We start from the raw sequence: 140974 nt of genomic DNA on the forward strand, positions 1-140974 counted from the left end.
GTTCTAAGAAATCACTACTCCCAAGTTGTGAAGATGTTCTAAAAATTAACATTTGTACTGTACAGTATCAACTGATAGTTGAGGATGTGGAGCAACTGGACCCCTCATACACTGGTTGTGGGAATGTAAAATGGTATTAATACAATGTCTTTGGAAAAACAGTTCACTGGTGTCATGGAAAGCTAAGTATACTCTTGCCATGCAATCTAGCAATTCCATTCCTACATATTTACCCAAGAAAAACAAAAACACATGAACCCACAAAGATCTATACAATAATGTTCATAGCAACTTTATTCATAATAACCAAAAAATCAGAAACAACCCAATGTCCATTGGAGATAAACACATGGATAAACAAAGCAACCAGATATAAATGAAATACAGGCTATAGAAAGCAGCAAACTATTGATATAGGCAACAAATCAGTAAGTCTCAAAAACATTATGCTAAGCAAAACAAACCATACATACCATATCATTTAATTTTTAAAAATTGTATATAAGAAACAAATCTCATCTACAGTGACAGAAAACAGATCAATGTCACTGGCAGCTGGAACTCCTAGGGAGTACTGACTGCAAAGGAGTCCTTCTGGAGTGATGAAGATGTTCTCTCTCGATTGTGGTGGTCGTTGCATGGGTACAGAACACTTGTCAAAAGGCAAGGAATTACTCAAGATGGAAACATTTTTACTGTATGTTAATTATAACTGAATAAAATTGATTTTTAAAAATTCTAACTACAGCCAGGCACGGTGGCTCAAGCCTGTAATCTCAGCAGTTTGGGAGGCTGGGGCAGGTGGATCATGAGGTCAAGAGATAGAGACCATCCTGGTCAACATGGTGAAACCCCGTCTCTACTAAAAATACAAAAAATTAGCTGGGCATGGTGGCGTGTGCCTGTAATCCCAGCTACTCAGGAGGCTGAGGCAGGAGAATTGCCTGAACCCAGGAGGCGGAGGTTGCAGTGAGCCGAGATTGTGCCATTGCACTCCAGCCTGGGTAATAAGAGCAAAACTCTGTCTCTAAAAAAAATAAAAAAATTCTAAGTACATATATAAATACATTAATGTTTACAGAGCATTAAGAAAAGTGTAAAAACAATTCCATGTTTGAGATTTGTTTTTTTATAAAGTTACCTGCATTCAGTTTTTTAAGTTTAGTAGAATTCAATGATCAGGACCTGTTTTTAAGCTACTTAAGTACCTCTGTAATGTGATTACAGGCAGCAGTTCTCATACTTCAACATTTATTATAATCACCTGGAAAATTTGTTAAAGCAAAGGCTGCCAGAGCCATCCTCAGAGTTTTTGATTCAACAGGTCTGTGATGGGGCTCAGCTTGCATTTCTTTTTTTTTAAAATTTTTTATAGAGATGGGGTTTCTCCATGTTGGTCAGGCTGGTCTTCCGACCTCAGGTGATCTGCCCGCCTCGGCCTCCTAAAGTGCTAGGATTATAGACGTGAGCCACCGCACCCGGCCTGCATTTCTTTTTTTGTTTGTTTGCTTGAGATGGAGTCTCGTGCTGTCCCAAGCTGGAGTGCAGTGGTGCGATCTTGGCTCACTGCAACCTCTGCCTCCCAAGTTCAAGTGATTCTCCTGCCTCAGCCTCCTGAGTAGCTGGGATTACAGGCGTGCACCACGCCTGGCTAATTTTGGTATTTTTAGTAGAGACGGGGTTTCACCATGTTTGTCAGGCTGGTCTTGAACACCTGACCTTGTGATCTACCCGCCTCAGCCTCCCAAAGTGCTGGAATTACAGGCGTGGGCTACCACTCCCAGCCAAGAATTTGCATTTCTTTTTTTTTTTTTTTTTTTTTGAGACGGAGTTTCGCTCTTGTTACCCAGGTTGGAGTGCAATGGCGTGATCTCGGCTCACCACAACCTCCGCCTCCTGGGTTCAGGCAATTCTCCTGCCTCAGCCTCCTGAGTAGCTGGGATTACAGGCATACGCCGCCATGCCCAGCTAATTTTTTTGTATTTTTAGTAGAGACGGGGTTTCACCATGTTGACCAGGATGGTCTCGATCTCTTGACCTCGTGATCCACCCGCCTCGGCCTCCCAAAGTGCTGGGATTACAGCCTTGAGCCACCGCACCCGGCCGAATTTGCATTTCTAATGAGTTATCAGGTGATGCTAATGCTACCTACTGGTCAAAACACTACATTTAGAGTCACTGACTATAGAGTCAATTTTTTTTTTTTTTGAGACGGAGTTTCACTCTTGTTACCCAGGCTGGAGTGCAATGGCGCGATCTCGGCTCAGCGCAACCTCCGCCTCCTGGGTTCAGGCAATTCTCCTGCCTCAGCCTCCTGAGTAGCTGGGATTACAGGCACACGCCACCATGCCCAGCTAATTTTTTGTATTTTTAGTAGAGACGGGGTTTCACCGTGTTGACCAGGATGGTCTCTATCTCTCGACCTCGTGATCCACCCACCTCGGCCTTCCAAAGTGCTGGGATTACAGGCTTGAGCCACCGCGCCCAGCCCTAGAGTCAATTCTTAATGATTAAAACCTGACCTAAAGCTAGGCACAGTGGCTAATGTCTGTAATCCCAGCACTTTGGGAGACCTAGGAGAAAGGATTGTTTGAGGGCAGGAGTTGAGGCCAGACTGGACAACACAGCAACAGACCATCTTTACAAAAAAAAAAAAAAAAAAAAAATCAGCCAGGCATGGTTGTGCACACCTTTAGTCTTAGCTACTTGAGAGCCAAGATCGTGCCACTGCACTCTAGCCTGGGTGACAAAGCAAGCCTGTCTCAAACAAAAACAAAAAAATAAATTATCCCCTAAGAGGAGTATATCCCAGGAAAGTATAACACCTGAAACTGAAAAGATTATCTGCCCTATAATCCTAGTACTTTGGGAGGCTGAGGTGGGCGGATCTCGTGGTCATGAGATCGAGGCCATCCTGTCTAACACGGTGAAACCCGTCTCTACTAAAAACACAAAAAGTTAGCCGGGCGTGGTGGCACAGCTACTCAGGAGGCTGGGGCAGAATTGCTTGAACCCAGGAGGCGAAAGTTGCAGTGAGCCAAGATTGCACCACTGCACTCCAACCTGGGAGACAGACTCCATCTTAAAAAAAAAAAACAAAAGATTATCTGCCCTGATGACCTGATGATAATTGATAAAAAAAAAAAAAAAAAAAAAAAAAGGACCAGGCCAAAGTTTGTAAACTGGCAGCCTGAAGATAAATTTTACTTAGCCTCTGTGTTTTTCTAAATTAGATGCCAACATCTCAAACTTGGGATAATTCACTTTAAAAATCCAGTTTTTATGGCTAAGCATGGTGGCTCACGCTTGTAATCCCAACACTTCGGGAGACGGGGGTGGGCAAATTACTTGAGCTCAGGAGTTCAAGACCAGCTTGGGCAACATGGCAAGACCCCATCTCTACAAAAAATAAAAAAAAATTAGCTGGGCATACCTGTAGTCTCAGCTACTTGGAAGGCAGAGGTGGGAGGAGTGCTTGAGCCCAGGATGTGGAGGCTGCAGTGAGCAGAAATCATGTCACTGCACTCCAGCCTGGGCAAGAGTGAGACCCTGTCTCATAAAAAATTCAGTTTTTAGGCTGGGTGTGGTGGCTCATGCTTGTAATCCCAGCACTTTAGGTCTAGACGGGAGGATCACTTGAGCCCAGGAGTTCAAGACCAGCCTGGGCAACATAGGGGCACCCTGTCTATACAAAAAAATTTTTTTTAAGTTAGCCAGGTGCAGTGGCACACACCTGTGGTACCAGCTACTAGGGAGTCTGAAGTGGAACCACCACTTGAGTCTGGAAGGTCAAGGCTGCAGTGAGCCATGATTGTACCAATGTGCTCCTCCAGCCTGAGCAACAGAGCAAGACCTTGTCTCAAAAAAAAAAAAAAAAAAAAAAAAAAATCCAGTTTTTAGTTTCTCTTTAAGTATCATTCCCAGAAGGAACAAATAGGATGGGACCAAATAATGGTTACTTCACTTTAAAAATTTTTTACATTTTTTTGAATTAAGTCACAAAATTTAAAAGATACAAAAGGACTTACAGTGAAAAGTACATCTCCCTTCTATCCCTGATCCCCAGCCTCTCAGAGGCTGCCTCCTTTAGATGGGACGAGTGCTTTCCAGATGTCCCCACTTTGCATCAGATGGCCCCCCTCACTTATCTGCACTCTGCCTGGCCCTTTAGACATCTAAGCTGCCTCCAAACCCATGTTACCATGCCTGTCCTACACCCCCGTAAAACTTGGGATGTTGTTAGCACTTTCACACAAGCTTCTTTACAAAGCTGTGTCTTTTTAGATGGGGAGATTCACAGATGCATGAGGTTAGATACTTCTTTTTAGTGTCTACATCCCTGATAACTAATGTCCTGTTAGACTTACAGCAGATGTCCAAGTTTGTTGAATTAATAGATTAATGAATGAGCAAATTGTTTATTGTTTCCAGGGTCCTGAGGTGTGACTTAAATAGCAATTCAGTCAGGTGAAATCAATAATTAAATCACATCAGGATCCCAGTTCATCTTGTAATACCTCCCCCAAGAACAGAATTAGATTACCTGGAAATAATGACTCCTCTGCCCTTACAGAACTGGACTCAAAAGGGGATACTAGGGCACTCTAAGACTACTTCTCAGAAGTGTGACAACCTCCTGTATCCTTGTTCTTCTTACTATAGGGCCCAAGGACTGAAACTTCTCACCTTTGCTCCTAAACTCTGCCATCCACTAATGGCCTCAGGACTGGGATTCCACTAACCTACTCCCCAAGGGCTGATTGTACCCTTTCCTTCTCACCACTCCTGAAATAATTTCGTGCTATGAATTTCCCAACCATTCTAGAGTTACAGCTGAACACAGACATGACCATAAACATGAGGAAGTAATAAAGTATTGAGAAATCCTTCTAGAGGTGGATGCAATGCCACACCAGTGAGCAAGAGACGGGCTAGATGACACAGCCCTATAGGCAAGCTAGAATCAATGGGAAATGGAAGAAGTTAGGAAAGTAAGTTACCTCTCCTTCCTCCCTTCAATGGACTGCTCAGAGGGGCAGTTTCTCCTTATAAACCTTCTGGAGAAGCCCCACACCCTAAGTGAACACACTTGCTGGGAGGCTCCTGTATCTCATCACAGCTTGTCAGGAAGCCAAGCTACTGTAGTAACACAGTGCACCACATTTTTCCTGGCCTTGTTTTCCCTTTTCTTCCACACTCTCACCCCCCTAGATCTGCCCCTTCCTAATAAAGTAACAACACTTTCATGTTTGCCTCAGGTTCTACTTTCTAGGGGACCTAGGTTAAGAAATTCTGTTTGTTAAGCCGGGCGCGGTGGCTCAAGCCTGTAATCCCAGCACTTTGGGAGGCCGAGGTGGGTGGATCATGAGATCAAGAGATCGAGACCAACCTGGTCAACATGGTGAAACCCCGTCTCTACTAAAAATACAAAAAATTAGCTGGGCATGGTGGCACATGCCTATAATCCCAGCTACTCAGAAGGCTGAGGCAGGAGAATTGCCTGAACCCAGGAGGCGGAGGTTGCGGCGAGCCGAGATTGCGCCATTGCACTCCAGCCTGGGTAACAAGAGCGAAACTCCGTCTCAAAAAAAAAAAAAAAAAAAAGAAATTCTGTTTTTTGTAATTTCTAGGACAAACACTGAAAGAATAAAAACAATGTAAACAATTTTCAAACTAGTGAGGAAAAACACAGAATGTTAGAAAGTAAGTAATCCAAAAGAAGGCAAGAAAGAAAAGATAGTTCAAATATGCAGTTAAAGATATTATTTTAAAAAATGGAATGATGGAATTGTTGGAACCAATAACACGAAGATAATAGATTTAAACCCAAATATGTCAGTGGTAATCTTTTTATAAATAAATATATTTATTAAATATAAAATGTACAAAGTAAATATAAATGAACTAAATGCTTTAGTTCAAAGACAAAGATTAACATAATAAAAATTATGAAATAAAAATGTATACACTTCAAAGTATCTAAAATAAATCTAATTTTCATAATGAATTTTAAGCATGAAGGAGTTTTGTAACTGAACAGTGGAACTCAGAAAGACATACTATTCAGAAGATCTCTCATGTTAATAGTTTCCTTCACTATTGCAGTATACTGTAGAGTTTTTTTTTTTTTTTTTTTTTTTTGAGCCGGAGTTTCGCTCTTGTTACCCAGGCTGGAGTGCAATGGCGCGATCTCGGCTCACCGCAACCTCCGCCTCCTGGGTTCAGGCAATTCTCCTGTCTCAGCCTCCTGAGTAGCTGGGATTACAGGCACGCACAACCATGCCCAGCTAATTTTTTGTATTTTTAGTAGAGACGGGGTTTCACTATGTTGACCAGGATGGTCTCGATCTCTTGACCTTGTGATCCACCCGCCTCGGCCTCCCAAAGTGCTGGGATTACAGGCTTGAGCCACCGCGCCCGGCTTACTGTAGAGTTTTAAGAAAAAAATTAAAAGCCAGAACTGTCTTATATCACCATTTCTATTTCTGCAATCTTCAACAGACCAAAATTTTCTCTATAATTGTGAAAAAAATAGCTCCTTAAGCGTAACTAAAATTTCGCCTTAACCTTATCAAATATGCAAGTAAAACTCAAAACTGTAGAAAGAGATAAAGCTTTGAAAACACACACTGGATATCCCTTTTTATCAGGTCGAGAGGTGAGTCTCTAATAGAGTTCTAGTAAATTTTTAGTAGGTAACTACTGAAGGCCTTCCTTCTAAACCAGGTAAGGGAAGATAGAATACTCTGAGAGTATTAAAGGCATCTCCTGCAAGCCACTGATACCTCTGTTGACAGAGGAGATGAGAGAAAATAGCAGTTACCAGGTTACCTATAGCTGAAATTTGTTCCACATAAAGAACCACTAGGTCAGGCGTCTCCATACTTTTTACACAGGGGGCCAGTTCACTGTCCCTCAGACCGTTGGAGGGCCGCCACATACTGTGCTCCTCTCACTGACCACCAATGAAAGAGGTGCCCCTTCCTGAAGTGCGGAGGGGGGCCGGATAAATGGCCTCAGGGGGCCGCAGTTTGGGGACGCCTGCACTAGGTCTAGGTTCTTGGGAGTGACTTCTGAGAAAAACTCCTGTTACTTTAGTCACTATATATATACATATAATGTGTGTGTGTGTGTGCGTGTGTGTGTGTGTGTGCGTGTGTGTGTACTTACTAAAAATGCATATTCCTGGGCTCCCTAAATAGACTCTTCAGGGTGGGATTACATTGTCTTTACGGGTAAAGTTTTTTTGTTTTTACTGGAGGGGGTGCACCGTTCCTGGAAGTACTGAAATACCAGGTCGATGTGTAGAGTGGATGGAACAAGCTCCTATTCCATCTCCCTGCTCCAAAAATCCATTTAATATATTGTCCTTGGATAGAGGACGTATCCGATTAAACTGATAAGAACAGATACTACACTTAATATTAGCCAAAAGGCCGAGAAGCGATACTGGGAATGTTTTTTACTAAAAATTCTCAGTTATAAAATCACAAATTTCATAGTGAAACTAAATCTAGAGTACCTAAAGTTTATATATATAAAATAGACGTACCTTTGCTATGAAAGCCTGATTTACTCTTAATTGGATATAACCAGAAAAGAGTTCTGTCTATAATGATATATCTGCATTAAACCTAAAACACAATCTCACCTAAGTTTCTCCGATGACCCAGAGTAAAGCGAAAGGTTTAGCATATGAGAGTGAAAGGCTTTGAATCTCACCTTCTGTCAAACTTTTAGTGCTCTGTTAACCATGGTAACTGATGACCATGGTTGGTATCAACTATGGTTTTAGGCAACTTTGTTCATAGTAAAAATCAATCATAACTGTTGCTGTATCTGGATTGGGATGCACTATAAATAATCTAAGGGAGATTTCAAGCTTTAGGCTTTTCTGAATATGGTGACTCTTAAAAATGACATATCCCTTGTGGATACCCTGGAAGCCCGTTTTATGGAATTGTTAAGAGATACTGGTTCCCTGATGCCTGTGGAGGATCTGATCTCCTTGCACCTAAATTGTACTAGTGGACTGCTACAAGGACTTCCACTGCTAATGAGGACTGAGTGACACTGTGCTGGCAGGCTGTTGTTTCTGTTTAATATCCTTTTGAGTAAGTAGGTACCAAGTATGGTACCTTAGTATGGTACCAAGTATAGGTACCAAGTATGGTACCAACTATGGTAGTCTTAGGAGTTTGAATGTTTAAAGTGACTTCTGTTGGTCACTGCCACAAATAATTTCAGATGTACTAACTTGATAAATATATTCCAAATGTTTGGTTAAACCTAAAAAGATCCCTCTGGTGGATGTAGCAGTGTATTATTTCATAGGTATTAATTTCATACCTTCATACCTTTTTTTTTTTTGAGACGGAGTCTTGCTCCGTCACCCAGGCTGGAGTGCAGTGGCACGATCTCAGCTCACTGCAACCTCCACCTACCGGATTCAAGTGATTCTCCTGCCTCAGCCTCCCAAGTAGCTAAGACTACAGGCGTGAAGTACCATGCCTGGCTAATTGTTTTGTATTTTTAGTAGAGACAGGAATTCACCATGTTGGCCAGGCTGGTCTCAAACTCCTGACCTCAGGTGATCTGCCCACCTCAGCCTCTGAAAGTGTTGGGATTATAGGTATGAGCCACAGCACCCAGCCTAATTTCATAACTATTGATAAATTTTCATCTTACACTAAATTTACATTTAAACTTACTGAATTTACATTTAGACTTAATTTTCTTCTTACACTAAAAATGAATTAACATAAATCATAAAGATTCTGTATTTAATTAAAAAAACAAAATTATCGCATCAATTTAATTATAAGTAATTTACACATAATAATGCATAATGACTTTGAAAACAGTATAACTCAAAATAATAGAAAACAAAGTTAATTGAGTGAAGTACTACTGAATTCCAGGCACTGAATTCCAGAACACAAATTTAAAATTTAATAAAATATTACCTTTTCTTAGCAAACAGTTTCTTAAGTCAGATTTTTCTTTCATGTTTTAAATGAACCTTCTTCTAAAGAAGTCATTTTATTCACGGTTGCAAATTTGTTTTTAACACAATGTATACATGCTGGAATCAAACACCTGAAGGAGCTGGAATCTTATGAATACAGCCAGGGCAACAGTGTAGAGAATCATGAACAAAAACATCACAGTCCACACAGAAGACATTTTGGCACACAGCACAAACATAAACCTGTAGTGAAAACAGGAAATTGAATAAACAAAAGTGGTTTCCAAAAATTAATTACAGCACATCTAGATGACATTCAAGGTGTGCTTTGCTCTTTTATATCTCTATCAATTTTCCCCACTACCTACTTTATTACTTCCAATGTACTCTAGATTCTCAAATCTAAGGCAATTAATTTCTTCCGCAAAACTATCCCTTAGAATGAGGGAATGACTTTGTTTTTGAGTCTTTGAAGCCTATTTTATTATAGTCCACTCTCAATTACTTCACTCTAAGAAACTATTTGAGAAAGATATATGAGCTTCAAACCAGTGCTACTTTTGAAAGCTTAGCAAGACCACCTGATTGATTCAATTAAAAAGAGAAGCCTAGTGGCCAGGCGCGGTGGCTCAAGCCTGTAATCCCAGCACTTTGGGAGGCCGAGGCGGGTGGATCACGAGGTCAAGAGATCGAGACCATCCTGGTCAACATGGTGAAACCCCGTCTCTACTAAAAATACAAAAAAAAAAAGTTAGCTGGGCATGGTGGCACGTGCCTGTAATCCCAGCTACTCAGGAGGCTGAGGCAGGAGAATTGCCTGAACCCAGGAGGCAGAGGTTGCGGTGAGCCGAGATCGCGCCATTGCACTCCAGCCTAGGTAACAAGAGCGAAACTCCAACTCAAAAAAAAAAAGAGAGAAGCCTAAAAATTTAACATAGATGATGACCTATTCTATTCCTAAAAATTCAAATGAGGCTCAAACGTGGCTCACACCTGTAATCCCAGCACTTTGGGACCCCAAGGCAGGCAGATTGCTTGAGCCTAGGAGTTCAAGACCAGCTGGCCAACATGGAGAAACCCAGTCTCTACTAAAAACACAAACATTAGCCAGGCACGGTGGCACACACCTGTAATCCCAGCTATTTGGGAGGCTGAGGCACGAGAATTGCTTGAACCTGAGAGACAGAGGTTACAGTGAGCCAAGATCGCATCACTGCACTCCAGCCTGGGTGACAGAGCAAGAGTCTGTCTCAAAAAATAAAATCAAAAACTTCAAACAATTCAAAAAGTGGTTCCAGTAAAGATGAAGCTACTGATGTCAAACAGGTATTTAAAATTGTTTTATAAAATGTGACAGTGGAATAGCAATACTTCTAATTAATATTTTATATAATATGGTTTTAAATATGAACATGTAACTAAAAAATTAACAGCTAGACAGCGATATATATTATTTATATCTACACAAGTTTATATATTAAAGTTGCCCCTCTTCGAAACTAAAAAAAAAATTTTATCATTGGCCTAATGGAAGAATCACCCATGATCTGTGGCCACCTTAAACAACATCAATGTGTTATCACACAGCTTAAAGTATAATATGGCCAGGGACGGTGGCTCACGCCTATAATCCCAGAACTTTGGGAGGCCAAGGCAGATGTATCACGAGGTCAGGAGTTTAAGACCAGCCTGGCCAAGATGGTGAAACCCCATCTTTACTAAAAAGAAAAACTACAAAAATTAGCTAGGCATGGCAGCAGGCACCTGTAATCCCAGGTACTCAGGAGGCGGAGGCAGGAGAATCGCCTCAACCCAGGTGGCAGAGATTGCAATGTGCCAAGATCATGCCACTGCACTTCAGCCTGGGTGATAGAGTGAGACTACATCTCAAAAAAAAAACTGTATGAAGAAAATACTTTAAATACTTCCAGACTAAATGCAGTTTAGCTTGAAAGCTAAAGGTAAATTACATGTTTTACAAGGGTGTACCAAAGTAGGCAAAATGATCAAAGCATCAAAAAAATGAAGAAAAAAAAATTTTTTTTTTTTTTTTGAGACGGAGTTTCACTCTTGTTACCCAGGCTGGAGTGCAATGGCGTGATCTCGGCTCCCTGCAACCTCCGCCTCCTGGGTTCAGGAAATTCTCCTGCCTCAACCTCTTGAGTAGCTGGGATTACAGGCACACGCCACCATGCCCAGCTAATTTTTTGTATTTTTAGTAGAGACGGGGTTTCACCATGTTGACCAGGATGGTCTCGATCTCTTGACCTTGTGATCCACCCGCCTCAGCCTCTCAAAGTGCTGGGATTACAGGCTTGAGCCACGGTGCCCAGCAGAAAAAAAATTTTTAATAAAAAAAGTTTGAAAACGTGGCCGGGCGCGGTGGCTCAAGCCTGTAATCCCAGCACTTTGGGAGGCCGAGGTGGGTGGATCACGAGGTCAAGAGATCGAGACCATCCTGGTCAACATGGTGAAACCCCGTCTCTACTAAAAATACTAAAAATTAGCTGGGCATGGTGGCGTGTGCCTGTAATCCCAGCTACTCAGGAGGCTGAGGCAGGAGAATTGCCTGAACCCAGGAGGCGGAGGTTGCGGTGAGCCAAGATCATGCCATTGCACTCCAGCCTGGGCAACAAGAGCGAAACTCCGTCTCAAAAAAAAAAAAAAAAAAGTTTGAAAACGTAAGTTACAAAATACATTTATAACAAAAATTAGGATGCAGAATAACAAAACTACTATTTAAACTATTTTGTTCCCATTTTACCTCTTCTTATTATAATTATCTTTACAAGAAATAAACTGATATGAGCCTGGTCTTTCAACCTGTTGAAAACTTATAGCACCATTTTTTTCCAATAATTCTTGTACATTTCTTAGTATTTAGAAAGCCAATGAACTTACATGCTGGTCTTTCAATTCCCCCTGACATCCATAACAAAATCTGGAAAAAAAAAAAAAAAAAAAAAAAAAAAAGTTTAAGAATTTTTCTTAGAATTCACTCATTAAAATAGTTCAGCAAAATCTCAATAACTAGAATCCTTTCATTAATAAGTAATTCTTTTCAAACAAGACTTTCAAGAAAAAGAGTTAAGAATACCCCTGAGCCAGGCATGGTGGCTCATATCTGTAATTCCAGCACTTTGGAAAGCCGAGGCAGGTAGATCACCTGAGGTTCAAGACCAGCCTGGCCAATATGGTGAAACCCCATCTCTACTAAAAATACAAAAAATTAACTGGGCATAGTGGCAGGCACCTGTAATCCCAGCTACTGGGAAGGCTGAGGCAGGAGAATCACTTGAGCCTGGAAGGCGGAGGTTGTAGTTAGAAAGACAGAGTGAGACTCCATCTCAAAAAAAAAAAAAAAAAAAAATCCAACAGGAAGTAATTGGTTATATAAACCATAATTATTCATGAAATATGTAACACTTTTAAAAACATCATTGACCTAAATATGGTGATATTAAATTACTTCCAAATGATTTAAGTGTGAAAAGCAAGATGAATACATAATTGTCTGCTAGCCAGTAAATGTTTAATGTGATTCCTAAATCCTGGATGTTCTTAAAAGTAGTAAATCTTTATTTTCTGAAAACTATTCTACAAAAGATTGACCCACCTCTATTTCAGACTTTATTTGTTGTATTTCACACAAACAGCACTTGTAAAATACTTAAAGATTTTAGATAGATTATGTTACGCCAAATTATTTTCTTTTTTGTTGTTGTTTCTCTTTTTTTTTTTTTTTTGGATTATTTTCTTTTTTAAGAGACAGTGTCTCACTATGTTGCCCTGGCTAGTCCTCAACTCCTGATCCACCCACTTCAGCCTCCCAAAGTGCTAAATGAGCCTCTTATTTTTAGTAGTGTGCTAGGACTGGATTGTACTGGCTCAAGAGAATCAATTGTTAAATACATATTCAAGGATTTTGACAGCTGGTTGTTAACTGGTAGCTAAAAACTGGCCATGACTAGGCTGGGTGCGGTGGCTCAAGTCTGTAATCCCAGCACTTTGGGAGGCCGAGGCGGGTGGATCACAAGGTCAAGAGATCGAGACCATCCTTGTCAACATGGTGAAACCCCGTCTCTACTAAAAATACAAAAAATTAGCTGGGCATGGTGGCGCATGCCTGTAATCCCAGCTACTCAGGAGGCTGAGGCAGGAGAATTGCTTGAACCCAGGAGGCGGAGGTTGCGGTGAGCCGAGATCGTGCCATTGCACTCCAGCCTGGGTAACAAGAGCGAAACTCTGTCTCAAAAAAAAACCAAAAACTGGCCATGATAACGGTATTAAAAACATGGAAATCAGCAAATATTACCAATCAGGGTCTTTTTTTTTTTTCCTTTTCCTTCTGGAGAACTGATTTAATAGTATAATCTTCACCCTTATTTATACATAGATGGGTTTATGGAAATTATCTGGATTCTGGAGATTCAGATCTATTTTAACAATGAGCCATTTGAATCATAATCATGGCATTCTTCATCTCATCTTCCATATTATAAGTACTCTTGTCCAAGTTAGAAGGATTATATTTTAAGGTAGTAACAATCTATTCGAACATTAGCTTATCACTTATAACAAATATAAATTAATCCAAACTGATATACCTTTCTCCGTTATATTCTTCTAGGAGAATTTCTTGAAAAGGATCCAAAGGAAACAAATGATGGTAAGACCGTGCCAAGTGGGGGGCAGACACCAAAGTAAGACCTGACACATTAAGCAGAGAGACATGTTTAGTAGTTGAAACCCATGAAGACAATGGCTGAAAAGCCAAAAGATGCAACTCAGACAGAATATTTTCAGTTTCTTTTAGGATGACAGTTATTAATTTTACCTGTGGCTATAAAAGAAGATTGTAGGATGGAGTCTTAGTTCTGTTACTAAGTGTGTAACCAAACTATCTTGGTCTATTTGCTTATATTATAAATTAAATAAAATCAGACAATTCTATCAATTTAATTTTTCATTCTTTTTTTTTTTTTTTTTTTGAGACGGAGTTTCGCTCTTGTTACCCAGGCTGGAGTGCAATGGCGCGATCTCGGCTCACCGCAACCTCCGCCGCCTCCTGGGTTCAGGCAATTCTCCTGCCTCAACCTCCTGAGTAGCTGGGATTACAGTCATGCGCCACCATGCCCAGTTAATTTTTAGTATTTTTAGTAGAGGCAGGGTTTCACCATGTTGACCAGGATGGTCTCGATCTCTTAACCTCGTGATCCACCCACCTCAGCCTCCCAAAGTGCTGGGATTACAGGCTTGAGCCACTGCGCCCGGCCTAATTTTTCATTCTTTTATTTATAAAGGTAAGAGACAGAAAAATGTCTATTAGATCTACTGCATTGCCTTTAAAGAATATACTTTTTTCAGAAAAAGGATCAGGAAACTAGAATGCTACTTTTATACTTATAACAATTTAAAAAGTGACCTATTTCTCTTTGCACAGATTAAATCTAGAAACATACGAACAACTTAACATTTACATGCATTTTAGCAGCAATACAGATAAGAAGTCATTCAAGATTTACTGAATAATGAATAGTTCGTTTCTTACCACAGATTTTACATTCGACAGGTAGCTCACAGTACTTTGCTCGACACTGTGGGCAGAAATAGCCTCCTAATGTAAGCCCTGGCTCAGTATTGCCATCCAAATGCCTGTAGGGGGGAAAAGGGAATATATAAAGATCTGAAAAGTTAGAGCAGGACTGCACACTACCTTGATCTTAAAACGTGACACTACTTAAATATCTATTTAGGCCGGGTGTGGTGGCTCACGCCTGTAATCCAAGCACTTTGGAGGCCAAGGCGGGCGGATCACCTGAGGTCGGGAGTTCAAGACCAGCCTGACCAACATGGTGAAACCCCATCTTTAAAAAAAAAAAAAAAAAGGCCAGGCACGGTGGCTCACGCCTGTAATCCTAGCACTTGGGAGGCCAAGGTGGGTGGATCACCTGAGGTCAGCAGTTCAAGACCAGCCTGGCCATCTTGGTGAAACCCCATCTTAAAAAAATAAGCAAATAAATAAGTAAAAATTAAAATTAAAAAATTAAAATTGAAATTAAAAAAAAAATCTATTTAAAAGTCTGTATTTTTGGCCAGGCACAGGGGCTCACACCTGTAATCCCAACATTTTGGGAGGCCAAGGCAGGTGGATCACCTGAGGTCAGGAGTTCGAGACCAGCCTGGCCAATATAGTAAAACTGTCTCTACTAAAAATACAAAAACAAAAAAAATGAGCCGGGCGCAGTGGTGCACACCTGTAATCCCAGCTACTTGGAAGGCTGAGGCAGGAGAATTGCTTGAACATGGGAGATGGAGGCTGCAGTGGGCTGAGATCATGCCACTGCATTCCAGCCCCGACAACAGTTTGAGACTCCATCTCAAAACAAAACAAAACAAAACAAAACAAAACAAAAATTAGCCGGGGGCCTGTAATCCCAGCTACTTGGGAGGCTGAAGCAGGAGAACTGCTTGAATCCAGGCGGCAGAGGTTGCAGTGAGTTGAGATTGCACCACTGCACTCCAGCCTGGGTGACAAGAACAAAAACTCAACCTAAAAAAAAAAAGGCTATATTTTTAAAAATTGTATAAGTTTTTGTAGAAATGGGGAATCAACATGTTGACCAGGCTGGTCTCGAACTCCTAGCCTCAAGTGATCCACCTGTCTCAGCTTCTCAAAGTGCTGGGATTATAGATGTCAGCTACCATATCTGGCCTAAAAGTTTATTTTAAAATCTGTGAGTATGTCTTATAGCTCAATTATGCTACATTCATTTTTTTCCCCCTCTCTTCATTATTATTATTTTTGAGACAGAGTCTCACTCATGCCCAAGCTGGAGTGCAGTGGCACAATCTTGACTCACTGCAACGTCTGTCTCCTGGGTCTAAGCAATTTTCATACCTCAGCTTCCCTAGTAGCTGGGATTACAGGCATGCGCCACCACGCACAGCTAATTTTTGTATTTTTAGCAGAGATAGGGTTTCACCATGTTGGTCAGGCTGGTCTCAAATTCCTGGTCTCAAGTGATCTGCCTGCCTCGGCCTCCCAAAGTGCTAGGATTACATATGTGAGCCACTGCACCCAGCCCTTCTCTTTAAGTTTCCATTACTATCCTTGAATTCAATAATATTTTTCTTCCATAGTGTTTAATTTACTGTTAATCTCATCCAATGTATTATTCATCTAAAACACTGTACTCTTCATCACCAGAAGTTTGATTTGGGTCTGTTTTATACCTTCCATATCTCTTCTTACCATTATCATGTTCTCTAATTTCCTGAACGGAGTACATTTATAATTGTTGTCTTACCACATCTTTGTCTACTAATTCTTTTTTTTTTTTTTTTCTGAGACGGAGTTTCGCTCTTGTTACCCAGGCTGGAGTGCAACGGAGCGATCTCGGCTCACCGCAACCTCCGCCTCCTGGGTTCAGGCAATTCTCCTACCTCAGCCTCCTGAGTAGCTGGGATTACAGGCACACGCCACCATGCCCAGCTAATTTTTTCTATTTTTTAGTAGAGACGGGGTTTCACCATGTTGACCAGGATGGTCTCAATCTCTTGACCTCGTGATCTGCCCGCCTCGGCCTCCCAAAGTGCTGGGATTACAGGCTTGAGCCACCGCGCCCGGCTTGTTTGTGATTTTTAAGAATAACTCTCTTAAATTTAATTTCGTTTTATAATTATGTAAAATATAAAGCTCTAAAGTTAAAACAAGGTATAGTAGGCCGGGTGCGGTGGCTCACACCTGTAATCCCAGCACTTCTGGAGGCCAAGGGTGGTGGAGTGCCTGAGCTCAGGAGTTCGTGATCAGCCTGGGCAACTCAGTGAAACCCCATCTCTACTAAAATACAAAAAAAATGAGCCGGGTGTGGCAGCATGCTCCTGTAGTCCCAGCTACTCTGGAGGTTGAAGCAAGAGAATCACCTGAACCCAGCAGGCAGAGGTTGTAGTGAGCTAAGATCATGCCACTGCACGGCCTGGGCAACAAAGCGAGAATCCTCTAAAAAAAAAACTCAACAAAAAAAAACAAGGTACAGTAATATTCTATATAACATTTTGGTCAATGATGAACCACATATATGACAGTGGTCCCATAAGATAATACCATATTTTTATTGCACCTTTCGTGTGTTTAGTTACATAAATACTAAGTGTCGTATTACAACTGCCTACACTATTCGGCATGCAATATGCTGTATAGGTGTGCAGGCTAGGAGCAATAGCTATACCATATAACTGAGATGTATAGTAGCCTGCACTATCTAGGTATGCACACCGTGATGTTTGCACAATGATGGTATCACCTAATGATGCATTTCTCAGAACAAATACCTGTCATAAAGTGATGCATTCAAAAAAGTCTAGGGTCTATCCCTTTGCTTTTCCCTACACACTCACGGAAGTAAAGATTTAAAAAAAAAAATTCTCCTCCACCCCCTTTTTAAATTTGTATTATTTCTATACTGCTTGTTTTTTGTTTTGTTTTGTTTTGTTTTGTTTTGAGATGGAGTTTCGCTCCTGTTACCCAGGCTGGAGTGTAATGGCTCGATCTCAGCTCACCGCAACCTCCACCTCCTGGGTTCAGGCAATTCTCCTGCCTCAGCCTCCTGAGTAGCTGGGATTACAGGCACACACCACCATGCCCAGCTAATTTTTTGTATTTTTAGTAGAGACAGGGTTTCACCATGTTGACCAGGATGGTCTCGATCTCTTGACCTCGTGATCCACCCGCCCCGGCCTCCCAGAGTGCTAGGATTACAGGCGTGAGCCACCGCAACCGGCCCTGTTTTTTTTGAGACAGAGTTTCGCTCTTGTTACCCAGGCTGGAGTGCAATGGCGCGATCTTGGCTCACCGCAACCTCCGCCTCCTGGGTTCAGGCAATTCTCCTGCCTCAGCCTCCTGAGTAGCTGGGATTACAGGCATGCGCCACCATGCCCAGCTAATTTTTTGTATTTTTAGTAGAGACGAGGTTTCACCATGTTGACCAGGATGGTCTCGATCTCTTGACCTCGTGATCCACCCGCCTCGGCCTCCCAAAGTGCTGGGATTACAGGCGTGAGCCACCGTGCCCGGCCATACTGTTGTTTTTATTATTAACATAAACAAGTACATATATCCACTTACATCTCTACTTTCTTCTTAGGTGATTAGTAGCATACGACAAAATTCTCTCAAACTTACTATTTTACTTAGTAATAAGATCATTCCACAGAATTACACAGAGATAGTCTTCATTGCCTAGCTTCTGAATTTATAACTTAAAAGAAGGAATTAAAAATGTAAAAACATTATCACTGATAATTTCAAGGTCTTTACTTACGCCATGCTGAAAGAGGGTTTTGCATCCTGGTCAGATAAAGAAGCAATGGTGTGCTGAGGAAATCCTTCATAGAAGAAAATGTATTACTTTCTTTTTCCAAGCAAGGAGCAGAATTCTAGGACTAAGAACCTAAAAATGTTCTTATCAAAAAGCCAATAAGGTTGTACAAAATATCACTTTCCTGCCTCTCAGATAAGCTTATTATAGCATGATTAAACTAATTCCAAGCTACAAGAAAAAGTTGAGGAAATGGGGGAAAGACCTATCTATATGTATGACTTCAAATTCTGAAGTTCACATATATGTTTTCTTTTCTCCCTTTTTTTTTTTTTTTTTTTTTGAGATGGAGTCTTTCCTCTGTTGCCCAGGCTGGAGTGCAGTGGTGCAATCTTGGCTCACTGCACCCTCTGCCTCCCAGGTTAAAGCGATTCTCCCATCTCAGCCTCCCACATAGCTGGGATTACAGATGCCCGCCACCATGTCCAGCTATATATTTTCTAACTTAATAATGATTAACACTACTTTTTAAAGAGGTTGTACTTTTTACATCATTTCTGATACAACTGAAGCATATCATAGTACATCTTCATTTTATCTAAGTTTATACTTATATGTTTAAAATTTTGGAATGCTCAAATATTTCACATAATGTTTTCTATATATAATTTAAATTCTGAAAACATGTTTAGGAAAAGCAAAAACCATTTTTAAAAAATTACATAAAAAATTTAAATATATCTACATATCAAAACAAATAAATAAAAGTAAAGGCAAATAATCAACTAGAAAAATATTTGCATCAGGTGACTGAGAAAGGGTTAATATTCCTAAAGGACTCTAACAAATAAATTATAAATTTAAATAACTTTAAAATGGTATAAGAAAATATATCAGTAAATCAAAAAGATTAGCCAACATAATACCTAAAATGTATTGAATGTTTACATTAAGCATTATTCTAAATGCTTCATCTGTATTAACTCAATCCTTGCAAGACACAATAAAGTAGATACTTACTGACATCATTAAACACATAAGACAATGGAAAACAGAGGTCGACTAGTAATACAAAAGGCCAGAAACAAAGTAGAAAAGCAGTCTACTTCGCTGACATTTTAAAATATATATATCAAATAAGGAGATTCTTTTTCTATTTAAAAGTTATACCTTCTTTCAATATAAATATAATACATTTTCACTTGACCTTAGCCAAAAGGCTGAGAAGCGATGTGTAATACATTTTCATCACAACATTTTTGTAAAACAGAAGAAAATATATATATATATATTTTGAGAAGGAGTCTCACTGTCGTCAGGCTGGAGTGCAGTGGTGCGATCTCAGCTCACTGCAGCCTCCCTGGTTTGAGTAATTCTCCTGCCTCAGGCTCCCGAGTAGCTGGGATCACAGGTGCATGCCACCATACCCAACTAATTTTTGTATTTATAGTAGAGACAGGGTTTCACCGTGTTGGCCAGGATGGTCTTGATCTCCTGACCTCGTGACCCACCTAGGCCTCCCAAAGTGCTGGGATTACAGGCGTGAGCCACCGCACCCAGCTGAAAACAAAATTTTAAAAAAGTGATCCAAAACCAATCATCTCCCCTCCTTCGAGCAATCTGGTGTACTTCCCTGCAAGCTTTGTCTTTGCAGTTTATATTACACAGCTTTGATCAGACAGTACAGTACAGAGGATTTTGGAGCTTATTTTACTTCTTTTTTTTTTTTTTTTTTTTTTGAGACAGAGTCTTGCTCTGTGGCCCAGACTGGAGTACAGTGGCACAATCTCAGCTCACTGCAAACTCTACTTCTTGAGTTCAAGCAATTCTCCTACCTCAGCCTCCCAAGTAGCTGGGACTACAGATGCCCGCCACCATGCCCTGCTATTTTTGATATTTTTAGTAGAGACAGGGTTTCGCCATGTTGCCAGGGTGGTCTCAAACTCCTTACCTGAGGTGATCCACCTACCTCGGCCTCCCAAAGTGTTCGGAGTACAGGCATGAGCCACTGCACCCGACCTTTGTATCTTATTTTTAAAATTTCTTAATATATGTATTTTTCTATAAACACAGTTGATACCTTTCTAGCCTTAAAAATAAAGAAAGCGAACAGTGTTCTCTGGGTGAGAAGACTACTGGTAGTTTTAATATGTTTCCTTTTTTTTTTTTAAACTTCTCTGCTTTTCAAAATTACTTCAACAAGCATATTTTTTCCTAAAAAAAAATTAAATGTTAAAACAACTTGTGCAAAAACAAAAATAGCATAGTTTGAGCCAAGATATATATTTTTAAAAATATAAGAACACTTACCCATACGAATAAGCGAGCATTCAGAACTTGAGCTAGCAGGAGGAGGACTAACATGATGTGTGAGTAATTCTTTGTAATGGCTTTCGTCTAAAATAACATGGTATGTGCCTAACAAGGTGAAAAGAAAAAAAAAAAAACAGCTTTGTAGACATAATGAAGTATACGTTCTATGTAATTCCTGTAAGTTTTATCATCTGAAAATGTAAATTTTCAAAATAATAATTTTAGTTAAATCATCACTTTTAAAACCTTATTTAAATAATATATCTAAATCAACTTCTCTAGGAATAACTGTATTACAATTTATTATTATTATTATTATTATTATTTTTTTTTTTTTTTTTTGAGACGGAGTTTCGCTCTTGTTACCCAGGCTGGAGTGCAATGGCGCGATCTCAGCTCACCGCAACCTCCGCCTCCTGGGCTCAGGCAATTCTCCTGCCTCAGCCTCCTGAGTAGCTGGGATTACAGGCACGCGCCACCACGCCCAGCTAGTTTTTTGTATTTTTAGTAGAGACGGGGTTTCACCATGTTGACCAGGATGGTCTCGATCTCTTGACCTCGTGATCCACCCGCCTCAGCCTCCCAAAGTGCTGGGATTACAGGCTTGAGCCACCGCGCCCGGCTCTATTATTATTTTAACATATAAATAGACAGGTCTCAGTATGGTAACCAGACTGATCTCAAACTTCTGAACTCAAGTGACTCTCCTGCCTTGGCCTACCAAAGTGTTGGGATTACAGACATGAGCCACCATGCCTGGCTTGTAATTACAATTCAAAATCTTTATAAAGTAAAACATACAGTAAAACTTCCAGTTTTCCAAGAGTTATAATACTTCCTCTAAATACTGACATAAGTACTGAAAATTCTTTGCATTTTGAGATGATTTCTTATAGAATTAATTACATATTTAAGATGACTGACCATATTTTAGACTACTTTAATACCTCACAACAGATTAAAACATCCTAATTTAATAAATTATTTCCTACATAGTAATTATGAGTAAATATTAAAGATATTAGATATATACCACCAGTTTCACGAGCAAGTACGGTGCAAACTCGAACCTCTGCAGACAATCCAATAACAGATACTCTAATTTTAGCTGCCTTTAGGGTCTTCATAAAATCCAAGTAGATAGATAGTTTTAGGAAAGAAGAAAAACATTTAAGAGTTAATGTGTTTGAAAAATAAAGAATGCTCTGAAAACTAGTGATAAATTCACTACATCTACCACTAAGATGGATCACATACACACAAAAAATATATACATAAATATATATAATTACTATAGAATTCTCTTTAGAGTTGTAACTTTGGTTTTGATTTTTTGGTCTACCTTGATTAGATCATAAATATTAGATGGATCACAAGTTGTAAGGCTGCTGAAGATGATTAGTACTTCTCGACTTGTATGTCCAGGCATATGTCTTAAAAGAAAGATAAAATACACTCTAATTAGGCACAACAAATTACACTACCAAAAAATTTACCCAGAAAGAATAGTATACATAGGATTACACATTTAGGCTATAGCATACCTCATTTGTTTCAACAATGCAAGGAAAGGTTGTGAGCATATTTTAAATATTTTAATGTCAATTTTTCTAAAATGAGCTATGTACTTAAAAAATTATTAATTGATTCATTTAATAAACATTTACTTAGCACTCCTAAGTTCTGGGGATAGAGTGATAAACAAGGTTCCCAACATCATGAAGCTTACATTCTAGTAGGTTTGTTTCATACAAAGTCTAAAGTATACACTAAGAAATACGACATCACATAAATAAACTTTAAACTAAAATGTGGCAGTATCACATGGATCAACTTCAAAGTGTATAAATGTGGCTTAAAAATAATAACACACAGAGGAGGAAGGCAGCGAATCACGCTGCCATGTGTGTACCTATGCAACAATCTTGCATGTTCTTCACCTGTACCCCAAAACCTAAAATGCAATGAAAAAAAAATAGTAACACACACTTCTTTCTCAAATACTATATAGTAGTCCACTCTTACCTGCAGAGGATACATTCCAAGACCCCCAGTGGATACCTGAAATCAAGGATAGTACTGAACCTTATATATACAGTTGTCCTTCGGTATCCTTGGGGGATTGATTTCAGGCCCTCCTATGGATACCAAAATCTGCAGATGCTCAAGTCCCAGATACAAAATGGTGTAGTAGGCTGGATGTGGTGGCTCATGCCTGTAATCCCAGTGCTCTGGGAGGCTGAGGCGGGCAGATCACTTGAGGTCAAGAATTCCAGACCAGCCTGACCAACATAGAGAAACCCCGTCCCTACTAATAATACAAAAGCTAGCTGGGCATGGTGGCATATGCCTATAATCCCAGCTGCTGGGGAGGCTGAGGCACGAGAATTGCTTGAACCCGGGAGGCAGAGGTTGTGGTGGTGAGCAGAGATTGCGCCATTGCACTCCAGCCTGGGCAACAGGAGCAAGACTCCTGCTCAAAAAAAAAAAAAAAAAAAAAAAAAAAACCTATGCACATCCTCCCATATATTTTAAGTCATCTCTAGATTATTGATAACACCTAATACGACGTATGCTATGTAAGTCATTGTTATCCTCTGTTGTTTAGGGCATAATGACAAGAAAAAAATGTCTATTTGTCCAGTACAGGTATAATTTTTTTCCAAATATTTTTGATATGTAGTTGATTGAATTCACAGAAGCAGAATCCAGGATTTGGAGGGCTGACTATACTATGTTTTTCCCTATACAGGCATACCTTGGAGATATTGTAGGGCTGGTTCCAAACCACAGCAATAAAGCAAATATCACAATAAATATTTGCAATAAAGTAAGTTGCATGAACTTTCAGGTTTCCTAGTATATATAAAAGTTCTGTTTATACTGTAGTCTAATAAGTGTGCAACAGCATTACATGTAAAAAAAAAAGTACATACCTTAATCAAAATTACTTTATTGCTAAAAATGCTAAAAATCAACTCAGCCTTCAGTGAATAATATCTTTTTGTTGGTGGGGGGTCTTGCCTTGATGTTGATGGCCACTGACTGATCAGAGTGATACTTTCTGAAGGTTGAGATGGCTGTGACAATTTCTTAAAATAAGACAAAGTAGTTTGCCACGTGGGTCAACTCTTCCTTTTATGAAAGATTTCTCTATGGCATGTAATGCTGTTTGATAGCATTTTATTCACAATAGTATCTTTCATTCCTCTGAAACCCCACTGATGCTTTACCAAGTAAGTTTATGGGATATTCTTTTTTTTTTTTTTTTTTTTTTTGAGACAGACTCTTGCTCTGTCACCCAGGCTGGAGTGCAGTGGCATGATCTCAGCTCACGGCAACCTCTTCCTCCTGGGTTCAAGCAATTCTCCTGCCTTAGCCTCCCTCGTAGCTGGGATTACAGGCATGTGCCACCATATCCGGATAATTTTTGTATTTTTAGTAGAGGCGGGGTTTCACCACGTTGGCCAGGCTGGTCTTGAACTCCTGACCTCAAGTGATCCACCCACCTCAGCCTCCCAGTGTGCTGGGGTTATAGGCTTGAGCCACCACAGCCAGCCAGTGTAGGTATTTTGACCACCTTCCATGAATGGCATTTCGAATGGCAAATCCTTTCCAGAAGATTTTCAATGTACTTTGCCCAGATCCATCTATGGCAGTCGCAGCCTTATGATATGTATTTCTTAAATAATCAAGATTTGAAAGATCAAAGTATTCCTTTATCCACGGGTTGCGGAATGAATGCTGTGTTAGTAGGCATAAAAATAACATTAATCTCCTTGTACATCTCCATTGGAGTTCTTGGGTGACTGGATGCATAGTCAATGAGCAGTAATATTTTGAAATAAATCTTTTTTCTGAGATAGATCTCAACAATGGGCTTAAAAATATTCAGTAAGCTATGCTATAAACAGACATCCTATCATTCGGGCTTTGTTGTTCCATTTGCAGAACACAGACTGAGTAGATTTAGCATAATTCTTAAGGACTCTAGGATTTTCGGAATGATAACAAACATTGGTGCCAACATCAAGCCACCAGCTGCATTAGCCCCTAATAAGAGAGGAAGCCTATCCCATGAAGTTCTGAAACCAGCCATTCACTTTTTCTAGCTATGAAAATCTTAGACAGCATCTTCTTCCAACAGAGGGCTATTTTATCTACATTAAAAATATGAGATCAGGCAGGGCGCAGTGGCTCACGCCTGTAATCCCAGCACTTTCGGAGGCCGAGGTGGGTGAATCACGAGGTCACAAGATCGAGACCATCCTGGTCAACATGGTGAAACCCCATCTCTACTAAAAATACAAAAATTAGCTGGGCGTGGTGGTGCGTGCCTGTAATCCCAGCTACTTGGGAGGCTGAGGCAGGAGAATTGCCTGAACCCAGGAGGCGGAGGTTGCGGTGAGCCGAGATTGCACCATTGCACTCCAGCCTGGGTAACAAGAGCAAAACTCCGTCTCAAAAAAAAAAAATGAGATCAGGTACAGTGGCTCACACTTGTAATCCCAGCACTTTGGGAAGCTGAGGCAGGAGGATTGCTTGAGCCCAGGAGTTCGAGACCAGCCTGGGCAACATGGTGAACCTACCTCTACAAAAAAAAAAAAAAAAAAAAAAGCTGGGCATGGCGTGGTGGCACATGCCTGAAGTCCCTGCTACTTGGGGAGCTGAGGTGCGAGAACAGCTTGAGCCTGGGAGTTTGAGGCTGCAGTGATCCATGACTGCACCACTACACTCTAGGCTGGGTGACAGAGTGAGACCCTGTCTCAAGAATAAACAACAACAGAAAAAAAAAAGAAAGAAAAAGAAAATGTGATATTTAGTATAGCCATCTTCATCAATTATCTTAGCTAGATCTCCTGGATAACTTGCTGCTTCCTCTTGCACTTAGAGACGGCTTCTTTCATTAACCTCATGAGCTCAGTTCTGTTAGCTTCAAACTTTTCTTCTGCAGCTCCCTCACTGCTTTCGGCCTTCACAGAATTGAAGAGAATTAGGGCCTGGGTCTGGATTAGGATTTGACTTAATGGACTATTGTGGCTATTTTAATCTTCTATCCAGACCATTAAAACTTTCTCCATATCAACAATAAAGCTGTTTCACTTTCTTATCATTCTCGTGTCCACTGAAGTAGCACTTCGAATTTCCATTATTTTTTAAATTTTTTTAGACAGGATCTTGCTCTATCACACAGGCTAGATTATAGTAGCATAATCATAGCTCGAACTACTGGGCTCGAACCTCCTGCCTCAGCCTGAGAAGGTAGGACTACAGATGCTCACCACTGTGCCTATTTTTGTTTGTTTGTTGTTTAGTAGAAATGGTGGTGGGGGGAGTCTTGTTATATTACCAGGGCTGGTCTCAAACTCATGGCCTCAGGTGATCCTCCCACTTCAGCCTCCCAAAGTGTTGCAATTACAGGTAAGAGCCACCATACCCAGCCCAGCACTTTTAATTTCCTTCAGGAACTTTACCTTTGCATTCACAATTTGACTAAGTGTTTAGCACAAGAGACATAGCTTTCAGCCTATCTTGCATTCTGACATGCCTTTCCCACTAAGCTCAATCATTTCTAGCTTTTGATTTAAAGTGAGACATGCGACTCCTCCTTTCTCTTGAACACTTAGAGGCCACTGTAGGGTTATTGGTGTAATTCCACTGTTTTTGTGTCTTAGGGGTAGGGAGGCCCAGAGGGAGGGAGACTGGGAAATGGCCTTTGGTGGAACAGGCAGAACACACATAACACTTATCAATTATGTCTGTTGTCTTATATGCACCCAGTTTGTGGTGCCCTAAAATAATTACAATAGTAACATCAAAGATCACTGATCACAGATCACTGTAACAGACATAACAATAATTTAGAAAGCTTGAAATATTCCAAGAACTACCAAAGTGTGATATAGAGGCATGAAGTGGGCACATACTGTTAAAAAAAAAATAGCACCAATGGACTTGCTCAACACAGAGTTGTCATAAACTGTCCGTTTGTTAAAAAAAAAAAAAAAAAAAAAGTCTCAAGCCTGTAATCCCAGCACTTTGGGAGGCCGAGGCGGGTGGATCACGAGGTCAAGAGATCGAGACCATTCTGGTCAACAAGGTGAAACCCCATCTCTACTAAACATACAAAAAGTTAGCTGGGCATGGTGGTGCGTGCCTGTAATCCCAGCTCCTCAGGAGGCTGAGGCAGGAGAATTGCCTGAACCCGGGAGGCGGAGGTTGCGGTGAGCCAAGATCGCACCATTGCACTCCAGCCTGGGTAACAAGAGCGAAACTCCGTCTCAAAAAAAAAAAAAAAAAAAAAAAAGTCATCTGAGAAGTCTAATAAAACAAAGTACAACAAAATGAGATGTGCCTGTACATAAACACCTATGATCAAGTTTAATGTATAAATCAGGTACAATAAGAGATGAACAACAATAACTAAATAGAACAATTATAATAATATGCCAGCATCACTACTCCTGCACACTGGGGTCATTATTAAGTAAAATAACACAAAGACTGCAATAGTTTGACAGTCATTAACAACAGTTAATCTGATGACTTAGGCTGTTACATGGGTGGGCAGCATATACAGTATGGATCTGCAGGAGCAAGGGATTATTCATGTCCTGGGCAGGGCAGAGAGGTGACGTGTAGGCTTTCATCATACCACCCAGAATGGCACGCAACTTAAACCTTATGAATTATTTATTATTGAAGTTTTCAATATTTTTCAGACCAAGAGTAACTAAAACTATGGAAAGTGAAACTGCAGATAAGGGGGATTACTGTAATTTAACCTCATAGTAATTCATAGCCATAATAATCATAAACATTAATCTTGTATACCGTTTAACTAAAATGATAGCTTGTGGATTTGTGGCGACCAGTTTTCACTTATACTAATCAGTGGTTTCTATGTTTTCTGCAGCAATTTTATCAGATAGTTATTGCTTTACTGTTTATATTTTCTTTGTTATTTTCTCAGCTCTTACTGGTAGACCCTGCTAATGTACTTACCTCTATTACATGTGTTACCTCATTCTCATCCACTTCAAAACTATCTAACATGTAAAGGTATAATGTCTGAGCCAGGGCAGACTATCCAGAGATAAAATATATAAGCTTTAGGGAGGCTGAGGTGGGTGGACTGCTTGAGGCCAGGAGTTCAAGACCAGCCTGGCCAACATGGTGAAACTCTATCTGTACTGAAAATACAAAAATTAGCTGGACATGGTGGCACACACCTGTAATCCCAACTACTAGGGAGGCTGAGGCACAAGAATCATGAACTCAGAAGGTGGAGGTTATAGTGAGCTGAGATCGTGCCACTGCACTCCCGCCTGGATGACAGAAAAAGGCTCTGTCTTAAAAAAATAAAATAAAAATAAAATTTAAAAAAACACACATGAGCTTTAACTATACCAAATATTTCCTTTGGGGTCTTAGCTTTATTCCATATAGCTGAACTTGCCATGCAAGAGTGCTACTAATTTATAGGAATATTAGGTTGGTTCAAAAGTAATTGCGGTTTGACCATTACTTTCAAGATAAATTAATAAATGTTAATAAAGGTATGACCAACTTACAATTATTATACTACACTAAATCTCATTTTAATAAAATTTTTTTCAACATATTTCTTTTGTACTATTGATACTGCATAGTTTTAAATTACACTTTTATAAAACCTTTAACAATATCCTACTTAAAAAAAAACAAAAAACCAACAATATCCTACTAACATGTAAAATAAAAATTACCAACCAACACCATATTAAACATCATAAATGACATTACATATATTTCCTACTTAACAATTTTGTTATAGCTGGGTTTATGGGCCCCATATTAACACATCATTTCAACTTAACTCATTTTAAAAAACTTCTAAATCAATTATAAAAAATGTATAATACTAACTTTAGAGTTTGCATAGCCATGCTTAAGGAATTATAAAGAGATGGCTCTCCATGGCAGGTCATATCCACAGCTTTCTTCAAAGATGTTATATGTTTTCTTGGGTTTCCTAAAATAAAAATAATCCTTTAATAAAATCCTATATATTATAAATACAAATAATCTCCTTATGGACTAGCATATTTTAAAATAATACTAACCTAGAGTGCATCTTTACTCTTTTTTTTTTTAAAGACGGGGTTGCTTTGGCCTCCAAAGTGCTTGGATTACAGGCGTGAGCCACCACGCCCAGCCATTTTTACTCTTAATATTTCCATATTTCATCATTTTTAAGATCAACACATTTTCACATTTTAACATCTCTGAAATTAGCATGTGTTTAACAATGACTGGTAGCCAGCAGCACTTGTAATACAGTTGTCTTTGCCTGCTCATATGTGAACCTACAAATAAGTCTTCATATGCTGTTGCTTCAACTGCATTATGTACATTGTCCTCTTTATAGTGAATTTAACTGCCATTTAAAATGGTTTTTAGGACCAGATGCAGTGGCTCATGTCTGTAATCCCAGCACGTAGGGAGGCCAAGGTGGTCAGATCACCTGAGGTCAGGAGTTCAAGACCAGCCTGGCCAACATGGTGAAACCCTGTCTCTACTGAAAACACAAAATTAGCCGGGCATGATGGTGCATGCCAGTAATCCCAGCTACCTGGGAAGCTGAGGCAGGAGAATCGCCTGAACCCAGGAACAGGAGGTTGCAGTGAGTGAAGATCGCACCATTGCACTCCAGTCTAGGCAAAAAGAGCGAAACTCTGTCTCAAAAACAAACAATAAAATGTTTTTAGATAGGTTTTTAATACAAAAGTCTATATTTTTATGTAGAAAGGTGTGGAACACAGCAGTGAGGCATAAATTTATTATCAATGAAGCAAATATTCATTGATGAAAGAATGTATGCAATTCCATATTTTTCTTAAGGTGAGAAATTAAGAGCTTTACAAGACCTAAGGAGCATTCCCACAAAGAGACAAAGCTGTGTTATCTGCTCCTACCAAACAGCATCTGAAAAGACTGCCTATCTTATACCAAGCAATTCAAATGAAGGGGGGAAAAGTTGCCAAATTCTTTTTTTTTTTCTTTTTAATATAAAAAGTTTTTATAGATCGGATCTGGCTCCGTTGCCTAGGCTGGAGGGCAATGGGGCAATCTTGGCTCACTGCAACCTCTACCTCCAGGCTCAAACCATCCTCCCACCTCAGCCTCCCAAGTAGCTGGGACTACAGGTGCCGGCTACCATACCTGACTAAATGTTTTTGTATATTTTTGGTAGAGACAGGGTTTTGCCATGTTGTCCAGGCTACTCCTGTACTCCTGGGATCAAGCAATCCTCCCGTCTCAGCCTCCCAAAGTGCTGCGATTACAGATGTAAGATGCCACGCCAGGCCCCCAAAGTGATAGTCAAATTACTAAGAAGCTAGTATAACCAATTCACATATCATTTGATATTGTGTTAAAATTTAACTACCGGCCGGGCGCGGTGGCTCAAACCTGTAATCCCAGCACTTTGGGAGGCCGAGGCGGGTGGATCACAAGGTCAAGAGATCGAGACCATCCTGGTCAACATGGTGAAACCCCATCTCTACTAAAAATACAAAAAAGTAGCTGGGCATGGTGGTGCGTGCCTGTAATCCCAGCTACTCAGGAGGCTGAGGCAGGAGAATTGCCTGAACCCAGGAGGCGGAGGTTGCGGTGAGCCGAGATCGCGCCATTGCACTCCAGCCTCGGTAACAAGAGCGAAACTCCGTCTCAAAAAAAAAAAAAAAAAAAAAAAAAAAAATTTAACTACCAGGACTTTTCCTTCTTAATGGCCCATAAAAGTATCTTATAATTGACAGAATCTGAGGTTCAATGAAATATAGTATTCTGTAAACATTTTCCATTTCAGCACTGTCTTTGTATCAATCAATAATCTAAGTATCATTAAATTGATTTTATCTTTTTCTTTCTTTTTTTTTTTTTTAAGATGGGGTTTCACCATGATGGCCAGGCTGGTCTTGAACTCCTGACCTCAGGTGATCCACCCACCTCGGCCTCCCAAAGTACTAGGATTACAGGGGTGAGCCACCGCGCCCAGCCAAATTGATTTTATCATACAATATAATTAAAATATAATTCATCAAAGTACCTCTACATTATTAAACATTCAATTTCTAATCTGTCACTATTATACATAATGTTACAAAGAGTATCTTTGTAGAGTGATCATTCTTCTTCCATAACATTTCCTAAATATAATTTCAGGAGCAATTTTTATGCTTTTCTAAAAAATATTAAAGTAATTTTTAAGACTATCAGCACTATAAATAACAATTTCTCTGTGGTTCTACAAGCAACATGTTGCTTTTAAAACTTATTTTTGCTCATTTAAAATATATTAAATAATAAAATATTATGGAATTGGGTGGAGTTTTTTTTTTCTGGATCACTAGTTTCCCTTATTTAATTTCTGGTTTTTTAATTTTTTTTCTATGTGAATTATGTCTTCTTTGTCTATTCATCAACTTCAAGCTCCCTAGAGTTTTTATTCATCTGAATAAGTTTTAAAATACTAACCATGTGTAATATTTAATATTTATTGCAAGTATTTTAGATTCATAAATTGTAGAGATGAAAAGTACCTTGCTAAGTCCAAATCCCGCATTTCACAAGTGAGAAAATTAATCTAAACTAATGAAATGATTTGCCCAAAGACATATGTCTACTTAACTACAGAACCAGCAGCACTCAAACCTAGAAGTGGCTATCTACTTACTTTCCTACGGTATCATACAAAATGATTTTTAATCTCCATTATGTTATGGGTATAAGAAAAAATCACACCACAATAGTGTCAGCGAGGTTTTAAAAAGGTGCCTTCAAAGGCCTGTCAGAATCTCCACAGAATTTTTCATCTTTTTTTTTTTTTTTTTTTTTTTTTGAGACGGAGTTTCGCTCTTGTTACCCAGGCTGGAGTGCAATGGCGCGATCTCGGCTCACCGCAACCTCCGCATCCTGGGTTCAAGCAATTCTCCTGCCTCAGCCTCCTGAGTAGCTGGGATTACAGGCACGTGCCACCATGCCCAGCTAATTTTTTGTATTTTTAGTAGAGACGGGGTTTCACCATGTTGACCAGGATGGTCTCGATCTCTTGACCTTGTGATCCACCCGCCTCGGCCTCCCAAAGTGCTGGGATTACAGGCTTGAGCCACCGTGCGCGGCCGAATTTTTCATCTTTATACGTATGACTTCACTAACATCCGTAGAAAACTGCTGAGGCTGGGCATGGTGGTTCACAACTGTAATCCCAGCACTTTGGGAGGCTGAGGCGGGTGGATCACCTGAGGTCAGGAGTTCCACATCAGCCTGATGAAAACATGATGAAATCCCATCCCTACTAAAAATACAAAAATTAGCTGGGCATGGCAGCACACACCTGTAATCCCAGCTCCTCGGGGAGCTGAGGCAGGAGGATCACTTGAATCACTTTACCCTGGGAGGCAGAGATTGCAGTGAGCCATCGTACTCCAGCCTGGGAAACAGAGCAAGAGACTCCTTGCTTTAGGTCGGGGGTGAGTCGGGGGCAGGGAAAGAAAGTAAAAGAAAACTGCAGGTTATTTGGAGTAAGTAAACTGAGAGGAAAGAAGACTGACTCTATATCCCTACCTTGGGGGAACCATCCTTCTCCCACTATATAATAATCCTGCTTAGTTCATGTGGTGCTGACTCTACTTCTGTCCTGCTCTGGGCATAGGTAGGTAATCCAAGCACACAAACAAAATACTTCATTCCTTGGTCACTTTGTTCATGGATGGGCAGATCATAAGTCAGGCCAATCAGGGTCCTCCCTAGACTTGTGCTGAAGCCATAGGTTACCGGTACCATGTAGCCTGGGACTATTAAGAGACATCTTTTCACCGGGCGCGGTGGCTCACGCCTGTAATCCCAGCACTTTGGGAGGCCGAGGCAGGTGGATCACGAGGTCAAGAGATCGAGACCATCCTGGTCAAAATGGTGAAACCCCGCCTCTACTAAAAATCCAAAAAATTAGCTGGACATGGTGGCGCGTGCCTGTAATCCCAGCTACTCAGGAGGCTGAGGCAGGAGAATTGCCTGAACCCAGGAGGAGGAGGTTGCGGTGAGCCGAGATCGCGCCACTGCACTCCAGCCTGGGTAACAAGAGCGAAACTCCATCTCAAAAAAAAAAAAAAAAAAGAGACATCTTTTCAAATTCCAGAAAATCTATCAGAGGATGAAGCCAGACAAAGCCAGGATCCTAACATACACAGCAACTATATATGAAATCAGCCCACCTTTGAGCATAAGCCAAAAATTTTCCTTTTGCACTTAAGCTAGTTTGACATTCTTTTGGTTACTCACAACTAAGTTTCTTGGATCACTCCAGGCCAATGTACATTTGACTCCTCACAGTCATAATGAAAAACTATTGATGAAGAAAGTATATCATTTCCCTTATGTGTGTGGACAAAGATAAAAGGTTGAGAACCATTTTTAAGGGATAGTGTATTTCATGGAAAATAAAATAGAATCAGTGTTGCTAATCTGTAACATCATATACACCAAAGCAAATAAAAACTGCCATAACTATCTTTTGAAACTAAAATTCAGTTAGGCATGTCATGGAAGCAGAAAAATTGATTCATTAGCAATTGCTAGAGTTCAGTTTTTGTGCGTTTTCCTTTTTAAATTAGATGCTTAACTTTTTAAGAATGCAATTTTAAGATTAATTGGATTTTATAAATGGTTACAATAATTATATTTTAATATTTTCAGGATAAGCACATATTGATTTTATATAAAAACATTTACATTCAATGTAATATTATTTACCACTATGCAGAATTCAATTTAAAATAGTTAACCTTATATCCTAAAAATATAATGGTGTGGAAGCTGTTACTAAATCGTTTCACCTAGAGAGCACAGAGGAAGCCTTCACATTACTTATTAGCAGCCATACGAACAGAGTGATGAGGTTGGGTAAATAAAGCAAAGACCCTGAGTCCTGTAAAGGTAATTTTATGCATACCTGAGAGTTCAGTCAGTTTTTCAGCTCTTTTACTCTTAGTTACAATTATTCCAATCTTGAAATAAAAACAAAAATTATTATTAATATAATAAGTTATTTCCTCCCAATAAGAATACATATAACTATTCCTGTAGATAATATTGGGGCAGAAAAAAAAGAATTTATATAGCTAAAATAAGCTAGTAACTACAAAAGAAAGAAGCAACATGTGAGAAACTTTTTCTCATTGTGTTTTTGGCAAATAAATTTAGCTATGAGTTCACTGTACATTGTTTAACTTTTAGAGTTACTATGCTTTTCATTGATAAGTATGCCAGAAACTGGTTAAACAATCTGGGCAATTCAGAAAATACATGTCCAATTTTTAAAAAATAAATTATGGCCAGGCACGGTGGCTCATGCCTGTAACCTCAGCACTTTGGGAGGCCGAGGCGTGCGGATCACAAGGTCAAGAGATCGAGGCCGGGCGCGGTGGCTCAAGCCTGCAATCCGAGCACTTTGGGAGGCCGAGGCGGGTGGATCACGAGGTCGAGAGATCGAGACCATCCTGGTCAACATGGTGAAACCCCGTCTCTACTAAAAATACAAAAAATTAGCTGGGCATGGTGGTGCGTGCCTGTAATCCCAGCTACTCAGGAGGCTGAGGCAGGAGAATTGCCTGAACCCAGGAGGCGGAGGTTGCGGTGAGCCGAGATCGCGCCATTGCACTCCAGCCTGGGTAACAAGAGCGAAACTCCGTCTCAAAAAAAAAAAAAAAAAGAGATCGAGATCATTCTGGCCAACATGGTGAAACCCGGACTCTACTAAAATACACAAAAATTAGCTGGGTGTGGTGGCACACGCCTGTAGTCCCAGCTAATCGGGAGGCTGAGGCAATAGAATTGCTTGAACCTGGGAGGTGAGCCGAGATCAGCCCACTGCACTCCAGCCTGGCAACAGAGCAAGATTCCGTCTCAAAATAAATAAATAAATAAATAAATAAATAAATAAATAACATTTGGCTGCAAAATAGGAATCTAATTCTGAATTCTATCACTTATATACATACCTGACTAATAGGATTTTGATCAAAATATTCCTCTACAAAGTATTCCAACAACTGTTTAAACAAAAAAGAGACATACTAGATAAAGGCAAAATAACAACCGTATAAAACATGTCCAATTAATGTTTGTAAAACCTGTTTATCAAGCCTCACTCACATGACTTTTAAACTTAACAGATTTTCTTTTTTTTTAAAGACGGGGTTTCACCATGTTGGTCAGGCTGGTCTTGAACTCCTGACCTCAGGTGATCCGCCCACCTTGGCCTCCAAAGTGCTTGGATTACAGGCGTGAGCCACCACGCCCGGCAAACTTACAGATTTTCAAAATATGTTAATAAAAACATTATATAATAAAAACCTTAATTTGAAATGGTGGGTGATGAGAGGTTTGAGCTAGGTTTTAAAAGATGGAACCATTTGGATGTGCCAGAAAAAAATTTAAACAAGGGAAAGGTCCAATGAAGAGAGATGGGAGAATTAGCAGAATTGAGAACAGGTTTCGTTGAATTAGGAATAATATGAATGTGTTTGCAATCTGAGGAGAAAGATTTAAGTAAGGCAAAGGAGAATGAAGATTCAATAAAGAAAAGGAATAACTGACAAAGCAAGATCCTGATGTGGGGTGGGAGGATAGAAATTTAAAATACAAATAATTGGCTATGTTGGTTTATAATTTCTTTAAATGACCTGGTAGTACTTCTACTTAGCTATCATTAGCATTTACTAAAAACACAAAGCAAAAAAAATTTATTTAATTGCATTCTTTAAAAATATCCTTTAGAATCCAGTGCTCTTCCCAACTTTTTTAGTAAAAATTAAAGTAATTTTAGTACAAATTTAAATGATTTAGTATAAATTTAAATTTTACCTTTAAAGTACACGTCAGTCTATTAGGCTTTAAATCTTGGTCTTCCATTGTTCTTGATCCATCTACTACCACATAAAGGTGACGCATCTACCAGAAAAAAGAAAGGGCCAATTTCAAGTACTTGTTTTGTTTTGCAGAAACTGGGTCTCACTTTGTTGCCCAGGCTAGTTTCAAACCCCTGGGCTCAAACAATCCTCCCACCTTGGCCTCCCAAAATGCTGGGATTATAGGTATGAGCCACTGTGCTCACATCTTAAGTGCCATTTGGACTAGTAAAAATGACATTTAATAATTATATATTCTATGCATATTTTTAAATGTATTATTTTTAAAAGTTTGTTGTTTTGCTATTGTTTTTTTCTAGTAAGCTAGAATGTTTCTCTAACCCAAACTAGTTCTGTACTAGTAAAAGAAAAAATGACATACCATTCCAAGTCGAACTTGTCCATGGTGCTCAAATACTCTGTTAAAATTATACAAACATTTTAATGGAATTCCATATACTATCCCCTATACAAAAAAATAACCACAACTTTCCAATTGACCTGCTTTTTCTTTTTTTCTAGTTCTGATTAAGAATGTCATAATGTGCTTTTTTTAGTGGAGTAAATAATTAACTTATGGAATACACATAATTATAGGTATTGTAGATAGTCTCTAAAGACCATTTTCCTGCTGAAGCAAAGGGTAGGTAGCTAGTTCTTTCCCCATGGTCAGAAGGCAACAGGTCAGTTCCCTGAAACACAGCTGAAATGAAGTACTGAGGAGTGTTTATAGCTAGAAAGGCTTAAAATGAATATGTTTTAATTTTAACACACATAGGAAAAGGTTACATACCTTTTTCTCTTTGCCTTAAATAGAATGTCTTCTATTGTAGCTTTAAGTGATCCAGATTCATCTTCTTTAAGAATCTCCCTATAAGTCATAATTGTTTGTTTGAAAAGATAAGCTAAAATGATTACTAGCCCAAATGAAATGAAAATATATCTCCACATAAAGATTTATATGTGAGTATTCATGGCTGCATTTTCCTAACAGCCAAAAACTGTAAAGAACCTAAATATCCACAGACTCGTGAAAGGATAAACAATAATGTGGCATAACTATAGATGGGAATACTATTCAGCAATAAAAAATGAAGTTTTTTTTTTAAAAGATGGGGTTTCACCATGATGCAAGCTGGTTTTGAACTCCTGACCTCAGGTGATCCACCCTCCTCAGCCTCCCAAAGTGCTAGGATTACAGGCGTGAGCCACCATGCCCAGCTTAAATGAAGTATTAATACACGCTGCAACATGGGAGTCTTGAAAATAGGTGAAAGCCAGCCACAACAGACCACTTATTACAGTCACGCAGTGCTTACTGACAGGGATACATTCTGAGAAATACATTGTTAGGCAATTTCATGATTGTGTGAATATCACAGAGTATACTTACACAAACCTAGATGGTATAGCCTATCCCACGCCTAGGCTACAAACCTGTACAGCATGTTACTATACTGAATATCTGAGACAACTGTAACACAATGGTCAGTATTTATATATCTAAACATACATAGAAAAGGCACAGTAAAAATACTGTATTATATCATGGGACCACTGTCATCTATGCAGTCTTTGACCAAAACATCACTATGCGGCACACGACTGTATATGGTCACATTTTTGTGAAATGTCCAGAAAAGATTAGAGACAAAAAGGCAGATTAATGATTGCCTAACGATGGAATTAGGAATAAATTTTTTTTTTTTTTTTTTTTTTTGAGACGGAGTTTCGCTCTTGTTACCCAGGCTGGAGTGCAATGGCATGATCTCGGCTCACCGCAACCTCCGCCTCCTGGGTTCAGGCAATTCTCCTGCCTCAGCCTCCTGAGTAGCTGGGATTACAGGCACGTGCCACCATGCCCAGCTAATTTTTTGTATTTTTAGTAGAGACGGGGTTTCACCATGTTGACCAGGATGGTCTCGATCTCTCGACCTCGTGATCCACCCGCCTCGGCCTCCCAAAGTGCTGGGATTACAAGCTTGAGCCACTGCGCCCGGCCAGGAATAAAATTAATTGTAAATGGATATGACGGATCTTACTGGAGTGGTTAAAATGTTCTAGAACTGGTTTATGGTGATGGCTGCAGAGCTCAGGAAATTTTCTATTAATAAAATCACTGAATTATTCATTAGAAATGGTAATTTTAACATATGTAAAATATACCTTAATAAAGTTGTTTTAAAAGAAGACAACATCTAAAAGAGCAATGATGCTCTCCTTACCATGTTCTTTCATAGCCTCCTTCCCATCGCTTAGTTCTTTCAGGTTCTTCATCCATTTTTTTAAAATGTATTTTATTATTCAATAATCTGTAAAAACCATTAGAATGTAAGTTATCTAAAGATGTTTGTTATAAAATGCATCCAATTAAATTAGAAAATTAGATACATACAGAAAAAAAAAAAAAAAAAAAAAAAATCAGAATGCCAGGTCATCTTATTCTTTGTATTTTACTCAATAATTGTCATTAGATAAAAATCCCCACAGAATTCCATTTCTCATTTCCAAGAAATAATATAAACACTTATACACAAACTTGGCACCAATAACAATAAGCATCTTTTTACAATTTGTAAAGGAACAAAAATGCTTTATAGATGTGTCACATGACAAACTGTAGAACTGTGAGGAGTATGGGTGTAGCTGAACAAGATTAGACACAACTAATTATTATAGCTGAGTGACATACGTGATTCATTGCACTATCTCTCCATCTTTGTGTATGTTTAAGTTTTCTCAAAATCAAAAGTTTTTAAATGACATTTATTATTTATAAATGGGTAAATGCTTATGGCTCATAATTTTTTTTTTTTTAAAAAAAGACAAAATTAAACATAGTTCTTTGAGACATCTCCAAACTGTTTTCCATAGTGGCTGAACTAATTTACATTCCTACCAACAGTGGAGAAGCATTCCCTTTTCTCCACAACTTTGCCAACATCTGTTATTTTTTGACTTTTGATAACACCCATTCTGACTGGTGGTGAGATGGTTTTGTGGTTTTGATGTGCATTGTGGTTTTGGTTTGCATTTCTCTAACGATCAGTAATGTTGAGCATTTTTTCATATATTTGTTAGCTATATGAATGGCCAACAATCCGATTACTTTTTTTTTTTTTTTTTTTTTGAGACGGAGTTTCGCTCTTGTTACCTAGGCTGGAGTGTAATGGCGCGATCTCGGCTCACTGCAACCTCCGCCTCCTGGGTTCAGGCAATTCTCCTGCCTCAGCCTCCTGAGTAGCTGGGATTACAGGCACGCCCATGGCCAGCTAATTTTTTGTATTTTTAGCAGAGACGGAGTTTCACCATGTTGACCAGGATGGTCTCGATCTCTTGACCTCGTGATCCGCCCACCTCGGCCTCCCAAAGTGCTGGGATTACAGGTGTGAGCCACCGCGCCCGGCCCCCGATTACTTTCTAGTAGAGACAGGAAAAGTCTCTAAAGTGCTGGGAATCCAGGCGTGGCAGCGTTCTCAATGTTTTTAAAATCAAATTCTTGGCAGGACAGGGGTTCAAACCTATAATCCCGGCAATTTGGGAGGCCAAGGCAAAAGGATCACTTGAGTTCAGGAGTTCCAGACCAGCCTGGGAACTCAAAAAATTAGCTGGGCGAGGTGGCAAGTGCTTTTAGTCCCAGCTACTTGGGAGGGTAAAGCGGGAGTCCCGATGGCTTGAGCCCAGGAGAGTCGCTGCAGTGAGTCGTGTTCACTACTGCACTCCAGACTGGGTGACAGAGGGAGACCCTGTCTCTAAATAAATAAATAAACAAAAATAGAAACTGAGATACTTTCGGCTGATCACATCAAAGGACTTCTCATACACACATACACACACACACACACACACATATAATCAGTGGTCTGTTTCCTAGAATCCAACCCCTGACAATCCACATTCCTCAGCATATGCCTACGGGTGTGATTCCCACTACATGAGCTCGGAATGTTAATCTGCAAACAAATGAGAGCACCAAACATCGCGATGTAAGAAGCTTTTCCCCACACCTTACTCTACCAAGTACTATGAAACTGGCAAGAGTCATTATTGTCCTTATTTTTCAGGTATGGGATTCAGGGTCAGAGGTTGGTCACTTTCTCAATCAGGTCACAAACTCGAACCCTGAACCATCATTTTTAAAAGTCGCGCTTTTACTTAGGGAGGGAAGGCCTGCAGCCTCCAATGCTACTGGGCGGCTCCCCAGGCGAAAGTTACCTTCCTCTGCCTTCACAGGCTCCCTCACATCCACCTTTCCTACAAGCCCAGGCAGGGCAATTCAGCCTCTGTTCTCCGCCACGAAAACCCTCCTAGACACCTAGCTAGCCAGACGTCCTGCCCCACCTCTACGCCTCACAGATTTCCACCCGTGCACTCACCGGCCCCGCTGGAAGGACGCTCAGCCGGAAGCTCCTCCCCGCTGCTTTAGGTGCGACCCCGAAGTCCTTCCACCGCGCGCTGCGGCCAAGCCGAAACGTTCCGGGTGTTGCAGGCGGCAGCTGCCGGAGCGGGGCGCTCGGGTGCAGGGCATGCCCGGCTCTGACCTGGGGCGCGGAAAGGGACCGCCTTCCAGCTGGAATGCACAGAGAACCGTGAAGAGGGATCGCCATTCGTTCTCGGAAGGTCGAAGGCTCTACAGCCGTCGACCTGGGTTCTGAGGAGCTCGATCTAGTTTTTCTACTTCTAATAGGTTGGGATGGAGGATCCTGGCCATAGAAGCAAGGCCAGAGCTATCCTTGATTCCTGCTGTGTATTTCAGAACTCCTCAGTTGCTCTTGCTGTTCATTCAGGTAACATTAATCATCTACTTTGGACCTGATGCATGTCTAAGCACTGAGGAAATAGCAATGAAAAACTGACAAAAAATCCTTGCTCTCGTGGAGTTTTCCTTCTCCAAGGGGAGTCAGTATGAAGAAAAACATATATTATATGAAATGGTGATAGTGCTGTGGAGAAAAACTAAGCATTGAAGGGGAAAATTTGCAGTTTAAAATAGGGTGGCCAGGCCGGGGGCGGTGGCTCACTCCTGTAATCCCAGGCATGAGATTTGGGAGGCTGAGGCGGAGTGGATCATCTGAGGGCAGGAGTTCGAGACCAGCCTGGCCAACATGGTGAAACCCCCATCTCTACTAAAAATACGAAATTTTAGCCGGGCCTGGTGGCAGGCGCCTGTAATCCCAGCTACTCGGGAGGCTGAGACAGAAGAATCCCTTGAACTCAGGAGGCAGGTTGCGGTGAGCAGAAGTCGCGCCATTTTCACTCTAGCCTGAGTGACAGGAGCAAAACGCCGTCTCAAAAAATAAAATAAAGTGAAATAGGGTGGCCAGGAGTCCTTGCTGAGAAGACAGTTAAGCCATGACCTGGATGAGGAAGGGTGTTAACCCTGCTGATACCTAGGGAAAAGCTTTTCAGACAGACAGCTGCAAGTGCAAAGGCCCTGAGGTAGAAGTGCACTGGGCCCTTTGAGGACTGCAGGAGTGAGCAGGGGATAAGTGGTTGCAGCTGCAATCAAAAATGTAAGGTGGGGAGGAGAGGCTGTGAGCATTGCTGAGAACTTTGGAGGAATTGTGTTATGATGGCTTGGACCAGCAGCTGGTGAGAAGTGACTGAATTCTTAATCTTCCCGATACACCGGATGTGTGTTGTGAAAAAAGAATCAAAGCTACCTCCAAAGTCTTTAGCTCAACAACCGAAAGGTTGGGGTTGCAATTATTGAAATGTTGGCAGAGTCAGTAAGATCAATTCAGTTTTGGACGAGTCGTTTGAGTGCCGATTAATACAAGTGGAATCACTGGCATGCCTGAGAAATAGAGAGGCAGGGCACCCCCAGACGATCAGAAAAGGATTAGGAGTAACAAAGGCATGGCAGAAGTTGGGGCCTCTTTCCTTCTCTATCAGCATATTCATCCCCTCCATTGTCTTTATTTGTTACAAAATTCTTCTCATCTCTGTTGTCTCCCTCAAAAATATAAACAGAAGGTATCTTGCATAGCAGTGGAAAGAACAGGCCTGGATTGAAAATCCAGCTCTAACACACTGACTGGGTGACCTCAAGCAAGTCACAACCGAAGTCTATGAACTAATGTGTAAAATGGGGTTGTCTCCACCAACCCTACAGGGCTTAGTGGCAACTCTGTAACAAGTCTCATTTCTTCCCAGAAGGCAAGATTTTGTTGTTTAGTTTTTGTGTTGTCTTTGCATGATTTTTTTTTTTAAGACTCAGTCTCGCCGGGCGCGGTGGCTCACGCCTGTAATCCCAGCATCCCAGCACTTTGGGAGGCCGAGGCAGGCGGATCACGAGGTCAAGAGATTGAGATCATCCTGGCCAACATGGTGAAACCCCGTCTCTACCAAAAAAATACAAAAATTAGCTGGTCTGGTCGTGGTGGCGCGCGCCTGTAGTCCCAGCTACTCGGAAGGCTGAGGCAGAATTGCTTGTACCTGGGAGGCGGAGGTTGCAGTAAGCTGAGATCCCGTCACTGCACTCCAGCCTGGGGCCTGACAACTGAGCGAGACTCTGTTATAAAAAAAAAAAAAAAAAAAAAAAAAAAAAAAAAAAGACTCAGTCTCGCTCTTATCCGCCAGGCTGGAGTGCAACGGCATGATCTAGGCACACTGCAACCTCTGCCTTCTGGGTTCAAGCAATTCTCCTGCCTCAGCTTCCTGAGTAGCTGGAATTACAGGCACCTGCCACCACGCCCGGCTAATTTTTGTATTTTTAGTAGAGATGGGGTTTCACCATATTGGCCAGGCTGGTCTCAACTCCAGACCTCAGGTGATCTGCCTGCCTTGGCCTCCGAAAGTTCTGCAATCACAGGCGTGAGCTCCACGCCCGGCGAAAAAAGTTTTTTGTCTTTTTTTTTTGAGATGGAGTTTCGCTCTTGTTACCCAGGCTGGAGTACAATGGCGCGATCTCGGCTCACCGCAACCTCCGCCTCCTGGGTTCAGGCAATTCTCCTGCCTCAGCCTCCCGAGTAGCTGGGATTACAGGCACGTGCCACCATGCCCAGCTAATTTTTTTGTATTTTTAGTAGAGATGGGGTTTCACCATATTGACCAAGATGGTCTCGATCTCTTGACTTCGTGATCCACCTGCCTCGGCCTCCCAAAGTGCTGGGATTACAGGCTTGAGCCACCGCGCCCGGCCCGAAAAAAGTTTTTAAAGGGAGAGAAGGGGAAATTAGTTGTGCAATGTCAGGAAGCGTGCATGCTTGCTTCCCTCCCACCTTTAATCCCATTAGAGGACTCACAAACTCCACACATTTCCTTTTGTGCCCTTCCTTCCTATCCACACTTTTCCTTTCTTCCAACCATCCTGTTGCAAGATGGGATGCATTCCTCTAGGACAAACAGCCTAGAGGAAAAGACTTTAAGGAAAACCAGGAAAAGGACAGAGGACTACCCAATAGATATAAAACATATTTGTGAAGGGATAAGACTGAAAGAGTTTTCCTAACTGTAATACTTGCTCTGTATAGATTCTAGACATGGATGTTAAGATTCAACTAGGAATGGTACTAAAGCAAAACAATAGAAAACATGCATAAATCTATACTTCTTGGCATGCATATGACTGACATAATATTCTAATCATGTACAAAGTGGTAGAATAAATTATGTAACCTACTCAGATGCTTTTTTCAACTTGTAAAACTAACTATAAATAATGGAATAATCTGTTCTTTGCCTATGAGTGGCTAGACACAATCAACAGGGTTAGGACAGTCACAATCATCTTAACCAGTGGATCAAACTGAAATATAAAAAGCATGCAACCTGAATAGACAGGTTCTCTTACAGGAAAACGAAATCATTCCAGAAGGCCTCATTGAAAACCTCCATAACTGACAACAGTATCTAACAATCGTGATCGATATGCAAACTATTTGCTCTATCCTAAAGAAGCATTTATTATGTAAAAATAGTTAGAATGCCAAACCTGCATTCTCTGTCTAGAATTCAAAAGAATTTACACTCTAAGGCTGCACCCAGCACAGACCAATCATATGGGATTGGATGATACCCATGCTTTAAAAAACGCAATTTGCTTTTAGAAAACTTGTTCAAGTGCCCTCTCGCTTTCTCCCTCCCCTGGCAAAAAAAAAAAAAAAAAGAAAGAAAGAAAACTTGTTAAAGTTTCACCTTCTGGCTTTGGAAGATAGGGGTAGCTAGGCATATTTACTTTTGGACAAGGACTGAGTCACACATTAACTGTGAGATTATTACAAATATATTTCACATATACAAAAAAACTGAAGCAAAGGGGGCTAATTTCTCCAAGGTCCCACAGCAAGTAACTACAGAAGGACAAAGCAAAAATAGGACAACACATGCAGGCAATACCAAGGAGGTCTTGTGGCAGCAACTGGAAACCTTTCGGAGACACACTTCCACATTTCATTGTAGTCATACACAAAACCTTAGTTATGGATCCATGCTTCTCATGACGCCAAAATGGCACCATTCTAATTTATGAACACAACGTTTTCTAAAAACTACCCAAATTATTGAAGTGTTTTTGCCCACTTCTTCCCATTAGAATAAACGTAGACAGTAAGAAACGCTGAGGGATGACGCAGTCCTCCATCAAATGTGTCCTTTCACACGAGAGGCATGGTGTAGTGTAGCAGGATCATGAGCTGCCAGGAAATTATGAAGTCTTGATTCCTCCAGCTGAGTCTTTGAAAAAGTCCAGATGGGAAACGCTTCCATCCTGATGCTGAAGCAAGGAGAATGTCCTTGTGTGAGGAATTCTCAACATCAACTGCAGCTAAGTTCCCTGGAGCCATGATAAAAGCACTTTTCTGTCCCGATTCTTCTTTACACACATGTACCCATTCAGGTCTTTACAGATATTTCCCAGGAAGCCTTTATAAGTACTTAAAATGCACTCAATATTAACATAGAATACTTTATTTACATCTCACATTAGCCAATCCATTGATTAACAAAGTCAACACAGGATGGAAGTATAGAACCTAATAGTCCAGGCTGGGTGTAGTGTAATCCTAGGACCTTGGCATGCCTCTAATCCTAGCACCTTGGGAGGCCAAGGCGGGATCACCTGAGGTCAGGAGTTTGAGACCAGCCTGGCCAACATGGTGAAATCCCGTCCTTGAAAAAAAAAAAAAAAGAATTAGAATCTAACAGTCCAAGAGACCAAGATCCTAATCCCTTGTTTTGCCACTTGTTAGTGTATCATATCATTAATTCCTTGTCTATAAAACAAGAAATGGTCACATCAAGATTGTCGTGAGGATTAAATATCATGTATTTATGTATATATAACTTATTTACTACAAATACTAGTTGACTTCATTTTATTTCAAAAAAAAATAGGCACATGTAACAAAACATTAACATGTCATTTCTAGGTAGTTGATACTTGTATTTTATACTTCTCCGTATTTCTTTAAATTTTTCAAAATAAAATAATGATCCTATATACTTTTAATACAAAGTCACACATGTAGGACATCACTTTATAGGCAGGGAATCTTTATGAAATAAACTATGTGCTTTCAACAAACTCCTTAGAACAATGGTTTATTGCGGCCGTGCGCGGTGGCTCACGCTTGTAATCCCAGCACTTTGGGAGGCCGAGGCGGGTGGATCATGAGGTCAAGAGATTGAGACCATCCTGGTCAACATGGTGAAACCCCGTCTCTACTAAAAATATAAAAAATTAGCTGGGCATGGTGGCGCGTGCCTGTAATCCCAGCTACTCAGGAGGCTGAGGCAGGAGAATTGCCTGAACCCAGGAGGCGGAGGTTGCGGTGAGCCGAGATCGCGCCATTGCACTCCAGCCTGGGTAACAAGAGCAAAATTCCGTCTCAAAAAAAAAAAAAAAGAACAATGGTTTATAACAAAGCAGAACTGCAACAAGAACCACAGGTCAGAAATAGAAGGGATGTCAGAAATCTAATCTAACTTTGACTTTTTAGACTAGGAAACTGACTGAGTGGCTTTTCGAATTTATGTCCAGCTGGTTAATGCCAACACCAACAGAAACACTCTGATCCTGGTTTCCTAAAATAGTATTTGGAATAAATACACGTGAAAATTTTTCTCATTTTTAAAATTTCGAAGTCCAATTTTATGGCACAACTTTACAATGCAAATTCTTGCTATTTCACTTTCTGCATACAGCTGAATAGTTTTGTTTTGTGAAAATACTGACAAATTTGCCTTCATGAATTAAGTACACTGACTTCCAGAACAAGTTGTTAAAAATTTAACACAGAAAAGGTAGTTAAAGGTGCTCATCAAGAGAGTCCTTTTCATTGGTATGAACCCAAAAGCTATGAAAATACCTTTTGTATTGGCCAGGCGTGGTGGTTCATACCTGTAATCCCAGCACTTTGGGAGGCCCAGGCGGGCAGATCACCTGAGGTGGGGAGTTCAAGACCAGCCTGACCAACATGGAGAAACCTCATCTCTGCTAAAAATACAAAATTAGCTGGGCGTGGTGGTGCATGCCGGTAATCCCAGCTACTTAGGAGGCTGAGGCAGGAGAATCGCTTGAATCTGGGAGGTGGAAGTTGCAGTGAGCTGAGATTGCAGCACTGAACTCCAGCCTGGGCAACAAGAGCAAAACTCTGTCTCAAAAAAAAAAAAAAAAAGGCCGAGCGTGGTGGCTCACACCTGTAATCCCAGCACGTTGGGAGGCCAAGGCGGGCAGATCACGAGGTCAAGAGATCGAGACCATCCTGGCCAACACAGTGAAACCCCATCTCTGCTAAAATACAAAAATTAGCTGGGCATGGTGACGTACACCTGTAGTCCCAGCTACTCGGGAGGCTGAGGCAGGAGAACTGCTTGAACCTGGGAGGTGGAGGTTGCAATGAGTCGAGACAGCACTCCAGCCTGGCGCCTGGTGACAAAGCAAGCCTCTGTCTCAAAAAAAAAAAAAAAAACTTAAGTATGAACAGCATGCAGAAAATTAAGAATTCATTCCATTTGAAGAAATACATCATATAATGGAAACATTTTAAAGTTTATCTCTGGAAAATAATTGAAAATCATATATCAAAAATTATATACTTAAATATCTTAAATGCATACAAAAGGCAGTTTATAGATTATTCTAAAAAAGGTTTTTAGAAAAGTCTAAACTAGGATTATCACAATTAACTTAGCACAGTGCTATCAACTAATTTTATTTTACTAATAAGAATCTGAATTTTTCCAACAAAAAAACAGGCTTTCTTACAGACTGCTATAAGATGGTGGGTTCCCAAGGCTCCTGTTGTAGCATTCCTCTCCTGTAATACAACACATTGCATGTGTACAAATCCACAGCACCCCCCCGCAAAAAAATCTGAATTTTAAAAAAAGTGATATAATTTAAGGGCACCATTTGAAATTATTTGGTATCTCATGGTATAGCATTCTATTTCCAGACACATCAGCATTCCTACAGCCAAAGGACTGGGAAATGACCAACCAGCACAGCACCCAAAAGAGTATAAACAACGACAGAGACAACTCCTGAGTGTGGTTCTCCACAGCTGTATGTCAACAGCACTAACAATATCAAACAGGTTATTATGGAAACATCAGGTTTAATACCTTATAAAATATGTATAGAAATTGAATCCTATAAGATACAGGTCAAGTCACAATGGAATTATAAATGTAATCAGATATTCTGATATAATGAAAAGTTCTAGCTGGTTTTTTAAAAATGCATGTAAACCATAAAAGATAAAAAGTATTTAAAAATACACAAAATTCTAACCACTGGGTTTAAACTTTGATTTTAAAAACATATATATTTAAAATCTTTAAATTTCACACATTTGTTACTTATACATGATCTTTATTATCAGGATAACATAAGAAAAACCTCTTTTAACCACTCGCATAACAGAAAAAAAATTAATAGACAGGCTGTTAGATTGTTACATACATAGTAGCTAAAACATGAAAGGCCAGGGACTTTATTATTAATGGAGTCATAAAACAGACTTAACTAAAACTGTGTGCTAGGAAACAAGCAGTTTCACTTCAGAGATGTCATTGCAGGAACCCAGTTTCCTTATGTGGAAAAGAATGATTATAAATAACAGTTATCTGAAGGGTGGTTGAAAGGATTAAATGAGATCACCTATGCAAACAAACACCTGTAGGTATTAAGACATTGTCTGGGGTATGTGAAAGTTTAGTTCACACCAGAACCTTCCTTTAAGGCTTAAAAACCTCAAACAGTATTTCTTTCTTAATACAAGAACCAATGTTTAAAGCATAAAATCCTTAATTGGAGTGTTCAGGCCAGTTGATTATTGAAAGCTATTTATAAAATGCTTCAATACTGACGATATTAAAGCAACCAAAACTCTGTGATGCTCACAAAGGTTTGGCTTCCTGGGTTATGGTCCAAAGACATTTCCTTCTGAGAAGATTGCAGAGATGTCAGATACTTAATTTCTCAGATAACTCGGCATCAGCCTTCTATGTTTTCTGTCTATCATAGTCTCCAACCATCTTCTTGATGTGTGACAATTTGCTCTTTAACTGCTTGCAATGATTCTTCTTACTTTTGTAATCTGCAGACTAAAAAGGGAGAAAATAAATCACATAAATTCAACAAAATAAAAGCAGGTCTGCTGGGAAGGTAGAGGTGAACAAAAAAAGTGGAAGATTTAGTCAGAGAATTGTTGGGAGTGTTAACTGAAGTAATATACTCAAGGTGTCTGGCAGTATCACTAACCACACAGGCGGCTGATTGTTTGCTCAATCCTATCTTCTAACCTGGGTTTTTACAAAGGATAACCTCATTTCTAAAAATCTGTAAAATGACCAAGAAAACTTATGGGCCTTTTTGCTAACACATCATCTAAAACTGTAAGTAAAACAAGAAACTGGTGATCTCAGTTGACTGGGGAAAGGAAAACTGAATAGGGGATAAGAGAGACGGGAAATTTTACTGTATACCCTTTAAACTCTTACTTAAAATCATGATGCCTGTAATTTATAACTTTTTCTGGGGGGGAAAGGGTCTCATCCTATTGCCTAGGCTGGAGTGCAGTGGTACAATTACAGCTCCCTGCAGCTCTGAACTCCTGGGTTCAAGGAATCTTTCTGCCTCAGTCTCCCTAGTAGCTAGGACTATAGGCATGTATCACAGCACCTGGATAATTTACAAAAATGTTAACATAAAACTTTTCTTAATGTTTTAAGTCAATAATGACTGACATGCCAAGTGTTGCCAACGGTATAGAGCAACAGGAGTCTGGAATGGTTGGTGGGAATGTAAACTGGAACAGCTACTTGGAAGGTTGTTTGACAGTATCTACTAGGCCAGGCGCAGTGACTCACGCCTGTAATCCCAGCACTTTGGGAGGCCGAGGCGGGTGGATCACAAGGTCAAGAGATGGAGATCATCCTGCTCAACACGGTGAAAAACCCGCCTCTACTAAAAATACAAAAATTATCTGGGCATGGTGGCACATGCCTGTAGTCCCAGCTATTCGGGAGGCTGAGGCAGGAGAATTGCTTGAACCCAGGAGGCAGAGGTTGCGGTGAGCCGAAATCACGCCATTGCACTCCAGCCTGGGCAACAAGAGTGAAACTCTGTCTCAAAAAAACAAAACAAAACAAGACAGTATCTATGAAAGCTGGATACACACATGCCCATCACTTCTATGTTCAAACATTTACAAATGTTTGAAGCTGCATTTTTTTTTTTTTTTTTTTTTTTTTTTTAGTAGAGACAGGGTTTCTCCATATTGGTCAGGCTGGTCTTGAACTCCCGACCTTAGGTGATCCGCCTGCCTCGGCCTCCCAAAGTGCTAGGATTGCAGGTATGAGCCACCATGCCTAGTCTGAAGCTGTAATATTTTTAAAAGCCCAAAACTGGGAACAATCCAAATGTTCACTAACAATAGAATCGATGCATAAAGTTGTGTTTTATATACAACACTACACAGCAATAAAAATCAATGAACTGGACAGGTGCAGTGGTTCCCGCCTGTAATCCCAGAACTTTGAGAGGTCGAGGCAGGCGGATCGCTTGAGGCCAGGAATTCGAGACCTGCCTGGTCAACATGGCGAAACCTTGTCTATACTAAAAATAAAAAAATTAGCCAGGCATGGTGGTACGTGCCTATAATCCCAGCTAGGCTGAGGCAGGAGAACTGCTTGAACCCAGGAGGTGGAGGTTGCAGTGGACGGAGATCGTGCCACTGCACTCCATCTTGGGTAACAGAGCAGGACTCCATCTCAAAATAATATTAATAAACCATGAATGGACCCTTACAAACACGGTACTCAGCAAAAGAAATCACATACAAAATACATACTGTATGGTTCCATTTATGTTCTGTTCAAGATAAACAGAACTCTATCTATGATGTTAGAAGTGAGCATGGTGGACCCCTCTGGAAAGAGGGTAAACGCTGGAAAGGAGTACAAGGGGTGGGGTGGGGGCGCTGAGGGTGGGGAGGCACTGGAGGAAATACATTTCTTGATCTGCACACACTGGTATGTGGTCACATTGTGAAAATTCACTATGTTATATATTTTGATTTGTGCACTTTTCCGTATGTATACTTCAACTTTTAAAAAATATATTTAAAAATCAGCTTTTTGGCAGGGCGCGGTGGCTCAAGCCTGTAATCCCAGCACTTTGGGAGGCCGAGGCGGGTGGATCACGAGGTCGAGAGATCGAGACCATCCTGGTCAACATGGTGAAACCTCGTCTCTACTAAAAATACAAAAAAATTAGCCGGGCATGGTGGCTCGTGCCTGTAATCCCAGCTACTCAGGAGGCTGAGGCAGGAGAATTGCCTGAACCCAGGAGGCAGAGGTTGCGGTGAGCCGAGATCGCGCCATTGCACTCCAGCCTGGGTAACAAGAGCGAAACTCCGTCTCAAAAAAAAAAAAACATCAGCTTTTCCAGTGGTGGCAATCCCCCCACAACAACATGTCTCTCACAGAGGATCTCCTTCATCCCTCTCCAGAAGAGGAGAAAAGGAAAAGCAATGCCTGGTACAGAGCCCCTACTCCTACTTCATGGGTGTAAATGCCCAGGATGTGATAAAATCACCATGGGGGGCAGCCTGGCACTAGCAGTAGTTTTGTGTGTTGGCTGCTCCACTGTCCTTCACAGCCTACAGGAGGCAAAGCAAGGCTTAACGAAAGATGCTCCCTAGGGAGGAAGCAGCACCCAAAGTACCTTGAGTCAAGATGAATGGGAAACTATCTCAATAAACACACATTGGATTTAAAAAAAATAATAAAAAGGTTTAAAAACTCAGTACTGGTTGCAGCTTTAAATAGCTGAAATTAAAGTTCCAAAACCTCAGTTATAGTTTTCATCTTTAAGGGCTTTTTATGATAATCAGTGCATATTTGGCAAGGAATTCATAGTCATTCTAAATGCTAAATTCGATGTAAAAAATTTAAGAAAAATAAAAATGAGTAACACAGAAAAGTTCTTCCTCCAGATGAGTAGGTACAAGAATAAAAAAAAAAGAAGAAAAGTTCTCTCAAAAACAGTCTCCGATACTTACTCCCTTCACTTGCTTCAGTCTATTGTATTCATCAGCGGCAGCCTATTAATGAAGACACAAAGGAATATGTTTATTGGAGCATTTTCTCTTTCAAAAGTAATATTCCTTACGGTTATACTTTGAAGATAAAAATGACAGCTGATGACAAAAATAACAGCAATTAAAACAATGAAGTCATAAAGCTCCTAAAACTCATGATCAGCAGGAAGGTCTGAAGGAATTCAGTGAAAAGACATCTATGATACTGTATCTTTCACATTTCACTCACATAGGCAGGTAACTCTCTGTTAAGCTACTTCTCATCTCTCCTTCATGCCAGTCCCCATGCTACACTGACACCAGGAAGGTCTTTTATAACACAGAGCTCTGATCAGGTAATATCCCACTACACAACTGGTCTGAACTTCACATTAACTTCTCCCTTCATCCAGTTTCCTACCTTTCCAGTCTCAGCACCCATCATCAGCAACTCCTTTAAAAACTGAGACATGGGGCCGGGCGCGGTGGCTCACGCCTATAATCCCAGCACTTTGGGAGGCCGAGGCGGGTGGATCACGAGGTCAAGAGATCAAGACCATCTTGGTCAACATGGTGAAACCCCGTCTCTACTAAAAATACAAAAATTAGCCGGGCGTGGTGGTGCATGTCTGTAGTCCCAGCTACTCGGGAGACTGAGACAGGAGAATTGCTTGAACCCAGGAGGCGGAGGTTGCAGTGAGCTGAGATCGTGCCATTGCACTCCAGTCTGGGTAACAATGCGAAACTCTGTCTCAAAAAAAAAAAAAACTGAAACATGTTAAATGCCTCAAGATTTTGATCATGTTTCCTTATGACTGTAATCATGCACCTCTCCCCACCCTTCTGTCTGGAAAATTGTTAATGGTTCCTTCACTGTGAAGCCTTCAAAGACTTTATTTGTCCTAAGAGCAGTCAGTTACAGTGCTTTCTACACGTGATGCAAATACAGCGTTAATTATATTGTCTAAATTGTTTAGATGTCGTGGCTTTTTTTGTTTTGTTGTTTTTGTTCTCTTTTGTTTTAGATGTCAGTTTTTTTCTTAAAATATGAGAGCTCTTTGAGGGTGGGGACAGGGTTTTATGTCTCTAACCTCAGCATTTCCACATCATCAATGAACAATAGGTGATCAACAAATGTTTACTGAATTAAGAAAGATCTATAACACCATATAGAAACCATAAAAGAAATACACAAGTCTAACTATATAAAGATGTGAATATGTCAAAACTAAAAAGCAGATCACCTCAACTGGAAAATGGCAGAAAAATTTTACAGCTATAAGTGAGATGTACATCAAATGAGCCCTGTATGGCATCACTAGGAAGATGCAGTTAGTGTAATCTCTCTGGAGGAATTTTGCAACAGAATTTTAAAGGTACATACCCTCTGACTCTCAGCAATTTCACATTCTGGAATTAGTTCTAATTAGATAAGCAGGCTGGGCACTGTGGCTTACACCTGTAATTCCAGCACCTTGGGAGGCTGAGGAAGGTGACCACTTGAAGTTAGGAGTTTGAGACCAGACTGACCAACATGGCGAAACCCTGTCTCTACTAAAAATACTAAATTAGCCAGGTGTGGTGGTGCATGCCTGTAATCCCAGCTACCTGGGAGGCTATGACAGGAGAATCACTTGAACCTAGGAAGTGGAGGTTGCAGTGAGCCAAGATCGAGCCATTGCACTCCAGGCTCGGCGACAGAGCAATACTCCACATTAAAAAAAAAAAAAAAAAAAAATTAGATAGGCAGACAAGAGAGCAAAAACAGAGAGGTTCACCAGTATATACTGCTACTACTGGAATAGGGGAAGACATACTTAAATATCTATCCATAGAAAATGACTCTTAAATTATGATACAACAATCAAATTGAAAATTGTTTACCCAGCAAAGCACACTGCCATGTGTGTACCTATGCAACAATCTTGCATGTTCATCACATGTACCCCAAAACCTAAAATGCAATAAAAAAAAAGAAAAAAAAAAAAAAAAAAAAAGAAAATTGTTTACCTAATTTTAACACATTAGAAAACGTAAAACTAAGTAGGCCTTTATTATTGATATAAAACAATAACTTGCTATTGAGTAAGAAAAGCCAAAAATAAACAGTGCAAGAATGTTTTTTTTTTTAAAGATAAAACCTCACAATGATAAGAGCCCATCAAAGGGACACAGGAAGCGACTGAAAGAGTTCCCAATGGTCAAAGTGAGAACAATTAGAGCTACAAAATAAAGCAGCCTTGGATTATAACTCACAGCATAAAACAGATATCCGTGAGTCCGTACTTACTTAAGTGACTGATAAAGGAACAAATAAACAAGAGACTAATCTCCCTCTAAAAGATGGGGTAACTTTATTAATTTCAGTCTGTATACAAAATACAGTATGAAAAGGATGGATTTAGGAAAAAAAAAAAAAAAAACAGTAACTTTACATGGACAAATACGATCTCAGCCAGGTGATCAAGGGAGGAAAAAAAAGATAACCATAAACTGCTGATTTAAAAGACAGAAAGAAAGTAAATGAAACATGGAAGATGATGTTTTCTTTCTTTTTTTTTTTTTTGAGACAGAGTTTCATTCTTGTTACCCAGGCTGGAGTGCAATGGCGCGATCTCAGCTCACTGCAACCTCCGCCTCCTGTGTTCAAGCAATTCTCCTGCCTCAGCCTCCTGAGTAGCTGGGATTACAGGTGTGTGCCCCCATGCCCAGCTAATTTTTTGTATTTTTAGTAGAGAAGGGGTTTGATCATGTTGACCAGGATGGTCTCGATCTCTTGACCTCGATATTCACCCACCTTGGCCTCCCAAAGTGCTGGGATTACAGGCGTGAGCCACCATACCCAGCCTGATATTTTCTTAAAGAAGGTTATGTGATTCCTGCCTGGAGAGGTTATTTTAACAACTAATATTTTGGTGATAAGGATTTCTTGATAGTAGGATTTAAGGTGATTTCTTTTTCTGTATACAGTTCTGTGTTATTAAGTTCTTTTCTACAGAAAGAATGAATTGGCTTTATACATAGAAAAGATAATACGGCTATTTTTCAATTTATTTTGAGATGAAGTCTCACTCTGTCACCCAGGCTGGAGTGCAATGGCGCAGTCTCAGCTCACTGCAACCTCCCTCCTGGGTTCAAGCAATTCTTCTGCCTGAGCCTCCCTAGTAGCTGGGATTACAGGCATCTGCCACCACAGCAGGCTATTTTTTGTATTTTTAGTAGAGACGAGGTTTTGGCATGTTGGCCAGGCTATTCTCGAACTCCTGACCTCAGGTGATCCACCTGCCTCAGCCTCCCAAAGTGTGGGGGATTACAGCCATGAGCCACCATGCCTGGCCGGGCTATTTTATTTTAAATAGGATAGATGTAAATAGAATAGTGCTTTGTAATTCTTAACTATTATACATTAGTACGGACTTCTATTAGAAAAGAATTTCATCCAAAACCCAATCTCAACTGTTCTTCAATGAACTTACAGTTTGATAATTACCAGCACTTTTTAAAAAATAAACATTAATATAAAGGATGCTGTATATCTCCATAGATTAGATTCAATCTATATAATATACAAATATCAGGTTGAATTTACCATATACTCTTCACTTTCTTCTCGATAGTCATCCAATTCTTTATCCAAACGAGAGAATTCTTTATTAATCTCATCAAGTTCTGATTGTAAGCTCTTGTATTCCTGTAGGCCAGTGTCAAAATTTCTCTTGTACAGTTGTCTTTGTTGATCTGAAGTGATAGGTGGGTATTCCCTAAAAGTTGGGAGAGAAAAGAATTACATATATATTCTTAGCAGACATAAAATTCAACACTCCTTCCTCAAAGATAATAAAGCTGGTGGAGTAGGCAGAATGACATTTTCTTGTTTCCTTTTTGTTTCTTTTTTTTTTTTTTTTTGAGACGGAGTTTCGCTCTTGTTACTCAGGCTGGAGTGCAATGGCACGATCTTGGCTCACCGCAACCTCCGCCTCCTGGGTTCAGGCAATTCTCCTGCCTCAGCCTCCTGAGTAGCTGGGATTACAGGCACGCACCACCATGCCCAGCTAATTTTTTGTATTTTTAGTAGAGACGGGGTTTCATCATGTTGACCAGGATGGTCTCGATCTCTCGACCTCGTGATCCACCCGCCTCAGCCTCCCAAAGTGCTGGGATTACAGGCTTGAGCCACCGCGCCCGGCCTCCTTTTTGTTTCTTATGGGGAAAGGGAGCTAGAACACAAACAAGTTCTATTAAGAATGATTATTACTGCTCATTTTAAAAAAATTAAAACTATGCCTACATAATTTGTAGAAGAAACTTTGAAAATCATTTACAAAACTGAAGGTACAAGTCATAGAAACTCATTTATTCTCCATACACAATATCAGTAATGGACTACTTATGTCTCAAGGCCTTTTTTTTTTCTTTTGTGGGGGACAGTCTCACTCTGTTGCCCAGGCTGGAGTGCAGTGGTGCAATCTCGGCTCACTGCAACCTCCACCTCCCGGGTTCAAGTGATTCTTGTGCCTCAGCGTCCCAAGTAGCTGGGATTACAGGTGCTAGCCACCATGCCTGGCTAATTTTTGTATTTTAGAAGAGACAGGGTTTTACCATGTTGGCCAGGCTGGTCTCAAACTCCTGACCTCAGGTGATCCACCTGCCTCGGCCTCCCAAAGTGCTGGATCATAGGCATGAGCCACTGTGCCCTGCCTGTTTAAAAGTCTTAAAACTGGAATTCTGGAACACAAAGTCTGCTTTGATCACCACAGTGGCAGCACAGCTGACTGGAAGTGGCTGTTTCCTGCCACCACCCATAGTTTTCAAACTGGTTTATTTATGTTTTGGTCTTGTTTTTCCAAAGTGGAACTAGCTTATCTAGTCCTTTCATAACAAAAATAGACATTAAAAATGTACATGTATAAAAACATGTGCTCACTGTTAAAACAATTCATTAAAGTATAAAGAAGAAAAACTGAAATTCTGTGTCACGTATATCTCTCAATATACCAGCACTTCTGACACAGGAAGATGATGCCATCAACACATAATCCATAGAGAAAATAATTCGAATCCTTTCACAGGGCTGGAGTTTCACAATGATGTGGAATTTCAAATTGTAGATCTAACATTCTAATATCTTCATTTTACAGAGGGGAGAAACTTAAATGATTTGATCAAAAGGGAAACAAGAATTCTGGATTTTCAAAGTTTTCAATTAAATCTTCCATGATACAAGTTAGGTGAATATTTTACAGATAGGTGGCTAAATCAGGCCAAAAACTCTTGAGGGCAGAAGGGAAGATAAAGTATCAAAATCATTGAGGATCTCAAGCTATCCATGCCCCACCTATCCTTCCTCACTCTCTGAGAAGCAATGTTTTGATTACCATTCACATCGCAAATGTTTCTGATGTTGTCTTAGTCCTCAGAATACTCAGGCATAGGAAGCCTACACGTCATACACAAATACATTTGGTGATGGTGGGTAGACCGGAACAAAACCACCGACACACAAAGAAGCTTAACCAGAACCATAGCCAAACACTAAACTGTTACCTCAATTGTTTACGAAACTCTTTGCCGAAGTTCTTTGGATTAAACTTTAAAAGAAACTCTGGTCTTTTTTTTTTTTTTTTTTTTTTTGAGACGGAGTTTCGCCCTTGTTACCCAGGCTGGAGTGCAATGGCGCGATCTCGGCTCACCGCAACCTCTACCTCCTGGGCTCAGGCAATTCTCCTGCCTCAGCCTCCTGAGTAGCTGGGATTACAGGCACGTGCCACCATGCCCAGCTAATTTTTTGCACTTTTAGTAGAGATGGGGTTTCACCATGTTGACCAGGATGGTCTCGATCTCTCGACCTCGTGATCCACCCGCCTCGGCCTCCCAAAGTGCTGGGATTACAGGCTTGAGCCACCGCGCCCGGCGAAACTCTGGTCTTATCATGAAAGCTTAACTTAAAAAGTAATTGCTGGCCAGGCAAGGTGGTTCAGGCCTGTAATCCCAGCACTTTGGGAGGCTGCACTCCAGCCAGTGCAACAGAGCTAGACCCTGTCTCAAAAAACAAAACCGTTCGAGCATGGGGGCTCATGCCTGTAATCCCAGAACTTTGGGAGGCCAAGGTGGGTGGATCACGAGGTCAGGAGTTCAAAACCAGCCTGACCAACATGGTGAAACCTCATCTCTACTAAAAATACAAAAATTAGCTGGGCGTGGTGGTTCACTCCAGTAATCCCAGCTACTCAGGAGTCCGAGGCAGGAGAACTGCCTGAACCTGGGAGGCAGAGGTTGCAGTGAGCCAAGATCGTGCCACTGCACTCCAGGCTGGACAACAGAGTTAAACTTGGTCTCAAAAAAAAAAAAAAAAAAAAAAAAAAAGTTGGTGGGGGGAAGCACCAAAGAAAGGCCTTTCAGCCGGGCGCGGTGGCTCAAGCCTGTAATCCCAGCACTTTGGGAGGCCGAGGCGGGTGGATCACAAGGTCGAGAGATCGAGACCAACCTGGTCAACATGGTGAAACCCCGTCTCTACTAAAAATACAAAAAAAATTAGCTGGGCATGGTGGCGCGTGCCTGTAATCCCAGCTACTCAGGAGGCTGAGGCAGGAGAATTGCCTGAACCCAGGAGGCGGAGGTTGCGGTGAGCCGAGATCGCGCCATTGCACTCCAGCCTGGGTAACAAGAGTGAAACTCCGTCTCAAAAAAAAAAAAAAAAAAAAAAAAAAAAAAAAAAAAAAAAAAAAAGAAAGGCCTTTCAAATAAAATCTGGGTATAGAGGAACTTTGTTTTACTGATTGTAAAATTCCCAGACAGTGCTATGGTTTTCCTTTGGCATCACTTTTTTTTCTTTGAGACAGAGTTCATTCTATTGTCACCCAGGCTGGAGTGCAATGGCGCGATCTCTGCTCACTGCAACCTCTTTCTTAAGGGTTCAAGCAATTCTCCTGCCGCAGCTTCCAGAGTAGCTGGGATTACAGGTGCTGGGCACCAGGCCCAGCTGATTTTTGTATTTTTAGTAGAGACAGGTTTTCACCATGTTGGCCAGGCTGGTCTCAAACTCCTGACCTCAGGTGATTCACCCACCTTGGCCTCCCAAAGTGCTAAGATTATAGGCGTGAGCCACCGTGCCCAGCCTCTACTTCAGTCTTTAGCACAAAAGGGTGCTAAAGAAAAAACCAACCGCCGGGTGCAGTGGCTCAAGCCTGTAATCCCAGCACTTTGGGAGGCCAAGGCGGGTGGATCACGAGGTCAAGAGATCGAGACCATCCTGGTCAACATGGTGAAACCCCGTCTCTACTAAAAACACAAAAAATTAGCTGAGCATGGTGGCGCGTGCCTGTAATCCCAGCTACTCAGGAGGCTGAGGCAGGAGAATTGCCTGAACCCAGGAGGCGGAGGTTGCAGTGAGCCGAGATCGCGCCATTGCACTCCAGCCTGGGTAACAAGAGCGGAATTCCGTCTCAAAAAAAAAAAAAACCAACCAATACCACACAAAACACTGTCTCCAGTCCTGGTTGGCAAAGAATGAAATTACACCAGTGACCTCAATTTAAGAGGCAACAACTCCAAAACTTGATTGGTCTCTTTGAATCAGCAGAAGGTGCATGTGGCCCAGGAAAGGGAGAGCTGACTCGGTACCTGATCCAGTCCTCCTCCAGCTCATCACAGGACTCGCCGCCAGTTGTGTAGTCCGTTTCATAGTGGTCTTGCTCTGTTCTCTTTGACTTTCCTGCTCTTCCCTTTGTAGGAGTCCTTTCTGAAGGTGTCTCAAAGTTACCGCTGCTGCTGTAACGAGGCTGCCTGAAGTCATTCACAGGTGAAGTCACTGGAAGCTCCCGAACCACTTCAGGAACCCTAATAAAAACAGGCATCATTGTTGAGTACGCTACAGCCGCTTGCCAGTGCACTGTAATCACAGAGCACAGCAATAACAAACACCAGGAGACATCTGCATGCAGGTGCACTCACACAAGGACTTCACATGCTCTACACTGACCAGATGCCTAGTTTCCTGCATTCAATTTCACAGCAGCTCAGGGTCCCCTAATACACACAAGCAGTAGCTTCCAATTTAAAGGGGATTAGCCATTTTAAAACCTTCTAAGTACAATGGATCTCAGATTTCATTTTAAAAGTTCAGGCTGATCTACAAGAAGCATTTACTTAACCTGTGCCAGGGACATACTCTACAAAGGCTACCAGGAAAATAATGATCAAGATTCTTTTCTACAGGTTCTTCTAGTTCCATGGAATGCTGCATGGGGAAGAATGTACATATGCTCTTTATAATATTAATCTTTTTTTTTTTTTTTTGACGGAGTCTCACTCTGTCGCCAGGCTGGAGTGCAGTGGCGTGATCTTTGCTCAATGCAACTTCCGCCTCCCGGGTTCAAGCAATTCTCCTCCCTCAGCCTCCTGTGTAGCTGGGGACTACAGGCATGCGCCACCACACCCAGCTAATTTTTGTATTTTTTAGTAGAGATGGGGTTTCACCATGTTGGCCAGGATGGTCTCAATCTCTTGACCTCATGATCTACCCACCTCGGCCTCCCAAAGTGCTGGGATTATAGGCGTGAGCCACCGCACCCGGCCTATAATATTAATCTTATACTCCCATATATCAATTCTCATATTAAGATAAAATCTCGCAGAATAAACTAAATATCTAAACTAAAAAATGGAAAAGCTTTACATTGCAATAAAGTTAAGAGTCCTTTTAGGATTCTTTTTAAAATTGTTGTTAATCCTGAAGCCAGCAGAATGAACAGAAGGGTTACCATCACACACTTACTATTTTTTTCTAATAAAATTATTTAAAGTTGCATCAGAATTGCATATTTAAATAGCTTATGTTTCAGCCACAAACATGAAAATAATCCTGAGGAATAAAATACCAATGTTGAAAGTGGGAGCTACTTCTGAGTAAAAGAAATACGAAGTTTCATTTTCCTGTAGAAAAGGGCAAGAACAGCCTAGCTTTCTAATCAACCATTTAAAATGTCTGAAGCATTTCTTTTTGATGCCAGTTTACATAAACTATCATACTGAGCTTTATAAACTACCAGGTTTAGTCCCTCTTCTAAGTGATCTACATGTGCTTTGCTCTGTTGTCAGAGTCTTAGATTTCTAAGCACACAATTTCCTGCAGACTCTTTGGGGTACATGTGTGTAGATGCAGGTGAGAGTGGTATTTATTTCTTCTTTGAAGATTTATGGCCAGAGGCAGTAGCTCACACCTGTAATCCCAGCACTTTGGGAGGCCAAGGTAGGTGGATCACTTGAAGCCAGTAGTTCAAGACCAGCCTGGCCAACATAGCGGAAACCTGCCTTTACAAAAAATATAAAAATTAGCCAAGCATTGTGGCAGGCATCTGTAATCCCTGCTACTTGAAAGGCTGAGGCAGGGGAATCGCTTGAACTCAGGAGGCAGAGGTTGCAGCGAGCCGAGATGGTACAAGCCTGGGTGACAGAATGAGATTCTGTCTCAAAAAAAAAAAAAAAGTTTTATTCAGGTAATATGGCTTTGTGTGCTATGCTAATGTTACTTCTAATAGAAGGAAAATGTGACTTTCTCCATGAGTCAATGATTAACAAGTTCCTAGACACTCTGCCAAAACTGCCAGGTACTATGCCGCTTTTTTTTTTTTTTTTTTTTGAGACGGAGTTTCGCTCTTGTTACCCAGGCTGGAGTGCAATGGCGCGATCTCGGCTCACCACAACCTCCACCTCCTGGGTTCAAGCAATTCTCCTGTCTCAGTCTCCTGAGTAGCTGAGATTACAGGCACGTGCCACCATGCCCAGCTAATTTTTTTGTATTTTTAGTAGAGACGGGGTTTCACCATGTTGACCAGGATGGTCTCGATCTCTTGACCTCGTGATCCACCCGCCTCGGCCTCCCAAAGTGCTGGGATTACAGGCTTGAGCCACCGCGCCCGGCTTTATGCTGCTTCTTTAAGGGAGCAAAACCAAACGTTTAGAACGCAGTGGATCTATTTTAGGGGTGGGGCCAAAGAGAGAGGAAACTAAAGGGCAAAATAAATTAGAAAAAAAACCATAATACCAAAAGTGAAACATCAAAAGCAGGCCTCCTGCCGGAATTTTTATGACACTGATATATGTCTTCACCTTGGAAGTTGTCCTCCCCTCCCCCTACACTCTTTAAAATAGTAGCATACTTGGTCTAGCATGAAAGCTAAAAGCAAAATGTTTCACAAGAAAAGTACTGACTACAGGTGTCAGCAACACCACACTGGGCTAATTTTTAATTTTTTTGTAGACACAGGGTCTCACTATGTTGCCCAGGCTGGGCCATCCACATTTCCCTAGCTGCATTATCTTTTCAGTCTAGCATGAAGTTCCCTTTCCCAAAGCTTATACAGCAAAAACGTTCTGATTGGACCTTTTCCGGTCACTATCATCCTTGAAGCCAGGAGAATGTTCTCTGATAAGCAAGACTCAGATATGCCTCCCAATAATGACGGCAGCTCTAAAATACAGTGTGTGTAACAAACATCATTCTAACAGTCATGGCACTGGATGTTAGTCATGGATTGTTTCTCTGCCTTCACTGACTCTGTGGATAGTAAGAAAAGGATTCTTATGCATGTGTTTCAATTCAGTAATTATCCTGAACCCCTAACATGCGTAGAGTACTGAGCCAGGTGACCGTGGGAAGACCAGGTCCATGTTCTCATGGAGGCCACAAAATAGGGGTGGAGAAAGTGCCCAACAACTACACTGAGAGACAGGGCAAGGTAGGAGCAACAAAGGCAGCGTGGAGGAGTGTGTGTGAGAATAAAACAAATGAACGAAGAATAAAAAGAACAAGCCAGCTGGGTGTGGTAGCTCACACCTGTAATCCCAGCACTTTGGGAGGCCAAGGCAGGGGAATCACTTGAGGTTAGGAGTTTGAGACCCGCCTGGCTAACATGGTCAAACTCCCGTCTCTACTAAAAATACAAAAACTAGCTGGTGTGCTGGTGCATGGCCTGACTAACATGGTGAAACTCCTGTGTCTACTAAAAATACAAAAACTAGCTGGGTGTGATGGTGCATGGCTGTGATCCCAGCTACTTGGGAGGCTGAGGTAGGAGGATCACTTGAACCTGGGAGGTAGAGGTTGCAATAAGCCAAGATGGCACCAATGTACTCCAGCCTGTGTGACAGAGCTAGACTCCATTTCAAAAAAAAAACAAAAAACAAAAACAAGCCAGATGTGGTTGCATGCACCTGTAGTACTAGCTACTCAGGAGGCTGAGGCAGAAGGATCACTTGAGAGCAGGAGTTTGAGGATTTAGTGAGCTATGATCACAACACAGCAGTCCAGCCTGGGTGAAACAGTGAGACCCTGTCTCTAAAAAGTTTAAAAACAAAAACAAAAACAAAAAACATAGGTGGATCTCCCATCACAACAGAAGCTGATCTGAGAATAAAGCCAACAAATCAACAGATGAAAGAGAGCACATAGAGCCCTGCCATCTTCTGAATCCCTTGATTATGTCATGCCTGAAGCTAGCGGCATTCTTGGGCCTCATGTGACTCAGGTAATTCCTCCTTTTTCCCTAAGCTATTTTTTTTTTTTTTTTTTTTTTTTTTGAGACGGAGTTTCGCTCTTGTTGCCCAGGCTGGAGTGCAATGGCACGATCTCGGCTCACCGCAACCTCCGCCTCCTGGGTTCAGACAATTCTCCTGCCTCAGCCTCCTGCGTAGCTGGGATTACAGGCACATGCCACCATGCCCAGCTAATTTTTAGTATTTTTAGTAGAGACGGGGTTTCACCATGTTGACCAGGATGGTCTCGATCTCTTGACCTCGTGATCCACCCGCCTCAGCCTCCGAAAGTGCTGGGATTACAGGCTTGAGCCACCGCGCCCGGCCTGCTATTTTTTTCCATGGTTTTTTTTTTCAATTGAGAGAGGGTCTCCCAATGTTGCTCAGGCTGGTCTTGAACTCCTGGCCTCAAGCAATCCTCCCACCTCATTGGCTTCCCAAAGTGCTAGGATTATCAGCCTGAACCACCATGCCCAGTCGTAAACTAGTTTAAACTGGGTTTCTATAATTCCTCTAACTTGGATAAAGTCCTAATATCATCCTACCAGCCTATTACTACCAAATGATCTCATTTGACACTGCAAGGAGTCAACCTGCTTTGAAAGCTTTGCACTGCAGCAACATTCAACTTTCTTGACTTACGAAGGGTAATTCAACCTGTGTGTGGACAGGATAGTGGGGAGTGTACCTAATAGGGCTCTCCCAAGTTCATTTGGTAAGCTTGGAGAGGCACCCATCTGCAGCTAAATTCTGGCGTCCCCAATGCAGGATTAATTCTCCAAGCTGACTACCTTAAAATTCTAAGGTATAGGACATTATAAGCAAAAGGAGCCAGATATGAGAGTAATTTGCATGATTCCATTTTATATCAAGTCCAGTAATAACACAGAAACAGATGATGACAGACATCAAAACAGCAGTTACCTTGGGGTGGGTGTGGGTGGGTACTGATGGAGAAAGGGCCCATGGGGACCTGATGTGGGGCTCAAAATGTCTTTATCTTGGTGGTCGAAGTTAAGTGCTCATATCTGGGAAAACTCATCAAGCTGCATACTCAACATTAGTGCTCTTTTCATGGAATGTACGATATGCTATGGAGAAAAATACATCTTAATGCTGAGTTACCTCATCCTTAGCATGGATGGACAGACACAATGTTCTCCATCCAATTCCTTCTCTATCCACTAGAGTGGTGAGGAAGAGAGGTGCTCATCAGTTACTAAGCACCTGCAAGAATGCTTTAGGAAAGATACACTATGACTTACGTGTTTTTATTCCCATTGAAGCAGATGTCCTTTGAATCCTCTATAACACTCAGTACTCTACTACGAACTACAATTTACAATTTCTTTATTTTTCTTTATTTTTATTTTTATTTATTTATTTATTTTGAGACGGAGTTTCGCTCTTGTTGCCCAGGCTGGAGTGCAATGGCGCGATCTCGGCTCACCGCAACCTCCGCCTCCTGGGTTCAGGCAATTCTCCTGCCTCAGCCTCCTGAGTAGCTGGGATTACAGGCACGTGCCACCATGCCCAGCTAATTTTTTTGTATTTTTAGTAGAGACGGGGTTTCACCATGTTGACCAGGATGGTCTCGATCTCTTGACCTCGTGATCCACCCGCCTCAGCCTCCCAGAGTGCTGGGATTACAGGCTTGAGCCACCGCGCCCAGCTTATTATTTTTATTTTTATTTTTAAGACTAAGTCTCGCTCTGTCACCCAGGCTGGAGTGCAGTGATGCAATCTCCACTCACTGCAACCTCTGCCTCCTGCGTTTAAGCAATTCTCCTGCCTCAGCTTCCCAAGTAACTGGGATTACAGGCACATGCTGCCACATCCATCTAATTATTTTGTATTTTAGAAGAGACAGGATTTCACCATTTTACCCAGGCTGGTCTCAAACTCCTGAGCTCAGGCAATCCACCCACCTCAGCCTTCCAAAGTGCTCAGATTGCAAGCGTGAGCCAAAACCCTTCCATCATTACCATGCTCTGGGAAAGATATTGTTCATTCATTGGGGAAAAGTGTACATCATTTAGGATGAATATGTTAAGCATACCAGCTGGCACAGTGGCTCATGGGCTCATGCCTGTAATCCCAGCACTTTGGGAGGCCGAGGCAGGCAGATCATCTAAGGTCAGGAGTTCGAGACCAGCCTGGCCAACATGGCAAAAATCCCTCTCTACTAAAAATTACCTGGGTGTGGTGGTGGGCACCTGTAATCCCAGCTACTCAGGAGGCTAAGGCAGAAGAATCACTTGAACCCGGGAGGTAGAGGTTGCAGTGAGCTGAGATTGAGCCACTGCACTCCAGCCTGGGTGACAGAGCGAGATTCCACCTCAATCAGTCAATCCATCATGTATAGCTATTTAATAGACTATTATACAGCTATAAAAAAGAATAGTGCTTCTTCTTGGTTATAATTTAAAAAAAAAAACATAATTCAGTCGACTCATTGCATAGTGATATGGACAATACCCAAGATAAAATATATTGCTAATAATACATTTGATATGATAGTTATTTTTTTCTTTTTTTTTGAAACAGGGTCTTGCTCTGTCACCCAGACTGAAGTAGAGTGGCATAGTCTTGGCTCACTGCAGCCTCGACCTCCTGGGCTCAATCAGTCCTCCCACCTTGGTCCCGAGTAGCTGGGACTAGAGGCATGTGTTACCATGCCTGGCTAATCTTTATATTTTTTGCAGAGAGGGGATTTAGCAATAATGCCCAGGGTGTTCTTGAACTCCTGGGCTCAAGCAATCCACTCACCTCAGCCTCTCAAAGTGCTGCAATTACAGGCATGAGCCACTGTGCCCAGCTCTGGTATGCTAGTATTTTAAAGGGGCGGGGGGGGGGGGCGGAGAAATCAATGTACTTTGGCCAGTATCTTTATTGTTTTTAATCTCTGGAGAAATACAAAAGAAACTGATGACATTAGTTGCCTCTGGGGAGAGGAACTAGGTAGCTGGTATCTTTTGTCCCTTTCAAATTTTATACTAAATAAAGTATTCATTTCAAGACTAAGATTAATCCTTATTAAGGAATAAGATTTTCAAATGAATATGTGAAACCATCCTGGTTTTCATAAAAAGGGACAACACCAGAAAATGCTGTGGAACCATAAAAGCCTTACAATTTAGAGGCACAGCTGGTGACAAGACATACTATAGATAGATATTTTGCATGTATGAAAGTTCTGCAGATTGGCCCTTTTATAGTTCATGGGCGTGAAGATTGGGTGTTCACACACGTGTGAAATGTGCCACCCTCAGATCTTGTTACAATATTTGCACATTACCTGTCTGACATGAAAAAGAAGAGGAAAAAAATGTTCTGCAAATCATAGCTTAAAACTTTTAGAGGCTGAGGCAGGAAGATCACTTAAGGCCAGGAGTTCGAGACTATCCTGGGCAACAAAGCAAGATCCCCCTTCTCTACAAAAATAAAAATAAGCCGGGCGCGGTGGCTCAAGCCTGTAATCCCAGCACTTTGGGAGGCCGAGGCGGGTGGATCACGAGGTCAAGAGATCGAGACCATCCTGGTCAACATGGTGAAACCCTGTCTCTACTAAAAGTACAAAAAATTAGCTGGGCATGGTGGCACGTGCCTGTAATCCCAGCTACTCAGGAGGCTGAGGCAGGAGAATTGCCTGAGCCCAGGAGGCGGAGGTTGCGGTGAGCCGAGATCGCGCCATTGCACTCCAGCCTGGGTAAGGAGAGTGAAACTCTGTCTCAAAAAAAAAAAAATAAATAAAATAAAAAATAAAAATAAAAAATTAGCCAGGCATAGTGGCACACACCTGTGGACCTAGCTAAAGTGAGCTATGAGGCAAGAGGACTGCTTGAGCCCGGGAGTTCAAGGTCACAGTGAGACGTGATCACACCACTGAACTGTAGGTCTGGGCAACAAAGTGAAATACCGTCTCAAACAAATTATGGGAAAACAAAAAAAAACCTTTATAAGGATTGCATCTCTCTTGTGTACCCTTTTCCCTAACAGTCTCAAGTGCTTTAATTTTTGTCAAAATCCAAAGAGAAGAAAGAACAGTGAAAATGTGCTTTCTTGCTGGGTGCAGTGGCTCACACCTGTTAATCCTAGCACTTTGGGAGGCCAAGGTGGGTGGATCACGAGGTCAAGGGATCGAGGCCATCCTGGCCAACATGGTAAAACCCTGTCTCTACTTTAAAAAAAAAAAAAACAACAAAAAACTGGGTGTGGTGGCACTTGCCTGTAGTCCCAGCTACTCAGGAGGATGAGGCAGGAGAATCACTTGAACCTTCGAGGTAGATGTTGCAGTGAGCAGAGAGCACACCACCGCACTCCAGCCTGATGACAGAGTGAGACTCTGTCTCAAAAAAGGAAAAACAAAGTGCTTTCTCCAAATCATTCACAACTGAAATCAATAGCAAGATCAAGTCTGAATACCAAAACAAAACATCTAAGAGTTTGAGGAGTAGTCAGACTGCCAGTCTTTTCCCAAATTCGATCCCAGGGTAATAATAAAGGCTATTGTCTTCAAATTAATTCTGTAATTAATTCAGCTGCTGGTGTCATCTTATGGGTTTCCAGGCTCAAACTACTATGTACCCAGAGTAAATCTCATATATCATGGCCCACTAATCAGGAGTAATGCATTGGGGATAAAACTTGGAAGTAGGCCGGGTGCAGTGGCTCACGCCTGTAATCCCAGCACTTTGGGAGGCTGAGGCGGGTGAAAGCGGGAGGATCATTTCAGGTCAGGAGTCGAAGAACAGCCTGGTGGCCAGACATGGTGGCACATGCCTGTAATTCCAGCACTTTGAGAAGCTGAAGCAGGCAGATCGCTTGAGCCCAGGAGTTTAAGAGTAGCCTGGGCAACATAGCGAGATCCTATCTCTACGAAAAAATAGAAGAACATTAGCTGGACATGGTGGTGCAAAGCTACTTAGGGGACTAAAGTAGGAGGATTGCTTGACCCCATGAGGTCAAGGCTCCAGTGAGCTATGATCACACGACTGCACTCCAGCCTGGGTGATAGATTGAGACCACGTCTCTACCAAAAAAATAAAATGCTTACAGAATAAGGAAAATATTTCTCTATGTCTATAAAATGTAGGTGTGGTTTGTCTATTGTTGTTGTTGTTGTTTTAAGTGTCACTATATTACCCAGGCTGGATTGGAGCTCCTGGACTCAAGTGATCCCTCCCACCTCAGCCTCCCAATTAGCTGGGACTACTGGTGTTTATCACTGTGCCAGGCTTTGTGATTGTGTTTTATTTTGTTGTTGTTGTTGTTGTTGTGTTTTTTTGGTTTTTTTTTTTTGATACAGAATTTCACTCTATCACCGAGGCTGGAATACAGTGGTGCGACCTCAGCTCAATGCAACCTCCACCTCCCAGGGTCAAGTGATTCTCCTGCCCTCAGTCTCTCAAGTAGCTGGGATTATAGGTGTGTACCACTATGCCCAGCTAATTTTTGTATTTTTAGTAGAGATGGGGTTTCGCCATGTTGGCCAGGCTGGTCTTGAACTCCTGACCTCAGGTGATCCACCCACCTCGGCCTCCCCAAGTATGAGGATTAAGCAGAAATAGCAAAACCACATTCCTAGGGTGAAAGAACCCAACCCAGCCTTTCCGTTAAACAAGCAAGTGAAATGAAGCATTTTCAACTTAGAGGCGAAAGAGAACCCCATCCTCTTCATCCTGGTCTTCCAAGCAGCCAGAAGCCTCTCTACCAAAAAGCAAAGATTATGGGCGTAAGCCACTGCACCTAGCCATGTGATTGTGTTTTAAGAGTCTAAAAAAATTAAAGTTATAGAAAGCTAAGATTTATTATTGAAGAAAGAAAAATGTTGAGTAAATTTAAAGTGTACAGTAACGTACTTCACATTCACTCACCACTCACTTCCTTACTCACCCAGAGCAACTTCTGGTCCTGCAAGCTCCACTTATGGCAAGTGCCTTACAAAGACGGACCCTCTTTTTAATCTTTTACATTTACTGCACCTTTTCTGTGTTGAGATATACTAATATTTCACTGTATTACAAATGCCTAGAGTATTCAGTACATTAACATGCTGTCCACATTTGCAGCGTAGAAGCAAGAAGCTATACTATGTAGCCTAGGCTTGTAGTAGGCTATCCATCTAGGTTTGTGTTAAGTACACTGTAATGTTCACACAAGGATGAAATGCCTAAAGACACACTTCTCAGTATCCCTGTCATTAAACAACCCATGACTGTATATGTAAAAATACCGACTTTATCATCCTTAAGCAAAAATTACATCCCCGTCCATACCAATTATCTCCAATATTCTTCTCTGACTAGTCATTAGGTGGAATTAAAATTGGGCTTTAGGGTAAGTGTTTCCACCAGAGACACCACTTCAATAATCACGTGGCACCTACCCTAGGCCAGATGCTCACTGAGGTTTCACATCTCCCAGCAATACCGAGGACCTAGCACAGCAAATGAAATACCGCAATTCCTGGATTCAAATGAAGTCTTCTAGTTTAAAAGAAATGTATGTGGACAAGGTTGATTAATGTGCAATGTCCTCCTTCTGTTTATGAGATCCAACAATTACAGGCAAAAGAAGAGGTTGAGCACAGTACTGACCTCTGCTCAGTAACTTCCTTTCACCCTGACCTAAACTTCAAAACTAGAAACAGAACCACATTTCCAGAGTGAAAGAACCTAACCCACCTTTCAATTAAACAAGCAAGTGAAAAGCATTTTCAACTTAGAAGGGAAAAAGAACCCCACCCTCCTCATCTCCCTCTTCCAAGTAGCCAAAGACCTCTCTATCAACAAAGCAAAGGTTGTTGTAATACCAAGATCCAGATCCAGTTTTTGTGTACACGGCCGGATACTTTTTTACTTTTTCTTTATTTTCCCACTGCATTCCTAGAGGATGCTGGATTTTTTTTTTTTAATGGATAAAGGCAAAAAACAACAAAAATCAATTGTGCAAATACTCATTTTTACACTCAGTCTTGAGTTGCTACTTACGGTGTGGATTTATAGGAAGACTCTGGATAAAACCGCTTGTCGTTCACTTTGCCATTGGAAGAGTATGCCATGGGACTGTCAACTCTTTCCACGTAGTCAGATGGAGGTGGAGGCATGTCCTCTGTGCCTGCAGACACATTTTTAACCTTAAAAAAACCCCAAGAGATAGTTATTATTTATCTTGTAATGAAAAGGGGGAAGACATTGAAGAAAATTATCTTATGTACATGATCTAATATTTACGTGGCTTGTTAAATGTCATTAACACTAATAATAAGGGAATCAATACAGGTTAATAGTCAAATCCATTTTTTAATAGACATATAAACAGTGCTATTGCTAAACAGGTATGAAGAAAAATCTGATCACCTAATTCTCATCCTAATGTGATTTAGTTTGAATAATTAACTATGGCAATTTTCCACCTCCATATTAGGAAGACTGGTCTTATTATCTCATGCCTGCATTAGAAAGACCAGTCTCATGGGCAGGGTGCGGTGGCTCAAGCCTGTAATCCCAGCACTTTGGGAGGCCGAGGCAGGTGGATCACGAGGTCAAGAGATCGAGACCATCCTGGTCAACATGGTGAAACCCTGTCTCTACTAAAATATACAAAAAATAGCCAGGCGCGGTGGCTCAAGCCTGTAATCCCAGCACTTTGGGAGGCCGAGGCGGGTGGATCACGAGGTCGAGAGATCGAGACCATCCTGGTCAACATGGTGAAACCCCGTCTCTACTAAAAATACAAAAAATTAGCTGGGCATGGTGGCGTGTGCCTGTAATCCCAGCTACTCAGGAGGCTGAGGCAGGAGAATTGCCTGAACCCAGGAGGCAGAGGTTGCGGTGAGCCGAGATCGCGCCATTGCACTCCAGCCTGGGTAACAAGAGTGAAACTCCATCTCAAAAAATAAATAAATAAATAAAATAAAATATACAAAAAAATTAGCTGGGCATGGTGGCGCGTGCCTGTAATCCCAGCTACTCGGGAGGCTGAGGCAGGAGAATTGCCTGAACCCAGGAGGCGGAGGTTGCGGTGAGCTGAGATAGTGCCATTGCACTCCAGCCTGGGTAACAAGAGCGACACTCCGTCTCAAAAAAAAAAAAAGAAAGACCAGTCTCATTTAACCTAAGCTAGGTCTGGGTTAGAATTTTCATTTCTGACAAGCTCTCAGGTAGTGCTAATGTTGCTGTCACCATGCTTGGAAAAGCACTAATCTAGAACAAAGCACACTGGTGGTTCTTAATCCATTCATCTCTAAACTTGGAATGTTAAAACCACAGAAGAAATTAAGAAGCTCAAAGCTGACTTCTGCTCTTTTAATAAGAGATTTGTTTATTCTCCCTTAATGTATGTTCTCAATGGCTCTATTATTAATAACCTACACAATGTATTACACAACATCAGTGCCTTCCCTTTTCACTTTCCTTATTTCATTCTGATATGTAAGTGAATTCATCCTACAGAAGTAACATGCATTAGAAACTATGCCTTGTTAATGTAAAATACATATATAGAGACTTCTTATCTGAGGAATGCAAGCCCTTTCTTAAAGCTTATCAGGCCAGAGAGGCATTAAAGTCCTACTTTCCCCTTGAGCTATGTAGTTATCTCCAGAAACTGCTTAACCTAACAGTGCTACCCTGCTATAGCTCAACAACCTATCAACATTATTTCCATAAATCAACGAGAATTCCTGATGAACAACTTTGTTTCTGCCCACTCCTTGTCCCCTTTTTTGCCTTTAAAAACTTGCTTATAAAAAAGGCGGAATGGAGCACTCCCCAAGGCAGCTTGGAAGCATGTCCCAGTCAGCTGTTCTCAACCTTGGCCCAAATACATTCTCTGTATTAATTTTGCCTCAGCTTCTTCCTTTAGGTCAACATTAACATGGAAAGCTTACCACAGAACCTTTGGGAGAAAAAATTTAAGTATAAAAAGTATAGCCTATTAGACTCCCAACACTGTTAGATTTTATGCAACAGTTCCAACAGTCTTTAAATTTCACCTAATAGTCTTTAAATTATTACCTATGACTCTGGAATTCTTTTTTTTTTTTTGAGACGGAGTTTAGCTCTTGTTACCCAGGCTGGAGTGCAATGGCGCGATCTCGGCTCACCGCAACCTCCGCCTCCTGGGTTCAAGCAATTCTCCTGCCTCAGCCTCCTGAGTAGCTGGAATTACAGACACGCGCCACCATGCCCAGCTAATTTTTTGTAGTTTTTTTAGTAGAGACGGGGTTTCACCATGTTGACCAGGATGGTCTCGATCTCTCGACCTCGTGATCCACCCGCCTCGGCCTCCCAAAGTGCTGGGATTACAGGCTTGAGCCACCGCGCCCGGCAATGACTCTGGAATTCTTAAAAAAAAAAAAAAAAAAAAAAATCAAACACCTCCGACAAGTGCTAACCCTAGATGAATCACTTAGCTGTTGTAAAGCAAAAGAACAGAAATAAAGTGTGGAAAAAAATAAAAATAAATCTACAAATTATTTCTGTGAAAAAAAGCAGCTATTCAAAAGGGTTGAACTACTTTAGCTTGGTGATAAGATCAGTGGCATTTTAGCCAGGTGAGGTACATGTGCCTGTAGTGCCAGCTACTCAGGAGGCTGTGGGAAGATCTCTTGAGCCAGAGAGGTGGCGGCTGCAGTGAGCTGTGACTGTGCCACTACACTCCAGTCTGGGTAACAGAATGAGACCGTGTCTCAACCACACACACACACACACACACACACACACACACACAGAGTGGCAACAGCATCAGATTATCTGGGCTGACCCCAGGTCTGCCAACCACAAATTCTATAAAGCCTCAGTTTTCATCTGAAAAAAAAAAAAAAAAGGAGAAAACTACCTACTACATAAAGTTATTTTGATTAAATGAGATGATAAGGTATCACATTTACCACAGTGCCTTTAAACACAGTAAAAATGCAAAAGATGCTGGATTTTAGAATAAAGGCCACTGGATCTGATCAAATCATTTTTACAAGAATTTGGAAGTGACAGAAGACCTTTATTTGGATTATTCTGCTATTATAAAGCCTTACAATTAGGTTCAGCATCAATACAGTGTACCTTCCTGCAATACACATTCCTTACGTCTTAAGTTTTAAAACATGAGATGGGCTCTCTTGACTTACCAGGCAGCATCACATACAGAAAGATATTTACCTACCCGTTAAAGTACATTAGGGTATTCTTGATTGTTTGACATTCAGAGTCAGAAAGGAATAGAATCATTTCCCTCTGGAAGTGGAATTTGGCAGCAACTGTGAAACCAGTGGGTGGGTTGCCACGGAGTGTGCTCAGATCCCACCACAGGGGGGAGGGTAGGGGAGCCCTCCTGGTTCCCACAGAATTCCTTACAACAAAAGCTTACAAAAGAAGTTGCCAAGCTTCACAGGCAAATGCTTCACCAAACCAAAGGCCTGTTCTTAATCCAATACCTCATCAGAATTTAAAAATCCTTCCTTTGCTTAAAAACCCATTTTATAGTCAAAGATGACTGCCAAAATAAAAATTTTTTTAGATGAAAGCCCATTTTATACTTCTCTAGGCCCCACCTCTTCCCCCCAGCCTGAGCTTTGGCAGAGTCTAAGAGTCAGAGATTTCTTACTGGCTAGAACACCCTTCCCCTTTTGGAAGCTATTCTTTATTTGGGCTTCGATTCCAGGTTCAAGGGCCACCACCTCCTCCTTGAAGCCTTCCATACAAGGCCCTCCTGGAGGAGGCACCAACCTGTGCTATCTCCCCACCCCTGTGCATACAAACCTCCCACCAGATCGCTTATGCACTGCCGAACAAGTGCTTACTCACAGTACAATGGCTTGTTCACCTATCTCACTTCAGTAGGCAGTGGGCGGCTTACGCTACCACTATCTGACTGCTTACAATGAGTAAAATATTGAAGTGACAGATTCTTTAGTAGGCATGGCTTTACAGGCAAATATTCTTCCTTTTTCAGAAATGAGGAAGCTGTGGCTCAAGGAGTTAGACAACTTTCCCAAGAAACTAGACGTAGAAAATGGAAGGGCGGGCAGTGTCTTGCTTTCCTCTTTGAGTCTACAAAGGCCCACACGGTGTCTGGCACAAATCAGGAGCCCCAAGTTTGCTACATAAAGATTACCTCATTGATTACTGTTCTATTCCTACGTTGTTTACCCAAGTATCTTATCAGTGAGGCACACCGAGCTGACCTTTATCTCTCAGCGTCAGCAGAACTGGACTAGCTTGACCACTGACTCCACCCTCCAGCACAGATCTTCGATTACTTAAACCTTTTCTATACACATGCATAATAAATTCCAAGGCAGGGTTCCTTTCGGCAGCACATATACTAAAGTTGAACAATACAGAAAAGATTAGCATGGCCCTCGCACAAGGATGGCACCAAATTCATGGAACATTCCATATACACATATATTTTAAATCCTGAGCCAGCTGTGATGCCAGACTCAAAGAAGAATAAGCAGCATCCTTTTTCCTCAAAAGGAGCTTAGAGTCTAGAGGCAAAGGGAAAATATATTTGAAAAACAAGGAGTAAGATCAGTTTTTTTTTCCCCTCTTTACACTTCAACTTGTCTGAAAAAAAGGCTAAAATATTTTTTCCTCTAATCCACTTAATGGTACCAATGAAAAGTAAGTATAAACCCATTATCTGCAGCTTTTGAAGGACAGTAGGAAAGTAGAATGGGGGTTGAGGGCAATACAAAGTGAACAGGTGCTCGTTTCCACAAGGAATCTCCAACCTATATTTCCTATTATTATGAGAAAGGACTTCTGAATTTCACTGTTATTACTGATACGATCCCCAGTCAGCTCATCAAACTCAATGATGTAGTTAAAGTTATCTTTAAAAAGATTTTTTTTAATTTTTTAATTTTTAATTTTATTTTATTTTTTGAGACGGAGTTTCGCTCGTTACCCAGGCTGGAGTGCAATGGTGCGATCTCGGCTCACCGCAACCTCCCCCTCCTGGGTTCAAGCAGTTCTCCTGACCCAGCCTCCCGAGCAGCTGGGACTACAAGCGTGTGCCACCATGCCCAGCTAATTTTTGTATTTTTAGTAGAGACGGGGTTTCACCATGTCAACCAGGATGGTCTTGATCTCTTGACCTCGTGATCCACCCGCCTCAGCCTCCCAAAGTGCAGGGATTACAGGCATGAGCCACCGTGCCCGGCTGATTTTTTTATTTTTTTTAAGACAGGGTTTCACCATGTTGGTCAGGCTGGTCTTGAACTCCCAACCTCAGGTGATCCACCTGCCTTGGCCTCCAAAGTGCTTGGATTATAGGCGTGAGCCGCTACGCCCTACCAAAAAAGATTTTAATTTTCACAGTAACTTTTTTTTTTCTTAAGAGATGAAGTCTTGCTATGTTACCCAGGCTGGACTTGAACTCCTGGGCTCATGCGATCCTCCTGCCCCCGCCTCCTGAGAAGCTGGAACTACAGGCTCATACCACATCTCACTTTTAAAGATTGAGAACTTGAGAAAAACAACTAGGCATAATTTTTAACAGCAAAATGTCTTTGTGACAATTTTCCCTTATGTAACTTGAGGATATCTCTAAGAAATTAGGGGCAGAAGAAAGCAGGATGAAAATACAAATTAAAGATTTGTCTAGGTTGGGTGCAGTAGCTCATGCCCGTAATCCCAGCACTTTGGGAGGCCAAGGCAGGAGGGATCACCTGAAGTCGGGAGTTCTAGACCAGCCTGGCCAACATGGTGAAACCCCATCTCTAATAAAAATACAAAACGTAGCCAGACATGGTGACGCATGCCTGTAATCACAGCTACTCTGGAGGCTGAGGCAGGAGAATTGCTTGAACCCGGGAAACAGAGGTTACAATGAGCTGAGATCCACCACTGCACTCTAGCCTGGGCAACAAACTCCATCTCAGAAAAAAAAAAAAAAAAAAAGTAACTCAGACTTACTCTTGAAATGAAATTCAGAAAGGACAAGCACTCACACCGGACATGCTTTTTTTTTTTTTTTTGAGACGGAGTTTCGCTCTTGTTACCCAGGCTGGAGTGCAATGGCGCGATCTCGGCTCACCGCAACCTCCGCCTCCTGGGCTCAGTCAATTCTCCTGCCTCAGCCTCCTAAGTAGCTGGGATTACAGGCACGTGCCACCACGCCCAGCTAGTTTTTTGTATTTTTAGTAGAGACGAGGTTTCACCATGTTGACCAGGATGGTCTCGATCTCTCGACCTCGTGATCCACCCGCCTCGGCCTCCCAAAGTGCTGGGATTACAGGCTTGAGCCACCGCGCCCGGCCACTGGACATGCTTAAGGAATATGAATTATTAATTTAGGGGATATGCAGGGAAGTTTTAAGATTCTTATTCTAATCAAGAAAGAATTTAAGGTGTTTCCGAAATATAATATCAAAAGTTCTTCACAAGAGGTAATTATGAGGATAAATTTTTATTCAAAGTTTAATTGTATTCATTAGAAGTCTTTAGATTATGTCACCTGTGGAAAAAAAAATCTTTGTGACAAATAACATCTAACAATCCTTGGAGAGTTAATGAAGACATCCTAACCCCGCCCCTCCGCCCCCCTCCTTGGGCATCCCAGGTGCTCTTCTCCAAATACCTGCCATGATTCTTCCTCACCTGAGACTAAGATGGATCTACACCATCATGTTGGTCTCACCTTCCCCACCCTGACTCCCTGAAGTCAGAGAAGGAATAAGAAGGCCAAGAATGAATGTTCTAGATTACTATGAAAAGAAACTCTTCTCTCCTCGAAAACAAAGATTAGGAAAAACATTTATCCCCACTTAAATCAATTTCATTTTTCATTTGGAGTTAGTAAAAGCAAAAAATTGCAATGATAGCTAATACTCCTTTTTCTCCTCACCCTAATTTCATCCCTGGTTCACACATAGACGAGTCAGGCTAAACCTGTATCCATGTGGTCTAGCAACGTGACAAAAGCCATCTACCTCTACAAAGGAAAAGGAAGTTCACCTGTTGAGTATTTAGTATTGTGCCAGGCAAACCTGACTTTGTTTATTCTCACCACCACCAAGTGAGATGCAATTATCTCTATTTTCAGATGAGAAAATTGAGCCTCCACGGTTAAATTAACTTGCTCAAAGTCACAGAGAAGGAAAGTAGCAGAGGGGAGATTTGAACCCTGGTCCACCTAGCTCCAAAGCCCAGCTCTTCCTGGCATAACAAACTGCCACCTCAAGAATTCAAACATGGCTTAAAGTACCCATCTTGGCTGGGTATTTTGAGACCAGTCTTTGTAACAAAGGAGACCATTCTCATTTCCTTAAACTCCTCGCCATTTTGAAGAATTTTACTTGCTTATTAGTTTAACTTTCTAAGAGCAGCTATTGATGCAAAATTATTATGAGTACGTTTCAGTCACCAGGTGCCTTTGTTTAGGTCAGCATTGAGGAACGCCTCCCTCAAAAGGGAAAGAGTATGGTTTTCCCAGCTGGGTGATTAAAGTGGAGAAATAACCTCAGGCATCAGAGGGAGGAGCATCTTAATCTCAAGGATTATCTCCAGGTTTACAACCTGCCCATTCCACCCTCCATTAGCCCTATGCCCTCGTACTGCAGGTTCTCAACAGTAAGTGGTCCAACTCGTTTTTCCTGTTTTCTGATATTTTACACCCTCACATACTCCCCACAATGAAAGCTCAAAATCAACTCTGGAAAGTTCTCTGAGACTTTTTTCCACCTTTGGTCACTTGAAGGCAAATGGTCCCTCGTCTGCTAATCTCACAAAGAGATTGTGGACCAGGTTTGAACAAGTCTGGTTATTTTACCTTGCTGAGATGGCACTCAGGACTTAGGAAACAAACTGCCTCCTACCCAACTGCACACTGTCCAAAGAAATAGTAATAATATAGACCAATGAGAACTATAAATAAAATCCTAATCCCCCAACCGAGAAGCCTCCCTTTTGGCCAAGAGTACCCCAGAGAAATCTTAACTGAGCTCCTGGCCATGACAGAACGTGAGGTCAGACACAACTCATTTACTCTCTCCCTTTTGCAGTTTAGACACAACTGACCAGCATTATTGTTAACACAGAGATCATTAAGATTGACAGAAATAGCCAGGCGCAGTGGCTCAAGCCTGTAATCCCAGCACTTTGGGAGGCCGAGGTGGGTGGATCACGAGGTCGAGAGATCAAGACCATCCTGGTCAACATGGTGAAACCCCGTCTCTACTAAAAATACAAAACATTAGCTGGGCATGGTGGTGCGTGCCTGTAGTCCCAGCTACTCAGGAGGCTGAGGCAGGAGAATTGCTTGAACCCAGGAGGCGGAGGTTGCGCGCCATTGCACTCCAGCCTGGGTAACAAGAGCAAAACTCCGTCTCAAAAAAAAAAAAAAAAAAAAAAAAAAAAAAGATTGACAGAAATAGACCCTTTGTGGCAATAAAACACCAAATTATAAACAAGACCTAAGGCCATGCCAGGCAAGGGTTAAATCACACACTCCTACATTTGTTCTAATCATACACTATGTTCTCACCACCCTAAGGTTTCTCTTTTTCTCCAGCAGCCAAACAAGCACTGGCCTCGAGATAAGCAAGATTAAAGCAACTGCACATGCCTACTATGTACCCACAAACATGAACAACTTACAAAAAGAAAACTGCAGCTCATCCACCAGCAGATACTAATCTGACCCCTGTTCCGCAAGCCATACAGCTTTGACTGGACAAGAGACTGATTTCAGTAACCTTCTCCTGATAAGAGACTAGCAGCCGTGGACTGGCTCTGGCCAGCCTGCAGAGGCTGCATGTGTGTGCCTTGTGTTCCTGCTTCACCTTTTGATGTACAGGGCCTAATTGTAATACATTTAAATGTTAAGTCCCCACCCCCAAGTGAACAGGAGAGGCATGCAATATGAATGTTTGTTCAGTGTGCATGCATCAGGATCCCTTTCATGAATATTCACAGCTCCTCCTCCTGTAACCTGTTGAATAGGAATGTGCAGCCAACCTGTTCAGCATTAAGCTCTTGTCCCAACTCCTTCTAAGTGCCTTTCAGTCTCTGCCAGAAGCTATGCTTCCAAGCCTGTCAAGGATGGCCACCTTGCAGGTTGTAGGCCTTTACAAGAAATAAAGTCTACTTTCTATTTTTTTTTTCCTTTCACAGCTAGAGATCCTTTCTCAATTTATAATTGTGTCATCTTTAGGTTGACACCAGCAAAGGTAAATTCTGAAATTCCCTAAGAGTCAATGAATTATTAGAGCTTTGGAAGGGGATGAGGTAGAAAAAACTTGTACTCAGTGAGTGAGGCTTATCAATGATCTCATTCAAGGCCGCTTACTTAAACGAAAATCCCTGCGAAGACTGTTAGTTTAATATACCTGGACCTCATGCCAGAGTTTCTCAACAGGTGTGCCAGGTGGTATGAAATGTCTTTGGTTCCCAGCCTGTGAGCCAGTTATCATCTGCAGTTCCAGATCCCCCTCAGTTTACTCCAGTATCTTGTACTAAGTTATCATTTTCCAAGTGTGCCTTGATGTAATAATAACTCGCTTGCAGTTTAACGGTTGCAGCTTCAATCTATAAAACAGTGGTTCTCAAAATATGGTCCCCAGACCAGCTACATTAACATTATCGACATAGGCCCCACCCAGACCTAGTACATCATAAACTCCAGTGTGGGAGAGAGTGCGTTGTTTCAATGAACCCTCCAGGTGATTCTGCTGCTTGCAAAAGTTTGAGAACCACTGATGTAGATACAATTCTATTCTATGTTGCAGACCACTTGTACCTTATAAAGACCTACAAGTAAAGGGTCCTTTGCCTGCAGTGGTGCACAAAGTTGGCAATGCCTGGTTTTCTGGCCTAGGTGTGGGAAACTAACCTAGAGCAACAGTGAGAAGGTTCACTTGGCATGAGAACAGCTGAGGGCATCTACTTTTATTACAATAGAAACATTAGTTGATTCTCAGCCCTGAGAAAGGCCTCTATCATACCATCAACACAACGGGAAAGGAAAGGAACACATCTTTCCCTAACTAAAGGAGAGCAGGCACTTTGGGCTTGTCTTATCTATAAAGGGTTAGTCATTTGCAAAAAGGACACTAATGATCACGCAATAGACTACACTTCCTCAGAACTATGCCTCATATAAAAAGTTGACCTTTACCCCATCAAAACTCTTATAAAAATCAAGAGTATCAGAGAAACTGGTTGAGTTTTGCCACCTTAGCAATTGCCAAAGGTAAAAAGTAGAAAACACATTAGGCCAATAAACATGACATGTTAGGCCGGGCTCGGTGGCTCAAACCTGTAATCCCAGCACTTTGGGAGGCTGAGGCGGGTGGATCACGAGGTCAAGAGATCGAGACCATCCCGGTCAACATGGTGAAACCCCGTCTCTACTAAAAATACAAAAACATTAGCTGGGCATGGTGGCGCATGCCTGTAATCCCAGCTACTCAGGAGGCTGAGGCAGAAGAATTGCCTGAACCCAGGAGGCGGAGGTTGCGGTGAGCTGAGATCGCGCCATTGCACTCCAGCCTGGGTAACAAGAGCGAAACTCCGTCTCAAAAAAAAAAAAAAACAAACAAAACAAAACAAAACAAAAACATGACATGTTCAGAAGAAATATAAACCAAGACAACAGTGATACACTTTTACACGTTTGATTGGCAAACATAAAGTCTAACACCACACCAAGAGTTGCTGGTTTAGTTTGTATATGGGTAAAAGTTGGAAAACAATTTGGCATTGTCTTATAGAAATGTACATTCACAAATGCTATACCCTAGAACTCTTAGGTATACAGCCAAGAGAAATATTCACAAGTATACGTAGGATGGCTCATGCCTGTAATCCCAGCACTCTGGAAGGTTGAGGTGGAGTAGATCACCTGAGCTCAGGAGTTCGAGACCAGCCTGGCCAACACGGTGAAAGCCTGCCTCTACTAAACAGACAAAAGTTAGCCAGGTGTGGTGGCATATACCTGTAATCCCAGTTACTTGGGAGGCTAAGGTGGGAGAGTCACTTGAACCCAGGAGGCGCAGGCTGCAGCAAGCCAAGATCAGGCCCTGCACTCCAGCCCCGGCAACAGAGCGAGACTCTGCATCAAAATAAAATAAAATAAAATAAAATAAAATAAAAATGTTCCTGGCATTTTTAATGGTCTTAATAATCCAAACCCCCATTAAAAAGAAACTGGATAAACTGCTATGAAATGTTATAAAATAGAGGACCAGACAATGGCGACATCAGATGGACTTCAGCTCCGTCAACATATATTAATCTATAATCTAACTCTAAATAAAAAGGCCAATGCCAAGATACTACATGCAGGTACACCTTCTACAAAGTTAAAATACACATGAAACAAATTCACATATTGCTAAGGTATTCATATATGTAGGTAAAAACTTTTTAAAAAGCAAATTATGATAAACTCAAAATTCTAGATAGGCTACCTTTGGGAGCAGGTAGAAACAAGTAGATCAGAGAGTAAAAAATGTAGAGAGAAATGTAACTTAGTGATGTAATTATTAGGTGAGCTTGGCCGATGATCTGTAGGTGTTCATTATGAAACAATAAATGTACCAGGAATGCTATGCATGGATTAAATAAAGGTGAGAATGTCATAAGCCAAGAATTGAAGTAATCTACTTCTGTGCACCTAAAGTCCAGTTTTTTTGTTTGCTTTTGAGACAAAGTCTCACTTTGTAAACCAGGCTGAAGTGTACATCTCGGGGCTCACTGCAACCTCCACCTCTCAGGTTCAAGTGAATTCCCACTTCAGCCTCCAAAGTAGCTGGGAATACAGACGTATGCCACCATGCCCAGCTAATTTTTATATTTTCAGTAGAGACAGGGTTTCACCATACTGGCCAGGCTGATCTTGAACTCCTGACCTCAAGTGATCCATGCACCTCAGCCTCTCAAAGTGCTGGGATCACAAGGGTCAGCCATTGCACTCAGTCTTAAAGCCCAGTTTTTAAAAAGGTAATCATTGGCCGGGCATGGTGACTCACACCTGTAATCCCAGCACTGTGGGAGGCCAAGGCAGGTAGATCACCTGAGGTTAGGAGTTCGAGACCAGCCTGGCCAACATGGCAAAACCCCATCTCTACTAAAAATACAAAAATTTGGTGTGATGGCACATGCCTGTAGTCCCAGCTACTCGGGAGACTGAGGCAGGAGAACTGCTTGAAGCTAGGAGGCAGAGGTTGCAGTAAGCCAAGACTGCACCACTGCACTCCAGCCTGGGTGACAGAGTGAGACTCCATCTCAAAAAATAATAATAATTAAAAAAAAAAAAAAGGATATAATCAGGAGAAGGGCAAAAAAAAAAAAAAGGTACTCACTAAGGTTTTTCCTAAGAATCTGTTGATATGGAAATGCTCAATTAGGGTTCTAATCCTGGCTTTGTCACCCATATGTGACCCCAGGCATGTGGATGAAAATGCTTTCTATTAATATAAAAGCAAACTTAACTTCAACATCAATTTTCTCAATTCTCTAAAAATATTATCATATACTTACTGTAAGAAAATATATTATCATATACTTACTGTAAGAAAATGGCTTAATAGCCACCCCCCCCACCTTTTTTTTTTTTTTTTTTTTTTTTGAAATAGAGTCTCACTCTGGTGCCCAGGCTGGAGTGCAGTGGCACAATCTCAGCTCACTGCAACCTCCGCCTCCCAGGTTCAAGTGATTCTCCTATCAGCCTCCCAAGTAGCTGGGATTACAGGCGCACACTGCCACACCCAGCTAATTTTTTGTATTTTAGTAGAGACAGGGTTTCACTATGTTGCCCAGGCTAGTCTCAAACTCCTAAGGCCAGGCAATCCATCCTCCTCAGCCTTCCAAAGTGCTAGGATTACAGGCGTGAGCCACTGTGCCCAGCCAATAGCCCCCTTTTACACAATTATTCTGGCCAAAATGTGTTCAAAACAGGAAGAAAATCAAGACTTGACTTTCACCAAAAGATGTAAAATTTCCATAAACACAATTTCAGTGTTCAAGTTGACCACTCAGGAACAAAATTAAGTTAGTGTTTATCTCATACTACAATCAAAAACAAGCTTATCAATCTGAATAAAATTATGACATTTGCTTAATAGTAAATATCAATATTGGTCCATTAGTGGTGACAAATGCACCATACTAATGCAGGATGTTAACAACAGGGAAAACTAGCTGCACCATGTGCAGTGGCTCACGCCTGTAATCCCAGCACTTTGGGAGGCCAAGGCAGGAGAAGTGCATGAGTTCAGGAGTTCGAGACCAGCATGAGCAACATAGCGAACCCTGTCTCTACTTAAAGAAAAAAAGTCAGCCGGGTGCGGTGGCTCAAGCCTGTAATCCCAGCACTTTGGGAGGCTGAGGCGGGTGGATCACGAGGTCAAGAGATCGAGACCATCCTGGTCAACATGGTGAAACCCCGTCTCTACTAAAGATACAAAAAATTAGCTGGGCATGGTGGCACATGCCTGTAATCCCAGCTACTCAGGAGGCTGAGGCAGGAGAATTGCCTGAGCCCAGGAGGCGGAGGTTGCGGTGAGCCGAGATCGCGCCATTGCACTCCAGCCTGGGTAACAAGAGCGAAACTCCGTCTCAAAAAAAAAAAAAAAAAAAAAAAAGAAAAAAAGTCAGCCAGGCATGGTGTCATGTGCCTGTAGTCGCAGCTGCTTGGGAGGCTGAGGTGGGAGGACCACTTAAGCCCAGCAGTCAAGCCTGTAGTGAGCTATGATTGCACCAATGCACTCCAGCCTGGGCAACACAGTGAGACCTTGCCTCAAGAAGAAAAAAAAAAAAAGGGAAAACTGAGTGCCGTGGTATACAGAAATCCAACGTACTACAACTGCAACTTTTCTATTACTCTATTAATAAAACTACTCTAATATGAAATATTTATCTTTAAAAACAAGGGGAGTGGTCCAGTGTATATCCTGGATGTTAAAAAAACAAAAACACAAAAACTGGATTGGGTGAACACTTCTAAGTTTACTAAAAATCACTAAATTTATAATGGGTGAATACAATTTATGGTATATAAATTATACAATAAATCTGTTTTAAAAAAAAAAAAAAGTTTCTGGTGCCCTAAAGCTTCTGGTTATCTTAAAAGTCTAGACTGGACAAAAATAAAACCAACAAACATGAGAGAGGAACATTCCAGCAATCAAGGATGTTAAAATGTGCCAAGAACTGACATATGTTTAACTCAACCCTCTGCACACATTTACTATACATGGGGTTAGAAATTAAAACAAACTGCCGGGCGCGGTGGCTCAAGCCTGTAATCCCAGCACTTTGGGAGGCCAAGGCGGGTGGATCACGAGGTCAAGAGATCGAGACCATCCTGGTCAACATGGTGAAACTCCGTCTCTACTAAAAATACAAAAAATTAGCTGGGCATGGTGGCATGTGCCTGTAATCCCAGCTACTCAGGAGGCTGAGGCAGGAGGATTGCCTGAACCCAGGAGGCGGAGGTTGTGGTGAGCCGAGATTGCGCCATTGCACTCCAGCCTGGGCAACAAGAGCAAAACTCCGTCTCAAAAAAAAAAAAAAGGAAATTAAAACAAACTTTAAAATACCAAAGAAACTATAGAAGGGTATTATTTAAACCTTGAAGGAAGTGTAAAACTTTCTAGGAACAAAGAAGCCATAAAGAAACAGACAGTGAGACCCTCTCTTAAAACAAACAAGAAAACACTGTAGACAAAGGTGAAAGACCACAACAATGCGAGAAAAATTATCATCAACAAAACATTAATATCCATAATATAAAAAACTCCAGTTAGAAAAGAACACACAATCCAAGAGAAAACTAAGCCATGCTATAAAGACTTCAAGTGATTAAGAATAGGAGACAGGCCGGGTATGGTGGCTCACGCCTGTAATCAGCCCTTTGGGAGGCCAAGGTGGGCAGATGACAAGGTCAGGAGTTCGAGACTAGCCTGATCAACATGGTGAAACACATCTCTACAAAAAAAATACAAAATTTAGCTGGGCATGATGGCACGTGCCTGTAATCTCAGCTACTCGGGAGGCTGGGGCAGAGCAATCACTTGAACCCAGGAAGCAGAAGTTACAATGAGCTGGGATTGCGCCACTGTACTCCAGCCTGGGTGACAGAAAAAAAAAGATAAGCATATGCTTAATCACCAAATTTTTTAAAATGATACTTTTACTTAACTGGATTTAAAAAAAACTAACGACAGATAATATCCAGAGCAGAAAAAAATGTTGGGAACTGAGCAATTTCATACACCATCAGTGTTAGTAGAACCTGCAAGGCCTTTTAAAAACAATGCAACTTGGTAATTCCTCCTAAAACTTTTTTTTCCAGAGATAGGGTCTTGCTCTATTGCCTACGCTGGAGTACAATGGCACAACCATATGTTACTGCAGCCTCAAACTCTTCAGCTCAAGAGATCCTCCTATCTCATCCTCCTGACTAGCTTGGACTATAGTCAAGCCACCATGGCCAGATAACCTAGTAAAATTTTAAGTGTGCTCATTCAACGTCTAGTTCTGGAAATTTATCTTACACAAACGCTAGCAAGAATGCATAAAGACATATAAGAGAATGTTTACTGCAGCATTATCTGTAATAGTAAACAACTGGACACAATTAAAATGTCCATAAATAGGAGAATGAATCATCACATATTCATAGTATGAAATACCACACAGCTACTAAGAGCAATTAGGTCTGTGTGCTGATAGATTTGGAAAGAAGTTCACAAAGCAAAATTTTTTAAAAAGCAAACTGCAAACAATGTGTACATTATGATCCTATTTTTGGTTTAAAAATAACACCAAATCGGCCGGGCGCAATGGCTCACGCCTGTAATCCCAGCACTTTGGGAGGCCAAGGTGGGCGGATTACCTGAGGTCAGGAGTTAGAGACCAGCCTGACCAACATGGTGAAACCCTGTCTCTACTAAAAGTACAAAAATTAGCCTGTAATCCCAGCTACTCGGGAGGCTGAGGCAGGAAAACCGCTTGAACCTGGGAGACGGAGGTTGCAGTGAGCTGAGATTGCGCCATTGCACTCTGGCCTGGGCAACAGACTAAGACTCCATCTCAAAAAAATAAGTAACACCAGACTGTTAAAAATTAACATCACATTATTTACCACATGCAAGGTATTATTCTAAGTACTTTACAAATATGAACCAGGCTGGATCATAGAACAGGTAGTTTGGCTCCAGTCAATACCCACTCTGCTATACCACACTGAACTTGTGTCTGTGACTGTACACATCAATGGAGTCAACATAGGGCATGGGGCGCATCCACACTAACACCAGCAAGTAGCTACTCTCAGAAAAACTGAATTGGGGGAGGAAGAGAACTTGTCTTAGAATGTATGAAGTCAATAACTGTATAAAAACTTTTTAAAATCAAGTAAAGATATAAACCTATCTGTTAAAAAATATTAAGTGGCCACAAGGGGAAACTGAGGGAGAGAAGGAACACTTGGGTTTTTTTCTTTTGTTTTCCCTATATTATTTACATTTTGTTATATAAACTTGTATACCTTTTATATTAAGAACTTTTTGCAGCCAGGTGCGGTGGCTCACATCTGTAATCCCAGCACTTTGGGAGGCCGAGGCGGGTGGATCACGAGGTCAAGAGATCGAGACCATCCTGGTCAACATGGTGAAACCCCATCTCTACTAAAAATACAAAAATTAGCTGGGCATGGTGGTGCATGCCTGTAGTCCCAGCTACTTGGGAGACTGAGGCAGGAGAATTGCCTGAACCCAAGAGGCCGAGGTTGCGGTGAGCCGAGATAGCGCCATTGCACTCCAGCCTGGGTAACAAGAGCGAAACTCCGTCTCAAAAAAAAAAAGAGAGAAGTTGGTCAGGCAGCTCATGCCTATAATCCCAACACTCTGGAAGGTCCAGGCAAAAGGATGGCTTGAGCCCAAGGAGTTTGAGGCTGCAGTGAGCTGTGACTGTAACACTGTGCTCCAACACGGGTGACAGAGCTATGCCCTGTCTCTAAATAAATAACAACAAAATTAAATAAAAATTTAAGGGAGTGCCGGGCATGGTGGCTCATGCCTATAATCCCAGCACTTTGGGAGGCTGAGGTGGGCGGATAATGAGGTCAAGAGATCGAGACCATCCTGACCAACATGGTGAAACCCCGTCTCTACTAAAATACAAAAATTAGCTGGGTGTGGTGGTGTATGCCTGCAGTCCCAGCTACTCAGGAGGCTGAGGCAGGAGAATTGCTTGAACTGGAAAGCAGAGATTGCAATGAGCCGAGATTGCGCCACTGCACTCCAGCCTGGCGCCTGGCAACAAAGCAAGAATCTTGTCTCATTAAAAAAAAAAAAAAAAAAAAAAAAAAAAAAAAAAAAAATTTAAGGGAGTATGAGCATACTTCTCATTTAAGAAGTAGGAAAGGAAAAATATGATTAAAGAATCCCAAAGTTGTAACTGAAGTTGATATAATTTTCTTTATACAGGCCAGGCAAGGTGGCTGACACCTATAATCCCAGCACTTTGGGAGGCCGAGGCAGATGGATCACCTGAGATGAGAAGTTTGAGACCAGCCTGGCCAACATGACAAAACCCCGTCTCTACTAAATATATAAACATTAGTTGGGCATGGTGGCAGATGCCTGTAATCCCATCTTCTCAGGAAGCTGAGACAGGAGAATCACTTGAACCTGGGAGCGGGAAGTTGCAGTGAGCTGAGATCATGCCACTGTACTCCTACCTGGGTGACAGAGTGAAAGACTCCATCTCAAAAAAAAAAAAAAATTATACACTTGGCCCTTGAACAACACAGGTGTGAACTGCATGGGTCCACATATATGTGGCTTTTTTTTCAACTAAACACAGATGGAAAACTGCATTGGCAGGATGCAAAACCCAGGTATCCAGAGGGCCAATTTTTCATACACATGGGTTTCATCGACTACAGGACTTGAAAATGCATGGATTCGGGTGTACATGGGGGTCCTGGAACCAACACCCTGACTGAGTATACCAAGGAATGACTGCATTTCACTTCATCTTCCAAATCATGCATACTTAAATATTTAATTAAAAAACAATTAGATCTGAAATTTGAGGACATAACAAAACAAAGACCTGCAAATTTTAATTAAACAAATCTTAAAACATTTAAAATACAAACTGGTATCCATCTGAGTGACTATAAAAGACCAGGTTAAAAACCGAGCAGTGTGCAAACATGGACTGTTTATTTTACAAAGAACAAGATATCCAGAAAAAGAAAGGGGAAAAACAACACTAAAAATCCCAAGAAGGGCAGAGAAACCTCTGTGTTGAGCCAACAGGGACAGAGATTTATAAAACTCCAAGTTTTCTCACAGATTATACAAAAGGGCTAAAACCTGTTTTAAACGCTGAAGGCATAGCTTTTGACTATCCTCTGCTCTGAGAGGTGGGGGAGCAGGAGGTGTGTTATAATCCTGAAGATGCTAAAAATCCAAAAAGAAAGGCAGTATGATTCATTAACATAATAAAATTCTAGACCTACCCCAATCTATAGGGAGGGAGTAAACTAATATTGAGTAGCTAGTTGTTACTGTAGTTAAGTTTTTTGTTTTGCTTTTTTGAGACAGGGTCTCGCTCTGTCACCCAGGCTGGAGTGCAGTGGTGAGATCATGGCTCACTGCAGCCTTGACCTCCCAGGCTCCAGCGATCCTCCCACTTCAGCTTTTCAAGTACCTGGGACTACAGGCACCTGTCCCCACGTCCAGCTAGTTTTTTAAATATTTTGTAGAGATGGGGTCTTGCCTTGTTGCCCTGGACTGTCTCAAACTCCTGGTTTCAAGCAATCCTCCTTGGCCTCAAAAGTACTTAATCCACACCCCCTCCCCCCAAGTAGTTGATTCTAGATTCTCTTCCATCATTTTAAGCAGAGATTATTTTGATATTAATTTCTCATGGCCAAAAAAAGAGAAAATTCCCTTATCTACTCCAATGTAGAACAATTTAGATGCGGGATAACACAATTCCACAGCGACAGCCACATTATCAGGGTGAAACCAATTCAAGCAGAAAGGCAGGCTCAGAAGAACAGAGAAAGGAGAGTAACAGGCTGCATCTGGCTGTTGCCATCAATTGAGGAAAGAATGAGAACGTGGTATTGAGTTCCCAGACATGCCCTTGGGCAGGTGAGGGGAGAAGAGAAAGAAAGGCAAAATACCTGCAGCTAAAGCCGCTTCCAAATAATTTATTTTAAATAGGCTTTTGACGCATTTCAGTTTGGAAAACCAAAGGGGAGAGGAAAAGAAATGAGGATTTGCATCTGGTTAAGTATCACATAAAACATTAGTTTGGACAAAATCATATATATGCTATTCAACAGATAATTCCTTTACATCTCATTCAAAGAAAATACTTGTTACTAGAGAGAAACAAGGAAGTCCATGTGCAACAACCCACAGGCTATCAAATTTCCAGAGGTTCAGGGGGAATTCTATTAATACCTTTTTAAAAGCTAAGTAATTCTTTCAGCTTAATCATCATCACCTCTGTAAGTTACAATAGCTATCAATTTGCCAAATTACCAAAAGCAACAGGAACTGATTAAAACTTCACGATAGTAAAATCAGATGAGAGGCCAAAGTTCACTGGGACTCTAGTATCACTGGCACTGGTCTCCTTTGATTGTTGTTGTTAAGCCACCTGAAACCTTAAGTAAACAAATCTAACTGCCAATGAAAACTAACACACCCAGAAACTCTCAGCGAAACGTTTACTTCATAGTTCATAATACAGACCTGTCCTATTCCATCTACAGGTGGCCCTGCCTGGAGGTAAAGGTCGAAAGAAAACACTTCCTAACACCTTCACACTTTCAAGTGAGGACAAAAAAAAAAAAAAAAAAAAAAAAAAAAAAACAGGGCTTTGAGTCAAAGACATAAGAACCATTATCTCGGTGGCAAATACATACATACTACAGCCTTCTTGGCTTTCCCAAGACTGCTTCATTTTTGCTGCTTAACTAACCAGAAAAAAATTTCCTCTATGTTCCTAAATTTCCTTAAAAATCAGACTTATAGAATGCTAGAGCTAAAAGAGCCTTTAAGATATTAATGTCTTGCCCGTAATCCCAGCACTTTGGGAGGCCAAGGCAGGCAGATCACACTGAGGTCAAGAGTTCAAGACCAGCCCGGCCACTATGGTGAAACCCCATCTCTACTAAAAATACAAAAAAATTGGTCAGGTGTGGTGGTGTGCACCTGTAGTCCTAGCTACTTGGAAGGCCAAGGCAAAAGAACTGCTTGAATCCGGGAGGCGGAGGTTATAGTGAGCCGATATTGCACCACTGTACTCCAGCCTGGCCAACAGAGCCAGACTCACTCTCAATTAAAAAAAAAAAAAAGTAATGTCTTTACCTGACCAGACCTGACCAGCAGCAATCTAGCACCCATCTTTAGCCAGCCCACTCCCCACCCCACTCCCACTCCCACTGGCCAAAATAAACCTCCCTGGGAACCAGTGGCAACACCTTCATGATAGTAAATCAATCTGCTCAAAGAACTCTGTGGTGTCAGTTTCTGAGGTAGCTTCTAACAGGACCCTAACAGGATTTCTTAGAAAGTTTCACTCCAAATCTCTTTTTATTTTTTCCAAGACAGGGTCTCACTCTATCACCCAGGCTAGAGTGCTGTGATCGAATCACAGCTCACTGCAGCTTCAACCTCCCATGCTCCAGTGATTCTCCCACCTCAGCCTCCTGAGTAGCTGGGACTACAGGCACACACCATCATGCCCAGCTAATTGTTTTTTTTTATTTTTTGTAGAGACAGGTCTCATTATGTTGCCCAGGTTATTCTCAAACTCCTGAACTCAAGCAATCCTCTCACCTTGGCCTCCCTAAGTGCTGGGATCCCAAGTGTGAGCTACCACATCTGGCCTCTAAAAGTCTCTAAAGACCATTTTTACTAACATTCATTTGGGAGGTATTTTTCTTTTAATATATATATATTTTCTTTATATATATATATATATATATATATATATATAATTGTACTTTAAGTTCTGGGGTACACGTGCAGATAATGCAGGATTGTTGCATAGGTACATACAAGGCAATGTGGTTTGCTACCTCCATCCCCCCCGTCACCTATATTTGGCATTTTTCCCCATGTTATCCCTCCCCAACCTCCCTACCCCACCACTGTCCCTTCCCTAGTTCCCCCCAACAGACCCCATGTGTGATGCTCTCCTGGGAGGCATTTTTAAAGAGAGGAACTTTCTGGGCTTTCAGCAAATCACATCATATAGAAAGCCTGGTAAGATTAATAGTATATGTATTTTAAAAGGAATTTTTTCTAATACGTCTTTGTCTCACTGAAGTACTTCATAATGTTAACTCAGAATTAGTCACTGTGGTTTCTCATGCTGTTATCTATGTCAAAAGTTTAAAAGGCCTGCCACCTGCTATTCCAAAAACACCCTTACCAATCTTGACCCAAGAGAACACCCTGGGCAATGGTTTCTGTTTATCTCCAAAATGATAAGCAGAAAAATAAAAGGCAGTAGAAGGAAGGAGTAGTTTTTGTTTTGCAAAGGTCAAGTTCTTTCTGCATGATGTTTTTTGAAGCCATTTCTTTTAAAAACCTAGATCCACGCCGGGCGCGGTGGCTCAGGCCTGTAATCCCAGCACTTTGGGAGGCCGAGGCGGGTGGATCATGAGGTCGAGAGATCGAGACCATCCTGGTCAACATGGTGAAACCCCGTCTCTACTAAAAATACAAAAAATTAGCTGGGCATGGTGGTGCGTGCCTGTAATCCCAGCTACTTAGGAGGCTGAGGCAGGAGAATTGCCTGAACCCAGGAGGTGGAGGTTGCGGTGAGCCGAGATCGCGCCATTGCACTCCAGCCTGGGTAACAAGAGCGAAACTCCGTCTCAAAAAAAAAAACAACAACAACCTAGATCCACTCCTTGAAAATGGAAATCTGATTTTCACCTTTTAATAAAGCAATTTCCATTTATCCTACCTCTAAAAATTCTGAGTAAAAACTAAAGCAACAACTTTTGCAACATATACAAACAATAATTCTAAGAATAAAGTTTAACAAAGCACTAAAAATTCAGACACAAATTTGGGGCTTTAATAAAAGATGTAAAGTTATATTTTAACACTTACCCACTCCTCGACATTGGGGGGCTGCTCATCATAAACGGGTTCCTTGTCCCACAAAATATTGGACTTGTCATACCTGTTCATCTTTCTTCGAGTTTTCACAGCAAAGAAAATTATTAAAGCAAAAGCCACAATAATCATGAACCCCAGTACAATGGCAATGGCCTAAAAAGGGGTGAAAAATATTGGCATAATCAGATTTTAATTGCTTTATCACAATCCCCCCTCTACATATTATTAAAACTACTGAAGGTCCCACTAAATCCATGTGGTTTAACTGATAGAAAACTGAAGCAAATAATTACATTTTAGACATATCATAAAACCTAAACCACAGTAACTGGGCTAAGGCCAGCATATGTGTATGTGTACACACACACACACACACAAACCTTCATTCAATCCTCAGAAAATGTCTAATGTTAGAAACTATCAATCATCATCCCCACTTTAGAGCTGTAGAAAACTAGTTCCAAAGCTTGTGTACCTATGGGCCACAGTTTTATAAACAGATGAGATCAGTCAGTAAAGTAACTCAATCATTGGTCTATTTCTAAAGGGCCTGAAAAATGCTATTCTCAAAAGTATCATCTTTAAAAGAGCCAATCATGCTTGTAATCTTGTTCAAAACACATGCTTAGCAAGCCTTTTTACACTGAATGTAAATTTCAGTCCATAGATACCTATCTTACCAAAAATGAAGCCATGAATCTAATCCATCTGTAAATAGCAAATTGACGGAATCATTTGGTCTGGCAGGTTTCTCTGTTTTAGGAATCTTGCATACTTACTAGAAAGGGCCCTGCGACAATCTTCTTACTCTCGACAGTTCTCCCAGCAGTGACAGAATATTAAATGATATACTGGCCTGGGAGGCACATGAAGCTGAGGGAAGTACCAGGTCTCTGCCCTGAATGTCTGCTAATGGGAACAAGAGGCTCTCCTTCCAGCTGTCTGACAGTGACATAATTTTTCAAAGACTACAGATTTCAAGTGATAAGATAACCAAGAGGGATGGGGTGTCATAGGACAAGAGTACCAACCCTCAGTCCCCATCTACCATGGACATGTCTAAATGGCAATAACAAGCATTGTGAAAACTACATCTGCAGGTAAAACCTTCAGTCTTCAGAATAATGGTAGACAGATACTAGAGGTCTAACTCCAAAGGAGTGACTCATTCAGGAATGGGAATTCCTGAATCAGTTTAAGAAGAAAAAAGAAAAAACAAGGGAAAAAGGAGTAGTAACTCAGAAATGTTTCAGATGTTAATATAATCAGGATGACTCATGGTTACTAAGGTAGGTTTCTCAACCCCAACCTGCACATTTGAAATCATTTGCATAGCTTTTAAACATACTTACACTCTGAAAACTATAAAACACTATTAAAAGAAGTTTAACAAGACCTACATAAATTGAAAGATATGTTCATGAATGAGAAGACTTGCAAAGTTGACAATACATTCCAAACTGATCTACAGATTCAGTATAACCCTTCAAAATCCCAGCTGGCATTTTTTTCCAAAATTGACATGCTGATCTTAAAATCCACATGGAAATGCAAGGAATCCAGAATCTAGCCACAACGGTTTTGAAGAGCGAAGTTGGAGAACTCCCACTCTGCTATTTAAAGCTTACTATAAAGCTACAGTAATCAAGACAGTATGGTACTGGAATAAGGACATATGATTAATGGAACCGAAGTGAGAGTCCAGAAATAAATGTCCACATTTGTGATCAATTCACATTTGACAAAGGCATGAAGAAAACTTAGTGGAGGAATAGTCCTTTCAACAAGTAACACTAAAACAACTGCATATAAACATGTAAAAGCTTTCAGACCCCTTGCTTCCACCATGCCCAAAATTAACACAAAATGGATCACACACCTGCCAAAATTATGAAACTATAGAAAAATTAAAAAACAGGCCGGGCGCGGTGGCTCAAGCCTGTAATCCCAGCACTTTGGGAGGCCGAGGCTGGTGGATCACGAGGTCGAGAGATCGAGACCATCCTGATCAACGTGGTGAAACCCCGTCTCTACTAAAAATACAAAAAAAAAAATTAGCTGGGCATGGTGGTGTGTGCCTGCAGTCCCAGCTACTCAGGAGGCTGAGGCAGGAGAATTGCTTGAACCCAGGAGGCGGAGGTTGCGGTGAGCCGAGATCGTGCCATTGCACTCTAGCCTGGGTAACAAGAGCGACACTCTGTCTCAAAAAAAAAAAAAAAAAAAAAAAAAAAAAACAGAAAACATAGGAGTAAATCCTTGTAACCCTGTGTTAGGCAAAGCATTAGATATGACACCAAAAATACAAGCAACAGAAGAAAAATTAAATATACTGGACATCATCAAAACTAAAAACTTTCTTTTTTTTTTTTTTGAGATGGAGTTTCGCTCTTGTTGCCTAGGCTGAAGTGCAGTGGCATGATCTTGGCTCACTGCAACCTCCACCTCCTAAGTTCAAGGAACTCTTCTGCCTTCAGCCTCTTGAGTAGCTGGGATTACAGGTATGCGCTACCTGCCGGGCGCGGTGGCTCAAGCCTGGCTCAAGCACTTTGGGAGGAAAGGTGGGTGGATCACAAGGTCAAGAGATCGAGACTATCCTGGTCAACATGGTGAAACCCCGTCTCTACTAAAGAAAATACAAAAAAAAAAAAAAAAAAAAAATTAGCTGGGCATGGTGGCACGTGCCTGTAATCCCAGCTAATCAGGAGGCTGAGGCAGGAGAATTGCCTGAACCCAGGAGGCGGAGGTTGCGGTGAGCCGAGATCGCGCCATTGCACTCCAGCCTGGGTAACAAGAGCGAAACTCCCTCTCATTAAAAAAAAAAAAAAAAAAAAAAAAGCAAAAAAACAAAAAAAAACCACAGGTATGTGCCACCATGTCCAGCTAATTTTTGTATTTTTAGTAGAGATGGGGTTTCACCCTGTTGCCCAGGCTGGTCTCAAACTCCTGACCTCAGGTGATCCTCCCACTTTGCCCTCCCAACATGCTAGGATTACAGAGATACTGTGGCTGGCCCCAAACTAAGAACTTTTTTTTTTTTTTTTGAGACGGAGTTTCGCTCTTGTTACCCAAGCTGGAGTGCAATGGCGCGATCTCGGCTCACCGCAACCTCCGCCTCCTGGGTTCAGGCGATTCTCCTACCTCAGCCTCCTGAGTAGCTGGGATCACAGGCATGCGCCACCATGCCCAGCTAATTTTTTTGTATTTTTAGTAGAGACGGGGTTTCACCATGTTGACCACGATGGTCTCGATCTCTTGACCTCGTGATCCACCCGCCTCGGCCTCCCAAAGTGCTGGGATTACAGGCGTGAGCCACCGCGCCCGGCTCAAACTAAGAACTTTTATGCAAAGGACATGATCAAGAAAGTGAAAAGATGCCTATTATCCTAGCTGTTTGGAAGGTCAAGGCAGGATCACTTGAGCCCAGGAGTTCTCAGTCCAGCCCGGGTAACAAAGCAAGACCCTGTCTCTACAAAAAAATAAAAAATAAAATACCCTGGTGTGGTGGTATGTCCCTGTGGTCCCAGCTACTTGGGAGACTGAGGTAGGAGTGTCACTTGAGCCCAGGGGGTCAAGGCTGCAATGAGCCATGACTACACCACTGCAATCCAGCTTGGGTGATAGAGTGAGACTTTGTCTCAAAAACAAAACAAAAACAACAAAAATAGCCCAATTAAAAAATAGGCAAAGAGTCTAAAGAGCCATTTCCCCAAAGATAATAGAGAAATAGCCAATAAGTACATGAAAAGATGCTCAATATCACTAGCCATAAAGAAAATAAGAATCAAAATCACAATGAAGTACCACTTAACTTACCCATTACCATGGCTAGAATCAAACAGACAATAACAAGTGTCGGTGAGGATGTGGAGAAACAAACTTTCATATATTTCTGGTGTGAATGTAAAATGATGCAAACTCTTGGGAAAAAACTGATAGCTCCTGAAAAGATTAGAGTCACCGTACAACTCAGCAATTCCACCCCTAGGTATAACCCAACTCAAGCAATCATTAAAACATAGGTTCACCCAAAAACATATACAAGAATGCCTGTAGCATGATTTAGCCAATGTAGACATAGCCCAAATGTCTATCAACTGATAAAATCTGGTTTATCCACACACTGGAATATTAGCAATAAAAAGGAATAAAGGTATGGTACATGATGTAATGGATAAACCTTAAAAACATGCTAAGTAAAAGAAGCTCATCACAAAGACCACATTGTGTGATTCCATTTATATGAAATACCTAGAGAACAGGCACATCTATAGACACGATTAGTGGTTGCCTAGGGCTAAGAACAGTTAGGGAAATAGGGAGTGATGCTAATGGGTACAAGTTTCTTTTTTTTCTTTTTTTGAGACAGAGTTTCACTCTTTTTACCCAAGCTGGAGTGCAATGGCGCGATCTCGGTTCACCGCAACCTCCGCCTCCTGGGTTCAGGCAATTCTCCTGCCTCAGCCTCCTGAGTAGCTGGGATGACAGGCACGCGCCACCATGCCCAGCTGATTTTTTGTATTTTAGTAGAGACGGGGTTTCACCATGTTGACCAGGATGGTCTCGATCTCTTGACCTCGTGATCCACCCGCCTCGGCCTCCCAAAGTGCTGGGATTACAGGCTTGAGCCACCGTGCCCGGCCCGGGTACAAGTTTCTTTTTAGGATTGTGAAAATGTTCTAAAATTGATTGTGGTGACAGTTGCACAATTCTGTGAATATACTTAAAACCTCTGAACTGTTCTTTAACCAAATTACCTTGTATGTTAATTACATTTTTTTTTTTTTTTTTCCCCGAGACGGAGTTTCGCTCTTGTTACCCAGGCTGGAGTGCAATGGCGCGATCTCGGCTCACCGCAACCTCCGCCTCCTGAGTTCAGACAATTCTCCTGCCTCAGCCTCCTGAGTAGCTGGGATTACAGGCACGCGCCACCATGCCCAGCTAATGTTTTGTATTTTTAGTAGAGACAGGGTTTCACCTTGTTGACCAGGATGGTCTCGATCTCTTGACCTCGTGATCCACCCGCCTCGGCCTCCCAAAGTGCTGGGATTACAGGCTTGAGCCACCGCGCCCGGCCAGTGTTAATTACATCTTAATGACACTGAGCCCCTCCTTGAGATTTAATTAGAAGTGGAGCCTTGTCATCAATATTTTTTAAAAGTTTCCAGCGTGATTCTATTACATATTCCAAGTTGAAAGCCTCTGCTAAGGAGAGGGGAAAAAAAACCCAAAACACCACTCATACCTCCTGGGGATCCACAACACAGTAGTGATACAAATACTGATCCACGTAGAGTCCAGTAACTGCAGGTGTATAAAATTGGTTGCAGAGGGCATATATTTGTGAACCATAGAGAGATCCAGAAGACTGAGCAGTTGGATTGACTCCCATTATGTAGACAATTGTGGCAATAAACACCATGATGCCCAAGATAGCACTCACTATTATCACACTTAAGTAATATCTTCTCGTTCTGGACATTTCAGATCTTATAACACTGGTAACAAAGATCACCAACGCGGCAATGAAACAGAAGGCAGCCATGGCCAACAGGAAGCCCTTTGCTGCCCTCGGGTCTGTATAGCCTCCGTAGCCATAGCCATAACCATAGCCATAGCCATAGCCACTTCCGTAGCTACCAAAGCCACTTCCTCCATAAGGGTAGCCTATACCACCTCCTAAAAGGGAAGTTCCATAGCCTCTGTCCCAGGCAAGCGTGGAGGCCACACAGGCAAAGATGGCAATGCACATCACAATAATGAGCATAGACAGAATCCGAATCACTCCTGGAGGAGAGGTCCATTTGTAGAAGTGAAGAATTTCATCTTCTGGGTAAAACGAGTATGCCGGCTGAGACAGCATTGGTCGAACATGCATCTCTCCACCATATATGTCATTGCTTGGTGCATAATGATTCGGCTTGCTGAAATGAATATGAAAATAATTTCAAGTTAGCATTTTTTGGTAGTAAGCAGAAAGAACATAAATTACTTGGAATAATTTAAACTATTGGGTAAATGAAACCAAAGCTTATCAGTGCCCTGGAGGGCTTGTTAAAACATAAGATTATTGCAGTCTCGGCTGGGCGCGGTGGCTCAAGCCTGTAATCCCAGCACTTTGGGAGGCCGAGGCGGGTGGATCACAAGGTCAAGAGGTCGAGACCATCCTGGTCAACAATGGTGAAACCCCGTCTCTACTAAAAATACAAAAAATTAGCTGGGCATGGTGGTGCGTGCCTGTAATCCCAGCTACTCAGGAGGCTGAGGCAGGAGAATTGCCTGAACCCAGGAGGCGGAGGTTGCAGTGAGCTGAGATCGCGCCATTGCACTCCAGCTTGGATAACAAGAGTGAAACTCCATCTCAAAAAAAAAAAAAAAAAAAGATTATTGCAGCCTCCAAAGTAATTAGTGTCCCCTGTATGCTAATGAGACAATAGGTTCTGGCAGCCCTAGGAAGCTTCAGGATGAGAGCCAGGATTAGATGGTTGGAACTTTCAGTCTCAACCCCCTCTAGACAAGAAAGGGAGGCTGAAGCTTAACCTGATCACCACCACCAATGATTCAGAGTCAATCATGCCTATGTAATAAAGCTTCCATAAAAACCCGAAAGGACTGAGTTCACAGAGCTTCTGGACAGCTGAACATGTGTAGGTTCCTGGAGGGTGGCACAGCCCGGAAAGACCCCTTCCCACATACCTTACCCTGTCCATCTCTTCATGTGGTGTTTGTTGGCATCCACTGTAATATCATCCGTTAGTTCATTCATTCATTCATTCTTAAAAGACAAGGTCTCCCTATGTTACCCAGGCTGGCCTCGAACTCCTGAGCTCAAGCAATCCTCCTGTCTCAGCCTCCTGAGTAGCTGGGATTACAGGCATACACCACCACACCTGGCTTTTGTAATACCCTTTATAATAAACCAGATAAGTAGTGTTTCCCTGAGTTCTGTGAGCCACTCTAGCAAATTAATTGAACCCAAGGAGAGAATTGTGGAAATCCCAATTTACTGTAGGTAGGTCAGAAACACAGGCCACAACCTGAGCTTGTGGCTGTATGAAGTGGGGGCAGTCTTGAGGGAATGAGCCCTGAACCTGTGATCTGATGCTGTCTCTGGGCAGAGTCAGAACTCAGCTGAATTAGAGGACACACAGCTAGTGTCCACTGTAGAACTGATTACTTGGTTGGTCGTGGAGAAAAATCCCCATACATTCTGGTGATCAGAGGTCACAGATGTATTCTACGTTGATTGTGTTGCGACAGAATAGCAGGAGAAACTGAGTTTGTTTTCACCTATATTACACTCCACTACACTTATCAGGGTTAAAGCTGCAAACTACTTAGAGGAGGAAATCCCTATCAATGTTTGATAGCAAATTTGGAATTCAAACATTCACTGATAAATCTTCACATGACCAAGGACCCCAAAGTATTATGCTAAGTGAAAGAAGCCAGACACAAAAGGCCACATATTACATGATTCCTCCATTTATACAATATATGCAGAATAGACAAATCTATAGAGACAGAAAGTAGACTGACGGTTGCTTAGAGCTGATGGAACTGGGAGGCTTCCCTGGAGCGTAATGAAATGTTCTAAAATTAATTGTGGTGATGGTTGCACAACTCTGAATATACTAAAAACCATTAAACTATCCATTTTAAGTGGGTAAGTTGTAAAGTATGTTAATTATATCTCAGTAAAGCTGTGTTTTTTTGTTTTTTGTTTTTTGTTTTTTTGGTGGATCTCCCTCTGTCTCCAGGCAGGAGTGCAGAGACGTGATCTCGGCTCACTGCAACCTCCACCTCCTGGATTCAAGCGATTCTGTTGCCTCAGTCTCCCGAGTAGCTGGGCTTACAGGCATGCGCCACCATGCCCAGCTAATTTTTGTATTTCTAGTAGAGACGGGGCTTCACCATGTTGGCCACAATGGTCTCAATCTCTTGACCCTGTGATACACCTGCCTCAGCCTTCCAAAGTGCTAGGATTATAGGCATGAGCCACCAAGCTGGGCCTAAAGCTGTTACTTTTAAAAACTGACAATATGTTGCCAACAGCCATCTGAACAAGGCATTTACACGGAAGCTTCATGATCATTTACATACAAATATAAATCTTGGCAATCTCTTGAAACAGACGTTGGCAATAGGTGACAGCAGTCCTCCTAGCAGAGAAAAACTATCATTCTGAAAGCTAAGAAGTAAGAGAAAAATTCACTTTTCAGTGCAGACTTTTCAATACAATTTAAATTTACGAGTACACGTATCATCTTTAAAAGCAAACACTTAAAAATGAAAATTTCAACCATATTTGTTTACATGTGATTGGCTTTTTAAAAGAGAATAACTAAATAATTATTTACTTACAATTCATCAGGTCTGTAAGGAGGTGGACTTTCAAGAGGCCTCGATGACATGGCTGATGTCAGTGGTCAGCTGATCTTCAGGCTGAGTAAAACCCTTTGAGCTCTCAAGATAAACCAATCTAAGCAACAAAAGTAGGGGTATGGCATTACTACTACGCTCACAGTTTCTTTTTTTTTCCCCCTTGAGACTGGGTCTCACCTGTCGCCCAGGCTGGAGTGCAGTGGTCCAATCACAGCTCACTGCAGCCTTGATCTCACAGGCTCAAGCACTCCTCCTACCTCAGCCTCCCAAGTACCTAGGACTACAGATGTGCATCACCATGCCTGGCTAATTCTTGTATATTTTTGTACAAAAATTTAAAATATATGTAATTTCATATTACTTTGGAAGTTCAAATAAAACGAAAATGCATATGAAAGTGCACATACAGCACTAGCACATACTACCTCCTCAATGCAAACTAATAAATAATCTAATTGGGCCGGGTGCGGTGGCTCAAGCCTGTAATCCCAGCACATTGGGAGGCCGAGGCGGGTGGATCACGAGATCAAGAGATCAAGACCAACCTGGTCAACATGGTGAAACCCCGTCTCTACTAAAAATACAAAAAATTAGCTGGGCATGGTGGTGTGTGCCTGTAATCCCAGCTACTCGGGAGGCTGAGGCAGGAGATTTGCCTGAACCCAGGAGGCGGAGGTTGCGGTGAGCCGAGATCGCGCCATTGCACTCCAGCCTGGGTAACAAGAGCGAAACTCCGTCTCAAAAAAAAAATAATAATAATAATAATAATCTAATTGGTTAAACACCTTTATCATTAAAAATAGTAATATAATGCATCTATGAATGGTTGAGTTGTGGATATTTTTCTTTTACCTTTTCCAAGTCTTCAAAACTGAGCATAATTTTTATACAAGGGGAGAAAAAACAATATGCATTATTAATTGGTCCTTTTCTAAAATTTTGTCCTAAAAATTTTTAGCACAAGTTCCTAAACATCTGAGAAGCAATTTCATTCAACAAGCATTTATTTATTAAGTGCCTACACTAGACCAGGAGAGCCTGTGGGAGTGAACTATGAGAGCCAGCGCTGGGGTCCTGGTTTTTCCAGGCTGGAGTGTTACTGATATACAGATGGCTAACTTATGGAACAGGGAGGAGACCAGGTGGCAACCTGTTGAAATGGTGTCATCTTTTAAAATAAGGTTATAGGAAGAATGTAGTGGACAGAGGATGAGTAAGAAAAGGGAGGGCTTTGAAAGTCTAGTGGGAGTGTCTCACTTCATTCAGGTAGGAAACAGGGAGCCAGTTCATGATTCTCAGCAAGGGAGATATAAGTTTGATTTGAAGGACAAAGTCAACAGTAAAAAGGAGGACCTGGGGTCAGCAGCAGCAAACCTACTTGTGAAGAGACAATGAAGGACTAGCTTAGCAGACAGAAGATGGGAAAGAAACTGACATTCATCAGACACCTACTGATGCGCTGGGTGTTTTACATTAAATCCTTTCATCCTCAAAACAACCCTCCATGGTTGATTAGTCACTTTACAGATGCAGAGAGAGTCAGAAATATGCACAAGGTTATATGGATGCCAGTGAGTCACTCAGATGTAACTTGAACCCAGATGATCTCATGTGCTTTCCACTGTGCTAGTTTGAAACAATGAGTTCCACTTGGAAAACACCAGCTATTGTGGGTAATTCACATCTGGTGTCAGCATCCATGAGAAAGTGAAGCCGGAGATCGTCTGCCTAGGTCTGTAGTTGGATCCATGGGCACTGAGAGCACTCCAGGAAAAAGACAAGTCTCAGCAAGGTATGGTAAACACACATACCTATAAAGCTTGAGGATTAGTCTAGAAAACCCAGTGCTGGAGACACAAGCAAGGTACTTCCCACATCAGCTACAGAACTTCATGCCAAGTCCTTAGCTATGTTGAACCAGCAATAAATTCTTTCCAGGTGATACCAATGATTAGTAGAGAACTTCGAGATCTACTAGAAGGTAAATTCCATGTGAGCAGGAATTTTTGCCTGTTTTGTGCACTAATTGAAACAATGTCTGGCACATAGCAGACCTGCAAATATTTGCTGAATGTTTACGGGAACCAGATTGGACCATGGTTATCTCTGCCTGCAAAACCTCTAGTGCTTTCAAGTTGAAGGTAACAGAAAAGTATCAGAGTATCTTTAAAAGGTATGTTCCCTGAATGACACTTGACCAACACTTATACTGAGTATATTAAAGTATCTGGTATTTTTTTCCTTTTCTAATAAGGTCTATAAATCATACATTACTATATTAAGAACAGCACATCAATTCAAACTCTTAAAATTTTTTTTAAAATTAACGGCAACTCTTTTTTGTTGTTGCTTTTTTTGACCTGGAGTCTTGCACTTTCACCCAGGCTGGAGTGTAGCGGCATGATCGTTGCTCACTGCAACCTCCACCTCCCAGGTTCAGGCGATTCTCCTGCCTCAGCCTACCGAGTAGCTGGGACTACAGATGCAAACTGCCACGCCCAGCTAATGTTTTGTGTTTTTAGTAGAGGCGAGGTTTCACTGTGCTGCCGAAACTGGTGTCCAGCTCCTAAGCTCAGGTGATGTGACAGCCTCAGCCTCCCAAAGTGCTGGGATTACAGGCATGAGCCACTGCACCGGCCCTGACAACTCTCTTCTATAGCCTTTAGGACAGTGTATTTCAAACCTTTCAGAATTAAATCCTGCCCAACAACATGTAAGATAAATTCTCAAAGATGGAAATATACAGAATGTTAATAACACCAACACAATTAGCATGATTTTCCAAAGACATGAGGGAAGATGACTTCTCTACATTTTTTTAAAAACCACTTTATTAACGTACACAATAGAGAAAAGTGCACAAATCATAATGTATACATCCCTGTAACCAGCAGTCAAGTCCATTTTTCTTTTTTCTTTTTTTTTTTTTTTGAGACGGACTTACGCTCTTGTTACCCAGGCTGGAGTGCAATGGCGCGATCTCGGCTCACCGCAACCTCCGCATCCTGGGTTCAGGCAATTCTCCTGCCTCAGCCTCCTGAGTAGCTGGGATTACAGGCACGTGCCACCATGCCCAGCTAATTTTTGTATTTTTTTTAGTAGAGATGGAGTTTCACCATGTTGACCAGGATGGTCTCGATCTCTTGACCTCATGATCCACCCATCTCGGCCTCCCAAAGTGCTGGGATTATAAGCGTGAGCCACTGCACCCAGCTCTTTATTTTTTTTTTTTTCCTTTTGAGACAAGGTCTTACTCTGTCGTCCAGGATAAAATGCGGTGCCATCATCTCAGCTCACTGCATCCTCCATCTTCCAGGGCCAAGCAAACCTCCCACCTCGGCCTTCCAAGTACCTAGACTACAGGTACATGCCACCATGCCTGGCTAATTTTTGTATTTTTAGTAGAGATAAGGTTTCACCATATTGCCCAGGCTGGTCTCAACCCCCTGAGCTCAAGCTATCCACCCACCTTGGCCTCCCAAGTACTGGAATTACAGACATGAGCCAACATACCAGGCCAATTTCTCTACAGTCTATTAATGGTGAAACACACATACAAATGAGTTTGGCCAAAATCTTATGGAACTATGAAAAGGTAAAAGTCCAGGGGCCGGGCGCGGTGGCTCACATCTGTAATCCCAGCACTTTGGGAGGCCGAGGCGGGTGGATCACGAGGTCACGAGATCGAGACCATCCTGGTCAACATGGTGAAACCCCGTCTCTACTAAAATACAAAAAATTAGCTGGGCATGGTGGTGCATGCCTGTAATCCCAGCTACTCGGGAGGCTGAGGCAGGAGAATTGCCTGAACCCTGGAGGCAGAGGTTGCGGTGAGCTGAGATCATGCCATTGCACTCCAGCCTGGGTAACGAGCGAAACTCTGTCTCAAAAAAAAAAAAAAAAAAAAAAAGAAAAAAGAAAAGGTAAAAGTCCAGATAGTCTTCCTAATTGATGTTCAGAAAAAGAACATTAGGCCGGGCGCGGTGGCTCAAGCCTGTAATCCCAGCACTTTGGGAGGCCGAGGCGGGTGGATCACGAGGTTGAGAGATCGAGACCAACCTGGTCAACATGGTAAAACCCCGTCTCTACTAAAAATATAAAAAATTAGCTGGGCATGGTGGCATGTGCCTATAATCCCAGCTACTCAGGAGGCTGAGGCAGGAGAATTGCCTGAACCCAGGAGGCAGAGGTTGCGGTGAGCCGAGATCGCGCCATTGCACTCCAGCCTGGGTAACAAGAGCGAAACTCCGTCTCAAAAAAAGAAAAAGAACATTAAGGAAAACTGAATCTAGGCCAAGCGAGGTGGCTCATGCCTATAATAAGCACTTTGGGAGGCAGACGCAGGTGGATGGATCACTTGAGGTCAGGAGTTTGAGACCAGCCTGGTCACCATGGCAAAATCCAGTCTCTACTAAAAATGGCAAAATTAGCTGGGGTATGGTGGCGCACGCCTGTAATCCCAGCTACTTGGGAAGTTAAGACACAAGAATCACTTGAACCTGAGAGGTGGAGGTTGCAGTGAGCACAGATGACGCCACTGCACTCCAACCTGGGCAATGGAGCAAGACCCCCATCTAAGAAAAAAAAATCACGCCTGTAATCTCAGTACTTTGGGAGGCTGAGGCAAGTGGATCACCAGAGGGCGGGAGTTTGTGACCAGCCTGACCAACAGGGAAAAACCCCATCTCTACTAAAAATACAAAATTAGCCAGGCAATGGTGGCACATACCTGTAATCCCAGCTACTCAGGAGGCTGAGCGAGAGAATCGCTTGAACCCAAGGAGGCATAGGCTGCAGTGAGCTAAGATTGTGCCACTGTACTGCAGCCTGGGCAACAAGAGTGAAACTCTGTCTCAAAAAAAAAAAAAAAAAGGAAAATCTGAAGTTAAGCATTATTAAATGTGGGATCCTACTGCTGAAGCTGAATGTCAAATATCCCCAAGTTCTAGGTACAGTGGTAGTTTTTGAAAACTCTAAATTAATCCAGGCTCAGTCTTAAGTTGTCAAAAAATTCAAACAAGATCTCTTTTCAAACTGCTATTTCCTGGATTCAGTCAGAGTTGTTATTTCTCCCAGAAGCACGGATTTTAAATTGTGAAGCAAATCATGTGACTCATGCCTGTAATCCCAGCACTTTGGGAGGCTGAGGTGAATGGATCACCTGAGGTCTGGAGTTCGAGACCAGCTGACCATCATGGTAAAAACCCATCTCTACTAAAAATACAAAAGTTAGCTGGGCATGGTGGTGCAGGCCTGTAATCCCAGCTACCTGGGAGACTGAGGTAGGAGAATCGTTTGAACTCGGAAGCATAGGTTGTAGTGAGCCAAGATCATGCCATTACACTCCAGCCTGCACAAAAAGAGTAAAACTCCATTAAAAAAAGAAAGCAAGCTCGTTAAGAACAAGAATAAGAACAAGTCATGCCACACCAACTTCCAACTTCATTTCCTTTTCTGAGAAGGTTACCAGACTGGTGGATGAAGGGAATGCAGAGAGAAAGAATCCCAAGAATCTAGAGCACAACCTTGTGTGGGTGGGTGGATTCCCAAGGGGCTGAATTATGGCACCCAATTAGCACAAAAGAATGAACCACTTATGTCCACCTGGTGGGAGGTCTCCAGTGGTAATCATAGACAAAGTGGAGGAGATAGGCTTATCCAGATTTGCAGCTGACCAAACACACTGGAAATGATAAAACTAACCCATTGGGGGGCCGGGTGTGGTGGCTCATGCCGGTAATCCTAGCACTTTGGGAGGCCAAGGTGGGTGGATCACCTGAGGTCAGGCGTTTAAGACTAGCCTGGCTGTCATGGTGAAACCCCAACTTAAAAAAAAAAAATCTAACCCATTGGGTAGGCCATCAACACTAAGAAAGAACTCTGTGAAGTCAGAAGGATGAGTTTAAAACAATCCAGTGGTTTTAACAACCCCCATTTACTGGCTCACAATCTGAGACAAATTCCTTATCTCCTCTAAGCCTCAGGGCACTCTTCTGTCAAATGTGGGACTAATCCTGACCTCTAGGCTGGGCTAAGAAAATCTTAAAGAAAATGAGCAACTGCATGCATCAAAAGGTGGTTATCACGAAAGTGAAAATTTTCAGTGCTTACACTTAGGTATATTGTATCCATTTTCAAATACAGCTGACCGTCCACATCCAAGAGTTCTAAATCCAGAATCAACCAACCTCAAACAGACAATACTCGGGGAAAAAAAATAACAGGGCAGGTATAGTGGTTCACACCTGTAATTCCAACACACTAGGAAGCTGAAGCAGGAAGATCAATTGAACCCAGGAGTTCAAGACTGACCACAGCAACATAGCAAGAAAAACCATCTCTACAAATAAATTTTCTTAAAATTAGCCAGGCATGGTGGCACATGCCTATAAATTCCAGCTACTCAAGAAACTGAGGTGGGAGGATCTCTTGAGCAGAGGACCTTGAGGCTAGAGTGAGCCATGATCACACCAGTGTACTCCAGCCTGAGCAGCAGAGCAATACACCGTCTAAAAAAATAATAAAACAAAAAATACAGATTTTTTAAATGCAGTATGGCAACTCTATAGAGCATTTACATTGTATTAGGTATTATAACTAACCTAGAGATTAAAGTATACAAGAGGGGCTGGGTGTGGTGGCTCATACCTGTAATCCCAGCACTTTGGGAGGCCAAGGCAGGCGAATCACTTGAGGTCAGGAGTTTGAGATCAGCCTGGCCAACATGGTGAAAACCTGCCTCTACTAAAAATATAAAAATTAGCTGGGCATGGTGGCAGATGCCTGTAATTCCAGCTACTTGGGAGGCTGAGGCAGGAGGATCGCTTGAACCCATGAAGCAGAGTTTGCAGTGGGCCGAGGTTGCATCACTGCACTCCAGCCTCTGCGATGGAGTGATTCTGTCTCGGAAAAAAAAAAAAAAAAAGTATACAAGAGCATTTAGGCCATATGCAAATACAAAGCTATTTTATAAGAGGGACTTCAGCATCCTAACATTTTAGTATCATATCATGGGGGTCGTGGAATCAACCTCTCACCGATACTGAAGGGTGACTGTATTGGTGGCATAACTAAGTCATTTTAAAAATGTAAACTGAATTTTATTTTATTTTGTTTTTTGAGATGGAGTTTCACCCTTGTTACCCAGGCTGGAGTGCAATGGCGCGATCTCGGCTCACCACAACCTCTGCCTCCTGGGTTCAAGCAATTCTCCTGCCTCAGCCTCCTGAGTAGCTGGGATTACAGGCACGTGCCACCATGCCCAGCTAATTTTTTGTATTTTTTTTTTTTTTAGTAGAGATGGGGTTTCACCATGTTGACCAGGATGGTCTCGATCTCTTGACCTCGTGATCCACCCGCCTCGGCCTCCCAAAGTGCTGGGATTACAGGCTTGAGCCACCGCGCCCGGCCTGAATTTTATTTTTTTGAGACGGAGTCATACTCTGTCATCAAACCTGGAATGCAGTGGCGTGATCTTGGCTCACTGCAACCTCCACCTTCCAGGTTCAAGCAATTCTCCCTCCTCAGCCTCCAGAGTAGCTAGGATTACAGGCACATGCCACCATGCTCCGTTAATTTTTGCATTTTTAGTAAAAATGGGATTTCACCATATTGGCCAGGCTGGTCTCAAACTCTCGACCTCAGGTGATCCACCCGCCCCAGTCTCCCAAAGTGCTGGAATTACAGGCGTGAGCCACTACTCGGTTGTAAACTGAATTTTTAAAAAGCCAATTCCATAAACTTAATAATCATTCTTTTTTTTTTTTTGAGACAGAGTCTCACTCTGTTGCCCATGCTGGAGTGCAGTGGTGCGATCTCAGCTCGCTGCAACCTCTGCCTCCCAGGTTCAAGTGAATAATCATTGATTTTTTTTTTTTTTTTTTGAGACGGAGTTTCACTCCTGTTACCCAGGCTGGAGTGCAATGGCGCGATCTCGGCTCACTGCAACCTCCGCCTCCTGGGTTCAGGCAATTCTCCTGCCTCAGCCTCCTGAGTAGCTGGGATTACAGGCACGCGCCACCATGCCCAGCTAATTTTTTTTATTTTTAGTAGAGACGGGGTTTCACCATGTTGACCAGGATGGTCTCGATCTCTTGACCTCGTGATCCACCCGCGCCTTGGCCTCCCAAAGTGCTGGGATTACAGGCTTGAGCCACCGCGCCCAGCCTAATCATTGATTTTTTAAAGGGTCCATTCCTTTGGTAAGAATTTCTTTTTCTTTTCTTTTTTTTTTTTTTTTGAGAAGGAGTCTTGCTCTGTCACCGGGCTGGAGTGCAGTGGCTCAATCTCGGCTCACTGCAACCTCCGCCTCCTGGGTTCAAGCAATTCTCCTGCCTCAGCCTCCCAAGTAGCTGGGACCACAGGCGCGTACCACCACGCCCGGCTAATTTTTTTGTACTTTTAGTAGAGATGAGGTTTCACCATGTTGGCCAGGATGGTCTCGATATCGATCTCATGATCCGCCCACCTCGGCCTCCCAAAGTGCTGGGATTACAGGCATGAACCACCCACCCGGCCCTTTGGTAAGAATTTCAACAAGAGCTAACAAGCTATCCCAAATTTTTTTCACTGAAATAGTGCTCATATCTAGGAATAATATGGCTATTAAAAATAATAAAACCTGGCTGGGCGTGCTGGCTCACACCTGTAATCCCAGCACTTTGGGAGGCCGAGGCGGGCAGATCACAAGGTCAAGAAATCAAGACCATCCTGGCCAACACGGTGAAACCCTGTCTCTACTAAAAGTACAAAACAAATTTAGCCAGGCGTGGTGGTGCGTGCCTGTAGTCCCAGCTACTCAGGAGGCTGAGGCAGGAGAATTGCTTGAAACCTGAAAACAGAAGTTGTAGTGAGCCAGAATCATGCCACTGCACTCCAGCCTGGCAGTAGAGCAAGACTCAGTCTCAAAGAGGAGGGAAAAAAAAAAAAAAAAAAAAAAAAAAAAAAACCTGAAATTTATACATCACGTTCTAACTACGTGCCTCTCCAGGAGGGTGACTAAGATCGTTAAAGATCTAGAAAACCTGGCTGGGCACAGTGGCTCACACCTGTAATCCCAGCACTTTGGGAAGCCAAGATGGGTGGATCATGAGGTCAGGAGATGGAGACCATCCTGGCCAACATGGTGAAACCCCACCTCTACTAACACTACAAAAATTAGCTGGGTGTGGTGGCACACGCTTGTAATCCCAGCTTCTCGGGAGGCTGAGAAAGGAGAATCACCTGAACCAGGGAGGCAGAGGTTGCAGTGAGCTGAAATCACACCATTGTACTCCAACCTGGTGACAAAGCAAGACTCTAGTCTCCAAAAAGAAAATTCTAGAAAAAATCATGTGTTAAGACAAATGATTGCAAAAACAGGAAATGTTTGGCCTGTAGAACTGAACGTTAGAAGGATCACTTTGGCATCCCTGAATTATCTGAAAAGCTGTCTTTGTTATCCTAGAAATGATTTTTAAAAAATAAAAAGAGTCCAAAAACCACAGGCTGATTTCATCTCAATGTTAGGAAGCCTCTCCCTCACCCTGAACCCCAACTCCTCCAAAAATAAGTAGGAACAATTTGAGCTCATGCAATTTATGAAAAGCTTAAGTTATCTGATATTATTTTGGAGACCAGACTGGAAGACTTCTAAGGTCTCTTTCAAAGCTGAATCTGTGACTGCGCTTTAACGCCAACAGCCAAAGGTGAAAGAGGACCAATGCCCACACAGCAACATTAACAATCTGTACATGTGTTGAGTGAAGGAAAAAATAAAATGAGGAATGAAGAGGCCACTTATCACCTACATGAACTTATGTCAAGAGTGACAAAGACAGAAGTCAGACAGCTAAATTAGAGTCAGGGGCAAAAGGGAAGCAGCAGATCCTTGTTGAATATGTTAATATGAAAACCAGCATCTTGGGCTAATGATAAAATATAAAAAGTGTTCTCCTTGACAATGTTTACTGACCAAAAGCTGTCTTTTAATGGAAAACTAAGATGAAAAAAACAATCTGAGGCTGGGCGAGGCAGCTCACATTGTGATCCCAGCACTTTGGGAGGCCAAAGCAGAGGGATTCCTTGAGCCAAGAACTTCAAGATCAGGCTGGGCAACATAGTGAGACTTCATCTCTATTAAAAAAAGAAGGCCGGGCGCGGTGGCTCAAGCCTGTAATCCCAGCACTTTGGGAGGCCAAGGCAGGTGGATCATGAGGTCGAGAGATCAAGACCATCCTGGTGAACATGGTGAAACCCCGTCTCTACTAAAAATACAAAAAATTAGCTGGGCATGGTGGCATGTGCCTGTAATCCCAGCTACTCAGGAGGCTGAGGCAGGAGAATTGCTTGAACCCAGGAGGTGGAGGTTGCGGTGAGCCGAGACCGCGCCATTGCACTCCAGCCTGGGTAACAAGAGCGAAACTCTGTCTCAAAAAAACAAAAACAATAAAATAAAATAAAATAAAATAAAATAAAGAAAGAAAGAAAATGCTTTGCCTTCAAATTATTCTTTAAAGAAAACTGTAAGTGAAAAATAAACTTTATTTAAGAGAAGTCTGTTCCTTCTAGAGCACATGCAGTAACTGTCAATTTGCCTTTAAAAAGTTGTGCCTTGTGCCTTATATTAAATTTATTTATAGGCACATTAGCAACTTGTCTAAAAATTTGAAGTTAGGCAGATTTTTATAATAGATTCTGTGTCAGCAATTGTATTTTTAATAAATCTTCCAGGTGATTTTTAAGCACACCACATATTTTGAGAATTGTTGTCTACAATAAAGGTGTCAATTCAAAAAGGACACTGATCTTGCCGTTTCCTGTCTAGAAAGCCCAGATCTTTTATACAGCAAACACCTGTTGTTCAGGTCTCAGCTCAGATGTCACCTCCTGGAGATGCCCTCTCACTCCATCACATGAAACTTGCTTTTTCAGAGCAAACTCCTCTCTGCCCTCATACCTAAAATTTTTTGGGGGGGTATCATCTCCACCCCATCTGGAATGCCAGCATCCCAGGCATCAAATGTCTATTTGACCATAGGGTACATACATCCCTGGTCCCCGGAACTAGCCCTGGCACAAAGTGATTGTCAATGAGTACTCAATTAATAAAACTAACAGTCAATGATTAGAGTTGGGATTTCAATCCAGCATCGAATGCCTTGAAGTTCTTCACACAACACCCAATAGATGTATATTTTCCAACTTCAGTTTGTCAAATGTAATTAAGTGCTTAGAATCTAAGAGAAGGGAGAAAAAGAAGGCAGAGCAGTCTGAAAATCACCTGCAAGCCTCTTAGAAAGGCAGAATCCCAGGACCCACTCCTGACCTCCCAGTCAGAATCTGTGCTTCAACAAGATCCCTAGGTGATTCATACCACAGCCAAGACTGGAATCACAGCAACAAGCCTAGAGGTTAAAACAAAAAGCCTAATAGAAATCTGCATGGTCTGTTTACTCTCTTATTTCTATAAATAATTTGATGAAAAAAGTCCATTAACATTCCAATCAAGTATGCTTCAAAACGCAACTGAAGAAAACTTCCCTCTGGGAGGTTCCTGGGAAGGTGAAAGATATTACATCAGTTCATTTATGTGGTTAAAAGTAATCTATTATTTTTGAAAAGGCAGTAATTCCAACATTACCTTTAGAAGAAAACAAGAATTTTACCTTTGACATCAAGCAATATGTGGGAAATCTTATATCAGGCGATAGGTACTAGTCAATGGAGAAAAATCCCCCAAATCTGGCTGCGGAACATCAAGGACCGCTGCTTCTGATATTCTTTCCCTGCTTAGCTGAAGCAGTTTGCAAGCAAGCCCACCTGCAACGTTTCCCCACAGCGTTTGTCCACTTTTAAAATGGAGTTCTGCTAACACCTGCCTTTTACAGGTGTTGGGATGATTAAATGACAAAATACAGAATGCTTTTAGCACAGTGCCTCACGTGCAGGAGGCACTACCCATTACTTCCCGAAATGACCTGGAAGCTGCCGAAAGGTGGAGGAGAACCTGTCTTACCAACCAACCTCCCTATCCTCCTCTCCATCACAACAAAGGAGCCCTAATAACTAAATAAATTGCAAAACGGGGGGAAAAAAAGCGTTGCTTTCTTTGTCTGAGGAAATATCTGTGCCTTCCCCCGCCCCTTAAGATGTCTATTTTAAAGCACCACTAAGAATATATTCATAAAGGTCGGCGTGGTGGCTTGCGCCTGTAATCCCAGCACTTTGGGATGCCGAGACGGGGAATCACCTGAGGTAAGCAGTTCGAGACCAGCCTGACCAACAGGGAGAAACCCCGTCTCTACTAAAAATACAAAAATTAGCCGTGCGTTGCAGCAGGTGTCTGTAGTTCCAGCTACTCTGTAGGCTGAACAGAAGAACCGCTTGAACCCAGGAAGGCGGAGGTTGCAATGAGCCAAGATTGCGCCACTGCACTCCAGCCTGGGCGACAGAGCGAGACTTCGTCACACACACACACATACAAAACCAACTCAGATGTACAGTGCAAAAGAACTATTGTTACACTTGGGAATGCCTAGTTTTCTATCACAGCAGGAATCACCCTAAGTGCCTTCCTGGGAAGTGTTTCTCTTTTCCAGGGATCCCAATAATACACCTGTTGTCTCAGGACCACACACTAATCTGCCTGGAAAGCCGCCGCCTCCTCGCCCGGGGTAACTTCCCAAGCGGGAAGTGTGGCCAGCGAGCCCCGGGTCCGGCCTGAGGATGCCGCAGTTTTTCCTTGGGCGGGGTGGCTTCACCCGGAACGCCAGGGGCTCGGCGCCGCTCCCAACCCCTAGGAGCAGAGGCCATCTTGGCCCTCGACCCCCGCTTCCCGCAGGCTTCCTCCGACGCAGGCAACATGGCTGTCGCGCGGGGCCGGTCCTGCCCCGGAGGTCCCTAAACTCCGTGGCCCGGCCGGGCACGGGTCCCGGCGTCCGTGCGTCCTGCGGCGCACCTGGGCAGCGCGCGCCTGCGTTCGCCCTGCAGGCACCGCCCGGAGGCAGTTCCGCCCCCTTGACGGCAGCCTTTTGTCACGGGTGAGAATCCGAAGCGTGAGCAGCTTCCCTCGAAGTCCAGCCTCACTCGAAATTAACTCCCCGCCCCCCAGCTTAAATCGACGCGGGTTCACACGACTCCCAACAAGTGCATTCGAAGTAGCCAGTGTGGCCCACACCGTGACTCCCGGAATATTTCACAGATTGACTCCAGCACCCCTCTTCCGGGGATACCCAAAGGGGTGGGGTGCGGGCAGAAGGGATGAAATTCCCCCTTAGGATCTCAGTCGCCGGGGCCAGCGAACAGCCCCCACGCTGCGGCCTCCGGTTTGGGACCCCCCTCTGCGTGACGGCCGTCCCGCAAAACGGCAGCCCCTGAGCTGATGCAGGAATGTCGTGCCCCAGAAAAGTGAAAAGTTGCCCGCGCTACCGGGGCACTGCCAGCTTTAAGCGTTTCTGAGGAATAAGGTTTGATCGGCGGCTTCAAGCCGCCCCTCGCCCGGGGAGGCGGCCTCCCAAGTTGGCCGGCACTGCTCTCTCCGCAGATCCGCGCCTCTCTGGTTCCCACGAGCCCCAGCCCGGGGACGAAACTGCCACCGAAACCAGCGCGGGGCGTTCTACCCCGCCCGTCCCCTAACAGAGGCGCCGCGGTCCCCCCCCACGGGGACCCTCGGGCTCCCGTGCGCCCCCCGCGCCGCGCCCAACACTCACCCACTCGCCGCAGCTGGGCCGGACCGACCTGGGGCCGCCGGAGCCAGGGAGCGCGCTCACCTGGCGGCTGCACCTGACGCCGCGCCGACCGCCAGCGCGCAGCCGGGGACAGGGCTGGGGACGTCTCAGCCCTCCTCCCGCCCCTCCCCCCCCATCGTCTCCCTCCTCCCTACACCCGGCCCTGCCCTCGGGCATGCGCACCATCGTGGAGGGGTGCGGGAGACCAGCGGGCCCGCGCCTGCGAGTCCCACCTGCTACGTCCCGGACGGGCTCCTCGGCGCTCTGGCCCTCGCTCCGGGTTCCTGCAGCCTCCGTCGGAGGAAGCGGGGAGGGAGAGATGGGCGCGGGAGTGAAGGTGTGGTGTGTCGGCCTCTTCCCTTGGTGACCCATTCACCTGAAACTCGGATGGGAGGGGGCGGGAGGACGCGGCCCTGCTCCCCACACCCTGCCAGCGCGCTGTTAAAGGAACCGCGCGGCGTTCCGGCCCGAGGGGCGGGGCGCGGAGGAGAGGCGCGGGCTCCCAGGGGCAGCACGGGTGGGGGTCCCGGACCACCTCTGGGCGCTCTCGGTGCTCCGCCTGCTTCGGTTGAAACCCCGAGGTGTCTGACAGGGAGAGGCAGAACAACGTCCGGAGGGGGACTGTTTGCTCCGGAAAGAGGGTCCAGACACTCAGCACTTTGCTAGGAAAGGCACGTCCTCCTGGGACACTTTTCTGCTTCCAAAATTTGATTAAACTGTTGCTGGAAAAAGGCATCCAGATGTGTTGCTCCAACGAAAGACTCCTGGGAGAATTTCAAAAATCGTGTGTAAATATTGGCGCTGTTTCTGAATCTCTAGATTCAGAATAAGACAATTACTTAGGGGGATTAAAATGAATGTTAACTACTGTAGCTATTAGTGTCAGTCAATTGCCATCCAGCAGGCTAAAGTGCGTAATACAGTTTACACATCACCACCTCAGGGTCCTCTCCTGCCCACCCGCTCCCAAATACAACTGGTGTGATCGAGAGTCTGCTCTTGGGGACGGGGAGATTTAAACTATTCTGGCTCTTTGCCCTAAGAAAAAGCACCTTATACATTGTTTACCAAGCTGTAGTGCTTTAAGAATACTACTCTGTAATCCCAGCACTTTGGGAGGCCGAGGCGGGTGGATCACGAGGTCGAGAGATCGAGACCATCCTCGTCAACATGGTGAAACCCCGTCTCTACTAAAAATACAAAAAATTAGCTGGGCATGGTGGCACATGCCTGTAATCCCAGCTACTGAGGAGGCTGAGGCAGGAGAATTGCCTGAGCCCAGGAGGCGGAGGTTGCGGTGAGCCGAGATCGTGCCATTGCACTCCAGCCTGGGTAACAAGAGCGAAACTCCATCTCAAAAAAAGAAAAAGAATACTACTTAAAAAGCAAAATAAACTTGGTTTACTTTTTTTTTTTTTTTTTTTTTGAGACAGAATTTCGCTCTTGTTACCCGGGCTGGAGTGTGCAATGGCGCGATCTCGGCTCACCGCAACCTCCGCCTCCTGGGCTCAGGCAATTCTCCTGCCTCAGCCTCCTCAGTAGCTGGGATTACAGGCATGTGCCACCATGCCCAGCTAATTTTTTAATTTTTTTTTTCTTTTTTGTATTTTTAGTAGAGACGGGGTTTCACCATGTTGACCAAGATGATCTCGATCTCTTGACGTCGTGATCCACCCACCTCTGACTCCCAAAGTGCTGGGATTACAGGCGTGAGCCACCGCGCCTGGCCAACACTGTATACTTTTATGTATGTTTGTTGTATTTCAATATATTCAACACGTTTTTTAGTTGCACCCTAGGATGTGGCAATTATAGTTCTTGGCATTTAACTATCTGCACCGAAAACGAACTTTTAGGTTTCTTAAATCCTGGTTGTCTTTGTGTTCCAGTCTGGAATGTCAGCATTGCTAATAAATTTCTATCCAATCCCATCCACTTCTCTACCTTTAATTAAATGGTTAGAGATGTGACTCTCCCATACATTAGATCTTAAGGCACAATTCATACTTAAGGTAGTAAAAGCACTATATAAATATGAGGTATTTCAGATGATGACAGCTTTAATGGGTAATTAATTTAATTGGTATTTTTTTCATGGAAGTCATTGCTACAAATGCTTTAATATGACTATGTAGTTTTTGAATGATGCAGTTTAAATTGGTATTGTTAACACTAGGGAAGTCAGGTTAATCCTCTTAATGTTCCCTGTCAGATTACTGAAATCTCCTAACATTCCACTTGGTTTATAATTAAACAAGGGAACATTTCCTAATACTCTCAGATTTGTAAACACATGTCTATTATTTCATAATGCATTTTGACATGTTCTGAAGAGGAGATCTTAGGAGTTTTTTTCCACTTTATAAAAGAGAGTTCACATACCATAAAATTCATCCTTTTAAAGGGCACGTACAATTCAGTGGGTTTTAGTGCATTTACCAGATTGTACGACCATCACCACCATCTAATTCCAGAACATGTTCATCACCCCAAAAAGAAACCCCATGCCCATTAGTAGTCACTCTCCATTTCCCCTCCCCCATCCCCCAGTAACCACTAATGTACTTTCTGTCTCTATTAATTTGCTTGTTCTGGACATTTTATATGAATGGATAATACAATATGTGGCCTTTGTGTCTGTCTTCTTTCACTTAGCATGTTTTCAAGGTTCATCCGTGTTGTAGTATGTATCAGTACTTCATTCCTTTTTTTTTTTTTTTGAGACGGAGTTTTGCTCTTGTTACCCAGGCTGGAGTGCAATGGCGCGATCTCGGCTCAGCACAACCTCCGCCTCCTGGGTTCAGGCAATTCTCCTGCCTCAGCCTCTTGAGTAGCTGGGATTACAGGCACGTGCCACCATGCCCAGCTAATTTTTTGTATTTTTAGTAGAGACGGGGTTTCACCATGTTGACCAGGATAGTCTGGATCTCTTGACTTCGTGATCCACCCGCCTCAGCCTCCCAAAGTGCTGGGATTACAGGCGTGAGCAACCATGCCTGGCCCTTCATTCCTTTTTATATCTGAAGAATATTCCATTGTATCAATGTATCACATTTTGTTTAATCATTCATCAGTTGTTGGACACCTGGGTTGTTTTTCCTTTTGGGATACTATGAATAATGTTACTATGAACATTTGTGTACAAGTTTTTGTGTGGCCATATGCTTTCAGTTCTCTTGGGTAAATTAGGTTTTTAAATTACACTTTTTATCATATTTTAAATTTTTTATTATTTATTTATTTACCTATTTATTTTTTGAGACAGGGTTTCACCATGTTGGCCAGGCTAGTCTTGAACTTCTAGCCTGGACCTCAGGTGATTTGCCCACCTTGGCCTCCCAAAGTGCCGGGATTACAGGTGTAACTTTTTATCATTTTAAGGTAATAACGTATGCATATCATGTTATTTTTCTTATTCCCACCCTAAAACTAATCTCAAAGACATGTATTGGGTAGAAGGTTAGCTTTCACATTTTATTTGCTTTCCCAATTCATTCCCTCAACAACTATTTTCTGAGTGCCTACTCTGTACACGCGAGTGAACAAAACTCAAAAATCTCTGTGAAACTTACTTTCTAGTTAGTTCTGAGTTCATCCATATGGAATAATAGGATTCATTAAGTTGAATTATAGTTTATTCACTTGAGATTAATTTTCTAAACAACACTCACAACATCAAAAGAGCTGTAACTATTGCCCAATGTTGTGTATATTTGATAGTCGAAAGTGTCTGGAAAGAAAATCCAGCCTTAAAACTTAAGTACAAGCTGGGCGCGGTGGCTCAAGCCTGTAATCCCAGCACTTTGGGAGGCTGAGGCAGGTGGATCACGAGGTCAAGAGATCGAGACCATCCTGGTCAACATGGTGAAACCCCGTCTCTACAAAAAATACTAAAAATTAGTTGGACATGGTGGCGTGTGCCTGTAATCCCAGCTACTCAGGAGGCTGAGGCAGGAGAATTGCCTGAACCCAGGAGACGGAGGTTGTGGTGAGCCGAGATCGCGACATTGCACTCCAGACTGGGCAACAAGAGCGAAACTCTGTCTCCAAAAAAAAAAAAAAAAAAAACAGCCGGGCGCGGTGGCTCAAGCCTGTAATCCCAGCACTTTGGGAGGCCGAGGCGGGTGGATCACGAGGTCGAGAGATCGAGACCAGCCTGGTCAACAAGGTGAAACCCCGTCTCTACTAAAGGTGCAAAAAATTAGCTGGGCATGGTGGCGCGTGCCTGTAATCCCAGCTACTCAGGAGGCTGAGGCAGGAGAATTGCCTGAACCCAGGAGGCGGAGGTTGCGGTGAGCCGAGATCGCGCCATTGCACTCCAGCCTGGGTAACAAGGGCGAAACTCCATCTCAAAAAAAAAAAAAAAAAAAAAAAAAAACAACTTAAGTACATCATTCTTCAATACCAAAACAAAATTTGCTGGATGCTAAATGATGCCATGCTCGATTTAATCATGTCACGTAATCATAGATTGTAGCAAAATTTAATTACTATTTTTACCAAATATTCCTTCTTGGCAACTCACAGTAATATTGGGTAGTATCCACTATTGAATATTATTTGATAAAAATCCCCATGACTCAGAGCAATGTAAATATTATTTTCAGAAGAACCCCATGATTAGAAACTTGTTGACTTTCACTGCAGTCAAATGGATAAGATTTTTTTAAAAACAATTATTTTCTCCTTTTTTATGTGTAAAGGAGAAAACTTAAGAGCTCAGATTATGGTGTCAGAAATCTCAGTTCAAATTTCAGTGTTGCTACTTGGTAGCTGGGTAGAACTAAAGGACATTAAACTACATAAGCCTCATTTTTTCCACCCTAAATTTGAGAGGATAATAAACAATACTATCTTTATAATTCTGTTGGTGGGAATGTGAAACATTCACCTAGTCCTAGACAGACTATATGCTGAGCCATAAAACAAGTCTCAATAAATGTTAACAAGTCATTGCTGTATCCCATCTGCCTGAAATAGTTCCTGTCACATAGGAATTCCATAACTATGAGTTGGATGAATGAATGAATGACTGGTAGCCCTGCTTCCCAAATCCAACGTACTGTGGAGTCTTGTCCTCCCCTCAGATGGCCATTGTGAAACCTGCACATTCTTAGTAGCATCTAGACATCTCTAGTACTAGGGTTTAGAGGAGAAAAGAAGGGAGATTTAAATAGTTCCACTGTTTCCACTCTGCCTTGCCTGCTTAGCAAGTGAATTCAAGGAGAATGTGTCCAAGGGCAACTCAGTTTGGAGTTGCTGAGAGCCTGGCCTGAAAGGCCTGTAGTTTCTCCACCCAGTCATGAGGAGGGAGGCTCCTGGTACACATAGGACAGTTTCCTTGGGTAGGTGTATGGAAGAATTTATGGGGAAGCTGCCAGGAAGACAATTTCTAAAAGGATAATTACACCAGATGAGTAAACCTTTATCTCCTCAATTCCTATGAGTTAAGCAAGATCCTCTTGGAAGGAATCCAAATTTAAACAGAGACTCAGCACCAGGACAGGAACTTCAACAGGTGGAAGAATAATAATAGCACCATTTACTCAAGGAGAAACATGTTCTAAGTACTATGCTAAGTGGTTTGTTGTTGTTGTTGTTGTTGTTGTTGTTGTTGGTTTTTTGTTTTGAAATGGGGTCTCCTCGGTAGCCCAGGCTGAAGTGCAGTGGTGTGATCTGCTTACTGCAACCTCCACCTGCCAGGTTCAAATGATTATCCTGCCTTAGCCTCCTGAGTAGCTGGGACTACAGGCACCTGCCACCACACCCAGCTAATTTTTGTACTTTTAGTAGGGATGGAATTTCACCTTGTTGTTCAGGCTGGTTGAGAACTCCTGACCTTGGGTGATACTCATGCCTTGGCCTCCCAAAGTGCTGGGATTATAGGGGTGAACCACCATGACAGGCCATTTTACATGTGTTTTAGATTTTTTTTGAAGGGGGGGTATTTTTCTTTTCTTTTCTTTCTTTCTTTTCTTTCTTTTTTTTTTTTTTTTTTTTTTTTTTTTTGAGACAGAGTCTCCTGAGTAGCTGAGATTATGGGCATGCCCAGTTAATTTTTTTATCTTTAATACAGATGGGGTTTCACCATGTTGGTCAGGCTGATCTTGAACTCCTCACTCAGGTGATCCACCTGCCTCAGACTCTCAAAGTGAGATTACAGAGCTTACAGAGATTACAGAGATTACAGAGATTACAAAGCTGGGATTACAGAAGTGAGCCACCATGCCAGCCAATTTTTATGTTTATTTTTTGGTCTTTACAACAACGTTATGATATACTATTATTTTCCCCATTTTACACGTTGTAAAACTAAAGCTCAGAAAGGATTGATCATTTACTCAAGTTATCTGCTAAGCTGTAGAGTCAGGATTCAAATACAGGTCATCTGATTAATGAATATTCTTTTTTTTTTTTTTTTTTTTTTTGAGACTGAGTTTCACTCTTGTTACCCAGGCTGGAGTGCAATGGCGCCATCTCGGCTCACCGCAACCTCCGCCTCCTGGGTTCAGGCAATTCTCCTGCCTCAGCCTCCTGAGTAGCTGGGATTACAGGCACGTGCTACCATGCCCAGCTAATTTTTTGTATTTTTAGTAGAGACGGGGTTTCACCATGTTAACCAGGATGGTCTCGGTCTCTTGACCTCGTGATCCACCCGCCTCGGCCTCCCAGAGTGCTGGGATTACAGGCATGAGCCACCGTGCCAAGCCTGAATGAATGTTTTTAACAGTTTTACTGTATTTTAGGACTACTTTTTGTCTATAGGCAATGTAGGCAATATTCTGTTTCTTCCTGAGTGCAGGTTACATGACTGTTAGCTTTACAACAATTTATCAAGCTGTACATATATGTTTTATATACATTTTTGAAGGAATTTTGTATTTTACGATAAAAAAATTTTTTTTTGGAATCAGGTCTTACTCGGTCACCCAGGCTGGAGTGTAGTAGCATGATCATAACTCACTGCAGCCTCTGTCTCCTGGGCTCAAACGATACTCTCATCTCAGCCTCCTGAGTAGCTGAAACTACAGGCACACACCCACAAGTGGCTGATTTCTTTCTTTCTTTTTTTAACCATCAGATCTCATGAGAATTTATTTTATTATTATTATTTATTATTATTATTTTTTTTTTTTCAGACAGAGACTCCCTCTATCGCCAGGCTGGAGTGCAGTGGCGCAATCCAGGCTCACTGCAACTTCCATTTTCTAGTTTCAAGGAATTCTCCTGCCTCAGCCTCCCAAGTAGCTGGGACTACAGGCATGCACCACCACCCTGGCTCATTTTTTGTATTTTTAGTAGAGACGGGGTTTCACAATGTTGGCCAGGATGGTCTCGATCTCTTGCTCTCTCTCTTTTTTAATCTTTATTTATTTATTTATTTATTTATTTATTTTTTGAGACGGAGTTTCGCTCTTGTTACCCAGGCTGGAGTGCAATGGCGCGATCTCGGCTCACCGCAACCTCCGCCTCCTGGGTTCAGGCAATTCTCCTGCCTCAACCTCCTGAGTAGCTGGGATTACAGGCACGCGCCACCATGCCCAGCTAATTTTTTTTGTATTTTTAGTAGAGACGGGGTTTCAACCATGTTGACCAGGATGGTCTCGATCTTTTGACCTCGTGATCCACCAGCCTCAGCCTCCCAAAGTGCTGGGATTACAGGCTTGAGCCACCGCGCCCGGCTTATTTATTTATTTTTTGAGACGGAGTTTCACTCTTGTGAACCCAGGCTGGAGGGCAATGGCGCGATCTCGGCTCACAGAAACCTCCGCCTCCCGGGTTCAGGCAATTCTCCTGCCTCAGCCTCCTGAGTAGCTGGGATTACAGGCACACGCCACCATGCCCAGCTAATTTTTTGTATTTTTAGGAGAGACGGGGTTTCACCATGTTGACCACGTTGGTCTCGATCTCTTGACCTCGTGATCCACCCGCCTCGGCCTCCCAAAGTGCTGGGATTACAGGCTTGAGCCACTGCGCCCGGCCTATTTATTTATTTATTTATTTATTTTTATTTTTATTTTTGAGACGGAGTTTCTCTCTTGTTACCCAGGCTGGAGTGCAATGGCGCGGTCTCGGCTCACCGCAACCTCCGCCTCCTGGGTTCAAGCAATTCTCCTGCCTCAGCCTCCTGAGTAGCTGGGATTACAGGCACACGCCACCATGCCCAGCTAATTTTTTGCATGTTTAGTAGAGACGGGGTTTCACCATGTTAACCAGCATGGTCTCGATCTCTTGACCTCATGATCCACCCGCCTCGGCCTCCCAAAGTGCTGGGATTACAGGCTTGAGTCACCGCGCCCGGCCCTATTTATTTTTTTAAGGCTAGTCAAGTAAAGCAGTGGGAGGGTCTCCATTTCTTGACCTCGTGATCCACCTGCCTCAGCCTCCAAAAGTGCTGGGATTACAGACATGAGCCACCGCACCCGACCTAGAATTTTTTTTTTTTTTTTTTTTAACAAAGATTAGGTCAGACTGTGCACCTTAGCTCATGCCTATAAACCAGCATTTTGGGAGGACAAGGTGGCCAGATCACTTGATGTCAGGAGTTTCACACCATGGCCAGGTGTGGTGGCTCATGCCTGTAATCCCAGAACTCTGGGAGGCCGAGGTGGGTGGATCACTTGAGGTCAGGAGTTTGAAACCAGCCTGGCCAACATGGTGAAACCCCATCTTAAAAAAAAAAAAAAAAGGTATTAAAAAAAAAAAGGAGTTCCACGCCAGCTTGGCCAATATTGTGAAATCCTGTCTCTACTAAAAATACAAAAAAAAAAAAAAAAAAAATGAGCCCAATGAGGTGGCAGCACCTGTAATCCCAGTTACTTGGGAGGCAGAGGCAGGAGACTCGCTTGAAATCGGGAGGCAGAGACCAGCGAGCTGAGATTGCACCACTGCCCTCCAGCCTGGGCAACAGAGCGAGACTCCATCTCAAAAAATATATAAATATAAATAAATAGCAGGGCGCGGTGGCTCAAACCTGTAATCCCAGCACTTTGGGAGGCTGAGGCGGGTGGATCACGAGGTCAATAGATCGAGACCATCCTGGTCAACATGGTGAAACCCCGTCTCTACTAAAAATACAAAAAATTAGCTGGGCATGGTGGCGCGTGCCTGTAATCCCAGCTACTCAGGAGGCTGAGGCAGGAGAATTGCCTGAGCCCAGGAGGCGGAGGTTGCAGTGAGCCGAGATCGTGCCATTGCACTCCAGCCTGGGTAACAAGAGCGAAACTCCATCTCAAAAAAAAAAAAAAAAAAAAAAAATATATATATATATATATATATATATATATAGAGAGAGAGAGAGAGAGAGAGAGAGAGAGAGAGAGATGATGTCTCTTCATGTTGCCCAGGCTGGTCTCAAATTCTTGGGCTCAAGCAGTCCTCCCTCCTCAGTGGATCACAGGTGTGAGCCACCACGCCCAGCCAAAATTTGCTAAGAATAGGGTTTCGAGACAGTCTTAGAAAATGGTTGAAACTTACATCCAGGATTTTTGTTTTGTGAACAACATTTCTCAAATACCAAGAGAAAATACCTTCATAGGATCTGAGTAAGTTGAGATCATAATCTAAAGAGAGAGTAAAGGGATTTGGTGTGGGACAGAATATTGGCACAATTATGAGGACGATACGGAAAAATAACTTTGGGACTGTTAGCTTCTTAATTGCATCAGTCATCTATTGCAGTGGAAAATTGGCCTTGCAGCCTTTTTCAGGAACTAGCCTTCCTGATCTTTTTTTTTTCTCTTTGAGACAGAGTCTCGCTCTGCTGCCCAGGCTGCAGTGGCTCAATTTCAGCTCACTGCAACCTCCACCTCTGGGTTCAAGTGATTCTCCTGCCTCAGCCTCCCAAGTACCTGGGATTATAGGCACCCACCTCCATGCCCAGCTAAGGTTTTGTATTTTTAGTAGAGACGGGGTTTCACTATGTTGGCAAGGCTGGTCTCAAACTCCTGACCTCGTGATCCACCTGCCTTGGCCTCCCAAAGTGCTAGGATTACAGGCATGAGCCACCATGCCTGGCCCTTCCTGAATCTTTTAAGCTCAAAAATGAAAGAGAAAAAGTAAACGTTAACCAAATACTGTGTTCACTTACCTACTTTGTTATTATTTTTTTATTTTTTATTATTTATTTATTTATTTTTTTGAGACGGAGTTTTGCTCTTGTTACCCAGGCTGGAGTGCAATGGCGCGATCTCGGCTCACCACAACCTCCGCCTCCTGGGTTCAGGCAATTCTCCTGCCTCAGCCTCCTGAGTAGCTGGGATTACAGGCACGCACCACCATGCCCAGCTAAATTTTTTTTGTATTTTTAGTAGAGACGGGGTTTCACCATGTTGACCACGTTGGTCTCGATCTATTGACCTCGTGATCCACCCGCCTCGGCCTCCCAAAGTGCTGGGATTACAGGCTTGAGCCACCGCGCCCAGCCCACTTACCTACTTTGAACTTCATGGGGCTCTTTACCACCTGTGTCTCCAAACTGAAAAAGGTAATAATAATTATCTCGTAATTTAGCATAAGGAATCTTAACCCTAGAAAAATCACTTGAACTGGGTCAGTGTGAAACCAGTACACTTTAAGCAGATCACAAATTTCTCTTGTTATTCTTTGGTCTTGAGGTACAGGACTCCTTTTATTCATTATAGGGGATTTCCAAATAGTAGCTTTTCTTGTTTTTTGTTTTTGTTTTTGTTTTCTTGAGAGAGTGTCGAAATCTCACTCTGTTGCCCAGGCTGGAGTGCAGTGGCACAATCCTGACTCACTGCCACCCCCCACCTGCCTGGTTCAAGTGATCCTCCTGCCTCAGCCTCCCAAGTAACTGGGATTACAACCACGTACCAACACGCCTGGCTAATTGTATTTTTAGTAGAGATGGGATTTTGCCCTGTTGCCCAGGCTGGTCTCGAACTCCTGACCTCAAATGATCCACCCTCCTCAGCCTCCTAAAGTGCTGGGATTGCAGGTATGAGCCACCACAGCTGGCCCCATATGGCAGCTTTTCTGATTTTACTTGGAATTTCTTTACGAAAAACCTGAGGAGCTTACAGGCAAAAACTCCCTACAGCTCCTGAAATGTTGGTGGCTGACACAGGGTGCAGTGTAAGTGGCACATATGGGAATTGTATGTGAAAAGGAATATTTATTCATTCAAGAAATATTTATCTCAGTACCTGCTGTATACCAGACCGTGTTCTAAGCCCTGGAAACAGTGGACTCAAGACAGACAGGGTCCCCTACGGAAGTTTAGGGAGGAGATAGGGGAGGAAATACAACAAGATGAAACCGAAAATGAACAAGATAATAAGTGACTTGGAGAAACTAAACCAGGTAAGGGGACAGAGAAGGCTAGGAGAGGCAGGTAGGGGAACAGCTGCCCTGTAGAGTGGTCACAGGTGGTTGCTCTGAAGAGGTGACAGTTTAGCCAAGACTTTCAGTGAGAAGGAACCAGCCATGCAAAGGTCTGTGCCAAGAACATTCGAGTTCTAGAATCTAGGACCGCTTTGGACATTCAAAGTAGAGGAAGGAAGAGGAAGGGGGGTGTGGGGGAGATAAAACGCAAGGAAGGCAGAGGTCAGATCTTGGATGCTGTGCCATTGTCTGGGTTTCTTTTTCTTTTTCTTTTTCTTTGTTTTGAGACAGGGTCTCACTTTTGCCCGGGGTTGCAGTGCAATGGTGCCATCATGGCTCACTGCAGCCTCAGTCTTCTGGGCTCAAGTGATCCCCTCTGCTCAGCCTCCTGAGTAGGTGGGACTACAGGTGCATGCTACCGCACCCGGCAAACTTTTTATTTTATTTATTTATTTATTTTGCAGAGATAGGGGTCTCACTTTTTTTTTTTTTTTTTTTTGAGATGGACTCTCAATCTGTCGCCACAGTGACACAATCTCGGCTCACTGCAACCTCTGACTCCCTGGTTCAAGCGATTCTGCTGCCTCACCCTCCCGAGTAGATGGGATTACAGGCACATACCACCACATCCAGCTAATTTTTGTAGAGACAGGGTTTTACCATGTTGGCCATGATGGTCTTGATCTCCTGACCTTATGATTTGCCCGCCTCAGCCTGCCAAAGTGCTAGGATTACAGGTGTGAGCCGCCACGCCTGACTGGTGGGTCTCACTTTATTAACCAGGCTGGTCTTGAACTCTTGAGTTTCAGCGATTCTCCCACCTCAGCATCCCAAAATGCTGGGGTTACAAGCGTGAGTCACTGCACCCAGCCGTGTGTCTGTTTTCTTCTAACTGCAACAGGAAGGCTTTGAAGAGTGATGAATTATGTTTGGAATGTTGTGAAATTCTAAGTGTTAACCTAAGTATTTTCCTGTTTTTAGAATAATGTTTTGTAACACTTGAGCATTTGACCTTTAAAGTTTGTGGCTTCTGAATAGAAAGGACTAAACTTGAGAAAGAGAGTCTGGGTGATCTGAAACCGAGCTGATAGGATCTGGAGAAATGCAGACGACTCCTATTCATCTTCCTACATGAATCTTAATTAGAAAGGTTGGCCTTTGCACCTGAGAGGTCCAATGACAGTGCCCGGGGTGGAAAGAGAGATGGTAGGAGAAGCTCTACCACAATCATGTGACGTTTCAAAATGCCTTTTCTGTATTTCCTAAAATTTCTCAATGAATAGGCATGTATTATTTCTGACAATTAGGAAAATAACATATTTTAATTTTTTCCCTAACTCACTGTGTTGAAAATGTCAAACCCTTAGAAAAGTTGGCTGAGCATGGTGGCTCACACCTGTGATCCCAATACTTTGGGAGACTGAGACAGGATGATGCCCTGAGCTGAGAAATTTGACATCAGCCTGGGCAACATAGGGAGACCCCATCTCTACAAAAAGTTTTTAAAACAGACGCACTTTCTTTTTTTTATTTTGAGACAGAGTTTTTGCTCTTGTTACCCAGGCTGGAGTGCAATGGCGCGATCTCGGCTCACCGCAACCTCCGCCTCCTGGGTTCAGGCAATTCTCCTGCCTCAGCCTCCTGAGTAGCTGGGATTACAGGCACGTGCCACCATGCCCAGCTGATTTTTTTGTATTTTTAGTAGAGACGGGGTTTCACCATGTTGACCAGGATGGTCTCGATCTCTTGACCTCGTGATCCACCCGCCTCGGCCTCCCAAAGTGCTGGGATTACAGACTTGAGCCACCGCGCCCGGCCTACAAAAAGTTTTTAAAAATTAGCTGGGCATGGTGTCACACCCTTGTAGTCCCTCCCAGCTACTCAAAACGCTGAAGTGGGAGGATTGCTTGAGCCCCCCAAGACAGAGGCAGCAGCGAGCATCAGTTGTACCGCTGCACTCCTGCCTGGGCCACAGAGCAAGACTGTGTCTCAAAAACAAACAAACCAAAAGAAAAGTTGAGAAATAGTGCAATAAACTATATCTGTCACCTAAATTCGCCAGTTGTTAACATTGACCACGTTTGTTTTTTCTCTCTCTCACCTACATATACATGAAATGCATACATAGTATAATTTTTTAGTTTTTAATTTTTATTATTTATTTTGAGACTGGATTGTGAGACTGGATAAGTTTTGTATTTTTGGTAGAGAGAGGGTTTTGCTATGTTGCCCAAGCTGGTCTTGAACTCCGGGGCTCAAGCCATCTACCTGCCTCGGCCTCGCAAAGTGCTGGAATTACAGGCATGAGCTCCCATGCCTGACCCATGATACACTATTTTTGCCCAACCATTTATACTCTCTAACATTTATACCTTTTTGTTCAGTTTCTAAAATTAACTTCTAGATATAATAATACCTTACCCCAAATACTTCAGCATGTATCTCCTAAGAATCAAGCAAGACATCCTTCTGCATAACTACCATATAAACATGTTCTTTTTGTAAATCCAGGAACCAATCAAGGATCGTCCTCACATTTCACTATCGTGCCTTTTTTTTTTTTTTTTTTTAAGATTGAATCTAGCTCTGTTGCCCAGGCTAGAGTGCAGTGGCACGATCTCAGCTCACAGCAACCTCTATCTCCCAGGTTCCAGCAATTCTTGTGCCTCAGCATCCTGAGGAGCTGGGACTACAGGCACCTGCTACCAGGTCTGGCTAATTTTTGTATTTTTAGTAAAGACAGGGTTTTACCATGTTGGCCAGGCTAGTCTCAAACTCCTGACCTCAAGTGATCTGCCCACTTTGACCTCCCAAAATGCTAGGATTACAGGGGTGAGCCACCATACCTGGCCCATCATGCCTTTTTTTTTTTTTTTTTTTTTTTTTTTTTTGAGACGGAGTTTCGCTCTTGTTACCCAGGCTGGAGTGCAATGACGCGATCTCGGCTCACCGCAACCTGGGTTCAGGCAATTCTCCTGCCTCAGCCTCCTAAGTAGCTGGGATTACAGGCACATGCCACCATGCCAGCTAATTATTTTGTATTTTTAGTAGAGACGGGGTTTCACTATGTTGACCAGGATGGTCTAGATCTCTTGACCTCATGATCCACTCGCCTCGGCCTCCCAAAGTGCTGGGATTACAGGCTTGAGCCACCGCGCCCGGCCTCATCATGCCTTTTTAAGTCTCCTTAAATCTTGAACAGTCCCATAACCATTTTTGTCTTTCATGACGCTGCCATTTTTTAAGAATCTGGTCCAGTGTCCTGTTGCATGTCTCACAACCAGGATTTGTATTTTCCTTCCTCATTATTAGATTTAAAGGAAACATTTTGGCAAAAATACTACACAGGTGATGTTGTAGACCTCACAGAGCATCACATCAGGAGGCTATCACTATCAAGTTGTCCCAGAATGGGTGATGATAAGTTTGAATGCTAGGTTCAAGGGGTACTCTCCAGATCTCTCTTTTCTCTTTTAATTTGTCAGGATTCCATGGAGCCATGCTTTGCTTCTGTGTGACTATCTTATTCCCCAACAACCTTTCATCCAATGAAAGCTTTTAGTATCTATTGCTGATCCATTATTGCATTGGTTGTTGCATTATGATTATTTTCTAATACTATCAACTATTAGTATCAATACTATTTAATACTACCAGGGGAAATAAAAAACAAATTATAAGTGTGAGAAAAAGAAGTTGGAACAGACTTAAAATCATTAAAATATCAACTTTTCATGACATAATTTTTATTCTTGTGATATATTTTCTTTCTATTTTGCCTTTAATGAGTCAACCAATGTCCTCATCTCCATAATAGATATTTTACTTTATTTACTAAGGAGGGTAGATGATACAGGAAGAAATCAAAGCATATTTTTGCTTTTGTTTTTGTTTTTTTTTTGAGACGGAGTTTCCCTCTTGTTACCCAGGTTGGAGTGCAATGGCGCGATCTCGGCTCACCGCAACCTCCGCCTCCTGGGTTCAGGCAATTCTCCTGCCTCAGCCTCCTGAGTAGCTGGGATTACAGGCACGCGCCACCATGCCCAGCTAATGTTTTGTAGTTTTAGTAGAGACGGGGTTTCACCATGTTGACCAGGATGGTCTCGATCTCTCGACCTCGTGATCCACCCGCCTCGGCCTCCCAAAGTGCTGGGATTACAGGCCTGAGCCACCATGCCTGGCCTTGTTTTTTGTTTTTTAAGACAGAGTCTTGCTCTGTCGCCCAGGCTGGAGTGCAGTGGCACAATCATAGCTCACTGAAACCTTGAACTCCTGAGCTCAAGCAATCCTTACACATCCAGCTAATTTTTAAAATGTTTTGTAGAGACGAGGTCTCCCTCTGTTGCTCAGGCTGGTCTCAAACTCCTGGGCTTGAGCAGTCCTCTCTCCTCAGTCTCCCAAAGCACAGGGATTATGGGTGTGAGCCATCACAACTGGCTTAAAGCATATTTTTTTGTACAGCAGTCTTCCTTTATATACTCTCTAGGACAAGGGGCCCCAATCCCCAGGCCATGGACCATGGCCTCTTAGAAATGGAGCCTCTCACCTCCTGCCATGGACTGGCACAGTGGAAATAGCTAATTTAGGAACCAGGCTGCACAACAGGATGTGAGGGGTTGGTGAGCAAGTTAGGCTTTGTCTGTATTTACAGCCACTCCCCATCCCTCGAGTTACTGTCTGAGCTCCGCCTCCTGTCAGACCAGCGGCAGCGTTAGATTCTCATAGGAACACGAACCCTACGGTGAACTGGGCATTGAAGGATCTAGGTTGCTCGCTTCTTCTGAGAATCGAATGCCTGATGATCTGTCACTTTCTCCTATCACCCCCATTTCGGACCATCTAGTTGTAGGAAAACAAGCTCAGGGCTCTCACTGATTCTATATTATGGTGAGTTAAATAATTATTTCTTAAATATTACAATGTAATAATAATGCAAATAAAGTGCACAATAGCTGAGCACAGTGGTTCAAGCCTGTAATCCTAGCACTTTGGGAGGCCGAGGCAGGCAGATCACCTGAGGTCGGGAGTTCAAGACCAGCCTGACCAACATGAAGAAACTCTGTCTCTACTAAAAATAGAAAATTAGCTGGACATGGTAGCACATGCCTGTAATCCCAGCTACTCAGAAGGTTGAGGCAGGAGAATCGATTGAACCCGGGAAGCGGAAGTTGCGGTGAGAGAAGATCGCGCCGTTGCACTGCGGCCTGGGCAACAAGAGTGAAACTCGAAAGAAAGAGAAAAGAAGTACAATCAATGTAATGCACTGGAATCATCCTGAAACCATTCCCCTCTGCGCTGATCCATGGAAGAATTATCTTCCACGAAACCGATTCCTGGGCCAAAAAGGGACTGCTGGTCTAGAAGATGAGGTATCCTCTCATAAAAATTAAACATAAAATCAAAGGACAGATAAGTGGCAGATGAGGGGTGGAGATGAGGCCACTCTCTCTTGTGACTAAGTGGAACTGATCACCTGGCTGCTCATCTGTCCCTCCCACTCTTGTCTCTGTGACTTGCCCTTTGCCCACACTAATTCCTTTACCTGGAACATTCTCGTCCCAACTTTGTGTCTGGAAGTTCATTCATATTCTAAAATACTGCCAGTGCTTCAAGACTGAACTCAGATACTATCTCTTTTATTTATTATTATTTTTTAAAAGCTTCTTTAGGCCTGATGCAGTGGCTCATGCCTATAATCCCACACTTTGGGAGGCCAAGGTGGGTAGATCACCTGAGGTCAGAAGTTTGAGACCAGCCTGGCCAACACAGTAAAACCCCCGTCTCCACTAAAAATACAAAAACTAGCCAGATGTGGTGGCACACATCTGTAATCCCAGCTACTCGGGAGGCTGAGGCAGGAGAATGGCTTGAACCCAGGAAGCGGAGGTTGAAGTGAGTTGAGATCACACCATTGCACTCCAGCCTGGGCCATAGAACGAGACTCCTATCTCAGAAATAAATAAATAAATAACTCTTTTGACTGCCTGAAGTTAAATCACTTTCTAACTTGTATTATATCAATTGTGTGTGGGTTCCTCCTAGATTGTATTCTCTCTGAGGCTGCTCCCTCCATCTGATTTCTCTGCCCCACCTTCTGGGACTTTGCACTTCTGCTACTTTAGGTAAGTAAATGAATAGTATTCAATGCCTCAATACTATCCCTAAGTACTTAAGAATTTAATTATGCTGGTTATAATATTAATGAGAAACTCACTTGTTCTCTGTGTTTATTTTCTCAAATGTGTTCCTTACAGCAGAAGTTCAACAAGGAAGTTTTCTTTACTCCTTTCCCCTAGACAGAGGGAAAAACATAACAGGAAACCAACCCACAAAACACAATGAAGATGAATATCAAATCCTTACTCCTTTCTATGTAAGAGGAGTTAGGCAGTCAATTAGGTCATCATACTAACACTTGAAAGAATCAAAGTTTCTTTGAGTTATAAGAATTCACAGAAGAGAAATTTGGCTGTTTTTATTGAAGTGGAGCTGAAACACAGCTGCTTAAAAGAAATTAGTAGATATTATTTCAAATATCCACAAGCATCATCTAGAAGCTGCTTTCAAACTTGTGATCCAGGAATCTGGTCTGATGCTGCAGGCAGTTAAGTCACTTTCTGGTGCTCACATTGACTTTGTATACTGTAAAAAATAAAATAAAATAGGCCGGGTGCGGTGGCTCAAGCCTGTAATCCCAGCACTTTGGGAGGCCGAGGCGGGTGGATCACAAGGTCAAGAGATCGAGACCATCCTGGTCAACATGGTGAAACCCTGCCTCTACTAAAAATACAAAACATTAGCTGGGCATGGTGGTACGTGCCTGTAATTCCAGCTACTCAAGAGGCTGAGGCAGGAGAATTGCCTGAACCCGGGAGGCGGAGGTTGCGGTGAACCGAGATCGCGCCATTGCACTCCAGCCTGGGTAACAAGAGTGAAACTCCATCTCCAAAAAAAAAAAAAAAAACAAAACAAAATAAATAAAATAAAATAAATTGAAGATGCTACTTTTTTTTTTTTTTTTTTTTTTTTTTTTTTTTTTTTTTTTTTGAGACGGAGTTTCGCTCTTGTTACCCAGGCTGGAGTGCAATGGCGTAATCTCGGCTCACCGCAACCTCCGCCTCCTGGGTTCAGGCAATTCTCCTGCCTCAGCCTCCCGAGTAGCTTGGATTACAGGCATGTGCCACCATGCCCAGCTACTTTTTTGTATTTTTAGTAGAGACGGGGTTTCACCATGTTGACCAGGATGGTCTCGATCTCTTGACCTCGTGATCCACCCGCCTCGGCCTCCCAAAGTGCTGGGATTACAGGCTTGAGCCACCGCGCCCGGCCACTTTTTTTTTTTTTTAAGATGGAGTTTCAGTCTTGTCGCCCAGACTAGAGTGCAGTGGCTCAATCTCGGCTCACTGCAACCACTGCCTCCTCTAGGTTCAAGCAATTCTCCTGCCTCAGCCACCAGAGTAGCTGGGATTACAGGTGCCACCACTCCCAGCTAATTTTTTTATTTTTTTATTTTTAGTAGAGACAGGGTTTCACCATATTGTCTAGGCTGGTCTCAAACTCCTGACCTCAGGTGATCCACCTACTCAGCCTCCCAAAGTTTTGGGATTACAAGCATGAGCCATTGCATCCGGCCAAAGATGCTACTTATTAAGTACCGTCTATGTGTCACAAATACAGATGTTTTATATAGTTGTCACTGTAGTATCTTTTTTTTTTTTTTTTTTTTTTTTAAGTAGAGATGGGGTTTCACCATATTGGCCAGGCTGGTCTCGAACTCCTGCTTTCATGATCCACTCGCTTCAGCCTCCCAAAGTTCTGGGATTACAGGCTTGAGCCATGGCACTCGGCCAATATCTTAAATATTATTATTATTATTATTTTGAGACAGAGTCTTGCTCTGTCGCCCAGGCTGGACTGCAGCGGTGCAATCTGAGCTCACTGCAACCTCCACCTCCCAGGATCAAGCGATTTTCCTGCCTCAGCCTCCCAAGTAGCTGAGATTACAGGTGGACATCACCGTGCCCAGCTAATTTTTGTATTTTTAGTAGAGACGGGGTTTCACCATGTTGATCAGGCTGGCCTGGAACTCCTGAGTTCAAGACCAGCCTTGCCAATATGGTGAAACCCCGTCTCTACTGAAAATACAAAAACTAGCCAGGCATGGTGGCAAATGCCTATAATCCCAACTACTCTGGAGGCTGAGGCGGGAGAATCACTTGAACCCAGGAGGTGGAGGTTGCACTGAGCTGAGATCAGGCCACTACACTCCAGCCTGGGTGACAGAGTGAGACTCTTTCTCAAAAAAAAAAAAAAATTTTTTTTTACAAAATTTTTGTTTTTTTTTTTTTTTGTTTTTTGTTTTTTGAGACGGAGTTTCGCTCTTGTTACCCAGGCTGGAGTGCAATGGCGCGATCTCGGCTCACCGCAACCTCCGCCTCCTGGGTTCAGGCAATTCTCCTGCCTCAGCCTCCTGAGTAGCTGGGATTATAGGCATGCGCCACCATGCCCAGCTAATGTTTTGTATTTTTAGTAGAGACGGGGTTTCACCATGTTGACCAGGATGGTCTCGATCTCTTGACCTCGTGATCCACCCGCCTCGGCCTCCCAAAGTGCTGGGATTACAGGCTTGAGCCACCACGCCCGGCTTAGTCTTTCTTTTAAAATGTCAATTATTAGTTTAGCTTCATTATTATAAACTTGGTGTTACCTTTAGCCAACTGTACAGTTTTTGCAATGCTCATTTGCATGAGTAGGCTTTTTTTTTTTTTTTTAGACCGAGTCTTCATCTTTTGCCCAGGTTGGAGTGCAATGGCACGATCTCGGCTCATTGCAACCTCCACCTCCTGGGTTCAAGCAATTCTCCTGCCTCAGCCTCCTGAGTAGCTGGGATTACAGGTGCCCGCCATCACACCCAGCTAATTTTTGTATTTTTAGTAGAAATTGGCTTTCACCATGTTGGTCAGGCTGGTCCTGAACTCCTGACCTCGTGATCCACCTGCCTTGGCCTCCCAAAGTGCTGGGATTACAGGGTTGAGCCACCGCGCCCAGCCGAGTAGGCTTTTTAGGCCATAATTTTCAAGGAATTAGACGTCAAGAGGTGTACAGTCTGATTTTTTTTTTTGAGACGGAGTTTCACTCTTGTTACCCAGGCTGGAGTGCAATGGCGCGATCTCGGCTCACCGCAACCTCTGCCTCCTGGGTTCAGGCAATTCTCCTGCCTCAGCCTCCTGAGTAGCTGGGACTACAGGCACGCGCCACCATGCCCAGCTAATTTTTTTTGTATTTTTAGTAGACACGGGGTTTCACCATGTTGACCAGGATGGTCTCGATCTCTTGAGCTCGTGATCCACCCGCCTCGGCCTCCCAAAGTGCTGGGATTACAGGCTTGAGCCACTGCGCCCGGCTTTTTTTTTTTTTTTTAAGACAGTCTTGCTCTGTTGCCCAGACTGAAGTACAGTGATGCCATCTCAGCTCACTGCCACCTCTGCCTCCTGGGTTCAAGTGATTCTCCTTCCTCAGCCTCCTAAGTAGCTGGGGTGACAGGAGCCTACCACCAGACTGGTCTCAAACTCCTGACCTCAGGTGGTCCGCCCGCCTCGGCCTCCCAAAGTGTTGGGATTACATACATGTAATATCAGTTTGATATTCTAATAGGATTCTTCTATATCCATATTGCTAACTCAGAGGTTTGTATAATTTTTTTTTTTTTAACGGAGTTTCGCTCTTGTTGCCCAGGCTGGAGTGCAATGGCGCGATCTCGGCTCACCGCAACCTCCGCCTCCTGGGTTCAGGCAATTCTCCTGCCTCAGCCTCCTGAGTAGCTGGGATTACAGGCACGCACCACCATGCCCAGCTAATTTTTTGTATTTTTTTTTTTTTTTTTTTTGAGACGGAGTTTCGCTCTTGTTACCCAGGCTGGAGTGCAATGGCGCGATCTCGGCTCACCGCAACCTCCGCCTCCTGGGTTCAGGCAATTCTCCTGCCTCAGCCTCCTGAGTAGCTGGGATTACAGGCACATGCCGCCATGCCTAGCTAATTTTTTGTATTTTTAGTAGAGACGGGATTTCACCATGTTGACCAGGGTGGTCTCGATCTCTTGACCTCGTGATCCACCCGCCTCAGCCTCCCAAAGTGCTGGGATTACAGGCTTGAGCCACTGCGCCCGGCTAATGTTTGTATAATTTTATAAAAATATGCTTGCACTATGACACTTTATTGGTTATGTGCTTCTCATGAATTTGTGCTATTTATTTTATTTTATTTTATTTTTGAGACAGAGTTTCGCTCTTGTTACCCCAGCTGGAGTGCAATGGTGCGATCTCGGCTCACTGCAACCTCTGCCTCCTGGGTTCAGGCAATTCTCCTGCCTCAGCCTCCTGAGTAGCTGGGATTACAGGCACAGGCCACCATGGCCAGCTAATTTTTTTTTGTATTTTTAGTAGAGACGAGGTTTCACCATGTTGACCAGGATGGTCTCGATCTCTCGACCTCGTGATCCCCCGCCTTGGCCTCCCAAAGTGCTGGGATTACAGGCTTGAGCCACCGCGCCTGGCCAATTTGTGCTATTTATATTACATGGAAGCCAGGTAGGTGTAATGAAATGATTGGGTTTTTCTTTTTTCTTTTTTTTTTTTTTTGAGATGGAGTCTCGCTCTGTTGCCCAGGCTGGAGTGCAGTGGCGTGATCTTGGCTCGCTGCAGCCTCTGCCTCCTGGGTTCAAGTGATTCTTCTGCCTCAGCTTCCTGAGTAGCTAGCATTACAGGGATGTGCCACCATACTCGGCTAATTTTTGTATTTTTAGTGGAGACGGGGTTTCACCATGTTGGCCAGGTTGGTCTCAAACTCCTAACCTCAAGTGATCCACCCACTGTGGCCTCCCAAGGTGCTGGGATTACAGGTGTGAGCCACTGGGCTTGGCTGATGACTGGGTTATTTTTATATTTATAAGGCACTTTGTACAATATAAAACCATGTGGACAAGGTCATATTCTTTTATCAAGTAAATACCAAGTGATTATATATTTTGTATCCAGCAACATATCCACCACAATTTGTTTATGGGGAAAAGCATAGCAATTCTATCCCTAGTGTACACCATGGTATCATATTGTGATGATATTGAGAACATGTTTATTGTTTTGTTAAAAATATATAGCTATTTTCAACAAGGGTGCCAAGACCATTCAATGGAGAAAGGACAGTTTTTTCAACAAATGATGTTGGGAATACTGGATATCCACATGCAAGAAAATAAAGTTGGACCCTTACCTTACTTACACCGTGTGGTGGTTAATTTTATCTGTTAAATTTGACTAGACATAGGGATCCCTAAATAGCTGGCATCATGTCTGGATGTGTCTGTGAGGGTGTTTCTAGAAGAGATTAGCATTTGAATCAGACTGAGTAAAGATCACCCTCATCCGTGCGAATGAGCATCTTCCTATTGTTGAGGACCTGGCAGAGGAAGGGCAACTTTGCTCTCTTTTCTGGAACTGGAACGTCCATCTTCTCCTGCCCTTGGACATTAGAGCTTCAGGTTCTCAGGCCTTTGGACTCACATTGAATTATATCATTGGCTTTCCTGGTTTTCCAGCTCTAGCCTACAGACCTTACACTGTGGGATTTCATGACCTCTATATTTGCATGAGTCAACTGCCATAATAGATCCCCTCTTGTTTATCTATGTATATCCTATTGCTTCTGTTTCTCTGGAGAACCCTAATACACACCATATACAAAAATTAACTCAAAATGGACCAAAGACCTGAATGTAAGAGCTAGAACTTTACAATTTTTTTTTTTTTGAGAGACTGGGTTTCACCATGTTGGCCAGGCTGGTCTTGAACTCCTGACCTCAGGTGATCTGCCCACCTCGGCCTCCCAAAATGCTGGGATTACAGGCATGAGCCACTGTGCCCGGCCAGAACTATACAATTCTTAGAAGGAAACACAGAGAAAGCCTTCATGACATTGGATTTGGCAACGATTTCTTGGATATGACACCAAAGCACAGTCAACAAAAGAAAAAATAGGTAATTTGAACCACATCAAAATTAAAAAATTTTTGTGCATCAGAGAGCACTATCAACAGTGAAGAAGCAACCCACAGACTGGGGGAAAACATTTGCAAATTGTATTTCTGATAAGAGGTTGTTATCCACAATACATAAAGAACTCCTGCAACTCAACAAAAAAGCAAACAACCCAATTGAAAAATAGACAAAGGACTTGTGTAGACATTTCTCCAAAAAAGATACACAATGGCCAATAAGTGCATGAAAAGATGCACAACATTATTAATCATTGGACAATGCAGATCAAAACCACAATGAGACACCATTTCACACCTATTAAATAAACAAAAACAGAAAATAAGTACTGGTGAGGATGTGGAAAAATTGGAACCCTCCTGCATTGCTGATGAGGATTTTTTTACAGCCATGGTGGATATATGTTGATTCCTCAAAAAATTAAACATAAAATTACCATAGATCGGCAATTCCACTTCTGGGTATGTACCCAAAAGAAATGAAAGTAGGGTCCGGGTGTGGTGGCTGGCTCACACCTGCAATCTCTGCACTTTGGGAGGCCGACATGGGTGGATCACCTGAGGTCAGGAGTTTGAGACCAGCCTGACAAACATGGTGAAACCCTGTCTCTACTGAAAGCACAAAAATTAGCTGTCCATGATGACATGCACCTGTAATCCCACCTACTTGGGAGACTGAGGCAGGAGAACCACTTGAACCCAGGAGTGGAGATTGCAGTGAGCCAAGATCGTGCCATTGCACTCCAGCCTGGGTGACAAGAACAAAATCGTCTCAAAAAAAAAAAAAAAAAGAGCCGGGCGCGGTGGCTCAAGCCTGTAATCCCAGCACTTTGGGAGGCCGAGGCGGGTGGATCACGAGGTCGAGAGATCGAGACCATCCTGGTCAACATGGTGAAACCCCGTCTCTACTAAAAGTGCAAAAAATTAGCTGGGCATGGTGGCACGTGCCTGTAATCCCAGCTACTCAGGAGGCTGAGGCAGGAGAATTGCCTGAGCCCAGGAGGCGGAGGTTGCGGTGAGCCGAGATCGCGCCATTGCACTCCAGCCTGGGTAACAAGGGCGAAACTCCGTCTCAAAAAAAAAAAAAAAAAAAAGAAAAGAAAAGAAAAGAAAAGAACAAAGAAAGAAAGCAGGAACTCCAAAAGATATTTGTACACCCATAGTTCATAGCAGCATTACTCACGATAGCTAAAGTGGAAGTAACTCAAGTGTCCATCAGTGGGTAATGGATGAAGAAAATGTGCTCTATGTATGCACAATGTAATGTGGTCTTTATATACAATATATAGACATCGCGGCTTGTGGCTGTAATCCTAGTACTTTGGGAGGGTGAGGTGAGAGGATCACTTGAGCCCAAGGAAGTCGAGACTGCAGTGAGCTGTGATTGCACCACTGCACTCCAGTCTGGGTGACAGAAAAAGACTTTTTTTTTGAGACAGGGTCTGGCTCTGTTGCCCAGGCTAGGGTGCAGTGGTGCAATCACAGCTCACTGTAGCCTAGAAGTCAAGGATGCCGTGAGCTGTGATCTTGTCACTGTACCCTAGCCTGGGTGGCAGAGCAAGACCTTGTCTCAAAAAAAAAACAAAAAAAAACCCCAAAAAGTATATGCTGAGAGTTAACAGGGAGGTGTGAGGAGTGCTGCGCGGGACTGACCCAGCTGGTCTGGTTTGGCTTGACTGGGGAGGGGTTCGCTGGAGGGGTTCGCCAGATGATAAACACCACTGGGTTTTCCACTAGGTTTGGTTTGCTGCTGTTTTCCCAAGAGTTAGCACAGTGCCTGACATATACTAGCTGGGCAATAAATTTGTTGAAAAAATGAATGGAGGGGAACTTGTAGGCAAGTGTTGGAGGGCTATTTAGGAAGTAAGAAGCAGGTCACGAATTGGATGCCAAGGAGAGTCAAGTACTTGCACAGGCTTCTGACTGAGAAGAAAACATGAGGCTGTGTTTTCTTGTTTTATTCACATGGGTGGGGCTCTGCTGAGCTGGCCTTTATAACTTAAAACCTTTTCACTGGGAGGACAATTCCAAAGTCCAGCAGAAGTAAGCTTCAGGAAGAACAATAGCTCCAACCCCACTCCAGTTTTTCAATTTAAGGGAAAAATTAGCTTCTCTGAGACCTCTGCACCCGCCTCTTTGAGTATTTGGATGGGATTAAGACAGTCATTCTGGGAAAGGGGCAACAGGGAGCCTGGAAGAGAGGAGGCAGACTCAGCTGCCACAAGCCAGCTGGAAATAAAGCAGAGATTTCAAGACGAAAGAGCATGCTGGCTGGGTGTGGTAGGTGATGTCCTCGGAAATTCAGAGCTGCAAATTAGAGTCATGGACTCTTCCCTCTTCCTGGAGTAAAAATAATAATAAACTGAATCTAGCACTTCCAACTTTTCTGGTTCTACCTCAAAGTTATCCTAGGAGGGCCGGGCGCGGTGGCTCAAGCCTGTAATCCCAGCACTTTGGGAGGCCAAGGCGGGTGGATCACGAGGTCGAGAGATCAAGACCATCCTGGTCAACATGGTGAAACCCCGTCTCTACTAAAAATACAAAAAAATTAGCTGGGCATGGTGGCGTGTGCCTGTAATCCCAGCTACTCAGGAGGCTGAGGCAGGAGAATTGCCTGAGCCCAGGAGGCGGAGGTGGCAGTGAGCCGAGATCGCGCCATTGCACTCCAGCCTGGGTAACAAGAGCGAAACTCCGTCTCAAAAAAAAAAGAAGTTATACTAGGAGTACACTGAAGCCACATCCTCCTTTTATTCTTGGGCAATGGTCTTAGCTATCCACAGCTTTTAACAATTGTAAAAAAAATAAAATAAAATAAAGGAAGTGGCTGGGCACAGAAGCTCACGCTTATAATCCCAACACAGAGGCAGGAGGATCAGTTGAGCCCAGGAGTTCGAGACCAGTCTGGCTGACATAGGGAGATGGTGTGTTTACAAAACATTTAAAAAAAATTAGCCAGGTGTGGTGAAGTACACCTGTGGTCCCAGCTACTTGGGAGGCTAAGGTGAGAGGATCACTTGAGCCCAGGAGGATGAGGCTGCAGTGAGCTGTGATTGCACCATTGCACTCCAGCCTGGGTGACAGAATGAGACCCTGTCTCAAAAAAAAAAAAAAAATGAAAAGGGTAGGAAGTAACATCCCTCCTGGTCTTTTCAACTGGTGGGCCACCTCTCTAATGTACACCACCCTAGCCCCTCAGTAAAGAAAAATTAGCAACATAATAAAATTTGGTTTCTTTGTGTTTTTTGGGTTTGAGACAGGGTCTCCTTCTGTCGCCCAGGCTGGAGTATAGTGGCATGAACACAGCTCACTGCACCCTTGACCTCCTGGACTCAAGTGATCCTCCTGCCTCAGCCTCCCCAGTAGCTGGGCTCACAGGCATGTGCTACCACACCCAGCTTATTTTTAAATATTTTATTCTGTAGAGATGGGGTCTTCGCATGTTGCCCAGACACGTCTCAAACTCCTAGGCTCAAGTGATCCTCTTGCCTCAGCCTCCCAAAGTGCTTATTTTATTTAAAGGGCTTATCTGGAGTTGAAATAGCCAAAAACAAAAACAAACAAAACAAATAGCCAAAAACAAAAACAAACAAAAACAAAGAAAGAAAGAGAAAAAAAAGGCTAAAAGGCTTATTAACTGATTGATTTTGGTAAAACTGTAAGTAGTTTTCCTTCCTCTTGTTCAGAATATACGTTGAATGATTACAATGAGATAACTAGATAAAAATAATTTTCTGTAACATTAGATATAACCAATCTTT

General features: G+C 42.6%; 2 protein-coding genes and 3 non-coding genes across 14 annotated transcripts; 2 read left to right on the forward strand and 3 right to left on the reverse strand.

Annotated features, from left to right (window-relative positions):
- Positions 1 to 276: 276 nt before the first annotated feature.
- GTF2H2C (GTF2H2 family member C) lies at positions 277 to 39980 on the reverse strand. 7 transcript variants are annotated; one of them, XM_039468225.2, is made up of 16 exons: positions 39926 to 39980; positions 37775 to 37861; positions 36343 to 36420; positions 35932 to 35968; positions 35506 to 35592; positions 34641 to 34691; positions 33593 to 33647; positions 28510 to 28615; positions 21944 to 22034; positions 21635 to 21722; positions 20599 to 20706; positions 18292 to 18355; positions 14520 to 14623; positions 13576 to 13678; positions 11870 to 11909; positions 277 to 9211 (listed from the first exon to the last, which is right to left on the reverse strand). In XM_039468225.2, exons 2-16 carry the CDS (start codon positions 37828 to 37830, stop codon positions 9092 to 9094), a joined length of 1188 nt encoding a protein of 395 aa, XP_039324159.1. In that variant the 5' UTR covers positions 37831 to 37861; positions 39926 to 39980; the 3' UTR covers positions 277 to 9091. The 7 variants fall into 7 exon arrangements, with proteins under 7 accessions (XP_039324159.1, XP_074241110.1, XP_074241117.1 ...); XM_074385009.1 differs by having other exon boundaries at positions 39765 to 39947; XM_074385016.1 differs by lacking the exon at positions 34641 to 34691.
- LOC120365380 (U2 spliceosomal RNA) lies at positions 7260 to 7448 on the reverse strand. The gene has a single exon (XR_005580335.1). It is a non-coding gene; the product is annotated as a U2 spliceosomal RNA (small nuclear RNA).
- Positions 39981 to 43758: 3778 nt separating the features above from the next.
- Positions 43759 to 114227, reverse strand: OCLN (occludin). Of its 4 annotated transcripts, none has more exons than XM_039468220.2 (9): positions 114055 to 114227; positions 100095 to 100212; positions 96976 to 97654; positions 91725 to 91886; positions 69604 to 69749; positions 58700 to 58915; positions 54669 to 54840; positions 51062 to 51103; positions 43759 to 48101 (listed from the first exon to the last, which is right to left on the reverse strand). In XM_039468220.2, the coding sequence occupies exons 2-9, from the start codon at positions 100142 to 100144 to the stop codon at positions 48000 to 48002; spliced, it is 1569 nt and encodes a 522-aa protein (XP_039324154.1). In that variant the 5' UTR covers positions 100145 to 100212; positions 114055 to 114227; the 3' UTR covers positions 43759 to 47999. The 4 variants fall into 4 exon arrangements, with proteins under 4 accessions (XP_039324154.1, XP_039324158.1, XP_039324151.1 ...); XM_039468224.2 differs by having other exon boundaries at positions 114005 to 114227; XM_039468217.2 differs by lacking the exon at positions 114055 to 114227 and adding an exon at positions 113804 to 113927.
- LOC120365901 (small nucleolar RNA U13) lies at positions 65818 to 65919 on the forward strand. Its single transcript, XR_005580731.1, has one exon. It is a non-coding gene; the product is annotated as a small nucleolar RNA U13 (small nucleolar RNA).
- LOC120365690 (U6 spliceosomal RNA) lies at positions 73918 to 74028 on the forward strand. The gene has a single exon (XR_005580572.1). It is a non-coding gene; the product is annotated as a U6 spliceosomal RNA (small nuclear RNA).
- Positions 114228 to 140974: the final 26747 nt, after the last annotated feature.

This window comes from Saimiri boliviensis, chromosome 1, assembly GCF_048565385.1.
Source record: "Saimiri boliviensis isolate mSaiBol1 chromosome 1, mSaiBol1.pri, whole genome shotgun sequence".
NCBI classification, from domain to species: domain Eukaryota; kingdom Metazoa; phylum Chordata; class Mammalia; order Primates; family Cebidae; genus Saimiri; species Saimiri boliviensis.

Excerpts from the sequence above, each read along its gene's own strand:
- GTF2H2C (XM_039468225.2), bottom strand. The coding sequence starts at position 37,830 with ATGGATGAAGAACCTGAAAGAACTAAGCGATGGGAAGGAGGCTATGAA. Across the intron at positions 35,593-35,931 it reads GACAAGTTCGACTTGGAATG|ATGCGTCACCTTTATGTGGT; the intron begins GTATGTCATTTT and ends TTTTTCTGGTAG. Across the intron at positions 21,723-21,943 it reads ATATTTATGATCTAATCAAG|ACCCTAAAGGCAGCTAAAAT; the intron begins GTAGACCAAAAA and ends GATTTTATGAAG.
- OCLN (XM_039468220.2), bottom strand. The coding sequence starts at position 100,144 with ATGTCATCGAGGCCTCTTGAAAGTCCACCTCCTTACAGACCTGATGAA. Across the intron at positions 69,750-91,724 it reads CCCCCAATGTCGAGGAGTGG|GTTAAAAATGTGTCTGCAGG; the intron begins GTAAGTGTTAAA and ends GGTTTTTTTAAG. Across the intron at positions 58,916-69,603 it reads TCTTCCTATAAATCCACACC|GGTTCCTGAAGTGGTTCGGG; the intron begins GTAAGTAGCAAC and ends TGTTTTTATTAG.